The sequence below is a fragment of the Amphibalanus amphitrite genome, unplaced genomic scaffold, assembly GCF_019059575.1.
Source record: "Amphibalanus amphitrite isolate SeventyFive unplaced genomic scaffold, NRLGWU_Aamphi_draft 000681F_arrow, whole genome shotgun sequence".
NCBI lineage: Eukaryota > Metazoa > Arthropoda > Thecostraca > Balanomorpha > Balanidae > Amphibalanus > Amphibalanus amphitrite.
In genome coordinates, this window is record NW_024882175.1 from 1 (window position 1) to 117900 (window position 117900).

Sequence of the window (117900 nt, forward strand, 5' to 3'; positions counted from 1 at the left end):
GGCATTATTCCTTGGCAGGACGGTGCGAACCTGGTCTGGATCTGGTCAGGCCTGATCTGAGTGGTAGAGTGAGGAAAAACCAGGACAACCAAAAACTGTACGCCGACAGGGCTCCTATGAACGTTCCGTGTGCGTAGGCGATGCTGTGTTTGTGTCAGCCGTTGATCGTGTACAAAGTGCTGCTGGTTGTAATGGCTGCCGGGTGTGATAGTGGTGCGGAAGGGAGTAAAACTGGCTGTTCAGTTGCAGGATGGGAGAGTGATCTGGAGGCATCTGGATCGGGTCCGGCCGCGCCGGACTATGGCCGACGTACCACCGCCGACCGCTGGACGGGCGCTGGACCTGGATCGGACGCGGCGGGACCTGTTTGATGCCGACGTACCGCCGAGGGCCGGACTGACGGCTCGGGCGGTGGCCCCGGCTGCTCCGGACGGGTCACCGTCGGTCCCGGCGGGCGGACCGCCGCGATACAATCTGCGTCCGCGAGAGACGTTACGGCGGCCGGACCGGCTGTTGTGTGAGTGAAGTTTGTGAGCGCTCCGTGCCTGATATCGTTAAAAGTGACCAGAGTTTTGTTGTTACGTTAGTTGTGATTATGTTATATTGCGGGGTGGAGGGATGTCATAACCGGCTCTCGCCTCGACCGGCGGCCTCCCTCCCTCTCCCTCTCTCCCTCGCATACTGGTCACCCCTCTCGTCCCAGTGGACTCGCCCGGTGCCTCGGGCAGTATCTGTGACACGACCTCGGGTGAGCGGCCGGGAAGCAATACAGTTTTGAACGGGACGCCGTGCTGTCTACTTCAGCGGCTATGAGGCGATCACAAAGCTTCACCAAGAGCTTCTCCTTCATGGGGCCGGCCGGCCGTTAAGTCGCAACACCGGCTGCCGAGTGCCAACAGCTGCTTGCGCTGGCGCCGACGCGTTGTGGGCCGCGCTGCTGACGCCCAAGCTGCGATATCAACCATCTATGAATAAGTGGCAGCGGTGGCGGCTTGTCAGTTGTTAACGTGCCTTAACAGACGTTGCGAATAGCCCGCGTTGGAATCGCATGGTTGGGAACACAACGCAAGTAAAAATGGGCTTCCTTGATGAACCTACTTTTTAGGCACTGTAGCCTTTGTAATTTTGGATGTTTTGCTGTAGATATTATTTCTGCATATATACTATATAGGCACTCACGTGCTTTAAATCGCGCAATGCAATTGAACCATGGTAAAGACAATGATAAATTAACTGAGAGCTGACATGCGCCATGCTTTGTGTGTGTATGTGTGTGTGTGTGTGTTTTTTGCGAGTCGATAAAAGTGGTTTTGGACACTGGATGAGTTTTTAGGGGTGTGGTGAGGGGGGATGTAATTCCACAGACCTTCTGTCAGATTCACTAATGCAGTAGGTCTGTGCGGTGTTTAGCTATCGGAGCATTCTTTGAAAGTCGTGAATAGGGCCACCGAGTACCTAAAGCCGTGATATTCCCCCACAAAAACTTATTTTAAATAACCGGGGATAGGTACATGAGCAGAGTAAATGCTATTACGAACGTCTATCACAATGCTGAGCGAATAGGAAAATCCATAGATGGAGAATTGTGCCGCGTTACGGGTGCTCGGGCGCAGCCAATCCACCGTTACCCCAGCGGTGACCTTGACCCGCATCGTCTGTCTCGGCTCCAAAGCCAAACCGGCGTGGAATTGGGAGCGTTCGAGCACTCATGGTCCAGCGCAATTCTCCACCTAAATCCATTCCTGATACACATTTGCTTGCTCATAGTCATGTAACCCCGGTAAATTCACCCAACTTTCATATTGGTCGCTCCATAGACAGATGGCCACAGAGATCAACTTAAAAGGCCATTGTTGCATTCATTTAGTGGAGATCATTAAAGAGCCGTGACAGGCCACAAGTCGCGTGACATCATACGTGTAACGACCAATGACGTCGGCCTGCAAAACCCAATGGAAGCGGCTAGCAGCGTGCAATAAAACAGGGCGCTGCTTTCTAAATGTCTGTCGTGCGCCATAAATGAATATATTCTTTGTAACCTGGCAACTCAGTATCTTTTTTTAACTATTGTACTAGTATTTAATAATTTCATAATTTTATAATTGTGCTTACGCTTTATGTTGATATTAGTGATAAATCCTTAGATAAAGTAAATCGATGTGATATTTAATAGAAAAATAGCAAACTAACGCACCATTCATTCGAAAGCTGGGGAACCTACTAAAAAGAACTACTAAAATTCCTGAGGAACCAAAGGATCAAATGGGGATTAAATAAGCCCCGTTTACATAGGAGTTGCCAGATTCACATGCCAGCTCGATCTACTTTCAGGTGTTCGGCCTCCGCCATGTCGACAAATGCTGCGCAGCAAATACAAAATCCAGAAATGTGGTAATGGAGTTCTGGCCACCAAATAGAAAAAGCCTGCCAAGTTTATGATGCTCTTCATGTTATGTAGTTTTGATAATAAACGACGCATGGGCTTCAAATGAATTGTGTGTCGTACATTTGGGCATCATATGAGTGGAATATTGCAAAGTTTTTACCCATCATTTAAGCATGAGGCTAAATTGTTTCCATGAAAGCGATGAAAATAAAGCTGATTGTTGAGTTCGATGCACTCCTTGCAGCTTATATTTAGCGGATTGCATTTATTCTTATTCTACATTCATTTATAGAAAGATCAAATATGTAACACCCCTTTTCCCGCTTAGGTACCTACCTTCAACCTCTGAGCAGTGACATATTTTCTTGATCGATTCAAAAGGCATGGAAAACACAAAGCAGAAACTGAGTGCGTAAGATATTTGGTAACAAGTATCACATACGCTCTAAATGACTATCTAAGCAGTTTCGAGAGTCAGTAATTACCTATTTAATCACGTTGCGCTCATTCATAAAGTCAAACAAATACCTAAACCGATTGGTAGCGTCATCTAGGCGATCATAAGTGCCAAACTGCTAGTTGAAGACTTCTATTATAGATGGCACTGCTAGACAAGCCAGAGCGTAAGCCAGAGGATTTTACCACCGCCGTGAAAAATTCCTAACCAAAGGTGCACTCCGGTCCCCTCAACATAAAACTCTCGATATTTCTCTAACCAATCAGAGTAAGCCTTGCTCGGCGCTGATTTGCTCATCAGAAAATGACGTCATTAGGGAGCCACGGCGTTCAAGCTATTTTGTGGCGGCTCAGGTGATCCACTTAGAAGTCATATTTTGATGTTTTTAGAAAAGTCTGATGAATGCTTTTATATTTTCAGAAAAGCACCCCTAATGTTGTTGATAAACACAACTTCGCTATTTTTGCCAACAGTAATAAGACAGGAAATCATCTGTTGGTGGGTCTTCACGCTAAATCTACCACCCCCAACTACGTCATCATCGTTCCTGAGCATGCTGTACTTGGTCATAACTTCGTTGCCCAGCACTAGTCTAGCCTTGATTTCCGCCAATCAGAGTGCAGAGCTGTCTGCCAAGAGACAGCAGTACTCGATATTAGTGGTGGGCCAAATACTTGTTTTCTCAGATGTTTTTCTTTGGAGCCTTTTATATCTTACTTTTGTTTATATTATATATCGCTTTATATTTTGTTTTTGTAAAGAATATCCGCATATATTGTGATTTATTAGCTTGATTTAGCTAATATGGCAAAGTGTTTACGAAGGGGTGCAGGGAGATATGGCAGCAGATATGGTGCTTGCAAGTAGTCTTTGTACGCATGAAATAGTACTCGTTTTTCGAGCCGAAAATAACCTATTTATTGCAATTTATTGATGTATCATGCCTGAATTCCGAAAAAGTGCTCTTCGTAGCATTGAATACAGTCACTTGTGTAGTTGCAAAAGGTCACTGGCCAGTTTTGTGATATCTCTAGGCCAGCTAGGGAAATGTCTAAATGCTATGTAAACAGGGTTATAGATGCCTGCTATTCCGTCGTGAAAACGGCCATTATGAAGATATTTGCTGTAAAAGGATTTAGCTAGAATCGTTCAAGGCAATGTAAACCGATCTGGTAAAGCTTGGAGCATTCCCCAGATAACCCGCCGTGAAAATTGCTACTATTTAGGTACATGACACTGGTTTTCTTAATTTGTATCATTTTAACATTTAAAATACGCAAAAGGGCAGTATCGTTTATGATCGATAAATACATTTTCAACTCTACACCTATAGGACGCAGATCGACCTTCAGTCGGAAATAACAGGAAAATCGCTGAACATTACTTAATGAAAAGTTAATGCTTCAATAAATCTCAATCAGGAGAGCCAATGAAGTAACCAATAATATATTCGTACCACCGCCCGCGATTTGACATCAGTAAAACATCAAACTTAACGCTTTAATCGTACCAGTCACGACAGGGCTGCCGGTACTTAATGATAAAATGTAATGAATTTATTGGGCGCTGAGACAGCCATCCGATCGGCATTCGGCTCCAGTCTGCAAATATGGAGCGACTAGATTGAGCTATTGAGTAGTGTGTCAGATAAACATTGGAACTTAACTCAGCGAACAGTTTGTATAGCTTCCCACTTCTTTATCAACTCAGCCGTCGTCTTATTGTACAATTTTACACATTTTTGTAGAAGCACTAATCGAAGACGAGAACCGTTGGATGCAGATGATGCCCAAACATTGTTCGTTTCCTAACAACACTCATCGGATCTTGAATTAGGCCATGTAGAGTTCACTTACGATGTCAAAGGTCTAAGACGAGTGACCTAATCTGGCCTGAAAATGCGCTAGAGTAACTGAGCATGGATTTGGGCGGGTGTTGAGCATTGGGCAATTGGCATTAAAATCCTCGCCGGCCGAGGGGGGAGGGCGGATGCCGCCCCTCCATAGGGTTTTTTCGCGATAGCTCCAAGCACGCTGGCGATAGAGAGCTGAAACTTGGCATACCTGATCTTTGATTCAAGCCAGATCTTTTGACACCAACCGCATTTTTGGGTCAGGTCAGGTCACTGACCTATGACGTCATAAGTGAACCTCTGCACGGTCTTTAGATGTCGCAACTTCGCAACGCCTCACTGCCAGAGGAGATGTCATAGGGAAATGAAACTTGCAGGATCTAGTATCCATTATGAGTCTCACAACTTGTATATCTCGGATTTTTCCTCAAGGTCATATGAGGTCAGGTCATTTTCGTGACCTCACCATTATAAGTCAATGGGGAAAAATGAAAACTGCTATTCTGGCGCCGGGAACGATCTCCAACTATCTCAAGCACACAGAATCGTGATTTGATGCACTTCTTGCAAGGTTAGATGCGTCCCTTTTGCAATGTTGACCTTGTGTGACGTCATTTATGACGTCATCAAGGTCATATTAGTTTTTCGTCAATAACTCCCGATCAAATTAAGCTAGCAAGTCGGGAAAGCCACCAATGGACTCAGGAAGACCTGCCAAATCGAATGATATGCGACACGACTTCTTTCGACCAACTTCGTGACCTGGGGGTGCTGACCTGACCTTGACCTGAGGTCAACATCCTAAGTTGACCTGACCCAAACAAAAAGTATATCATCCGACGCGCCTGAGCGAGGCGAACACGATGCTGCCAAAATCGCGGCTCTGCGCCGTTTTTTTGCGAAGTTATTCACCAAAAACTGAACCGTACCTTGGGGCACTTGACCTGACCTCAGAGGTCACCGGTTGACCTAGGAGCTTAAAATCGGGTACCAATCTCTGCGTCTCGTAACGGCGCACACGCTCGTTTTTTTTTTCTGCGAAGCGCTAGCTCCACCAGGGGCGAAACGGCGAGGGGGTTCTTACCCCCCCCCCTCGGCCGGCGAGTATGTATGAAAACCAATAGGTCCGGCGAGGGCTAAAAGACAACGACCCTTAGTAGATAAATGACTGAAGCTTAGTAAAGCAATATGGGCCTACACCTCCCAAACGCTCTTGGAGCATAAATTCGCCCCACTATAGTGGGGCGAAGTTTTATAAAACTCGCATAGGCATTATACCTTAAGGTCAGCTATGTTTATAATATCCTTTACTCCCAAAAGTTGTTGCATGTCATCAAACAACGGTAATCCATCCTCAACTCACAAACTGCTGCAGTTTTACTCAACCATTGGTTATCCAGTCCTATCCGCCCGACATATCTTAGCATGAATGACTATGAGTTGATCCGTTTAAAATGCATGACTTCGTCTTTCCGTGAGTTTCAAAATTGATAATATGTTATGTACATCACAGACTTCTCTATATATAAGAGTCTGTGGTTACATATAAAATTATGAGAAATGGCTATTGTCAGAATCAACAATGTCGTTGTGCAATGTGCATCTCAGTGCAATGTTTGTAGGTCAAGTTTTACAGATGCCACTTTCGTCATCCCGGCGTTATTGACTGATTGACTGACTGACACGCTGACAGACAGGCAAACTGATCGTTGTATCTGACTGACTGACCGACTGAATGACTGCTAGCTGTTTGTCTGAGAGGAGACTGACTAACTAGCAGGCTGGTAGACAAACAAACAGACAGACAAGCTAGGCAGGCAGACAGACAGATTGACAGTGACTGAATGACGGACTGAACGACTGACAGATTGAAGAACTGACAGGGCTGGCGGACTGACGGACTGACGGACGGATTGACTAACAAATCGACAGACTGACAGTGACGGACTGATGGGCTGACCGACTAACGGATTGACGGACTGACTGATGGATTGACGAACTGACAGGCCTGACGGACTGAGGGACTGACGAACTGACGGACTGACAGACTGACAGACTGACGAACTGACGGACTGACAGACTGACGGACGAACAGACATGGACTGACTAATGTACCGATTGACTGACGGACTGACTGCATGACTGACGGGCTGACTGACGGATTAGCTAGTAGACGGGCAGACAGTGACCGACTGATTGACTGACTGACTGACTGACTGACTGGCTAGCTGGCTGACGCACTGATGAACTGGCGGACGAACTGATGGACTGACGAACTGACGAACTGACGAGCTGACGGACTGTCAGACTGACAGACTGACTGACAGACAGAGGGACTGATTGGTGACGGTCTATCTGACTCACTGACTGACTGACTGACTGACCAGCAGACAGGACGACTTACCGGCGGTGTTCGGCTGCTGCTGATGCTGCTGCTGGTGCTGCTGCTGCTGATGCTGCTGCTGCTGGCCGGCCGCCGCTGGGTGGTGGGGCGCCGGTAGCCGCGGCCGGCCGGTCGCAGCTGCGGTGGCCCGCCGGCCCTCAGCGGCCGAGGACCCCGCGGTCCGGCGCCGCGCGGCATCCGCAGCTCGGCGCCGCTGGCCGACGGCCGCATGGGAACACCCATTCCAGCAGGTCGCGGGCCCCTCATCCTCTGAGGCGCCATACCACGAGGAGGCGGCATGCCGGGCTGAGGCGGCACCATGCCGGCCTGAGGCGGCGCCATGCGAGGGGCGGGGCACGGTCGATCGCGGTCCCGGCTGCGGCTGGCCGGCTGGGCCCGCTCCAGCACCGCCCTCATCGGCGCCCATCACCGTGTTGATCAGCTTTGAGGCGAAGTTGAACATAGCACGGCACTGGTCTACGGCGCTGGCGCACGAGTCGTCCGGTGTGGCGCCGCGGCCATCGGCGGCGTGGCCCGGCTCGGCTGATCGGCGGCGCTCGGCGGGCTCTATGGCGGGCTCACTGCAGCGCGCGCCGCGTCGGCCAGCGGCCGGCCGGCAGCCAGCGATGGCGGACGACCATCGACGGCGACACTAGCGCCGGCGATCGATAGCGGCCGACGGCGCACACTCGCCACTCGGTGGTGACGTCACCGCGACTCAGGTGTCGCCGGATTAGTCAGAGCCGATTGCATCTGGGTGCCGGCTTGACTAATCGAGTGCACGGCCGTAGTGGCGTGTTTGCGCCGCCCTGGGAGGGCGGCGCAGACCCTGTATGTCCGCGGGACACCCTCCGGTGCCACTGCCAGGCGACCGCGCCAGGAACACGGCCGACATCGTGGGAGGGGCGTGGACGAGACCCAGCGTGGTCGGCAATGTCCAGCAGCTAGAAGTCAAGCGACGACATCAGAAATCAAATAGGGTGTCTCGGAAAAATGAAAAAGGTTATTGGCTACTTTACACGAGAAAGATGTTGATAAAAAACGAAGCATAGTGGGTAACTGAGCAGCCAGGATCGATACGGAGTTTTGAGGAGGGATACTTACCTATACGCCGTTTTAAGTACCTATATGTAATACGGCATTATTGTGGTGCATGCATTGCAAGTTTCTAACTCACATACATTGCTCAAATACGCGTATCTTGTAGTGGACGTGCAATAACTATATGACCATTACCTATGTAGTTTAATCCTCGCCTGTATTGGTGTTTTTCCAGCCGCGAACGTATGTCCATTGGACCCCCCTTGCCGGTTGGCCCATGATCGAGCTATAGCTTCGCGGAAAAAAAACGATCGTGTTGCCCGTGACGAGAGGAAGCCGATGATACCCAATTCCAAGGTCCTAGGTAATTGGTTGACCTTCCAGGTCAGGCCAATGACCCAAAAGTCGGGAAAATCGGGACCTGTGAGAACGTCGTAAAGCGTGGCTGCTATGGAGTTTTCGGGGTGCTGATCACGAATATCATGTTAGTGTTGAGCACAGATGATGTCTTCATGCATTTAGGCCAGGTCGGGTCAGGAAACTACTTCGTATATGTTCATATGGTTGCTAAATTCGAATTCAGCTCCAAAAACTAGCCTAAAAACATGTAAAACTCGAATAAGTGAACCGAGGCCATCAAAGGTCAAGGACCTGACCTGACCTTCAGGTGACCTTGACACCCACCCTAATATGTATGGGAGCAACATCATATTCCATGTTTGAACGCCTGAAACGACGAAAAGACTGGAAACGCGCGGCTAATACGAGCCGACATACGCCGAATCGCGATTCCGGCCAAACATGGTCTCGAAAAGTAGGTCACAGGTCAAAGGTCATTCGGGTCATGGTCATGAAATTTTCAGAGTAGGTGTAAAATTGATCAACGCGAGGGTACTTGCTGAGCGTTTCGTCGGGATCAGACGCTTTTTAGCGAGCTATTCGCGAAAAACCGAGGGGGTACGTTCGACCTCCCCCCCCCACCCCCCATACGGGCGATGGTTAAAGGCAGGTATGTAAAAGCAAAGCATTTGAAATTGCAATAGATGCAAAATTTCACGCTCCTAAAGACATCTAACCAGCTAATGATAATAAAATGTATCGCGCTAAGTATATAGTTAAGTAAGATTGGATTAAAAAATAATTTACAATGCTAGACTAATTCAAAATGACTTCAGCAGGCAGAAGCTTCAGAGCTAATAAATACAATGCACACTGAATAATGCACTTTTTCTTTCTCGGGAAAATAGTACGACTGAAAACACATTTTAATGTGGACATAAAAGGAGATAAGTAACCGGGACGGACTGAGACTCCTTTGACTGACAGCGAGCGGGAGCCGAGGAAGAAAAGTGGATACAGAGAGAGAGAGAGAGAGAGAGAGAGAGAGAGAGAGAGAGAGAGAGAGAGAGAGAGAGAGAGGAGAGAGAGGGAGAGGAGAGAGGGAGAAAGGGAGAGAGAGAGAGGAAGAGGAAGAGAGAGGGGAGGGAGAGCTGAGAGATAGAAAGACATACCTACAGAGAGAGACAGGAGAGAGAGAGAGAGAGAGAGAGAGAGAGAGAGAGAGAGAGAGAGAGAGAGAGAGAGAGAGAGAGAGAGAGTAAGAGAATAGAGACAGAGAAAAGAGAGAAAGAGAGGGGAGAAAGGAAGGTGGGTAGGACATTTTCATAAAGCTTGCGCGAGGATATTTAAACGAGTTTAGCCTAGACCGAGCGGAGAAAGTCAGACAGGAGTGACAGGGTAAAGGCTCAGATGAAAGACAGGGTGGTTTACAGGCACAGGCGATACCCTGGTGAGTTCCGATGGGCTGAGGTCAGTTCAGACGGGCCGGGAGTCGCAGTGCCCAGTGCTGCTGGTTCATTACAGCCGGTTCGCGCTGGTCCGAGGCCGATTGTGCGGCCCTTTGTGGTCGGCCGGCGGTGTAGCCCCAATGACCGGCGCGCCGCCACAGCGCACTGATGAATGGCACCCCAGTCTGTGCGGCGCTTTGTCCGCGCTGGCACCAGCAAAAATGACCGCCGACGACATCAAAAGGAGCTTAGCGTAATGTGCCGTCACGTATTCCACGGGCGACATCGGCAGCACAGGCCGAGCACCGCGCCGTGCCGCAGCAAAAACCGACTCAACGAGTCATTTGTCATATATGTACTACTGCTCTGGTTCTCCATAGTTGAGGAAGTCAACAGCGTGACGTTGGTGTGCGTTATTGCTGTGTTACAAGATAAATTTCGACTTATTTAGGGATAATATTATACGAGTGATACAGGTGTGACTATTGGACCATTGGTGTAGTGTTTTTTAAACGCATTTTCTCTATTTCTGTATTCGTTCTAAAAATGCCGGGTAGCAAGAAAAGGACAATATCAGAACCTTATTTCAAGGTTGCTAAGAGGACAGAGGTATAAACTAAGCACTCAGTATTGTCACTTCTATACAGGATAAATGTCAATAAAGACGTGTGAAATCTTTTAAGCTTATATTTTCAACTTCTTTTACATCGGTCCAAGCATTTACAATCGGTAATAGCCAAGTGATCCTACAACTATGGTCATAACTTACTACACCCCTTATAACTAGGTATATGCCTATCTACGACTGAGTAGTCATACGCAAAAGGCAAAAGCAAAAAAAAAAGAGCGAAAGCAAGTGACAGCAGGAAAAAACGTTAGCATAGACGGAAAACCGGCTGTTTCGTGTCAGAAGCCATGACGGAGACTGTCCTTGTTGGGTTTGAGAGCCCTCGATTATTATATAGGTACTTGTGTCATATTTGTATGGTTTGTCAATAAATGTTAAAAAAGACAGCAGGAAAAAAGAATATTCGAAGTTCTAGAAGCTTATATTCACAGGATTTTCTTCACTTTTTTAAATAAGCTATGACCAGGCCGGGCGGGAGTTATGCCCGATAATATGAAACTCGGATCTGAGCCACGACTGCCGCCTCCCCGCTGGACGAGCTGTGGCTTAGCGGGGAGATCCGGAAACGGGCGGACGAGGGCCGAGGGAAGACCGTTTGTGTGGCTGGGCAGCGCAGTGGGCGGTCGGTCATCTCTCACAGTCTTCATCAGATTCCAGCAGAGAGCGGTCCCTCTGCCCGTGGATGCAGAAAGACCCCTCCACCAATGGGAAGAAAACGGCCTCAATGCCGATAGACATTGAGCGTCGCTCATGGAGCGATTTCTCCGTAAATGGAAAGGGAACGACTCCTATGCAGACGGGAGAGAGCCAGTCCCTCCAGCCACGTGAATACGGCGGCCCCTCTGTAAACGGGAAGATTATGTCGCTTTGCCGAGGGTGAAAAACGACAAGTGAGCTTTTGCGAATTGAAGGGAGTGATCCTAGTTCAGAAGGCTATTTAACCCTATTAGTGGCAGGCTCCTGGCTACCCCATATTAGTGGCAGGGGGGGGGCTGTTTACGACCCCCCCCCCTTGATATCTCGAGATCTAACCGGCCGATTTTCAAAATTCAAACGGCATTCGATTTGGCTCAACGAGATCTACATTTCTAAAAAAATAAAATTAAAAATGTCAATAGGAGGGTAGAGGGGGGTAAAAACGGGCAAATTGCAGATACATTTTAGACTGTTTATCACGGCCAGGTTTCTGAACCAATCTTAACGCAACTTTTGCCGATCGATAGAGAATGAACCAGGAATTCACATGGATCCTAAAAATATGCATTTTCAAAAATCATAGGCGGATACAGATCATTGAGATTGGGGGTACACAAAAAGTATAGTAAATAAGGCTTTTGTTGGTACTGTTTCTAAAAAGGGTGGCAATGGTCTTGTTATGTTACAATTTTCTGATGAGAGAGCGACTAAAATTGTATTGGTCATGCATAGGCGGTGTCAGGGCACCTATGTTGGGAGGTAAAAAATAACCCCCCTTTTTGGACGCCTGGATCCGACTATTATAGCAAAAACGTGTCAAAAGAGGATGCACAATAACTTTGTATATGTTATCACATGATACCTTTCATTCACTGTTCGTAAAACTGGTGCAGCATCGTGATCTTCGCCCAAATGACTCGCTTCACGAATAGGACCCCCAATTCCCAGTGCTCTGGAGCCGCCCCTGGTAAAGTTATGAACTTGAACTTTTCAGGGAATGTGCCCAATTTAGTTTTAGGAAAAGTCAGAAAATTTCAGCATCGTAGCTTCAGCGGTTTCGGAGATATTCCCGAAAAACCTGAGGGGTGGATAAAAACAACCCCCCCCCCCCCTGCCACTAATAGGGTTAAGGTATACATTTTAACAATATTGTTTTGCTGGTATTCAGATAGCAGTGGATCACAATCAACATATTCGACAGTCAGACAGAGTCAACAATTTACAGGATACGGCGCAGTCCAGTACACAGGGCTCTACTCAACAGACCACAGCCAGGCAGTAAGAAGGCCACAAGAGAATGCAGCACACAACAACGAGAGTCTTCAGAATAGAGCGAATGAAAGTTCACATTCTATGGAAGCGCCGTCCGCAGTCTTCTTCAGCTCGGGCACAGTCGGACACAGTCTGTCTTCCACAGTCAGTTCACAGTCTGGGACAGTCGACCTACAGTGGGATACAGTCCGGTCCTCAATGTGATACAGTCGGCTGGACGGCCCGCAGCGGGCGGTGCCCGACCTCCCGCCGGCTGCGCGGTCGGTGACCACCTCTCGGCACATTTCCCGCCCTCTGATCCGTCTCCGGGCCATCAGCTCGGGCGTCTGCTGCCGTGTCGGGCCGGGCCGCCGCCCGATCACCGTCACTGCCGGCGGCCGGCCCCGAGTGACTGCCGCCTCCCTCCCCCGCCGTGTCGTGAGCGATGTCCCCGCCGGGGGACCACCCAGTGCTGCTGTCGGCCGGCCGCAGATCGGTCGCCGCTCAGCCGCCGCGCCGCGCCGGACCGCCACAGGTTGGCGCCGCGGGCCGGCGCGGTGCTGCGCGCGCGGCCGCCGCTCCTCGCCATGAGACGCCGCCGCGGCCGTGGCCATCGATTTCCGTCCGGGCGGCGGTCAGCTGGTGGCGGCGGCGGCCGTCGGGCGGCGCTGGCGGCGAGCACAGCTGGCCAGCTGCCGAGATGGCGAGCGTCGAGCAGCTGCTGCTGGCCGCCCTCTGGACGCCGCTGGCCGCTGCGCTCAGCACCAGGCCGGACTCCACTCCGAGCCAGCCGTCCTCACCGCCGCCGGCCTCCAACAGCTCCGAGGAGGCGGGTGCGCCGCGGGTGGAGGCGGCCAGAGAGACCCATATGGCGGCGGCGGCGGCGGCCGGCAAGTCAGCCTCTCATCCGCTGCTCACGCTGACACTGGTGCTGGCGCTGTGTTTTGTCAGTGCTGCTGCCGCCTTCGGACTGCGACGCGTGCTCCGGCGAGCCTTCTTCAAAGACAGGTGGGTGCTAGCCAGGCTGTTAGCGACTGCATTTCTGCCACCTGTCACGTGCTCACCTAACTTAGCTTTCCTATTGAAAAGCAAATTTTGAAGTCACTAACTTGTGGACGCCTTTCAGACTCATTAGTAGTCCCAAAAGCCCCATAGATAGTGGGATTCAGCAAAACTTTTCTTTATTAAGTAGGGATTGGTCCACATTTAAATCATTCCGAACCTAAAATTGTGTTTTAGGAAAACTTCAGACTTCACTCAGGTTACTAGTTTGGCTGAAAAGCGGGAAGACCATAACCTAACCTCTGCCCTGCTCCTTCTCCTATGTCATCATGCTGATGAAGTTCCTTTATTTTGAACGCATACACTGCGTAGGTACTTGCATCATAACCGAAGGTTTGTTGTCAATAGTTAAAACACTATTCTTTAGAATTGTGTTTTTCTATTGAAAAACAAATCTGAGTTCCCTGACAATTTGGCAAAAGCTGCCTGAGATCAGTAAATTCAGTATGCATACCTACGCGCGTACTGCGTAATACTCACCTAGCGTCTGCCATCCATACTTTCAGTTACAGCTATTGGCAACAGATGGCAGCACACATACGCGCCTGGAAGGTAGTCTGTGCCGCATTATGCCCGGGTATTGCGGCACGGTATAGGCGCTGTGAGAACCCACATTGCACAATGCACATAGCCCCCGCCGTAAATTTACCGGATCGGATATATTACATTTTTCAGAAGTCATGTCTGATTTCATGAGTAGAAGGAGAGCTGACCTATGCATATTATGTATGGTCATTTGCATTTGGTACCTAGTCCCACGTAATTGCAAAATGCTTTCAATATTAGGAAGAACTTTGGTATGAATGAAATGAATGAAACTCGAATGAAAGAACTTTGGTACGGTACAGAGAGAAAAGTGTTCTTACCCACTAACTCCCAATGATGTGTTTCAGGACGGGAAGTTATCGTTATTTCAAAGTGAACCAAGAAGACGACGGAGAGTTGATGGCAGTTGACGGCGGGTACCACGTGGCTCTGGATGATTCCAGCGAAGACGAGGTAGGACAAGAATGGGGTAAGATTGATGGAGGATAGAATGGCAATAGAGTAGAGTGGGGTAAGACTGAAATTGGGTGGAACTATTGCTGAGGGAAGAAATGGTGAGGCTAAGAGGGTCGAGGGATCAAGTGCTAGTGAGGGAAGATTGAGATTGAGTGGGACTGGGAAAGATGGAGTTGAAGTTCGGCATATACGACACACATGAGCAGTGAGCACCCTCGTGAAATGTGCCTTTATTCATTTAATGGACATAGATTAACTCCGGATACACTCTCTGCTTGGAAGGGTGTAAAACAAAGTTAATCTTCTCGGCCTCAAGGATAAAGTAGGTAGTTCTTTTGACCGTGGCCTGGGAACTGTATGTGCGACCTTCCTTGAGCAGGTGTACCTACCAGGGTTGTGCTTGACTCATGAGTCGAGTCAGAGATTTGACTCAACTCTGACTCAGATGAGTCAGGTTTGAGTCGAGTCGGATAAAATGTTGAGCTGTTGAGTTGAGTCAGAGTTGAGTCAGACAAAAATATTAAGGTGTTGAGTTGAGTCATAGTTGAGTCAGTAAAATAACTTTTGACATTGAGTTGAGTCAAAAACATTTAGGAACATGAGTCAGCTGACTCATCTTTCTAGAAACAATGTATAAGCTTTTCATTCTCCCCCACCCCCGCTTAACAACTTAGGCCTGGCCCTGCTGCCGGATTTTTTTTCACCCCCCCCCCCCCCCCCCCCCCCGCTCATCAACTTTTTTATCTGAGTCAAATTTGAGTCAACAAACTTGGCTCAACAAAAAATTGAGTCAAGTTTGAGTCAACCAATATTTTCATTGAGCCGCTTGAGTCATGAGTCGAGTCAAGGAAAAAATCAGCTCCTTGTTTGAGTCAGAGTTGAGTCGGGGCTTTCTGAAGTTGAATGATGAGTCGAGTCGGCAAATTTTTTTGAGTCGAGCACAACCCTGGACTACCTACCACTTAACCTATATGGAAACATGTGAGCGCCTATTAAATTAATTATCATCACATTTTGCTCATACAGGATATTTCACACTATGTTACAGCTGGGTCCAGCGCGGCTTCCGGTCAACACACCGGAAACGGCGCAGGTGCGGCGAAGTTGTCTGTCTCCGCCGCCAGAGGCCAAGTCTCTGCTGATAGAGTCCTCTGATGAGGTAGGTGGCTGGTCTCTGCTGAGCGCTTCTATACATCCTAGTTCTTCAATGCGAATTGCACAGCTCTTCATACCTAAATATCAATCTTGAGAGCTATACAAAAATGATCAATGACATGGTGGAAATGTGAAAAACTTTTATTGCAATATAGGCCGAATATTAATTATTAGAACATTATTGCGCTCGCAATACGGCTCCTCACGGCGCCAATACCGTGCCGCACTACCCAACCGTAATGCGGTACAGACTACCCTTCAGGCGCGTAAGCGTGCTGCCATCTGTTGCCAATAACTCTAACTACGCAAAAGTATGGATGAGTACCAAGCGAAATAAAAATTTATCTCCCTTTCCGTCCGTCGGTCCCCCTCCCCACCCCCCCCCCCCCCCCCCATCTCTCTCACTCGCTCGCTCTCTCTCGCTCTCTCTCGCTCTCTCTCGCTCTCTCTCGCTCTCTCTCGCTCTCTCTCGCTCTCTCTCGCTCTCTCGCTCTCTCTCGCTCTCTCTCGCTCTCTCGCTCTCTCTCGCTCTCTCTCGCTCTCTCTCGCTCTCTCTCGCTCTCTCTCGCTCTCTCTCGCTCTCTCTCGCTCTCTCTCGCTCTCTCTCGCTCTCTCTCGCTCTCTCTCGCTCTCTCTCGCTCTCTCTCGCTCTCTCTCGCTCTCTCTCGCTCTCTCTCGCTCTCTCTCTCTCTCTCTCTCTCTCTCTCTCTCTCTCTCTCTCTCTCTCTCTCTCTCTCTCTCTCTCTCTCTCTCTCTCTCTCTCTCTCTCTCTCTCTCTCTCTCTCTCTCTCTCTCTCTCTCTCTCTCTCTCTCTCTCTCTCTCTCTCTCTCTCTCTCTCTCTCTCTCTCTCTCTCTCTCTCTCTCTCTCTCTCTCTCTCTCTCTCTCTCTCTCTCTCTCTCTCTCTCTCTTTATTCGTCTTTTTGTTAATTGGCCTGCCTGCACATGTTTATTGAGCTCCGACATCTTCTCTCTGTTTCAGGAGCTCCTTCAGTGAACAATTGAGGATTGGGTTCTTTGGCGTACCTGCTCTTCTTGCACATGTCAAAAACCAATATTTTCGTGCGCTATAGTAATACGAAATCATTGATAGTTTAAATGCACAAGTGTATATATCAGCACAATTATGCCTACAGTTCGTTTGGAAAGCTGTTCAAGAGACAGGGTCTCAACATAATTACAGACGTTCTTTGTCCTTAACACCCTTGGTTTTCACCTACAGTCGGTACATTGTTCTGTGGATGGGCTACTTAAGGGCCCAAAATGTAGGTATGCATAAAAAATACATACCTCCGTTTCATCAAGCACAAGACAAATCTGCAAAAATGATACGTTTCCTGTCTCTAAGACACTGGTCTATACGTACGATTTACTTTATATTTTAGATCGTAGACGCTGGTACCTGCAACTTGTAAGTTTGGTACGCAAGGTAAAAATTTGCTGAAATGCGGGAACCGTAATGGAATATAATATGGGAATGTTAGGAACATAATTCATGCGATCATGATCTAAATATACTACATAAGAAACACCATGGAGTCATGACTAAGATGGTGAAGTCAATGACTTTTTACCTGTGGTAGTGTAGCAGGTTTACTTCATCGTGTTTTTTTCCGATTTACGGGAAACTCCACTGGAATACTGAAAGATATCGTTTGTACATATAACCATAGAAGTTAGAACGTTTCGTACGGGTAGTCGCTTAGCCGGTGCACAATGTACATACATATATCGCTGAATGATGAGGCCATGAGAGCAATTCTGTCTGTGGTGCACCCGTTTATTTTATATGTTTTGATGTGACTCATGTAGCGTCTGCTGGCTGCCGAGCTCATATTGCGCTGAGCTGTTCAAAAGTCCTAAAATGAGCAGCTGATGTATCGCCTGGTGTCTAGCCGAGGGTGACGTGCGACTGACTGATTGGACGGACGCTATTCTGAGCCTGAGCGGTGTGGCGGCGGCTGATGTGTGATGTGTAGACTGTTGTTTGCGCGCAGATGACGTGCTGTTGATTGATGTCAGCGTGACATGTCGCCTGATGTCCGCCAGCGGATGAGGAGTCGTTGACTGATGTGAACTATTTGATGGGTCTGGCCGGGCCAATGAACGACAGCAGTGGTGGCTCACGTGTTGTCCCGATCGTGACCAGTCCTAACATACCAGATCACCACGCCGTGCCGGTAGCTGACGAGTGTGTGTGAGCGCCTATAAAAGAATATATTTGTGGGTTTGAGCGTGAGTATGTGTGTGCCACCTTTTAACTCGCTGCGGCCAAGGGTGATGTCAAAATAATGCTGCTGTTCAATACAAAAGAAAGACGCAAATCTGTTTAAGATGATGTCCAAAATAACTAATATAGTCCGCATTTAGCCAGCTTCACGACCTAAGTTTCAACTTGCGCAAGATAAAACCATCTGCACCTTTTGCTAGTCCGTAGGCGAAGCGAAACCATTTAGCGACATTCTCATCAGTTTGACCTACAGAGCTGTCAACAAAAGTCACGTGATTGACCTTTGCACATTAGATTGTCGCTCATCTAACAGCGTAGGCACAACGCTAAAAACGGTACCAAACGACTCGTATCGCCATCATATGCCCTCATTAGACAAGTTACAAGCCTCAGACCACAAATTGAAACACATTTTTGCGATTGGTCGGAACACGCTACCCATAAAAAGCTGAAAGTTGGCATACATTAACTTGATCTTTCCCATATAAAATGCATGTCCCTCGACGCGTTTGCTCATGACAAATACGATGGCGCCAAAATCGCGGCCCTGCAATCATTTTTCACGAAGTAATTTAACAATACAAACAAATCTTAGGACCTTTGACCTGACCTCCGAGTTCACCGGTTGACGTTAGTGAGTAAGGGTATAAGTATAAGGGAAGGTCGTATGGAACTCCCCCCCCCCCCCGTTCGGTTTTCAGGAAAAAAAACTCGCGTAAAAAGCGGCCGATTGCGACGAAACTTTCAGTTCCCTCGCGTTAATCAATTTTACAACTAAACTGGAAATTTCACGACCCTGACACAAATGACCTTTGACCTGTGCCCTCTTTTTCGAGACCATGTTTGGCCGGAATCGCGATTCGGCGTATACGTATGTCGGCTCACATTAGCCGCGCGTTTGCAGTCTTTTTGAGGTTTCAAGCGTTCAAACATGTGATATGATGTTGGTCCCATGCATTACGGTGGGTGTCAAGGTCACCTGAAGGTCAGGTCAGATCACTGACCTTTGATGACCTCGGTTCAGTCGAGTTTTGCATGTTTCTTGGCTAGTTTTTGGAGCTGATTTCGAATTAAGCATCCATTTGAAAATTTACGAAGAAGTTTTGGTGCCTTCGTAACATCATACGAAGCAGTCAGTGGCAGCTGACATCTACTATGAATACTCGTCAGGAAGCCTACTGGTTGACCTGACCTGACCCGACCCGACTTGGCTTAATTGCATGAAGACATCATCTGTGATCAAAGCTAACATGAAAATAGAGATCGCACCCCGAAAACCCCCATAGCAAACGCAAATTACATGTTCTAACAGGTCCCGATTTTCCCGACTTTTGGGTCATTGACCTGACCTGAAAGGTCAACCGATGACCTTTGATGACAGGCGAGGGTTAAAATCGGTTGAAATGCGTTTTCTGTGACCTAGTTAGTAGCTATATCTGACAGTTCCTGAGACAGATGCCAGGCCCAGGTCTTCACAAGTTAGGAAACGACCATGACAAGACTTAAGGACTGATCAGGAACGTCTCGTAGCGAGCTATCGTTTGCCAACGGGGTCGTTTACCCTCCCCCCCCCCCCCCCCCCCCAGGGAGTGATGAAATTCCCCATCCATTACAGTATTGACTACTCGTATGTGACAATTTTTCTACACTATCTGCCTGGTCGAGTGTTCGTCGCATCGCGGTGTAACCAAATGTGACACTATACGCACATTTGTGTGAGTCATGAAATCATACACTTAACAGAAAACTTACTATAATAGCATTTATTGATATAAAAATTATCTTGAATACGTACATTCCATTAGCTTCATAAAATGTACCAATAGTCATTAGTTCTCGTAGGCATACAAAAACTTTACCGAAAAATTCGGCGAATCTCGAAATACAGCAGCAGCTTTCAGCGACGCTGGTAAAGACCCGTGTCATCAATAAGCCCAGCGGCGTCCCGGCTCGACGTACTGAGGTACCACGTGCATACCGTGCCCACATTGAGGTACATCGCACGTACCGGCTCGACGCACTCAGATCCCTCGGGTCCGGCACAATGAGGTCCCCACACGTATCGTCCCCACGAACTGAGGGCCCCGCACGTACCGGCATGGCGTACTGAAGTACCGCGCACGGTGACGCTCCTCTGTCGGCTACACCACGGAGAGAATCTCGTTGTACAGATCGGTGCCGAAAATGTCTCCCCGGCAGCTGAGAACATCTGAACAGTCTTCGGTCGTCGCCGTTGGACAGTCATCGCCGTCGTCGCCGCTACCGACCGGCTCTGGTTCACCCCGATCGTGTTCAGTCTTCATGTGCATTGAGAGGTCGTCGCGGAGCAGGAACAATCTGTTGCACTCTGGACACGCCAGTGGCTCTTGTCCGTCGGCGGGACGGTCCTGTCCGCGGTCGGCAGGCGGGGCCGCCGGTACCGGCACCGGGCGAGCTGCCGTGGCCGGCTCCGGTGGCGGCTGATCACAGTCGTGGTTGTGCACCAGTTCTGGGGTTGGCACGGAAGCGCCGCAGCGCGCGCAGAGAAGAGCGTGTGCGCTGGCGCGGTGCCGCTCCAGCTTGGCTGCAGTGTCGAACTGACGGCCGCACCGCAGGCAGCAGAAGCGCGCCGGCTCGTGACCCAGCCGGTGGCGGTACAGAGCCGCGGCGCTCTCCAGTACCTGGCCACACACGTCGCAGCCGCGGTAGCCAGTCCGGTGCAGGCGCAGGTGCAGTGGCAGCAGCACGCGAGCGATGAACTTGCGACAGACGCGGCAGCGCGCAGCGTCGGCGCGCGGCCACCGCTGGGGCGGCAGCTCGGGCGGCGCCGGCGGCGGGCTCTTAGCGGGTGGCTCGCGCTCGGCCGGCGGCGTCTCGGGGACCAGCGGCGGCGGCTCCTCGCAGCCCGAGTATGTGTCGGCCAGGTCCAGCACGCCCTCCACCTCCACCAGCTCGCTGAAGTCGAGCAGTCGGCGGCGGCCGCGCTGCCGACGCCGCTCCGCCGCCACGGCCGCCGCCGCCTCGTCACCGGACGAGTCTCCAGCGGCGGCGCGCTCCTCCAGCAGTCCGCGGCGCAGCGCGCCTCCGCCCGGCCTCCTCAGCGCCTTGGCCCGCAGGCCGGCCGGCAGGGCGGAGGGACGGCGTGCCGCCGCCAGCAGACTCCCCGGCCCGGCGCGGGGCGGCAGCGGGGACGACTCCGGCTTCTCTGGCGCTTCCTCGGGTATTGGCTTCCTCTTGCGCAGTCGCTGACGAATCGTACGGCTGAGTCGCAACGCTGGTGGTGGCGGGTTGTCGATGTGTCGAAGACTAAACATAGATAGAAAACTGCCTTTGAAGCGTTCCTTCTCTGAGTCCGGCATCAGGGAGACATAGGTCGGAGGCTCACTGACACGGGGCTGTTCGGGCGGCTCTTCCGGAACGGTCGGGCCGACCGAGCTTGGCACCTGGGTAGCGGAGACAGCGATAGGCTCGCTATCGCTCTGACTGCTGCGCTGAGTGGCTGTCCTGGCGGGAACGGCAGCAGCGGCGGCTGCACTGTTGGCTAGCTCCCGCAGCCTCAGCAGTGCCGCGTCTGCTGGGCTGACGTCTCCACTCTCGCGCTCCTCGGCTGCCACAGCGGCCAGGTGTCGCAGCCAGCGGGCGCGCGCTACCGCCCAGCACTCGGAAGGGAAGCCCGGGAACTCTGTCGGCTCGACCGTCACGCCACCGGGCTCAGCGTCAGTGGGTGCGGCCGCCGGGGCTGGCACGGAGGACGGCCCCTCTCCACCGGTGAGCAGGCGACTCAGCTGGACAGAGACGGAGGTAAGTGCCCGAGGCGGGGTGCCGGAAGCAGCGGCGCTGACCGTACCGGAAGCAGCGGCGCTGACCGTAGCCACACGATGAGTACTTTCCTTGCAGTTCGGAGATTTTCGCGGCGACCTAGCTGCCCGCGATTGACACGCAGAGCCGCGATCACAGTCGGCTTTGGGCCCGCGGTTATAACCGCTTTTCGTGGCCAGTTTGTGTTTCTTTGGTGTCTGAGGTGTCCGCGGGCGGCCGTTCCACGCGGTCCGGCAGCGTTCCCCGCTTCGGATCGGACTGGTCATAGGACCCGTCACTATGGCACAATCAACATCCTCCCCTGACGGCAGACCAGTCGACCTGCTGCTGGTCTCCGATCCGTCCAGGTCGCTGACGTCATTCTCCACCACCCAGATGAGCCCGCCGCCCTCGGAGATGGTGCCAAAGTCGTCATCCTCCACCACCTCGATAAGCTCTGAGACGGCGCCGGGCAGCGCGGTCAGCCGGTCGGCGGGCCCCTCGTCGTCGGACGCCTGTGAGGAGTAGTCGGTCTCCGTGTAGATGTCTATCAGGGGGGAGCCGACGCCAGCGTCCGAGCGGCGCGCCCACAGCTCCGAGAGCACGCAGTCCGGGATGTCCGCCCGCTCCGCGGCGCGGGACGCCGACGGCGCAGAGGACAGCGGCGGCTCGACGACCGACCGGAGCATCGTCACACCGCGGTGAGTCTGACAGCGGACGGTGGACAGGAGCTTCAGCTGTGCCAGATGCAGGGGCGGAAATGGCGTCCAATCACCACTCGCTGACTAGGCACGGTAGCGAACTCACCTGTAAAACAAAGACCCAATGTCAGAGATCGGAGCCGGCAAATAACGGGATGAGACAGGCAATGCCTAAATAGCTCCATGAAACATAGTCCAGCAAATCTTGTGTATAGATCAGTCAGGAGATCATATTTACACCCCCCCCCCCCCCCCAAATAAACATGCTTATCATGCTTTGTGCTTCAGAAAGCCACATAATACAACTGCATCAGCAGATTTAATTACACAGAAAAGAAAATTAATATGGGCAACGTCCCATTTCTTTTCACTATCCACCATATGCTCTGTGGGAAAGCACCTACAGAGAGCATAAAGGACATTTGCTATTTCTTGCCCCTCTGCCCAGTGTCTCCACTACACAGAAGATGTAGAGTAGTTGGGAAAGTGGGGAAAGTGCTCAGAAATGCCACAATCGGCTTCAACTGTAATTTGTAAACAACAGGTCCAATCCAATCATTGTAGGTACCTAAAACGATGGATATCTATAAAGCCTACGACCATTGAAAAATTTCGCCATGAATAATAAAATTGTAGATTTTTTTCACACAACCCCGAATTGAATACAGAATTGAGAGCTGATACCTACACGATGACGCAGCTTACATCCCCATGTATGCATGTATGCACTGTGAAATTACTAAAAGCTTGTAAATTATGTAACCATAGGTAAGAGCAAAATGTTTATGGGAAACAAGGGGAAATTAGATCTGAGCCAGACGAATTCGCAAGTGGGGCGACAATGGACAGTGCCCTGCTGTAGGTAAACTCATAGAGAAACTGAATCTGATAAAGTGCTGGATCATACAGTTCACCATTGGGAAGTTGAGGATGCAGAAAGGCCAGACCAGTCTGCCAAGATATTGGACTTGAAAATGTTTATTTTGAGCCCACAAAGCTTTTGGCTCTTCTACCTAAACTGTTCTCCAACAATCCCCAGTTATTTGTATTGTTATGGAAAGATAGGTCTACCCACAGGTATGAATAAGTTCACTGATCAGTGATCACTCTACCTTCATTATGTAATAACCCCACTGGCAGTTAACTGATAGGTCAAGGTAGGCATTAAAACTACAGGGATCACCTGCAATCAATGCTGGTGCACCAGCATGAATTCACTTCCTCAGAAAGCAGAAACTGCCAATTTCATTAGGTACAAGGTTTGATTAAAAAAAGTGTTAAGAATTTAGCATTTCAGACCCATATGCTGGCACCTGCTGCCTTTGCCCCAGGCACTGTAGTTATATTTTTTATCAGCAGGCTGCAAGCCTGATGTTGTTTCCTGGCTTCCCCTTTGTCAAATTCACATGCCTCAGGTGTACACAGAATTTGGAGGCATGTGTAGGCCTGTTCATGTTGTCACATGAAATTGACACATCAAAAAGTCAATTTAGCCCTGCTAAAAAGTTAATAAAGTGAGTTGCAAATATTCCAGAAGTAGTAAGCTATAGAACTCAACTCCATATGACCTCATTTCAACCAAACCACTGCAGAGGCCTCTTGCACCAAAATCCTCTTGCACCAATGCTTGGATTATTTTGCATCGTATACCCAGTCCAAGTCTCAAATGCAACAATTTGCTTGCAAAATTTAGCAAGCACATGTAGGATTATGTATTGGGCTATTGCAAACAAATTTAGCACCTGTAGATTAGCTTATTCTGAAACCGGTTTTTTCGATTTTACCTAGCTAGGTAGTTTGGTGCAAGAGGCCTCAGATCTATCAATCAGAAGACACAAGAACACAGCAGCAGGATCTTGTAACAAATTGAAATGAAGTAGGTTCTCTGGACATGTCAAAGCTTTTAGCACCTGGTACCTACTGAGAAGTGAGAAGCTAGAACAATGGGACCAAATTAAAGAATGTGATTAGTCCTGAGGGGTGTTCACGGGCACCGCACACTGCTGCGTGCGGTGTGTGCGGTGCATCCAGCAGGCGTGGGGGTAGGGGGCGGGTAGGCGGCTCTGACGTCACGGCTGCGTGCAGTGGACGGTCTGCTGTGGCCGGTCCACCGGCCACAGCGGTCGCTGTGTGCGGTGACAGAAGGCTGACGTAGGGACGCAGTGGGCGGAGCTTGGAGGCTGTGTGCGCTCCAACCGCACACAGGGCCCGTGAACAGCCCTCTGGCCAATTCATTACCATTCCACTACTGTTCTGTTCCAATTTCCAACCTTTGTACATAAAGTGGTTGAAAATATGGCTCTTCCTCATATCCTTATGTTACATTCTGTGGAACACTTCTCAATGTACTGATTGTGATGAAGCCTGAAAAGACTTAAACAGGTTCACAAGAGTATTCAGAAAACCAATCCATTATCAGCTTCATATTAGCATATTGATATTACAGCTTGAACAGAACGCATTGCGAGACTGAGACCATCCTTTAGTATGCCTGTGACTTCTAGGTTCCAATCAATCTTTTCTTTCTATTATTTAAATACATGCTGTACAGCTCCTCAATCATAAAACACACATAAGCAATAGAATGATGCAAACATACCACCATAAATCAAAATGACCAAATTGAAAAATGTGATCAAGAAACTTATTTCTGCTTATCCCTTGTATTTTACACTAACTGTTGAAAACTGATGATACACGAAGATATCCCCCAGAACGTTTATTATTTTGAAACCCATCTACAACAGCCACCACATTAAAAATTGAATTAATTCGTGCTTTAACGCTTTGGCTTGTCTCAGTCTGCACCAAACCATCAAACATTTATGAGTATTTTAAAGCAAGATTGTCACTTGAAAGATGCATTAACACCCAACAACACCTTCAGTTTACGGCTACTAAAAGCAGGAGTGATTTCAAAAAAGGTTTCGGTATAAATCCCAGAATAAATCCCAGAATACAGCATGGCAATCTACGCAATCCCCGTGCCTCTCACTTTCCTGCACCGTATGGTGCTGCGCCCTGCGGCGAGAATCAGAACTACTGATTATCGGCGAAACCGAAGCCGATCCTACAGATGGCAGCACTAAAACCGCATAAGCAAATAGCAGTTGCAGCCATGGTTCTTCAATCTTCACCTTAGTTTCCCTTAGTTTCCCTTGTTAGCATTCTCTGATTGTTACTTAGCTCAGCACGATCATATCATCAACCAACTGATGGACTCGCCCGCCCCTTCCGCTAATGGAATAACTGCCCCGGCCAGCTCGCCGGGGAAGTTTCACTAACGCCCCCCTCCCCCCCCCCCCCCCCCCCGAGTGATTGTTACAGGGGCGAGTTTCTCCCATCCCGACTGGACGGACCCCGCTGCTGTGGCGTACTAGCCAGTGGTAACATCAGTCCAATGACTCACCAAGCCTTAAATTCTCATATTCACGGCTTAGCCGAATCAATGGTTTACGTAAATGATACCGGTAGGCCTGCCCTCCAAAAAAGGCAAAATTACGCGTAAAAATACATCAAGTATCAATGAAGGATAAAAAATTCGACTTCAGAAACTATCTGAATGTATTTACACATGAACGCATTGACAAGCGGCGGTACATTACAAACGAATGAGTTGACGCGATCGTTACTGGTCGGGACGGTCTGGGCGCCGTCCCGGTGGGCCCGGCTGGGACTCAGGAGGCGTCCATGGGGCTGCCGGCGGCGGTGCCGGCCGTCTCGGCGGCCTCCTCCGAGGGCTCCTCGTCCAGCAGCTGCTGCAGCTGGTGGATCGAGCTGATGAGCACGTGGAACTGCTTGCGGCGCATCTCCAGCTTGTCATCCAGCTCGCCCTGTGTGCTCTGTGGAGGGGGAGGGTGCGTTAGTGGTGCGCCCGGCCGCCCAGGATCGCTGACAGTGCATAACGGCTTCCGTAAGGTAGACAGAAATGAGCATACATAGCAGAGTCTAAAAATGGAGATGATCGTACGCATCGTCCGCTGTCTGAACACCTCATTATTTTCCTTATTCCGTGAACAGCGCCCACCCCGATAAGTCTGTCGAGTTGCGCTGAAGGTTAGCTCGATGAGTCACGGCTCCCGTCGCCGCTAGCTCGGTACTCACATACCACTGACCGCTTGCTCAGCGGTGCGCCTGATGACTATCTAAGCTGAAGCGTGCGCTCGAGCCCCTCACAGCACACACGGGGACTCGTTCTCACCTGCAGGGACTCCAGATCGGCGCGCAGCTGAGCGAGACGGGCCTCTGTCTGCTGACGGTCCGGCTGCTGAGCGATCACCTTGGCCAGCGCGTCGTACTCCATACGGTTCTGACGGATCTGTGACCGGGCGGGCGTCATCCCGTGTTAGTAAACGAGTGGGTCAGAGTAAACAAGCCATAGAGCTTCGTACCGTCAACTGTCACTGATGTGGTATTGGGACGCGATATTGGCAAGTCTGACGGACGGACTAATGTCGGTAAAATTATTGATTGTCAATTGCAATCGTGCAAAAAGTCGCACGGATCTGGTCGGCTGCATTCCAAGTGTTGCGAAACAGCATCGTTAATACAGAACACTCGTAAAAAAGTTTGGTTCGTGTGTGCACCAGTTCACTCTGCTCTCACAGTTAAGCTTAAGCGTTGCGCAAAAACAAAACTCCAGTCCCCCATTCCATCGAGCCATGACATAAGCGCACCTGTTTGGCAGCGTTCAGCTCCTCTTTGGCCTTGACGATTTCAGCTTTGACGGCCTCTGTGCTGGAGTCGATCTGCTTGTAGAGGGTCTCGTAGTTCTTCAGCTCTGTCTCGTTCATGCGGCAGCAGAGCTGGGACTTGGCTATCGAGAATTCGCACTGGCTCAGCTGATACATCAGCCGCTCGTGAGTAAGTGAGCTGAAACCAACAAGTCAGGTGACTGCCTCACTGTAACACATTACATTGACCCAAGTCCCAACCTTTGTAACATGACCAATTTAGCTCAGGCCGGTCTGACAACAACAGTGAGCGCAGCCCACTCTTCATACCATCTGAATGATAAGCATGGGATGCTTTGAAACACTTCAACTTAAGATAGCTGGAAGGCAACTTAGCACATTAAGTATTGATTTATGTATCACAAGGCATCTTTAAGAGCTCCTTACTCAACATTAGTTAAAAACCCCACTGGCTGGGTGATGAATACGCACCCATCTGCACCGGGCACATCATCTGACATGGCCCATTTAGTGAGGTTCTTCAAGAACATATTAAGTCGCCTGTCATCCCCGGTGCCATCTCCATCTATCATCAACCGTCGCCGGATCACTTCCTCTGCAAATATAAAAACATCATTATAAAATGCACAAAATTCACAAAAGTAAAATCTACACACATTTAACATATGCCAGAAACATTAATTTGCATTTGCACCTCCATAAATTCGAATAAAACACTGAACTACCAACAAAAGCACACAAAAAATAAAGTGAGTATTTAATCAACCAGTCTCAGTCTGTCTTCTCTGATCAACAAAATTGCTGGGTTTCTATGCACGTCTAGTTGATTTAGCAAAATTTCACGTGCATTTTTTGGTATTTATTTACTTTAGGTCCGCAAAACAGAGGGGTAAATAAAAGTCATTCACACGATACTCTAAGACCTCCTGATTTCATTTCTGATACTTATTCCTTCTAGAAACCAATTTAAAAGCACCAGTACACTAGTATCACCGATTGATTCAGCATCCATCAAAAATCATGGGGGCTGGCGAAACGAATATGAATAACTTACCATCAGACATCATAAAAATGATCCGGCCAACTGACTCAACACCAACACAAACTCTAATACGAAGGCAGTACTCCACACATTTAATTATTCCAATACTACACTAATTTCCCTTGCTAATTTCCCCTGAATTTCCTACTCATCAAAAGCGTTTTCAGCAAATATGCTCCAAATGTGAATGACTTGATTCAAAATATGGCGCACTTGGAAAATTTAGACCACTAAATAAAAACTTTGGTATCTTTATGTTGGCAGCTCTTGAGTAAAATAAAAGTTATTGATGACAATGATTACATTTTTATATACAAATGCGTGATTATGACAGATAAAATTAAATCCTTTGAGTCTTTTGAAAGGGTTACACCGAAGTAATCTTTGCAGCCGCTACGTACTGGTCTAGTACCATTGCGTACCTATGGGTTTCACGCGAAGGTTTCACGGGTTTACAGCATTCAATGCGAGTTAATCCCGGCGGTGTGGATAAGATCAGAGTTCAGACTCGAACGACTCTGGCGTTTGGCTTCGGCCTCATCACACCTACCCCTCCCCACCCCTGTCGTTAATGTCGCCTGTCGGGGTGGTCGGTCGGCCATGGGCTGGCGCCTGTCCACGAATCAGCCTGTCAGCGACGCGCGAGCCATGGGCTGATGAATGGCCGCCGCTGCACTTGACTGCACGGATTAGCATGGCCTTGGTTGCGCGGTTGGAAACAGTGGAAGTTTCTACTGCCGGCCGACTCTACCTCCCAGGATCTAATGTAATGTGTCGGGTGGGACTGTTAGTCGGGGTAAGCGTAAACATACAGCCGAACAGGCGCCGCGCCATGCCCTGTAATGGTGAAATGTAACAGAGCATTTGAATGTGAAACGCCCACATGACTTGCGCATTCCAGCCACCCACGGCGAACACCGCGGCACTTGAAGCGGGCAAAAGGGGTTGCATGTTCAATGCCGTCAAACACATCTATTTTGGACATGATACCAGCTCACTCGGGAATAAAACACATTCGGGGACAATACAGTTGAGATTGAGAGAGCTCATTTATATTTTAGATTATAGTTAGGTATAATCGTTATGTAATACAGCATTCAGTTGAGACGTGTGGCCCACCAATGTTGGACTGAGCTGCCACGCTGTCGGCCGCCGCCGACCCTACTGAGCGGTTAGGGTGTAGATGAGGGCGTCAGTGGGCGGCAGAGAGGCGGTGATGGTGTCTCCCGGCTGCACCAGGCCGCCGTCAGCGCCGCTGTACAGCTCGCGGACGCGGTAGCCGCCGGCCGCCTCCGCGCAGCCCGCCAGCGCCGGTGTGAAGCTCAGCTCGGTGGCCGAGTCGCCATAGTTGACGGCCGCCACGGCGCAGGAGGTGGCGTCGCCGGCGCGCGGCAGCACCGGGCGCGCCCACAGCTGTGCGTCGTCGCCCTGCTGCACCTTCAGCCGGCCCATGACGCCCAGCTCGTCCTGGTCGACGGCGATGACGTCGGCGTTCTGCAGGATGGCGGCCGCCTCGGCGCTGATGGCGCGCAGATCGTTGGACATGATGAGCGGCGCCGCCCAGATGGCCCAGAGCGCCATCTGCACGCGGCTCTGCGCCAGCGTCAGGCCAAAGTCGCCGATAATGAGCATGTCCGGGTCGAACCAGCCGCCGGGCCCGGCGAACTGGAACTGCTCGGCCTCCAGCAGCGAGTAGAGGCGCGCGATGCTCACCACCGACTCCCAGTGGTCCTGCACGTCGTGCGTGTTGCGCCAGAGGTTGCAGGTGGCGGCGATGGCCGTGTAGTTGTGCGGCCCCAGCTCGTAGAACGGCCACTCGCACGAGTAGACGATGGGCCGCTCCAGGGCGGCCAGCTCGGCGCCGAACGCCGCGTGATCCTCGGGCAGGTCGGCACGACGCTCGTTACAGCCGTCAATCTTCAGGTAGTCGGCGCCCCACTCTGCGGCATTGAGGCACACTCATCAGCGGCATGGCGCCTAAAGCAGACAAGTCAGACACTTCCCTTGGGAAGAGAGATCCCTTGGTAAGCCCAATATTATTGAATGAAATAATTAGAAAGTTTCCCTTGAAGTCGATATCCAGTTGATCCAAATGTCCTGCCCTCCTGCCTACCAACGGGTTTCTATTCCACTTCCCAGCAGACTGACCATTCCCCATCCCCACAAGACTCCGAAGGCGCCCGCCCCGTCACCCACCGGCGAACGTCTGTGCGTCCAGCTGGAAGTGGCCCTGCAGGCCCGGGTAACCGGCGCACGTCTCGCTGCCGATGTCCTCGTAGATGCCGTACAGCAGGCCGCGCCCGTGGATATAGTCGCCGAGCGCAGCCATGCCGCCCGGGAATCGGTCCTTGTCCGGCTGAAGGCGTCCCTCCGCGTCACGCGTGCTGTTCAGCCAGCAGTCGTCCACTATGACGTACCTGGCCGGGACCACGACGGTCACAAAAGGGAGCGGAAATGGGACCGGCAAACGCGCTAGCTGGAGAGCACTTTAGACCGAAACACCCATATAAAGAACGTGGATATTCTACTCCAATGCGTGAAAGGCTCATAACTGCATCGCCTTAATTAGCTCCCAGAAACGTCAAATGCCGCTCATAGGGAAAGATCACATCAAAACAATGCTCATCTTTCACCAGGTGGTACCTGGAACAAGTAACTGTTTATCTTACGGGTTTTCGTTCCCCAGCACCGCACCAGACTGATCCTGACACCCTTCCAGGGCCCTCTGTCACCTACTTGTATCCGAGCTCGGCGTAGCCATCCTCCGCCAGCCGGTCAGCCATGGCCTTCATCAGATTCTCGCTGATACAGTTGTCCGGGTCGTTGACACAGTCCATGTTGCAGCGGAACCGCTCCCAGGTCAGCCATCCCATGGGAGGAGTGCGGGCCAGACCGTTATCCAGGGCCAGGCAGGGCCCAAGGAGCGCCACCAGCAGCGACACGGACAGCGACATGGCGAGCGTAGGGCGATGTGTCGAATAACGAGGGCGTGCCGGCCAGTGGATACCTGCTATCTAACGCGGAGCCCGTGGGAAGGGAGACAGGTGTTCAGTGTCATGTCAGTAGGACCCTGACGCGATATCGCTCGAGATACCCTCCCCTCCGAACCTTTGGACGACAAACGCTAAGTGATGGAGGCTTGTCCGCCGCGCAGCCTCAGAGACATAACCAGGGAACTAAATGTCAGTGTAACTTCAGATGTTGTGCGCCTCGGAGCTTTCGAAGGAGTTGACGTTTCTGACAACACGACAATATACGCCTCCTCCTAAGTTCTGATTTCGGCATCTCTTTATCACATTTTTCCCTGTTGTCTGTGCCCTGGAGCGCCGATGCGAAATTTATCACCCACTGTGAAGTGTGAGCCTCCCTACCCGACTCGTCCCCGAAAAAGCACCGTGTGACTGGCTCCGCTCCCAGCGGACGTGTATTAACAGTGGCAGGTATCATGAAACAGCATCGGAAGTCGGGCGCAGGGTTACGCCTTGGCGTTGAACGGGTAATACTTGTGGTGGCTCATCCACGAGAGCCCGCAGAACCGGCCGCCGTTGTCGAACGAGTCGATGGCGGCGACGTCGTCGGCGCTGAGCTCAAAGTCGAGGATCTCCATGTTCTCCTTGATGCGGCTGGGGGTGACCGACTTGGGGATGACGACGTTGCCGCGCTGCAGCTGGTAGCGGATCAGCACCTGGGCCACCGACTTGTTGTATTTCTCGGCGATCGTCTTCAGCTTGGGCTCGTCCATCAGCTCCACGTCACCGGGCTTGGCCCACGGCCTGTGACGAACGGCGGGACACGCTGGGTCACAGGCTGGTCGCAATAACGGTCTCATGGGGTCGATCAACTAAGTTCACAGAGGTCGAAACAGATCATGCGAGTTGAAGGTGGGTCACACGGGTTAGGTATGAGATCAGCTTGTTAAATATCTACCGCAGTTGAAAAAAAAAACGTGGGGCGGCACCCGAAAAGACTGGGTGAGTCTAAATCTGACCAGATACGGCGGACTGGGACTGAAACGGGCCAGACGGGCTGATAAGCGGCCGGACTCCGGACAGATTCTACGGCGGCCTCCCGTCGCTCCAGGCAGTGTATGCCGACGTCTCCGACACACATCTCAGAGTACCAGACTAATCAGGAGTCCTGCCGACTGTCTCGTCTCACGCTATCAGATGTCGTACGGGGCCCAGCGTCCGGTCAGACCGCCAGCGTGAGCTGTGTGAAAGGAAACTGGGCCACCTCTGCTCCTGTCAGCACCGAACCTACCTGTCTGGGGAGCCCAGCGGGCTGTAGGCTGTGACGACGATGTTCTTGGATGCGCAGAACTCCATCAGCTTCTTCTGGGTCAGGTACGGGTGGCACTCCACCTGGAAAGGATCAGGGTCAACTGTTGAACACTTCACTAGGCAAAGGTGTCAGAAAACACCACATGCCTGACGTTAGTGGATGGATGGCTTTTTGTCACTGGCATTCACCCATAAGATATATACCTACAATCAGAGAGGTGGAATTGAATGCTGGGAATAAATGTTATACGGTTACTCTTACAATATAAGTTTTACCGTACCTATATTATATAAGAAACTCTATAGTTTACGAAACACATGATAATTATGGCGTTCGAAACAATAACCGGTAAACACTCGATTTTATTTTCTATTACAATCGTCGAATTATTCCAGGTGGTATAAAACAATTTGAAAACCCAGTAAAAGTTTCACCTAAAAACATCGTCTGAGTTCACCCGTCAGACTTGCTAACAATTCAGCCCAGTCAGGTCACGCGCAAGCATATATGGGCAGCTAAGCGGCCATTTCTGCGACGCACCTTGCCCTATGTCCACAATCACATACTTCAATAATCCACTGTCAACTACACAAACATGGAAGTGGAATACATGTCAATGGAGCCTTCATCCCGCCGCTGGTGGTGGGGCGCCGCGATAGCGCCTCCGCCGACTCGGGTACAAACTGATAAGGGGCTTCCATACGCCGCGTGGGCTGAACCACGCCGCACACCGTCCAACAGCGTGTCCCAGACCGTGTCGGACCCACTTTTCTCTCCCCAGTCCCCACACTCCCACTGTGAGGCCGGTGACGCGTCCACGGGAGGGCTATTTTTTATTCCCCGTCTACACAGAAACTACAAATGAGGTAATTTGCATAAAGCACTAACTGCCATGGGTATTTTTTATGGATTTGAATTTAAACCGTTATTCGGGATTCAGATACCCAAGGGCCCCAACCGTCTTAAAGACGTCGATCTTAAAAGTTATTCGCATAAACGTATGGATAAAACATTATTTCCGATATAACACTAACACATTGTATAACTTTCGTCCACTTTATCTATGAAATTTTGTGAAATTATGCGTACGTGATCTCGTACAAAGGAAAAAAAAAGATGGCGCAAATACCTAACGTATGCCTCCCTCCTCGGTTCAATTAGAGAAAGTCTACCGCCCCCAGTGAAGAAAGCCCCGGCGGTCGGCGGAGAATGGATGGGCGGCAACGATTACTGTACAAATAGCGGCGGCCATGGAAGGGACAGGACCACTGCTGTGGGGACCGGCGTCCCGATAACAGAGCGCGAGAGCGAGGACAGAAGGTCAACGACCCGCACCAGATCGGGGCGGCCGGCAGTCGCGACAGGAGTCACGCGGTAATAGGACGCCGGGCGGGACGGAATGTAATGCCGTCACAGAGAGCAGTATCCTGTTACAGTGTGTCCCGCTGAGACCGAGGGGGACGCTGCTTACGTGTACAGATTAAAAGTCAGAAGTCGCTCGCCTAGTGATAACTCAAATAACAAATAAATGGAAAATAGGGAACACTCCACTGGACTACATAGATTTATCGGTGCTATTCTACGGACGTTCGATTTTGTTTTAGTTCCAGTACACGTAAAACGTAAAAAATCACAACTCGTAGAGGATACAGATTAGTCCACCAGGTTGTGTCCCGTAAATCCTATCCAATTACTGTCCCGTTCGTTATATCCCAGCGATAGTGAACCTACCCCGCTAGTGAAGGGGACTTCACTCGCTCTGACAGCCCGGACTCACCTGGTTGACGCAGACGGGCACCTTAGCCTCAGCCATGACGCGCTCAATCTGCTCCTCGTTGAAGTTGGAGACACCCAGCGAGCGCACCAGCTTGGTGTTGACGCCCTCCTCCAGCGCCTTCCACGTGTCCAGGTAGTCCACGTCCGAGAACTGCATCTTGCCGTCGGCGTCCTTCGGGAAGAGCTCGCCGCCCTCCTGCGGACCGGCCGGGCGCCGAGGTTACCCACCCGCCGCTGGGTCCCTGCGCACTCTGCACCAACGCTTTACTCCCCCAGTCACACGGCCCATTCAGACCTCGCCACAGCTGCGGGCTGACCGCTAAACAGGCAGGGGCCTGCAGCCAGCCCCTTTACGGCCCCACGGACCCAAAGGTCAAACCACCCAGGCACACAGACCCTGCGAGCCGGGTAGCTAGCCAAGCACCGGTCGGTCCCCTTCCCGGCCTTCCTAAAGCTAGACTCGATAATCGGGGCAGATCCATGCGCCGATCGCACAGTAAATTCACTCCGTCACGGGTAGTCGTATCCTCACGACCTCGAGCTAAGCCCACGTCCTGTGACTAGCCGAGCTGTCTTCCAGCCGGCCGTGCACCCACCGTGGTCCCCTCTCGTAAGCAGCACAGGTCTCACCTTGTAGCCCATGGGCCAGTGGATGAGGTAAAGGTCGATGTAGTCGAGGCCGAGGTCCTCCAGGGTTTTCTTCAGAGCGGGCATCACCAGCTCCGGCGAGTGGAACGTGTTCCACAGCTGGGGGCACAGACCAGGTTACGGATACAATACACACTAGAGCGATACTGAGTCAGAAACGAGGGTTAAAATTATGGGTTAGAAGATACGATGGCAACGCATAACGAATGCTTTCCTAGAAGTCATCAACGGTATTGTTTCTCCAGGAACGGAGGCACTTCTAGGAAGCAAAATACTCAGGAAGCAAAATACGGTGCCTTTATCCGAGTTACTACCCACACATTCCTCTCGCCTACAACGATACCACGGGTGTGTCTGCGGACCGCACTTAGTGTCTCCGGCACCACACCTCATACTCAACACTCAGGCATTTATCGAGGTGTTCCACTTGGGGTGGCTTTTAGCACCTCGGTCGTTTCGGCCAATCCTGCGCGTGCGTACGTACCTTGCTGGTGATGAAGACATCCTCGCGTTTGACGGTGCCGTCGGCGATCTTGTTGCGCAGCGCCTCGCCGACCTCAGCCTCGTTCTGGTAGGCCCGGGCGCAGTCGATGTGCCGGTAGCCGAGCGACAGGGCCGTCTCCACCGCCTCCTTCACCTTGCCCGGCTCCGACTGGCGACAAACAAGTACAGTCACAAATAAAGTCGGATTGACATGCGCAAGACAGTCTTGGTTCCGATACATATACAGGCAGAGTGATAAATGCATATGCTGTCTAAGTGACTGCTTATTACAAGAAATTAATATTCATTCTATTGAATCCATTCCGTCATAATCTATTCTATTCCAATTTTATGGAACTATCGAACGGTTTATCATTCACTCCCTCTCCCAGACACATTTCTGTACAAAGCGTCTCCATCCATCCGGGGCGAGTCGAATCCATTGGGTTCCCTTAGATACATATCCAGCGTCTCCGGCAGCGCGGCTGTCGGGGAGACGGCGGGTAGACCGGCCACGCACGGACTGCTCTCACCCCTCCCCTACCCCCCGCCCAAGTCTCAAGGTCGGTAGTGCGCTACGTCCACCCGCCGGCCGGTCCGTCAGCTCAGCGGCCCCTGACGAACTGGAAGTGGACACCGGTGGACCTGGTATCGCCGGCGCGGAGCCACCCGTCCAGCAACTGAACTGAACACAACAGGTCAATGGAGGACTGACATACATTACGTAAACAAAATTACATATGTAGTTCAATGCGATTTCTGGGAGAACGTGGATCGACAAGAAATAGTCATTCTCTTCAGGAATTGCTGAAATGTCTACGTACGATATTCACTCGATCAGATTCCTGCAATGGGATATAAAATACGATAGGTAGGGGACAAGAGTACAATAAGTGGGTGGTTGGCGGTTGCTACGCCAACGTCAGACGGTCAGTCGTGTCAAGTGCTTATCGCGACAACCTGCGACATGACACTGTATTCTATCAATTCAAATATGCCGTTAGGTTCTGTGAGTCCGCTCCTAGAACAAATAAATGCTGCCGGCCCCTCCCCTCTGCGCCCGGCGCGGCAGCCGACAGCCGGCGTGGCCTTCACGCAGCCGCGGCTGTCGACCCGAGTCCCTCTCACGCCCCCCCCCCCCCCCCTCCTGCCAGCGCACATGGCGAGAGGGTCCGACGGGCTACCGACCGGGGACTGAAGGTCGGGCGTGGTGACTGGGAATGAAATTCGGGGACAGGAGCAAACGGACAAACTTCAGCTCCCAACTCGACGGGCCGACATGTCACGGCATTCGAATGTCAGTGTTATGTTTCGTCCCCCGACGAAACAATGATCACGAATAGTGCGATCGGTTGAGATTCTTCAATGAACCAACGCCCGATTACTGGAGCGGTGGAGCCGGGGTCAGCGTGGGGGGAGGGATGGGAAGAGGGAGCGAGCAGCTGCAACAGACGTCAGATCACTAGGGCAAACTAATAAACGAACGACACCCGGCACACCCCTCGAGCAGGCATCAATTAACACCACTCGTCAGCCAGCAGGCAGGGTTCAGTTACTAAGCACGCACCTGACGAGTGACAATGCATCATGCCACTCAAAATCGCGTATTCGGGTTCGACCACCGGGTGCCGGTGACTGCTCCCCTCCCTTTCCCGGAGACAGGAAACGTCTGGTGGGGTCAAAAAGCAGTCGGTCACACGACACATTTCGATGAGGTCAGGACGAGGTCAATACGATTCAGCGATGACAGGACGTGTCTCTGTGAGCTCAGGACATGGATTGGTACGGTTCAGTGCGGCTCACTTATTCTAAACATACTTCGTTTTTATAAGAACGTAGGTATTTGGGTGACGTTTTGTGAGATTTCGGTGGAGTACCTTTCAGGAAACGGTAACTGCTCGGCATAGCTCCACACTCGGGACAGAAAGTCATCGCCCACCCTCCTGCGGTGAATCCATATTCGGTAATCGGTTACTACCGTGAGCGACCCACACCGCCGGGCCTCACCTTCCAGGTGCCGAGGCCGAAGAGCGGCATCTCATAGCCGCTGGCCAGCTTGACGGTCGGGAACTTCGGAGGGGGCGTCATGGTGCGCTGCAACGAAAACGCAATCGGTCACAGGTCACGACTCTGCACTCCCTTATCCCGATCAAGCCGCATCACAAGGCACTCGTGTAGTGTAGTATAATGGAAAATCGTTGAGGTCGCATTCCCTACCCTACCTACCACCAGTCTCCCGATGGCATTGGTCGGCGGTCGCATCCGTCGACCCGAAACTGTGGCGTGTTTCTGGGGGGGGGGGGGGGCGTGCGCCTGCCTGGTTGACAAAAAAGCGGGTACGACACCATCCCACTCACACTCTGACTCAGTCAAGTTGAAGTGGACAGTTGGGTGGGCTTCACGTGCCGCAGCTGGTTCGCCGGAACACCCCCCCCCCAGTCCATCTGGGCCGTATGGACTATGGTGCCCGTACGCGGTACCTTTATCGATCCGGGGTCGGCTGACGGCCGGACGCCGGTGAAGCTCAACACTCCCCAGTCCCCAGCACCACTTACCATGCTGGCTTCGCGGGAAGGGGAGGAGTCGCGTATCTAGAGGTATACCTCCAGATTTCATTTTTGTCTCCATTTCGGACATGGAGTTAGCACTTAGCATTGCATGGAATCGCATTCAAACAGCGTGCCTCACCCACGCTTATAACCAGCAGGCAGCAGCCGAGGAGATTCGAGATTCCGATTGGCCCATGAACCAAGGTGGCCAAGAAACGGGGGGAGGCATAGGGGGTGGGGATGCAACGAATGTCATGGGCCATGCTTATCAAGTAACAAAACAAGCGAAACATCAAACAATTGTGCCTCTCGCAGTGTATGGACAGAAAATTTAGAATCACGCTTCAGCTTTGACCTCCCCGAATCTTGGGAACACGTCATTTCATTGATAATTATGATGGCTAGTACCTCTCCCGAGGCCGATCCCCTCCCCATCCCCGCGTGGTAGAGCCATGGCAAAACTGGAGCTCCGCCCTCCGGACGGGTCGTGAATCGTGATATCACACCAGTAGATTATCGCTCCCTAGCCATGTTCCCCTGGCCCCTACTCACCGTGAAAGTGGCAGGATTTGTCCCGCAGAACCTCAACCTCCTCCAACACCCGGAGCCACCCGGCCGCGACAGTAATTCGCCAGAAAGGGAGCCCACGAGCGCGCGCGCCACGAGCCGTGCCATAACCAACAGCTCAGGCCCCGCCCACAACAAAACCCAGCCAATGAGCGTTTTGGTGGAAGTTCATGGAACCGTCCGACCTATGGTCCAACCGCATTTCATGGCGTAATTGGTGACGCCAAAAAGCCTACCAATATTGCATTTGACGTTAAATCAGGACACAAATGAAAAAAACAACAGGTTAAACATTTTAATAGCCTTTTCATAAATAATTAATAAATAAAAGGGCTTACTTAAAAGATGTATTTTAAAAACCTATCAATATTACGTCATTTTCAGCATTAGCCAAGACTTCCAGAGACAGGTATCCCCTGTGTATCCTCTTGGGACATTATCGACGCGTCAGAGACAGAAAAAAGTCGGCGATTGTGTTCGACTGAAGCAAGGACAAAACTGTTATTCCATGCATGAAAAAGTTAGAGTTGAAAAAAACGTCCTCAAAGTGGAATGAATGTAGCTTTTTTGGCCTTGTATATAATTTTTAACTATTTCTGTATCCAACCAGTAGAAGATATTACAGTACTAAATAATTCACTAAGGTCACAACGAAGATACAAAAGCAGTGTTCATGGCCAATCATTACGTTTGTTTTATGACTCCTGTTTATGTAAGCAGCTGCAGCGTCAGTAAGAATATTATTTGACTCATTTTGTATTTTCTCTAAACGCGAGACACGTGAGCCTAATATACGGCCTTGCATGTGTGAGTTACATGTGCAGTTTTGTATTATTCACGGTATATTGATATAGAGAACTGCTGTATTACTATATATACTATATATACTATATTTACTATTACTATAGGTATATAGAGAACTGCTGTAGTAACTGCTGTAATTGGTATTATTGCTGGCTCGCACGTTAAATGGGTGTGCGTAATAATTACTGTTCACTGTTATTTTCACTTTTAAGTTTTAATTTTCCTCTGAAGGGATATTTATTTTTGTTATTGACACCCTGACAACGGCCAACAGTAACCCATCAATGTTTGATTTTTTTCATTTTCTTTTTGGCGGCAACATATTTACTGATATCCATTAGCAAGATGGGGTTGGGGTGGGCCATGTAATAAAATGAATACCAATAGGGTAAGTGGCTCCTATGACGCACACTTCCTAAAAGCGCACACCAAGAACTTTTTTAATGTAGTTCCTTCAGCAGAAGCCAGGAACGAAAAAATCAGCTGTCAATCACTTCAAGCGACATTTGTGCTGCGTGTGGACGGCGGTGGGTTGTTGTCGGCTCAAAAGGTGAGTAGTTATGGCGGATATTGTGATTGAGGTGCAATGTTTCTTCAGCAAAAAAGTGCCTGAAGCAATAATGCATGTTTTAAGACGCATGCACTTCTCGCGTAAACCTGAATAGGCCGGAAAGATCGATGGGCACTGACCGGATGGCAATGAAACGGGACTCAGTTTAGGCGTGCATGCTTTACCCAGAATGCGTCAGTGCTGACGAAAGGGGGCTGAATGTCAGGTGTGCGTGTTTAGGGCAACTGGTTCTGCAATGACGCACAGTTTCAGTGCTGCAAATGCGCACAGTACATTTGATGATTATCTAGCCTTCTTTCTTACAAGGAACAGCTTATATCACGATGAATTGACATGTTAGGCATTGGCACAGTGTAGAATGCGGCATTGAGCTCCACTCCCGGCGGTGGAGCTGGCAAAACGGCGGTGGAGCTGGACGCCTGGCCCGGGCGCTCGGCAGGTGAAGCTGGGCCCGGGCGCTCGACTGGTGACGCCGGGCCCGGGCGCTCGGCAGGTGACGCCGGGCCCGGGCGCTCGGCATGTGAAGCCGGGCCCGGGCGCTCGGCAGGTGACGCCGGACCCGGGCGCTCGACTGGTGACGCCGGGCCCGGGCGCTCGGCAGGTGACGCCGGACCCGGGCGCTCGGCTGGTGACGCCGGGCCCGGGAGCTCGGCAGGTGACGCCGGGCCCGGGCGCTCGGCATGTGATGCCGGGCCCGGGCGCTCGACTGGTGACGCCGGGCCCGGGAGCTCGGCAGGTGACGCCGGGCCCGGGCGCTCGGCTGGTGACGCCGGGCCCGGGAGCTCGGAGCCGGGCCCGGGCGCTCGACTGGTGACGCCGGGCCCGGGAGCTCGGCAGGTGACGCCGGGCCCGGGCGCTCGGCATGTGAAGCCGGGCCCGGGCGCTCGACTGGTGACGCCGGGCCCAGGCGCTCGGCTGGTGACGCCAGACCCGGGCGCTCGGCTGGTGACGCCGGGCCCGGGAGCTCGGCAGGTGACGCCGGGCCCGGGCGCTCGGCATGTGAAGCCGGGCCCGGGCGCTCGACTGGTGACGCCGGGCCCGGGAGCTCGGCTGGTGACGCCGGACCCGGGCACTCGGCTGGTGACGCCGGACCCGGGCGCTCGGCTGGTGACGCCGGGCCCGGGAGCTCGGCAGGTGACGCCGGGCCCGGGAGCTCGGCAGGTGACGCCGGGCCCGGGCGCTCGACTGGTGATGCCGGGCCCGGGAGCTCGGCTGGTGACGCCGGACCCGGGCACTCGGCTGGTGACGCCGGGCCCGGGCGCTCGGCAAGTGACGCCAGGCCCGGGCGCTCGGCTGGTGACGCCGGGCCCGGGAGCTCGGCCAATGGAACATCTCGTGCTGACTCCGTATCCATGCGGGACGACGAAGAACTAGATAGAAGTCTGCATGACGTGATGCCAACCCCTCGCGTGCAGAGGAAAGGTAAGCGAAGGACAGTTAATAGAGATGCTGTGCTGGTAAAGAGGGCATTGTTTGAGTCCGACGGTAACAAGGAAAAAACAAAGAAAGCAGCCAAACATGGACACGTGAAAATAAAACAGGTAAGGTAAAGCCCAATGAAGACCAGTCATCAGGAAGTGAGACGACATGCATATACTGCTGCAGGAAGTTCTCACGATCGTGTGAAGAGTGGATACAATGTCAAGTGTGCACTGGCTGGGCATGCGTGCCATGCACTGACGCTGAAACAAAACAGACAAGTTTCACTTGTGACCTCTGCCGACAGTAGATACTGAGTCAGAGAAAAGGTTTCGAGTTCATGATGTGTTCATGATGCGTTCATGTTCATGGTGTGTTTCATGATGTGTCGAGTTCAAAGTTCATGATGTGCTCATGGTGTTAAACTTTAAAATAAAGTGATTTGATCAATACCTCGACATGTTTATTAAACCTGTTGGAATTGTTCTTGTGCGCATTTGAGGCAGCTGAATGTGCGTCATAAGAGCACCGGTGCTCTATTAGCGCACGTCGGACGTTGGTGGATGTTTTGCCTTATATGTCATAAATGATGAAGGAACGCTGAAACATAAAAGTGAAATCAAGAAAGCAAATGCTTATGAAAACTGCTTGTGACCATTTTATCAGCAAAACAGGTTTCAGTAAGTCTCAAAAGCAGTTTTCCTACTAGGTGTGCGTGATAGGAGCCACTTACCCTACTGTATGGGGTAGGGCAATGACAAGAAATCATTGCCCTCGCCCCTCTGTGATGCCACTGCAGCCCTTGGGCGGAGACCTCAACAAGCATTTTTGCCCTTGGTTATGCATCGGGCAATAAAACATGTTTCGGCTTTCACCCGCAGGCTACAGTGATGTCACGTCACTTGTCACTGTCAGGCAATTATTTTACGCTTGCCAGCTACCCAAATCCCAATGCAGTATTCAAATATTGGATCAAGGCTATATTTGATAATGGATATTGGGTTGGTGAATTTATTCAAGCAGTGCCACTGTATACCTTAGCATTCAATACATACCATGGGTATATGCATTCTTGTTTAAAATAAGTTCCAGTATAGACCTTTGTTTTGACTTTTTGGTGATAGCAGAGGCAACCCTTCATGACATTGGTAAATGTGTAGATTGTAGAAGTAGATAAGTACAGTGAAGAAAAAAACATTCTAACCTGATCTTACCTTACCTCCCATAGGCGCGGGAGCCGGGGGGCAGTGGGGGCAGCTTGCCCCCCCCCCCCCCCCCCCAACTCTGGGGCCGTGGGGGCGGTGCCCCCACAGTTTTGAGACTGAATACCACACTTTTTTTGCAAATGTTTTCTTTTTTGTTGAAAAAGCCGAGGGGTGAAAAATAAGTGGCCTAAAACCGGTGAGAAAACTAGATTTGGGGGTACCCTAGGTTGATCTCTTTTATGGTGTGCCCCCCCAGTCGCAAAGTAGTTCCCGCGCCCCTGTTACCTCCTGCCCTACAACTTAGAATCTACCAGCCTAAAACCTACAACCTTCAACCTTCAACATACACTGGCGGTCGCAGCCGCTAGCAAAAGGGGGGGGCCAAAGTCACACTCGCGGGACATAACATTTATCAGTCGCCGGGGGGGGGGGGGGGGGTGATCGGCTAATTTTTTACGTCCACGAGGTGCCGCGCAGTTGGCATTACTTATGCTTCATCCATCTGATTCTTGCGTGAAATCTTTAAGCTCAATTTAAGGCAAAATCACCAGTTCCATTTCCCGTCCCACGGCGCTTCCACCGGTAGGCCCACTGCACCATGACGACGGATCGGTGTAGCATAGGTATACTGGAAGGTCAGGCACGCGGATTCATGACCTTACCAAATAAAACAATTCGGAAAAGTACAGATACCTCTTGCTTTGAACAAGCATGTGAAACCCAGAGAGCATTTTCAGACTATGACATTTACCCATATAGGTAACATACCTAGTTGTGTGGTGGCGGGAGAGAGTAGGTGTACACCGACCTCTGGAGACCCCCCACAGGTTCCGAGCTTTCAAAATTGGCATCTGAGGGCCGCGCGCGACTCCTGCGGGGCTTCGCAACGGCTCTATTGGGGCTCACTCAACCTGCCTAGTCTTACTGCTAAAAAGACTGGCCCTGAGCCCTAAGGACTTCATCAGTCTCTGCCATCCCCAGGACCCACACCGGCTCATGGGGTCCCGACGTCGAAATATGAGGGAATCTGCGTGGGACCATCAGGACGTAAAGTAATCTCGATCAGGACCAACGTAAGGCTGTGCCGGAGACTGCGTGAGCCCTCTGATCTTCAGAAACCCACCCATGTATGTTTTCACGTAGAGGCCAGTTTAGGGCCCTCAGAGACCAGTACAGGGCCTGCAAACTACAAAGGCCAGTAGTTTGAGACAATCAGTGACCGAGTTGGGCTCTCAGAGGCTAATGTGGGTCATTACAGGCCAACATGGGCCCTCAGAGGTCAGCGTGGGGCCCTAAAAGACCGGTATGAGCCGTCGTTGGACCCCAGAGGCCAGCAGAGGGCCCTCAAAGGCTAAGATGGGCCCTCCTCAGAGGCCAATGCAGGCCCTTAAGAGGCCGGCATCGGGTCTTCAGCAGCCAGTGCGGGGCCCTAATTGGCACCTAAAGGTTCGTCTTGGGACACCACAGACAGAAATAAGGCCACCATCGGTGTGAGACCCTCAGACGCCGGTTGGGACCCCTGAGGCCGGTTAGGGGCCCTAATAGGCCAGATGTGGGGTCTCAGAGATTGATGTAGGCTCTTAGCGGTCAACGTGGGCGCTTGACCGCCACTGAAGTTCCTTCAGAGGTCAGTGTAGGACGCTCAAAGACCGGTGTGGGAGCTATATTAATAGCTGGGCGTGGGTTTTTTGAGCCTCGTGACGATCGAATAATTGCCAGGGCCCCATACACCTACCTATATATGGGGGCCCATTGGTTGTTTGAGGTGGGGGGGGGGGGGGGGCCGGGGGGGGGGCAAATGATATGATGGCCCCCTTTATTGACCTTTGGGGGGCATGGCCCTGATGCCCCCCCCCCCCCCCCGCGACCGCCACTGTGTACACATTACAGACATGCCTCTGAGATTACATACTAGCTCATGCAAACTCTATGCAGGCCCCGGAGTTCCCAAGCTAATCCTTAAGAAACCAAGCCGGCATACGGTGTCACCACCGGGCTTCTGATGTGCACAGCACCAACCCATGAGGTCTTACTTTAGTGTCTTAGAGCCAATCTCCTTTAGCAGGGCCCACCCACCACTGCCGAAGGGGGTCTCATGCCAGCCATTGCTGGGCCTACGAGAGCCTCAAGTAAACCCACGCTGATATTCCATATAAGATCCGGCCATACTCGTGAACCGGTGCCAGCGACGCTGACCGCCAAATTGACAGAATGCGAAACTGAGCCCACTCATGAGTGAAATTTACGTCCTTTGATGGCGCAAGAAAGAAAATGAATCATACGAAAAGCTTTTCTAGGACTTTTGTTCGATCTGAAAGGTGGGGCCAAAAGATAGTATGGCCCCACCTTTCAGCACCAAAGGGGGGGCCATGGCCCCCGTGGCCCCCCCTGGGACCGCCAGTGTCAACATACCAAGTACCAACATACCAACCAGGCTTCATCTGCGTCATATAGGTACCATGACATTTGCCATCTGATTTGCGCCACCACCCACCAATGGCAATGTCAAATTTCTTGTTTTTATGGATCTGTGATCTGTCTCTGTGGCTGCTGCAACTTCTTCTAAAGCTTCTCCAGCCTCCTGTAATTAAAAAAAAAATAGATCTTGTTGTTCCTCCAAGCTCCTCTAAGGTCATGCTGATTCTACATCTTGCCTATGATACAAACAATGATAATCTCAAAATCAATATTGGTGTGCCACTGGCCACAAGTCATTTACTGTACAGCTTACAGTTTACACACAACTGATATCCTCTTAGAAATAATCCTGTGGCTGCTTGGAAATGGCTCCTGGAAGCTCATCCAAAGACCGAACTGTATCCCTATGCTCATTGATGTGCCTGTATTGCGCTGCCTGTATTGTATGTATATGGTTTATGTGTGTCAATGTGTTTTCCCTCTGTAATGCCCACCGAATGGTGGTTAGTGGGAATATGAAATAATAATAATAATAATAATAATAATTGATGTCTCTACTCTCTAGGCATTCATTGACCTATTTTCACCTCATATCTCATTTCAGATATCAGCAACCATTGTGTGACTCCAAGATGTCAATGACTCAAGCATGGGCTGCTTTGCCCTTGTCAAAACCAGTCATGACCACGATTGTGAAACATTTGAAGTATAAAGCAATGACTCCTGTTCAGGTTAGTTGTACTGAGTATAATTGTTGATAATGAAAAATCAATATCATAGCTGAATTAGCTCCAACTTGAACTGCAAGCTCTTTCCAACTTGAACAAGCTGACCTCTATCAGGCACTCTGAATTCAGTGGTTGATGCATTCAAGCATTTTTCTCTTTTCTTCTCAGCTGTTCTCATCTGGTCTTTCTTAATGCCACCTGAAGCTGCTGCTTGTTAGTCTGGCTCTGTAATTCTCTCAGCCGTCATCTCTTAACCCGCGCCCCAGTGGTGGTCTTAGCCAACTTCGCCATAGTGGGGGGGGGGGCATATGTTACCACCCACCTCTAACTCAAAAACTAAGAGGGCTAGAAGGACGCGGTAAAGAGCAGTCGATAGCGCTCAATGCGTACGCTTGAAAGTATTTTAGTCATTTTGCATCTTAGAGCAATATTGGGGTCACCAGAGGTCATCAAAGGTTAAAATTTGCCAATTAGTCATTATATTTTTCAGAAAACATGCCTTATCCCAGGAACTATGATAGCTAGAAAAACGCATGGAAAAGCGATCGATAGCTTTTGAACTCTTCTTTTGATAAGCTCGTCATCAAAATTGACCTCAGGTCAACGGTTTAGCCTCCAGAGGGCAAAAACTCCAAAAATAGCTGTTTTTACGAAGTGTTATTCGACAATAACTTTTGACTAAAAAAAGCGACGACATTTCTATTGCCAGAATCGTGTTCCTCTCGCCGAGACGCGTCGAATGAACAATAATTCGACCTTGAAAGGTCAACTTGATAATTTGACCTCAGGTCAAGGTCATGACCTGACCGGAAAAGGTCATGTTGCATATCAGTCCAACAAGACAAACAGAATGAGGCCATCCCCAGCGTTCTATCTCTTTCCAATCGAGAGTTATTGGCAAAAATCTGGTTGTAGCTTAAAATGACCTCGGATGACCTTTCTAGAGGCTATCAGCAAAAAAGACACCTTGGTCGTCACGGGTAGTCCAAATCATTGTGATTCTGAAATGTTTGGACTGTTCTCATGCGTACACACGGATCTAGAGGCGTTTTCATTTTCTCCATTGACCTATAATGGTAAGGTCACGCCGCTGGCCTGACCTTAGGTCACGGATATAAAAAAATCCGAGATATGCAAATTATAGGCGCCCACATCATACAATCCACCAAGTTTAAAACCTCTCTGACAAACACTGCAGGCTGAACATGATTGCAAACTTTTTTAGGCTTGGTCAGTCAACTTGACCTGGTGACCTGACCTGACATGACCTGGGGTAAAAAAAAAATTCACACATTGTCCAAAATTGATGTACAGAAAACTACTCCAAGCGGCGTGGCGCTACGCGCCGCGGTTTTTTTATTCACACGCAAAAAAAAATGCGACAGGGTGGTAGCATATGCCCCCCCCCCCCCTCCCACTGGGGCAAAGATTAATATCACATTAAAGGGACTATCCCACCTTTAACATGGGGTTTGAGCTGAGATAGCCAAGTTTGCGGCGAGGTTCAGAAACCACTATCTATCTAGGTTGCAACCCCCGCGGCCTCTTGGTGTTGAAGAAATTCGTTCCCTTCATTTGAAAGTGGGCCTTGTACAAGGCCCTATCTTCAACATGGAGCGACCGTTAGTGTGACCTCACCTCGTTTAGTCATTCTGATTTAAATGGGTTCGTTCGTTGAAAAATCGCTTAAAACTTGGTCTGAACTTTGTTGTGGTGCCTACAGAGTAAAAAGAATCAGCTTTATGACAGTAATGTGGCCTGGGGAAGGAGGTAATTTTGGGCTGTGACGTCACATATTTGAAAGTTTGTGTTTGGAATATGGGAAGCCTAAGATGTTTAATGAAAAATAAATGCCAGAACCGTGTTCCTGGTCATCCAATCTATAAAGTCGGGCACAATTTAACTGGTTTTAACAACATTTTAGAAGGTGGGATAGTCCCTTTAAATTCTGCTGTAAATCCTATTTGCAGCGATACCAAGCTCAGGATAAACCTAACGCCACAAATTTACCATTTTTAACACACATTGGGAACATCATTATGCTGAAATAACAATAACTAAATAGTAGTGCATACTTTCAAAGTCAAATATGGTACTGGGTCTTTCATGAGTCATTGGTCAAGGCAATGGATTCAGTTGTGTGACTTTAACCTTTTTGTTTACAGGCTGCCTGCATTCCACAGTTCATGAACTATAAGGATGTGGCTGTTGAGGCAGTCACTGGCAGTGGCAAAACGGTGGCATTTCTGGTGCCACTGATGGAAATTCTGCTGGTGAGCATGTTTTACAATCACTCGTTCCCTCTGTAGTCTGTTCCCCGCGACCCCAGAGTATTTGCCTACTTGTCGGCAAGGTAAGACAATCCCCCATGACATTTGAGCCAGCTGGCCTCTCCTTCTTAGTTCTTCATGTCGACAGTGAAAATATCCCGCCGTCCTCCCCCCCCCTTCCCCACAAAACGCGGCCGTCGGCGAGTGAGACGGATCCCCGCGACACGCCGGCCGAGAGAGGCAACGTCTTGGTCGTACCCAACCTCTCCACAGCCCTCCTGTGGAGCAATGGATAAGCTTTCTCTTACGAAACGCTGTAGTGACCCCCCAAGGGCGAAACTCCCCCGGCAGAGTAAGGTCGTCAAAAATGACGACCTTACTCTGACCTTTGCTCTGCATTGAGTGAGGAGAGCCGTTGTTCTATATACTCTGGTGAGCCCCGCAACCTTTCGTTTTGACAGAGTAAGGTGACCCCAGCTAGTAGCTACCCTCCATATCTCCCCCATCAGAGTAAGGCGCCCATCGCTACCCCCTCATATTCTTCCCCTGGCAGAGTAAGATGACCCCTTACCCTCCCCTACAGAGTAAGATGACTCCTTTCCTCCCCCGGCAGAGTAAGATGACTCCTTCTCTCCCCCGGCAGAGTAAGGTGACCGAGGTGCGGAAGCAGGACGTGTACGCGGTGGTGGTCTCGCCGACCCGGGAGCTCGCCACGCAGATCGCGGAGGTGCTGAACCAGTTCCTCCTCGAGACGCCGCAGTTCTCGCGACAGCTGGTGATCGGTGGCGTCTCATCGGCGGCCCAGGACGCACGCAGGCTGGCAGAGCACGGCGCTAATATCGTGGTGGCTACGCCGGGCCGACTGCATGACTTGCTGCAGAGGAAGGAGACAGGGCCGAGGCTGCAGGCTGCCGTCAAAGCGCTGGTGAGCGGCCGGGACCGGTTGGAACTCGGACGGAAGGAAGGGATCGACGGTCAGTCGTCCGGTTGATCTGGAGGGAGAGGGAATCCGTGGTTCAGTTCATTTTATTCCTGTTAGTGCCGATTTGTTTGGGTGGATTTTCGGTGTCTAATCGTACATCTAAATTCTGTGGTTGTCCCACTTCAAACAAGGAGTGCTGGTTGGCGCTGCTCAGCTGTCCCCCCCCCCTTCCCCTCCCCCGCCTCCACAGGAAGTGCTGGTACTGGACGAGGCCGACCGTCTGTTGGACCTGGGCTTTGAGCGGCAGCTGAGTGAGATTCTCAGCTGGCTGCCGCGACAGAGGCGCACCGGGCTGTTTTCAGCCACTCAGACGGACGAGGTGCAGAAACTGGTGCGCGCCGGACTGCGTAACCCGGTGGCCATCACCGTGCGCGACAAACAGACCGGTGAGCGAGACGGAGGTGTCCGCCTGCATCCACCGTATTTTGATTGGATACCAAATAGTAAATACTGTATTGTGCGTGTAAGGTGGCGTATGCAACATTTGCCAGTCTTTGTCCGCTCGGCAGTCTGTTTTCATTGGTAAGTGTTTTCTGACCCGATTACGCGCATTTACCTTTTTATGACGTTCGTCTCGCTGAAAGCTTTCGATTTACCGGTTGGCGTCTCCACGACCATCTGGTTATGAGACATGTGATTTTCCCATCCATTCATACCCAAAGCCACTGCCGTAAAATTGTTTTATCGAATATTTAATAGATGTTACATGTCTGAGTTTCGGTGATTTCAGACATTTTCAGCGTTCTTCTGTTGTTTCAGGTGACTCACGGACCCCGCATCAGCTGGAGAACTTCTACATGGTGTGTTCGGCAGAGCACAAGCTGGGCACCCTGATCCACCTGTTGCGACAGCGGGCAGCGCTCGGCCACAAGGTTATGGTGTTCCTATCCACCTGCGCCATGGTCGAGTACTTCACCGTGGTCGTTAAACGGTACGTGGTTGCGTCGCGTCGCCCTGGGGCCGGTATATAGCGGAACAGCAGAAATACCGGGTGCTCGCCCACAGACACCTCTTTTTTTTACTCTGTAAGTGCTCTGTATTGACGGACTTATCTCTTATTTTCCAGACTGGTGAAGTGTCCCAATGTTCTCAGTATACATGGCAAGATGAAAAATAAACGGTTTAAGATTTTTGACAAGTTCAGGAAAATGGAATCTGGTGAGTAGCCTACACTCGAATCTTGGGAATACGCTTCGCATCTAATCATTACTGTGTTGAGTGTTCTGCACATAACTCACGACTCTTGTCGCTAAAGCCGTCTGTATTGCTCTGTATGTGCTAGGAACTAGGAATAATACGCCTGTGCGCGTCGCGATGACTCCCCTTCTTGTCTGTGCCAGGCGTGCTGCTCTGTAGGGATGTGATGGCGCGCGGCGTGGACTCCCTCTATTTCAGTCCCCCTCTGACATGTGTTCCAGGCGTGCTGCTCTGCACGGACGTGATGGCGCGCGGCGTGGATATTCCCTCCGTGCACCTGGTGGTCCAGTACGACCCGCCCAGCTCGGCGGCTGCGTTCGTCCACCGCTGCGGCCGGACGGCCCGCAGCGGCCACCAGGGGGCGGCGCTGGTACTGCTGCTGCCCACAGAGACCAGCTACATCCAGTTCCTGCAGCTCAACCAAAAGGTGGGTACATTATACTGATCAACTGCAGCGAGCTCCTGCAGCTCACCCAAACGGTCTGTAGTTGCCCAAAACTACTCTACTGTGCTCAACTTGCTATCATTGGCCTTTGAACTGGGAAGTAGGAACCACTAGGCTTTTTGGTGCGTGTAGCTTTTCGGTGATTTGGCAAAGTCCTATGAAGGTTTATTGTATGTCTGGAAGAGTATTGTAACTATTTGCCCTTGGCATGTTTCGCCTAGGTGGTGAACCTGTGCAGTGTGCTGGTGATGCACCCTTTACCGCTCCTTCTGACAGACTCCTCCGTTCCCCAGGTAACATTGACGGAACAGGAGGCTCCGCCGCCACCACCGCCATTCACAACTGAACTGCGGCAGCTGCAGCTGGCCGATCGAGCCAACTACGATCGCGCCACGCGCGCCTTCGTCTCGTTCGTACAGGCCTACGCCAAACACGAGTGCCGGCTCATCTTCAGCGTTAAAGGTACGGAACGATTGGCTGCCGGCTCAGTCGGCAAGTGGCGCCATGTCACTGATACTGTCGAATGAACCTGCATGGCCTCGTGTCGCCTCACAGCTTTTGTCTAGTGCTGTCCAGTCAGGCCATTCATTTCTTAGTAAGCCTCCGAAATGTGAAGAGAACGAGTAAATGTTATATCAATATTTGTATCAATAAATATATAATCAGTAGCTTGATTTGAGCAGAATTGCTAATGTTTTAAGTAACAAGCTCGTTTTATTCACTGCCCGGGCACATTCAGTGTTAAAGATATTCGCTTTACCGCGCCGTACTGGGTGCTCCGTCTGACCGCTCCTCCCCGGTCCCCAGAGCTGCCTCTCGGGGAGATAGCCACCGCCATGGGGCTGCTGCAGCTGCCCAGGATGCCGGAGCTGAGGACGGCAGAGGTGACCAACTTCACGCCCGCAGACGTCGACCTCAACTCGGTACCCTACAAGTGAGTATCGGGTCTTAGCTCGGCGCTGGTGGGTCCGGCTTGGCTTCGGCCTGGGACCTGTAGAGTTCGCTGTCCTTCCTCAATAAAAAGGCTTTACGTATCGCTGCGCTATATTGCAGCATACGGGCTCTTGTGGCGTCAATTACGGATTATTACGGGCCAATTACTGATGGTGAATCCATTTTCTCCGTTTTTGAGGAGCAGGACGCATTGGTAGGATGGAATTGATTTGTTATGCACGCATATATCCGTACGACAGATTGAGAATCGGTTTCGGTTCGGGGGAGACTTGGTGATGCTGCTTTACATTTCGAGATAGGGCTAGAAATCCGAATGAGCGGGAAGACGAAATACAACATAATTAAGGCGAGTCGGTTGGCGTGGTGCTCGTGCGATGACTGGGGTTAGTCGACGGTTTCGGTGCTTATGTTGTGCGATAACTCGGAGTTAGTCACTAAACACGAGGGTTTCTCAACTGCTCAACCGCGATGGGAGTCAGTAGTGCCAACTGTTCACTGCCCAGTGCCCAGCCGCTATGGCTAGGGGTCAGTCGGTGGTACTGCTCAGTCGCTATGTCCGGGGTTCAGCCAGTGCCCACTGTTCAGTTGTGATAGCTGGGGAGGGGGAGGCGGGTCATTCGGCGGTCATCACTCAGTTGCGATGGCCGAGGGGTCAGTCAGTGCCCACTGCTCAGTTGTGATAGCTAGGGAGGGGGGGGGGGGGCGGCAGGGGTCAGTGGTCGGTCGATAACCGCCGCCGGTGTCACTGACCTGACTGGGACGGTCCGATGGTGGTCACTGCAAACAAAAGGAGTGCCTCGAGCCCGCCTCCGGCGAAAGGATTGAACGACCGGTGTTCGGTCAGGGCATGGAGCAAGGTCACAGTGTGATATGTGTTATAGTGGCGGGTTAGCAGTGTGGCCGTCGAAGTTTATGTCGGTTGCAGCTGTGCACAACGCAAGCGACTAGTTGGTTTTCTTTTTACTGATAGATTAGCATTGCTGGCATTTAATTTTACAACCTATCGAAACGTGTAATGCATTCAGAATGATTTTCATTTCTTTTGTCCTTGACTGAGCATTTTTTGTTAGCTTGTGAAGAGTTGCTAAACGGTAACCACTAGGGTGGCGAAAGGTCAACATTGATTATGTCCCGGTGACCGCGGCAGTCGGCCGTGGTTGTGGTGTTGTTTTCGAATTGCAGTGCCGTTCGCGTTCCCCGCACTGTTGTTTCGTGTGACTCTGGGCCCCTCGGTTCTAAATGGGGCAATAACTGGGGTCACCATGAGGTGAATGTGACGCAAACGTGCGACGTCGCACTGGGCCCGCTTGCGGCTGTAACGGTAGGCTACCTCGGCTATGCCCCCCCCCCCCCCCCGTGATTATGTAGGGGAGAGTGGGGCACATTCGTGCAAAAAATGGATAAACCCATATATCTGTTCTTTGGTTAGTGCAATGGCAAAATTGTTGATTGTAGTATGGAAAGAAACTATTGCAGATAGTTTTCCTCTTTAAAAGTTATCCTATCAAATTATTGCTTCCATTAGAAAAAATGACTTTTATTAACTCTGAACATTTGTTCGAAACTGCCCCACCTATGGGGCACATTCGTTCAAGAGATGGGGCACTTCCGTTCACCCGGCAAAATTCGAGAAATTACCGGGCATTACCAGAAATTTACCAAAGGAAATTGGCAGGGGGTCATTTCACTTGATTCCTTTCGACAAGAATGCATTGCACAACAAATGTAGAAAGAATGGGCTGGCCAACAAGAATGTGCCAACTGCCGGCCTCCGTGACCTCGCCAAGTTCGCGTGAATTGCTCGTCACGACGTCGCAAGCAGTCGAGACTGAGTCAGGCGAGCGTCATTAGAGAAACCTACTACAGATAAAGTCATAAATCGCAAAAACTAAAAAAAAAAATATGCACGAATGTGCCCCCAGGCAGTGCGTACACGAACCTGCCCCACAACGTTATTAGTAATATATTTCAAAATTTCTTTTTGAAAAAATGACACTTTTTCAACAAACAAGTTTGCAGCAGTTCCGTGAATAGAGTGGGCTTCTTCACCCCCAATTTTGAAAAGCTGAACCACATTTCCGAGTCAGGATCACGAAAATGGATGATATGAGAAAAGTTTGGAAAGCTCACGAATATTACAAATTTGCGTTTTTATCAAGCATGACAGCAGGTACAGTGTTGTCTTCTGCGGTGAACGAAGGGCGGCAATGATAGACATATTTCCATAATTTACCTTGAGCTCGTGCAGTCACTCGTGTTCCCATAAACTGCTGAAAACGAGTGTGCCCCATGCACGAATGTGCCCCACTCTCCCCTACACCGCTCAGCGTTCCTCCAAGTTCGAAAGAACGCGTGTTCGGAATAAATGTGAAATATGCAGGTTCAGAGATGTCTGTATGGCCGTTTACTTATCCATTGCATTGATTGTATCCCTTCATCCGCTAGTTTCATGATTCTACAGCAGCTGATTTAGGTGTGCGGTGGTGACTGGTATAAGGAGCTTTCCGGGTCCCGAGTCGGGTCGCTACTCGCTAACCCGAGCTCAGTCGCTGACCCGAGCCTCCCCGCAGGAACCCGGAGCGCGAGGCGGCTCGGCAGGCCAAGCTGGCCGCCTACCGCGAGACGGGCGCCTGGCCCGGGGCCAAGCCGGCCAAGGCCAAACCGTGGAGTGAGTCCAAGGCCAAGAGACAGGAACAAAAGCAGAAGAAGCAGAAGCGGAAGGAGGTGAAAGAGGAGAAAAAGAAGAAGAAACGCAACAGGGAGGTGGACCAGGACGAGTGGGACGAACTTGCCAGCGAGGCGCGGGCGCTGAAGAAACTCAAAAAAGGAAAGGTAAGAAGAGTCGCATTAGCCAGCCTCATTCCCACATCCACCTTTCACAGTTCACTTGTCACCACGCCGCTAAGTAAGCGCTTTGATTACTAGCACGTTTCCTCTGTTCTGTTGCAGATGTCCAAACGGCAGTTTGACGCTTCGATAGGCATGGACGAGTGACTTGTCTGTGGTGCTGCCCACGGAAATCTGCCTCCGGCTGTGACGTCAATCCGTTTTATTGTACAAGAATACCAATAATGACTGGCACCCTTATTGTTGAATTGTTTTATAATAAAAGAGGTGCGCACAATTTTCAGTTGTACATGTAGAGGACTATTCCATACACATACTGCAATCCTTTCCAGCTGCAGGGCGTCTCGTCAACTGTAGAAGTGGACAGCTATCGAGGCCCGCCTTCTGTATGGTGTGATGACACGAATTTACAAATGACTTGGTTTCGACGCCGCAATCGCTTACAGTTCATGATACACATCGTTGATGAAACACTGGGTACGCAGTAACACTGTACAAGGACATTCATGGCGATACATAGAATATGACGTTGAATTACATATGACATAAAGCTATTGAGTTTTCCGAAGAAAATCCATGAACACATGATGAAAATAGACACGTTAGTGTGAGTAGTTCTGGCGAAAAATATTAATGTTGGACGGCTTATAGTAAAACAGCAGCTCTAGCATTCACTTATTACATAATATTAGGTACATATTACACAGTGTTCTATGCAATGTTGATCCGAAAGCAGTCGGAAGTAGTATGGTTATGATAAGACAATTAATGAAGCTTTCCTCAAACAGCCCCTCCATGGCCTGATTGTTCACTTTTTCATGTGGTTGTCGTTCATTTATTAACCATGGCCTTGGTTTCACCTTATGATGGAGACGTGTCTTAGCACATTTTGAACGGCTTCACATTCCTTGCGGCAGGCTGTTTTGCTCCACTCTCCCCCTTGGCCGTGCATCATCAGGATCATCAGGATGCGGCATCCTCCTCGTGTGTACCTCACGCTCTGCCGTACCTCACGCTCTGCCGTGCATCCTGCGTCCGCTCCCGTACCCTCCATGTTTTTCTCACGTCCTTGGTCGAGTCCAGCGGCCTCTGACGTCTCTCAGAGGCCTTCTACGGTCTCAAAGACCTCTAACGACCCTATCACGGACCTTCGACGGCCGCCGCCCGGACCGCCGCGAGCACCCTGACGCACAGTGTCGCTGTAATCACCATCCCACCCACGGCATACAGCAGAGCGGCGGCGGCCGCCGGTCCGGCCAGCACCGGCACCTGACCGCCGGTCACGGCCAGCACTGCCGTGAGCAGTGCCGAGCCGGCGTCCAGGCGGCGACAGACCCCGAGCACCAGCGCGCCGCACGCCACATACAGCGCCAGCGCCGCCGCCGCCGGCAGGCACGAGCCGCGCCCGGCGTCACGGTCTGCTGGATAAGGCCGTTCCTCGGGTTGCGGAGGACCTTTTTGGAGGCTGGTGCTGCCTATGGCCGAGCCATTTTCGTCTCTCTCGTGATAGTCCGGTGCTGATGACCGGGTAGCCGACGTGGAACGGACGGGCTGGAGCACCACTGGTCCGTTCTCTGGCGCACTACTGGTTCCGAGTGACGGCGGAGGTCCATGGTCCTCGGCTTCACCCTGCAGCACCAGAGGTCCATTCTGTGGTAATTCGGCCTCCATCGGTCTCTGCCGAGGTGTCTTCTTTCCCCTGTCTGCTCGGCCATTCTGATTGGCCGTATCCCGGTGACCTTGGCCGGTTCGCGGCACGCCATTGGCTGTGGGCGGGTGGCCGTTGTGCGCCGGCACGGTGTAGACGGCGGGCGGCAGCGGGTGGACCTGCGCGCCGGGCGGTCTGCGGCGGCAGCAGCGGCCGGCCGCCGCCCAGCGGGCCAGGTGCCGGCGCAGCAGGTAGACCAGCGTGGCGGCCAGGCTGACGGCGAGCGGCAGCGCCACGGCTACGGTGACGGCCAGCACGGCGGCGCCCAGCGGCGACCGGGCGGCCGGCCAGCCGGGCCCTGCAACACAGCGGGAGGCAGGTCAGACCGACGGCGGCCGGCACTGCATACTGTCGTGTGGTCCTCGTTGGGGCTCAACTGGATACATAGCGTTTCGCAAGACAGTAGGAACCGGAGCTGTTGAAACTACGCATTTTCTAGACACAGTCTTCTTGAATGGTTGAATCTCGTGAACTTGTTCAGCGTGCCGTTTTATTGACATTTTCCGCCGTTTCCGACCCCTCCCCTACTCCGTCTCCCTGGCCATCCAGCACAGTCCGGCAATTAAACGGACCGTGCTTGATATCGATAACGCTGCACCAAGCGACCACGCTTTCGAGCGTGCACGCGGTAGGTCCCCTGCACTTGCACATCTCTTCAAATACATTATGGCACAGACTGTTGCCAGAAGTAATTACGCCTCCCCCTGCCATACACATTGCCTGCCGCACTCAAAATAAGTGTTACAGATCGTGTCTATCCGGAGTTATTATGCTCCATTATTGAAGGCGGGGTGGCGGACCTGGGCCCCACTGCACAGCAAACCGCTGCAGGGATCTTTTAATTGCTTTTATGGGCCCAATGGGACAGATCATTGAATGGTTGCAAAATGCACAAATCATCCTCCAAATGACGCGGAGCTGCGATTTCCTAAGTAATGAATTATCGATCGTTTGTTTCGGGTGACGCCGCCAGTGCTATGGTGCCTCTGCTGTTGACGAGCACTTCGCTGTGCTATCTACCGTCGGTACCGATCGGTGATTCTAAATTCGCATGTAGACCTTGCTCGGGTACGACACGGGGATAGTATATCGGTAGAAGTATGGAATTCATTTCAACGCAAATTAATCGTCATTGTCGCGTGAAAACTATCATTTGCCGATTAAGCTGCCGACGTCTCTGTGCAGCCCGAGTTTCCCGTCGGGTTACGGGAACCAGCGAGCGTGGTTAGCTGACGGATCGATCGGAGCGGACGGGTGGCAGGAGCCACACCGGCCGATCACTGAGTAGCGCGAACGGACCCCGATCTACCGCTGTCCCCCACGCCGCCGCGAACGGGCCCCGACCTACCTCTGTCCCCCACGCCGCCGCGAACGGACCGCGACCTACCTCTGCCCCCCACACCGCCGCGATCGGGCCCCGACCTACCTCTGTCCCCCACCTCCGCCACGAACGTGCCCCGACCTACCCCCGTCCCGCACCTCCGCACCACCCGGGGCAGGTGGCTGAGCAGCGCGCGGAAAATCAAACAAAGCGCTGCCGACGATCGTCAAGTCCCGCACGCGACATTAGTTAATGTTGGGTACTTTGATTTTTGCACGGCCTACAAATGCGACATTAGCGAGGCTATTTGGTGTGCGTGGCGAATTGACGTCTTTGTTGGTGCTGTCCAAAGAAGGTGGCCGGTAGGGGAGGGTGCTAGCAGCAAAGTTGTGATGGGGTGCTATATGTAATGCTGGCGGGGTAGCCCGAACAAGGCGGGGTGCCGCGACCACCGGCAGTCCGGGTCGCGTGTGATTACCGCTGGCCCCGGCGGCTGACCGATGTCCTCAAATTAAACGGTAGGCATGCCTGAGGCGGACAATGCCCGGCTCATATTCACACAATAGCACCTGCCCGCACAATAGTGTTATTACGCGAGGTGCCACCCAACGTGCAAAACACCCCAAATTACACCGGTGCGAGCGACTTTAGCGAATGTCATTTGAGCGAACGTCATTTGAGCTAACCATTTTCAGCGAATGGCAATTCAGCGATTATCAAGTTCAGCGATTATCAAATATAGCGATTATCAATTTTAGCGAAAGCTATGTTTCAGCGACATCTATTTCGTCGACTACAATTTGAGCGACTGCCAGTTCAGCGAAACACTTCATCGTCCTTTAACGTTCTTTTTTTTTTGCGAGCGTATACGCGCGAATGTTTTCGGAATTTCTCATGGTTATCCGGAACTGGATGGCGAATGTCACGTCCAAAGACCTCAGACATTTAGCTCCAAATGTAATGCTACATTTCTAAACAATTCCAACGGTTCAATTTCACCCCCTGCTCTTTATAGAATTTAACAAATAGAATAGTTATATCAAGTTTTGTCCAGACGGTACCTAGACCTACTCATAGGCGGTGGAACGAAGGGGGGTACCGGGGCACCGTGCCCCCCTTGATTTTGGCAGGGGGTACCGGGGCACCGTGCCCCCCTTGATTTTGGCATTTTAACATTAGCCCTATGGGCATAGGCGCGGGAGCCGGGGGGCAGTGGGGGCAGCTTGCCCCCCCCCCCCCAGCTCTGGAGCCGTGGGGGCGATGCCCCCACAGCTTTGAGACGGAATACCACACTTTTTTGCAAATGTTTTCTTTTTTGTTGAAAAAGCCAAGGGATGAAAAATAAGTGGCCTAAAACCGGTGAGAAAACTAGATTTGGGGGTACCCTAGGTTGATCTCTATTATGGTGTGCCCCCCCCCCCCCCCCCCAGTCTGAACGTAGTTCCCGCGCCCCTGCCTATGGGCGTTGCATGGAGAGAATGAGACCAAATGTCGGCGGTGCCCCCCTTAATTGAAGGTGTTCCGCCGCTACTGAACGGTAGCCAATCCATTGTATTTAATTTTGTCTTTACCTCTGGTGGATTACAAACTGTTAGGTGTTATCATGACGCAAGATATAAAACAAAAATTTAAAAACGAAACGTTGCAAGATGAATGATTAAACGTTGCGAAATGAGGCCTGATATTTTTGTGGTTTCAGGTTTCCAACAAGATTACTAGAACAAGATAACAGATTTTCAAGCTTTAAAACATTTTTTTTTTTTATTTTGTCGCGCGCAGCTTGAAGCATGACACAAACCAAACGGGTATTCAAAGGGCAAGAATTTCCAAAAAGTAGAAATGATTGACTTTCGTCGCGTTCGGTTTCGCTGTAACTGTATTCGCTCAATTGGTCTCCCATTGACCACCATATATTCTCTCAATCTGGTTTCGCTGATTCTGGTCCTCGCTTACGTTGATAATCGCTGTGATTGAATTCGCCAGGAATCAAATGCTCTTCCATTGGGTTGGGTATTGTTTGAAATGTATGACATATTGCATTCTCCTGAAGTGAGACTTGGATTTAAAAGTGCATGCCATGAATTCGTGGCACACGATGTCGGGCGCATTTGCGTCTTGCAACTAATGATTGTAGACTGTAGGTCACTACCTATCGGGATATTCGCTGTCTTGGACTCGACCCGATGAGCCGTTTTCAGTGCGACTTTTATGACCAGTCCCCTTTCATTTACCCCCTGTATACCCCCTGTATACCCCATCATCTATCCTGCAGCAGGTGGCACAATGGTGGCCAATCGCTAATGATGCGCCGTCTGAAGGGAGGATGGATGACCGATTCGACTCGGATGCTAATGACCTTTTTGCACGTCTCCAAACTGAGAGCTGCTTTGGGTACTCTTTTGCGTGGTTCATATTTACGTTGCATTATGGGCTTGTTTACCTTATTAAGGTAAGCTTCGTGAGGTCAAGATCGCCGGTCGCCACTTTCCTCCATCCGGAAGACGACTGGATCAAGTGTCGTTAGTGTGACATTCGGCGAAAGGTAACGACACTTCGACCTACATAGACCTTCGGTCCAGTCTCGAGTATGAGCATCCTGCATATGTTATGTGACCCGCAGGCTCAAACTCAAGATTAATTCACATGAGACAGTGGACACGGACTGTATGCGTCAGCGTATTAACCGCCTTACCGGTTCAATAAGCGGGGCCATCATTGTACCTAAATGTCAAATACTTTCCTCGCATGTCCAGTGAACAGTGATGAAGGGTTGGCGCTCCCGCCCCCTCCTGTCGTGTGCTATTTGACGTGATTGCTGCCATGAAGCCAATCGGGTGATTGTAAACTGTTAGGGAGGAAAGGGTGCATAGATATCACCGCTCATTACGCTAAAAGCCCCATAACATTGCATACGTGGTCTACTTCCCGCTTGTTCACTAGAATTTGTAAAGTCTAAATTTGCGGCTACCAAGAGCTTAGGTATGCCCGTGTACTGTGTAGGAACTGTGTTTTTGTCTATCCGCTTTGTAAGCCGATCGTCTGCCGTTCATTTTATGCGCCATCATGATCAGCTACCCACTACCTAATTTATAGGTTTCAGTGTCCATTTAGTGTGCCTTTCCGTACTCGCCCGTCAAATTCAGTGGCGCTGCTCGCTACCACTCACTGTATCTACGTCTACGTCACCGCCCCGACAGCGGCGTCGAGCGGTCGGCTCGCTCGGCAGCTGCATTATTCACAGTCCGCTGAGTGATGAGGAGAGCCAGCCGCACGTGCGCGGCCCCTCCTAACTCCCGCTCCCGCGCCAAATTAATCCGCCCCTGTCGTGTGTCGATCACCCACACACAAACGCAGAGCAATGGGGAGACTAGAAGTAATACCCCGCCGGCTATTGGACGTGAGTGATGGCCGTGCTAATATTGCTCGACAGCCGGGCAGGTATAAATCCCGTACAGGAAATGCTTCTAGAGGAAAACAGAATGGGAGCCCGCGCAAATGATACCTGCATAGGCATAGCAGCCACTTGAGAGCCTATGGCAGATAGATACTGCTGAGCTGCTAGCTCAATGAGTCCTCATCTCATAGGTGCATGCGACGGCCTCCGGCTTGTCGCTGTGTTAGGCTGCGAGGCGACGATGGTAGAGTTGACTGCAGGCACACTGTGCCGCACTGCTCGGGTGTGTTGCGGGACAGCCTAACCTAACCGCTCGAGTCGTCCGGGCCCGATGGGAACCGTAAGGCATCTGAGGCACAACCTGGCCCTTGCGGCCGTATATCAGATATAGACCGACTGCATCCACTGTGATGATTGCAGACTGTTGGTGGTGTAGCCTGATGGCAACTGTTGGTGGTGTAGCCTAACTGCATTCCATAATATAATATCGACCTTCTCGATCGGTCGAAGCCAACTCGCCCCATCGCGCCTTCGCTGAAGTTTGCTTAGCCTCAATCGTGAGCTTGATCAAAATCGTCATCGGGGGAAGGACGTTTGATGCCTTCCCTTTCTGACAAACAGCAATTATAAATCCATTTCCATTGTTCATTTGGCCAGTTGAGAAAGTCGCCTGCCCGCACCGACCCAGCGATGAGCACAAGTCATGGACACGTTAGCATGGAAATGACATTTTCCAGCCGGCCTAAAGGCGCATAGGGATGGGAAGCGAGGGAGGCGCAGCCCGCAGTACCCAGGGGAGACGTTCCGGTGCCAACGTGGCGCCCCCGGCGCTGGCACGAGGCACGTGCCGCACACGTGTACGCCGGGTAGTTAGAGGGCCGGCGCCGGCTGTCGTGGCTGATACGACCCGGCAGCCGCGGTCGGCACGTGTCCCGGCCGGCACCGCGCTGCCGCCGCTAATGGCCGTGCCCCGGGGACCTGTTGGCAGGGACGGGGAGGGCCGCAGTGGGCCGACCGCATGCCCACGGTGCCGTGCAGGGTCCACCGCAGCCCCGCAGGGCCCACGGCAGCCCCGCAGTGGGTCGACCACGGCCTCCCCAGCGTCGGACTGAGCGTCGGACGTCGGACGTCTGTGGGCCGACCACACCCGTCCAGATCATAGCACCTACGGCTAAGACTTTATCGTGAGCTTCACTTTACACTTTATCGTCAGTGCGATAGATCATAGAGAGTCTAGAGACTATAATGGTTACATGGTCACGGACACGGCGTGTGTTTGGGTGACGGTGGGCGGGTCGGTTTGAGGCCAGCTCGCAGCCGATATTGATCTGTGGGTGGCGTGGACGGGCCGGTCGGACCGATGAGCGGGCCGACGAACGGGTCACGATGAGCGGACCGACGCGATGGGCCGGGCCGAACCGATGGACCTGACCGGACCGATGAGCGGGCTGACAGACAGGTCACGATGACCTGACCCCGTATGTTGAGCGGACTGACAGCCGGTCACGTTGAGCGGGTCCCGCCCGGTTCAGTGCCGGACGATAGGTAACATACGGACCGCCCACCTGACCTGGCTCCCGTACAACCATCATAATACATTCATACATACATAGATGCCTGGCTACCTACCCTACCCAATACCCACCTTATGCCTACCTACACATACGAACAAATGCAGGTGCAGACTGTACACTGAGCGGTGTTGGATCTGAACTGTTCACGGGCTGGCGCGAGTAATGTCCATCCGCATTCCCCACCGATTTTAATTACAAGTGCCGAGCCAGCGAAGCAGGTGCACCGTGGCCGCACTGATGCCTGTACTGCGACCATAATACCCAAAGCAAATACAGGCACGGAGTAGTGGTGTTTCTAGTGAGCTATCCAAACATGAAACACTAACCAGAACCGACATGAATCGCGCCATAAGCTGTGTGCTGAGCTGAGTGGATGATTTACGATCATCCATTTGCTATCCATATGCAATATGCATGCCACCTCGATTATTGGGCTAGTAAAGCTGCCTGTGAATATGATGGAACGGTGTTGCAATGGCAAATAGGTCTTTCTAGACGGATGATTATTTTGAGAAGGCATGCTTTACTGGTATGTTCAGCACTGACGAACTGGGGTGCCATTGCCATTGCTCCACGGGCACCGGAAGGACCCATTTGTTCTTTACTGACGGGACGGGACAGGTGGTTCAGTTCAGTACAGACGGACCGATATGCCCTGTACTACTACTGACCCAGTGAGACGGACGCCGCTGTGACGGTGTAGAGCGCCGCGCCGTAGCTCCAGTCGCCGCCGCCGTCCGGCACGCCGGCCCCTGACGCCGCCAGCACGGCGCGCTCCAGACGGCCCATGTAGTGGGCGATCTTGTGTCTCCAGACGGCCTGGTGCGGCACCACCTGGCGCAGCTCGGTGGCCAGCTCCACGACCAGCTCGGCGCGCCGGATGCCGAGCTGGCGACGCGCCCGCCGCTGGGCCGGCGCCTCGGCCAGCAGTAGCAGCGCGGCGGCCGCCAGCAGCCAGCAGGCCAGCGCCGCCAGCTGACACAGCCACGAGCGCAGCGCGGCGCGCCGCAGCCGGGAGGCCCGGCCGCCCCGCAGTCCGCGCACGGACGGGAACCAGGTGAAGCGCGGCTCCCGGCCGAGAGTCTGCACGGCGCGGCTCACGGTTCGGCGCGGCGGGCCGGCCGTCACAGCCAGCCTCTGCTCGGCCGCCGACAGGAGCTCCCGACCGACACCAGAGCCCGCCCTCGGCCCCAGTCTCAGTTCCTGACCGAGCTCGGGGAACGGCCGGACGGAGCCAGAGCCCACTCTGTGACCCAGTCTCTGCTCCCGACCCAGCTCGGGATCCGCTCGACCGTCCGGCCGCCCACCTCCACTGCTGGGTAGCTGTCCTTCCACTTCGTCAAGCGCCTTCCGCCGGCGCCGTGTCGTCCCGGCCTGACGGGGCTCCTCACTCGCAAAGTGCACCCTCCGGGCGGCTCTTCCCGACGCCGAGCGGCCGACCTGGCGCGGCGTGGTGGCCCGCGATGACGCCGGCGTGGCGGCCGCCGAGCCGAGCAGCAGCGGCGGCACGACGGCCGGCACTACGAAGCCGTGTCGCAGCTCCTCGTCGAGCGCCTCCAGGCGGCGGCGCAGCGTCTCGGAGGTGGCCAGCTCGGCGCGGGGCTCGGCGCCGTGGGTGACCGCCGCTGAGAGGTCCCGCCGCCGAGCCGGCGGCACCGGCGCCGTGTCACTGGGTGGCCTCGAGCGACGACCGGGAGAAGTGGCAGGGTGTCTGCTGGCCGACTCCCGCCTGCGAGGCTCCTCTGTCACAGCTCTGGGACTGGTTGCGAGTTTTGTCCGGTGACTGGCCACTGGCCGGGGATTGTTCGCTGCAGGAGGGCTGAATTTCGTCTCCGTCGGAGAACAGTGCCTTGCTGCTTCCAGAGGATTTGTTTCTGTCACTCTTTTGCTGGAATGAGGCACTGGAATTATTTCAATATCCCCCGATATAGTTCCGTTTTCTCCACGAATGTTGACCTTTATCTCTGGTTCTCTCTCCGATCCGCGGAGTGAATCATCAGTCTGGGTAGGCGCTCGTTCCTTTTCTCTCAGTGTCTCGGCTGTCTGAGCCTGCTGTGTCGGTTCCTTTTGCACAGCCTCTCCCGCCTCTGGTGTCTTCCCGTCCACGCTCGGAGCGGGACCATCTCCTGACCCGAGTCCGTTCTCCAGCCGCGGCGGAGCGGCACGTCTGCTCGGCGAGCCATCCACAGTTCGCGAGCTTTTGTCTACCGAGTCCGAGGACATTTCGCGAGTGAGCGGCGTCAGTGGTCCGGAGGAGGCGGTCACACGCGTCTCGGCAGGGCCCGCCATCGGACCGGCATCTCCTGGCGGCGCCCGTCAGGTCCGATGTCCAATGAACTGTACACAGGTGGGGATACGCTGCGCTGACTTGAATTGGTAGCACGAAATGGTTCAGTCACAGGCTCCGACAGAGAAGCGCTAACAACTTCAACACTTCCCCGTCACCCTTCTGTTGAAATTAGATTGTATCTATCGAACAAACACTGGAAGTTTCTATTTGTGACACCCTAAATGATTCACCCCACGTGCTGTGTTGTCGACGAGTCACTGCACCACACTGCCTGAACGCAATCCACAGTTCGCCTGGCGCCACTGCTGGCCTCGCCAAACCACACACTGCGTGCCACCGATCGTCACACCGACACCGACACCGACCGGCAGCCGCGCATGTCCGCCGCCCAGTGCCGACTCGCGGCCGACAGCGTCGCCATCGACGTACGCCCGTCGGCGGCCGCCAGCGCGTGACTCGGACGGAGCCAGTTCGCCGAAGTTGTCGGCCCAATCATCACGGAGGGTCGCCGCTCGGCCTGGCGAGGTCGGCCACGGCGCGTCGCTCGACCCAGGTTGATAAACTGGGTCGGGTTGCGTCAATCTGGTTTGAAGCATTTAAATTCAAGCTGCGGTAACAGTTGCGTGGACGGTTTACGGTTAAATTTTTTGAGCGAGAAAGACTCTCCGGCAAACATCCTTGCGAGCTTAAAGATTTACGTGCATTCCGAACATACCGAGTACAATAAAACACGAACATCATAATAGCCTACAATTAATTTTGTAAACGCCAGTGTTTGTACGCAAACAGCACAAGTATTCTGCTTCCAAAGCAGCGCCGAATCCCCTTACCACCTGTCTTGCATATAGTTACCGCATGACCAACTGCAGGGAGCATTGGACAAAGTGCGTAGACGCATTACCTTCCTCCCTGCCAAAACCTGGCATGCCACACGTTTCTTAGAAAGTTCCGGCGAACCGATGATGACTCATCACTGATGGCCGATTTGTGTATCGTCATGACTCATCCGATAGACGCCCCACAGGTAGCCGGCGCAGACAAAGGCGAGAGCGCGACTGGTATTGACGGAGCAGCTCCTCGTTCAGAGGGGAGACAAGGTAGGAAGGTTGGTCTCCGCAGCGTCAGCACTGGGCGGCGCTGGTATTGACGGAGCAGCTCCTCGTTCAGAGGGGAGACAAGGTAGGAAGGTTGGTCTCCGCAGCGTCAGCACTGGGCGGCGCTGGTATTGACGGAGCAGCTCCTCGTACAGAGGGAGACAAGGTAGGAAGGTTGGTCTCCGCAGCGTCAGCACTGGGCGGTACGCAGAATGCTTATATGAGTGGCCACTGGCCATAATTATTGGGATCAGCCGAAGGTTTTTTTAGTACAATATAACCGACATGAACTATGCTTTATTGTAGGCAGTGCATTATACAAAAACAAGCGGAATATCACCCAAAGCATACTTCACATATAACTGTCTTTAAACATCATGATAATTGCTTTAAACTTTGCATATATGCCAACTAACGGGTGTCAAGTTCAAAATGGGACAAACGCAAAATTAAGGTAGACACTGTGTATTATAAGATATTTTAATGAAACCTTCACCACATACACCTTGTTCTGTCGCCAGTCCACTGGTATTAGTGAATCTGAACCAGGGGTCCATGCCTGTCTGCCAGACGCACGTGCTCTCCCGCTATCTTCATCATCGATCGCGGCACCTCCGGGACAATTTTCTTGATGCTGCTCAGGATTCTGGCACGCAGCTGCTGATCGGATGACGCTGTCCAGCCACCGCGGTAGACTTCTTGTTTAAGTATGCCCAAGAAGTCCTCAATTGGTCCCAGCTGCGGGACCTTCGGCGGGTTTTCCTCGCGGATTAAATACCAGGTATGCCAGCTTCCTCCAGAAACTGGCACGTGGCACGTGCATAATGAGCTGAAGCCAAGTCTGGCCAAAATGCCTATCCACCCTTTCGGTAGCTGGCCTCGATGAACGGTTTGAGGTTGCTGTTCAGGCACTTTGTGATGTAGACATTGGGCGCTAACATTTGGTGAACTGGGGTCAATTGTTGGTTTTGGTACTCCCTTGGGTGATATGGCTATCCACACAAGAAGCGTACGTGGGAACTTCCTTATCGGACGGTACGTCACATTCGAAGGTGTGTCTCCACCAGGCCCAGCGTAAAAACCACGGTTTTGTGGCATTTCTGAGGCAGTGTAGGTGAAGTAGCTTTCATCGTCCATGATGACATCTTGCTCTTGAGTGGCACTCAGTTTTCCCCGGCTAAGGGGTCGCAGGCGGCCCTTTTGAGATTGTCCTCGCTGAGCAGATACCTGAGGAGATTTCTGGCGCATCCTATATCTTACCCCTTCCTCTCTGAGAATTTGTCTCACTCTGTCATGCGTTATGCCAAAGCTGCGGCCTAAGAGACGAAGTGAGACGCCGACTTTGCCGTCTGCCATGCGAACAAGGTCTTGGCGCCTCTTTGCTGACATTTTGGGAGCAGGCCTGCCATTCTGAGCTCGTCTTATGTGTCCTTTGTCTAGGAATGTATTGATAACGCGATATATCAGTCGATCGTGGAATACCAAGCGATTTAACGTGGCGGAAAACCTGAGCCTTAGTCAAGTTCGAGTTTTGTCAACTACTATCGCGACAATGTCTCTTGCGATTTGCTTGCTCAAAGGCTCCATGACGACTGACCTCAAAACGTAGCCACAATATTTTAACATCATGCTCGTGCAATTCACGTATGGACATTCTGTCCAAATTTCAGGTGAATATCTAAAGGGAAGTTGAAAATAGAACGATTTCAATTTTGTCTCATTTTGGACTTGACACCCGTTATTTCATAACTAACTGCTACTTATTCGTAACTAGCATTCCTCTGAAATACAGCGATGGTAATTAATAAGCGATAATTAGTTACCTACTTTAATCAGTTATCTGTAGTACGTGGCAGGGAACAACGGTGGTTGCCAATGAAAAGTGCACATCGCTTTAGATGGTTTTGAACATAAATTATCGAGACGGGGCACATTGATACTGCATGGCTTCAGTAGTATGTCTGTTATCAACGCACCTGACGTACGTAATACTTGTATCGTGCGATCCTACAGAGTCGTCGACACGAGCTACTAACAACAGCGGGACTAGAGTGCAGTTTTGACGTCCGTTTCCATCCAGTAAGACCAACAGCCATGCATTCATTCTTCACAGGATAAATAAACAATACCATTGACTACCAAAAATAAACATGTAACCACACCAACGCATACATATATCATAAGTGGTTCCTTCCGATCCCGGGTTTTCAGCACGATGCAGAAGGAACCTGAAAGATATCGGCCACTAACCTTGTCAAACGTTTGGCCGGGTAACAAATATACCTAACCCAGCCCGAGAATAGCCTCCAATCGCGGATAATCGCGCCCACCCGAGTCAGCTCACCACACATCCCGCCGACGAGCGGCTGCCTTCCGCTCTCAGAATGGCATATTATCGCTTCACACACATACACTAACACACACTGTCAAACAGACACCCACACCCACACACACGGAGCGGATACACGGGAGTTCTCACTATGGGCGCAGAGCTGACGCGCGGCGGCCCGGTGTCGCGGCCGTCTCTAGGTTTTGTTCGGGTCCGGCAGGTGGAAGTACAGGTTGGCGCATACGCATAGCAGCACGATGCAGAACGCGTTGAAAAAGATGAGCACGCGAAACTTGGGGTCCAGGTCGCCCTGCCGGTACCACCATATCTGGAAACGGAACGGGACGATACAGCTGGTGACATCTATCGGCCGCAGAGCGAGGCTTTACTACAGACAACACCGAGCGAGGACTTCGGTAGCATGAAATGCGGCATTCAACGGCAAAAATGCTGAAAAGCACATAAATCAACCGCGAAATATCTAGCGCCGAAATTTGCACGTATTTTTCCCTGTTGCCATTAAATAAGTAACCTCAGCAAAATGCTACCCGCATTGAAATGACTGTTATAGAATTCAAGAGAAACTTCGCCTGGAACACCACTGACTAACATTGACACCCCTAATTTGCATTTGGCATGCTGATTTTAGCTCACCACGGTGAGATGTGATGCACAGATGAGGACGATAATAACGCCTAGAAAGATATTGACTCCTCTCGGCGAATACTCGTGGAAGACGAAGGCGCTGATGAGGGTGATGAAAACGATGAGAGCGGTCAGAAATCCCACAACCAGGTTGATCGCCCGCTCCTGTTCAAACGAGACAAAACGCACAGTAAGGATCAGGGTATATTGACTTACAGGTAAGGATCATCTCGTCAAAAAGCGCGGGCCCTTTCTGGTTGTCCATTGTCCAAACAACGAATATGCAGTAAAAAAGAATAGATATTTGACCATAAAACATAAAGATGAAATCTGGTGTCCAATCCCACAAAGCGGATGACTAGAAAGATGTACATATAAGAGGCGAGCAAAAGGGCGTGACATTTCCCTCAGATTACAGGTGTAACTGCACACGGATGCAGGGAGGACCCCGTCCGTCTGTGGGTGGGCAAACCAAGTACCAATCGCTGCACCGGTCGATCAGCTAACGAGGGTTGGTGGCGGGTCTCACCCGTGGCCGCGACTCGCTGTTGCCGAACAGCGGATGCTCCAATCAGTGGTGCTGAGTGTGACTCCATCGGCCTCCACCTGCAGGGAAATGGACAGCCAATCAGTGGTGCTGAGTGTGACTCCATTGGCCTTCACATTAGAGGAACGGGCAGCCAGTGAGCATACTGGCAAACATGAAACAATGTGGAGTATATTAGTCTAATGAGTTCAAACAACCTGCAGAAAAGGGTATATGTCAAGTTTAGGTCCTAACTACAATTGTGACGCTGTTGATACGAATATGAAACAGCAAAAATTTTAGGTTAGGTTAGGTTGTAGGTTTGTAGGTTTTAGGTTGTAGGTAGGTAGGTTTGTAGGTTAGGTTAGGTTAGGGTAGGTTTGTAGGTTGTAGGTTGGTAGGTTATAGGTAAGTAGGTAAGGTTAGGTCAGGTTTGATTATGTTTTTTTCTTTTATTTGCGAGACATATGAGTATCATTTTTGGATTCAGGATGTCAAATAATGTAAAAATATGAAAAATTTATCAATGAAATCTTCTTAGGACTTAAACTTGACATTTACCCAGAAAAGTAGGCACCTTGACCGTGCGCTGCTACTAGTGCTGAGTGCTGACTGTTTGAGTTTCTGTTTATTGCCTGAAACAGAAGATACGGAGCTGCTTAATTTATGTACACAATCTAACTAAAAATCAATTTACGGTCAAATACCCAATACCCAATTTACCGCTAAATGCAGGAGACGGATCAAGAACGCTCAGCGCAAAGCAAAACACAATATTCAAAAAGATTCTTCAATATATTCAATACGAATATTATTATAGGCGGATTAGGTGCGCCATATATTGGATCAGGTACTTTGTGTTTGTCTATGTGCCATATCTAGTAGAGTAGCTAGAAGGTTATATTCCGAGACGGTTCATTTTTAATCCTACCAAACCCAACCTCCTGATAAACAGTTTCGAAATAACGAAAGAATGAAGAAAATAAAAGGAATAAGATTTACGTTGTTGTACAATTAATCAAAATAAAGATTATTTCAAAAATGATTTGGTATGTTTTAATTTATACTAGACAAAACTACTAGATATCACCTGTTTTTCACTAGCGACACCTTACGGTGTTTTAGTGAACTTTTCCAATATACAAACTTCTGGGTTTGCATTAGCGCAGAAGATTTTGGGCATTGGGAAGAAGGGGGCGAGCAGGGGAACTTATACGGCCTTGAGCAGGGGGACAGTGTTTGTTTACGGAGGTTTACGGTGTTTTGGTGTGTTTGGTGACCGTGGTTTTAGGAAGTCGTTGTTTTGTGGCTATGATCCGCTAAGATTGTATCGCAATTGAACCTGGGCATTGGCATAGCATGAGTACCATTTGTTCAGATATACCCCCTGCGACTTCTTGCAGCCGTTATTTCGGAAATGCATCCCAATCAGAACTCAAGCTTGAACTGACCAATGCTGAGAAGTGTGGGCTGAAAATGCAGAGTGATTTGAGGATACAAAAGTCACCAAGCAAATCACCCAACCAGTCTTTGGCTTCAGATCAAGATGTACATTATGAAGAAAACCAAAGATTTTGTGAAGATGGCAAAAATGTGCTTGGGCTGAGCAATGTCTTGGTGAGCAATGGACGAACTGAAGATGAGCTGTCTGACAAGTGCTTGACTAGTCAGTCAGGGGTGGCATATGAGAGTGGTGCTAGTGGTCTTTCAAGTAGTCTTAGCTTAAGCACGTCCATCCATGCAAGCCAGTCATTCACTGAGAGTTCCTCGGCCATGAATAGTAGTTCAGGTGGTTCTCCACCAAACCTATGGTCTACAACATCTGCAGATCAAAGCATCATGGGCAGAATGCAGGCAGCAAATGGTGCACAGTACCCAAGTCACTTTCCATCACACACACAGATGCATGCCTCCAATCAAAATGCGTTGATTGGGGGTGGCTGTGCATCCCAGTATAACATTGCATCACCAAGCCTTGGCCAGAGAAGACATGTAACAGCTGCACACAGCATGACTCCAAGCCAAACCCAGAAGCATTATGTGGATAGCAAGAGCTACCCAGCCTGGTCAGCAGTGAGTGGATCTCAGCACAACAGCTGGGGTGCTGGAGCTCAACCACAGCAGAACCTGACTGCCATGCCTAACTGGAACAGGGTTCCAAAGGTCTCTAATCATCACCAGGTCCCCATGACACACTTTCCAGCTAGTATGTCTGGAAACAGCTCTAGCATGGCCCAGAAGTACAACTCATTTAGCCAAGCTGGTGGAGCAGTGGTCTTTACACCAAACAAGTTCAGGGGCACTTCCTTCCCTTCCAAGGGACCTTATGGGCAGCCTCCACCTTCGCAGGATGCAAGAGGAAGCAACATGCTATTTGGATATCAGGTAGGTCTGCCCAATAGTCTGGAGTAATGTAAATGCATGCAGCTGATTAATTCAGATTCATAAGCTTTATTAAGCTTAACATACATAAGAATGAAAGGTCTCAGTCACCATTATTGATAGGCTGAACCTGCATCTCCTGCTTTAGTTATCAATGTCCATTATTATGTTTTTGAAACATTGATTATCATGCATCATGCCACTTTGTCTCTTCTGTTATCCTCAATGGCTTAGCTCAAGTGCAAAGACATCTCTCCAAAAGAAGTGGATGCATTCTAGCCAATAGGTACTGTTGACTGAACAACTGCCTTCATTTTTCAACAGTTTATCAAGGCAACACAATCTGCCACCCAATGAACCCCAGTTTTTTTGTGCCTATCATACCCACTTACCTACTGTAAATATTAAAAATCAATCAATAGAGAGTCTGTGAAATCAATATTTTGATTTATTTGCTAGGCTGTCTGCTTCTTAGCTGTGTTTTGGGATTGTATATTATTTTATACCCTGTCCATGACTCCATAAACTGACTGAGCTGTCATCAATTGTTATTGTTATTGTTGTTAGTCCCTCTATTCCAGTGTATCCATTTTTTAATCTCCAGTTAGCTTGTGTTGTGATTCAAGTGATGTTCACTTACTTGCTTGTTTGATTATCTAGTTAATTTTTTCAATTGAACTCTTTTTGCTCTTGCTCTGCCTTGCCCGACCCATGGTCGCGCTCTTTTAGCACGGCGCGCCGTGCGTAGGCCGTCGGCTTCCCCGACTGACACGTGGACCGGCCGGCAGTGCCGTAAATATTGACACGGCCGCCGGCGGCGTTTTACGGGGCGCGGCGCGGCCCATGGCGCAGCGCCGCCGCTCGTCAGCGCGGCGCGCTCTATTGATTGTGCACTGCCGCTGGGCCCGGCGGGCGCTACGTCTGCAGCCGCGGCCCGTCACCGTGGCACGCCATCCGGCGACCCGCGGCGGACCGACGCACAGTCGCCCCCGTTGCCCGTCTGCTCCCAGCCAACTGATGACGGAATGTCCGTATGGCGTATGCGTTCCGCAGTTACCGCTGAGAGTTCAGTTCAGTACGGAGCGGGTTTAGTGATCAAGAGGCGAGGATAGTATCGGTATCTTCCGTTTTCATCAATAGCCTGCAACCAGTGGCGGATCTAGGATTTGAGTTTAGGGGGGGCAAACATTGCGCCGCCAGGCAAGTCGGCGAGAATTTCAAACGTCCAGTCTTAGGAACAAAAAAAAAAAAAACGAGCTACCCCTATTTTTCTCCTCGGATTTCGGGAATTATTTTTTTTTGATTTTTTACATTTTTGTCAGTCCGGCCAAGCCAGGGCAGCGCAAAAAAATTTGCAGCCACCCTGACTCCGGGAGCGGGAGATAGTTAGAGAATAGCTCACCGGCGCTATGGACGGTCCGTCCTCTACCTCCCGCATCACCTCGGCAAGACCTCGTCCGAAAGGTCCGCCCGCGCCGGTTCTCAAGGGCTTCTGTATCCGGAGACCGATAAGGGTCGCAGCAGCAGGTTCATGTGTAAATGCCCACGACCAAAGGCCACATCAGCGTACCTGCGATACTATACGCAGTCAGGGTTCGGTTGAGAAATTCGTAGGTGTTTTTCAAGTGAGCTGGGACGAAGATCAGAAGTTGGGTTATGAGCCGTTCCAAAAACCATGTCAGTTTATCCAAGGGGTCACCACAGGCTGAAACTATAGGTCTAAGGGGCATATCGGGCTTGTGGCTCTTTGGTAGACCGTATAGCTCAGCAGTCCTAGAAGAGGAGGGTTTTATCGCGTTGACGACTTTGTCACTGACTTTCCCCGCTAGGTTTGCCGAAATGATTCTTTTTGTCTCAGCTTCAAGTCGGGGTGTGGGATTCTTAGGCATCTGTTCAGGGATGTGATAGACTGTGCTTTTTGAACATATGTATCCTTAGGCATAAGAACAAATCCTTTGCCCTTATCAGAGCGTTTTACAATCATTTCTGGATCGGAGCGAATAGCATCTAAAGCGTCTAAATCTTCTTTTGAGTGGTTAGGTTTGTTCGTGGTGCGATGGTTTTTGAAGCAGTTCATGACCTTTTGTTTGAGTGCTCTGAGTGCACCTTACAGGCCCGGCCCGGCCTGTACCGCTTTTGAGAGGCTTATATCTCATCAACCGCTGGACCGATTGGCCTGCGGTCTTTTTTGTTGGGTAGCCCCATCCCTTCTACCCCGTAATTGACTACTTTTGATACATCTCAGTGACCGTCGTGGCACGTGCCACGTGAAAAGTCAAGGGTGTTCAAGCTGTTTTGCAAAAGTAGTGATTTTGAGAGGCGCATATCTCAGCAGCGGCTTGAGCGATTGTCTTGCGGTCATTTTTATAGGGTAGCTGGATCCCTTCTACCAAAGGTCGGATACTCTTCATCTATGTGAGTGACCCCCACTGCACGTGCAAAATACAACAATAAGAGGTGCCAAATTTGTTCCCATTTCAGTAACTCGGTAATTACTGGGGCGATTTCGCTGAAACTTGGCATACAGGTAGGCACCCACCAGGCAATGCATTCCCAGGTGTTGCGGTTAGGGTGCTACTGCACGTGCGCACGTGCAGGGGGCGTTTCCAGATCTCGAGAACGGCTGGGCCGATTGCGCTCAAATTTGGTACACGGTTGGGGACCAGTTAGTAGGATGCCGTGCAAAGGTCATTTTGGACCCCGTTTGCACGTGCGCACGTGCAGAATGCCGCTTTCAGATCTCAGGAACGGCTGGGCCGATTGCGTTCAAATTTGGCACACCGCTAGCGACCAGTTAGAAGGGTGCTTTGCGCAAGCCCGTTGGAAGCACCCTCTCGCCCTTCCGCACGTGCAGGGCTCACTATCTCGCTCGCTCGTTCTTCGCCCAAAAGGCGTTTTACTGGTACAATAAGTGTTACTTTCGAGAGGAGATAAACGATGCTTCAACAGACTACATAGGACCACAGCGCAACAGCCAACGGAATCACACTGAACAGCGTTAAGTTCCCACAACATACTGAGCTTCTCCAACACCTCGCAAGACGCAAACCAAAAGCTCTGACTGAGCCTTTCTGTGTTTGTCCCCGTTAGATAACGGTATGGCTCATGAAAAAGCCACGATTGGTAATCTTCTTTACGTTATTCCTCTCAGAAACCTATCTCGCACTTGTTCTCAAAGGCACGCAGTACACCGTTCTTTCTGGCCATCACTGAGTGACACAGCGGCAGTAGCTCAACCATATCGTTCACTCAACCAGTTCTATCTCGCCTGCCATGTTACAGCTACCACCAGCGCAGCTTTACTTCACATTTCACAGCGTCTGACTGCCACATTGTTTACCCATCACTAATCCCCACCGAACTCATCACTAATCCTCACCGACACCCTCTCCGGGTCAGACGGTTTGTTTACTTGGTTCAAGGTTTCAATAAATCGCGTTTTTTTGTAGCAGTAGCAGTAGTTGAGCAGTAGTAGCACTGCTGATGGATGATGGACTGACTTTCATGGGGCGGAGGACTTTTTATCATCTCACAACTTAATATCACGAATATGACAACCTTCTAGTCCTCCATTTATTTCACATTTTCTTTTCAAACACCATATTTTTAGTATTCAAGTTGTAGTTTTTAGGGGGGCAAAAAGATATGTTTGCCCAGAGGTTTTCCGTTTAGGGGGGGCAATTGCCCATTTTGCCCCAACGTAGATCCGCCACTGCCTGCAACGTGCATTTTAGATTATATATCTTGAAAGGTCATACGTTGGTCCAGTCACAGTATAATGATGAAATTTTATGGTTGAGTCGCCAAGCTTAAATGCGACTTCACATGAAGAGAGCCGTAGAAGAACCATTATTTCTATCCGGGGACGGTGCTCGCTGAAAATGGTAGGTAGGGGAGAGTGGGGTAATTTGGCCGGTGGTGTAAATTGGCCGCCCCCACCTGTACGAAAGCTGATTAAAGTGAATGAAATAACTTTAGTCTCTATTCATTTGTCATGGGCAGAACTAACTCGAGAGCAAATGTCAAAACTTTCCCCCTCTTAGTTTTATTCAAAATTAATAAAAGGTGAATTACCTTAGAAAATGGTAACTTTTACTCCCGTTTAAAAATTTGTATAACATGTAGTGTTTGGGCTGTAAACGAATTCTAACATTATAGCGCCATTTTTGAGGGTGTTCAGCGGTTCCAAGAGCAATTTCATCTAGTTCTGTACAGCCATGACGACTTTATAGACAAACATTTTCAGAATGGCAATGTGGGGTTATTTGGCCGGGACTAGTGGGGCAACTTGGCCGGTGCGCTCAGAGTCACTATGCTGGGGCGGCCGAGTTGTCATCAATTATACCATAAAGGACATAATTCATGACCAACTTTGACTACCTTGATGCCATATTTCCTATTGGACAGCTGTAAGGGCATGTGACGTCATCAAAGGTTATATAACGCTTTTTTGCTAATAAATACTTACAGAAAAAAGGTACAGCCGCACAAATGGTCTCATTGTGTTCAGCTCGTCAAGGCGCATCGAATGATATACATGATGACCTTGAACTCACGTAACCTTGAGGTCAAGCGACCTGAGGTAACGTGACCTGAAGCCAACCTTTGACCTTGACCTCTCGAGGTCAACACATACATTTTTCGATGCGGAATGACGAGAGAATTACGATGGTACTTTTAGTTTTGGCCTAGCTTGATTAGTTCAAAAGTTATTCGTAAAAAAACTGTCATCGCATCTAGAGCCGCTATTTTGACTATTTTCGATCCCTGTGACGGCTGAGTCAACCTCCAAAATGCTTCAAATGCATCGTAGGACACGCGTCATTGCTGAATGTGAATCTGACTCACCTATAACAAAAATCATGGCCTCAAACTAACACCGGCCAAATTGCCCCACACCCCCGGCCAAATAACCCTGCTAGTGGGGCAATTTGGCCGCTTTGCAGACCTTTGTAATACGCCACAATTTCAATATAAGTAGTTACTCAATCATTTCAAGTTTACTGTCCAAGAAAGTAAAATGTATGCCACACTTGTCAGCGTTGAGAAAATGCAGAAATGTTTTGTCGATTTTTAGTTACATCGTTTTCTAAAAAAAGCGGCCAAATTACCCCACTCTCCCCTATACGGCAGTTGGCATGGTTACGAAGTTCAGCGGCGGTGCTTGCAAATGATCTGGGGCGTATCAGCTGGTGTCTATTCGAGTGGAGGGCTCAATGGGGGGGGGGGGGATTCGGGAGTGGAGAGGGACTATCGATTTGGCACAGATCAGCTGGGGTGTATTCGACATTCGTGGCAGGGGTCCTGTCTCCAATCGCCCGGCCGTCGGTCCCCGTGACGGGTAATGCGTTCGGTAGGGTCCGATGTCCGGTTGATCGGCTATCGAGGCTCGGGCCCGCGGCCGTCGCGTCGGTGGGCGTCCCACACCTCTCGTGCCCGGTGTCCATGGATGAGTCTGTGGGCGACGCGGCCGATCGACCGTTTGGGGCTAACGTACCCGCACCCCGCCGGTCTGCTGCTGATTTTTCGATTATGTCCGGGCTGAAAATATCCATATAGCCATCAGAACAGCCATCTATCTTATTTGATGTTCCTGTTTGTGTTCCAACACTCATCCCATTAAGTTGTGCCATTTGAGCTACGCTGTGACTTGAAAGGGATTTGTTTTTAACAGCATTTGATTACTCTCGAGCCTCGAATTCTACGGAGAGCAAATGCTGCAGTGGATGAGACGAATATCTTCCTTCTTATCTTACATATAATGTGTGGCGATAAGACGCAAACTGTGCTGAGAAATGTAACTTCCTGGTAGGTATTTGTACTGGCTGCTGTGCCGCTCCGGGAAATGACTGTGCACGCGGGTGTTTGCCCGGCGGGGTGGCAGAAGCTGGCGGCCTTGGTTGAGATGACCTCGCAGGTCGTCACCCTCACACCGGCCTCTGCCCAAGCCCCCCCCCCCCCCCCCCACCCCGTCCTCGCAGCCCGTTGCCATGCGCACGTGACTGTGTGGAGGACGCCACCGTCTCGCCGTGCTCCTCGCCTCCAGTGCCGGCGCCACCTGACCTTGTTCGGAACCGGTTCTTCTCATGGAAACGATCGGTGGCTTGAAAACTGACATCACTGCGGGACATTTAACAGGACAACGCGCGATGCCATCCCGATGGCGGGCCGCCCCGGCTGGTCTCGCTGATTAGCGGGAGACCGCTCTGTCGGTGCGACACACTGATCCCATTTTACCGCGCCGGCCGGCCGACCGGTGGGCTGCGCCTGCCCCCGCCCGCCTCCCGTCACACATCGATTTATCGGTGGCGCGCGCGGCCGCGCGAACGCCGCCTCCCCATCGACATCCAATCTGACCGGACCGGGGGCGGCTAATATACTGGCCGGAAATCGTCCCGGCCTCCGTATTGAATTATGCCTTGGCAGCGCTCTCCCCCGCGACGCGCTTCGAGCGGGCATTAAATCGGGGAAATGGTCGCTAAACTCTTGGCCAACTCAGCGAGTCGCGCAGCTGTAAAAAGGGTGCCGTGACTTAGCCGCCCCTAAAACGTTTCCTCACTTCAGGCAATGATATTTTGAGGAGCGATTGTTCGATGGAGCGAGATTGCCACCGGTCTCTGCATCTCTGGTCTCTGCCATCTTCGGTGCGCTACAGTGTCGTTTTTGCGCAGGATAGCCTCGATCCGTTTCTTGTCCAGTTAGTGTACACTGTGGAACCATTCTGTTGGTCCCTACCTGTACGACCTGACAGTGGCGTGTTGTTTATCAACCGGGCCTGTCGGTCGCCTTTTGGAAAACAGCTGCCCGGAAGCGATGGGATATGTGCGTGCTCCCTTGGGCAGGCAGTCGATGGCTGTCGATCCGCTCCCTGAGAACGGTCCAGTCGTTCCTTACCTTAGGGACGGATGTATCACAGACAACAGAGCAGTGTTCTTTTCGTCTTCGGTCAGGTTTGCTCAGGCCGAGTAAACAGCAGTCCATTCTATGCTAATGCATAAAGCATCGTTTCGGCTCTTCCTGGCTGGCGAGTCAGCTGTTCAACTCTGCCGGAGCGGCTAAATTTATACGTCCACCACCGGAAATAAGCATGGTGTTCTAGAAATTGAGTTGATAGTTGGGATTTTATATGCGTCGTATGTCTTGTTGATGGCTTGTTTACCAACCATTCGAAGTCGATTTCAATTGTTGTGACACTCTGGTATGGATATAAATTCACAGCTGTAAATTTAGAGGTGTCTGGAGAACGAGGAAGTGATGTTGTGGAGGTGTGATTTTAAACGTCCCAGCCAAGTCTCGTGTAGTGTTTAACCATTTCTATGCGCACTGAAGTGCGTCGGCAGTCGCCCATTTTTAAGGCACAAGGGGCACTAAATAAGTGCCGCGAAAATGTGCTATAATGTTGCAGTTTGTTGTTTGTTTAAAAAGGTGCTTATAGTTATTGCAGCTGGAAACTGCATGCACGGCGTCGCTTCTACGATGTAACTTCCAAATGTCAGACAAAAGAATCTGACTTTCCAAATATAACTTTTTCCGTATGACCATTGACCACCCTTCTGCTTTCAAAATCAGCATTTCTCCGAACGGCCTTACAAGGAACGTCGCCCCGCCCTGGACCTGTTTGGTCCCTACCACGGTCCCACTGTCCCGGCCTCAGCTTTTTCCCGGCTCAAGCCCGGCCACCTTCCCCACCCCGACCTCAGTCTCCGCCCCGTCCCGACCCCGCTCAGGTCATTTGCTCCCCGACGGCTCGGGGTTTCCCGTGCCTCCCCCGATGAGCTGGCGGCGCTGACTATCGGCACAGAGCTCCAGTCACGCTGCCGGGCCGGGCCGATCCCAGTCCGGGACGAGTTACGACTCTGTTTACACGAAAACACGAGTTGGCGTGCCACGTCGGCCTGGGCTGCCGTAAGGAGATACGGTTAGGGGGCGTGCTGATATATTTCGTACAGTTTCCGGTGTGACGCCGTGATTTTCTTGAAAACTGGTTATGACTTCTGTCTTTTTTCTTATGATAGTTGTTGTTGACTAGCCTTTGTTAATTTTTTTGGGTCTCCTCATTACGGCACCTATCCCTTACCCTTCGAAAGCCTAAGGGTTTGCCACCTTTGTTGTTGGCGATGAAACTGGGTACTGTGTGGGCTATTTTTTGCGTCATCCCGCTGGACACACGAGTGGCTGCGCGCTGAGTACCTACTGCTCCAAGCTACCGTCCAGCCTGACCCAGCCAATGGGTAAGCGGATTACGCGGCTTCGGGCTCGGCCGGCGCTCTTGGGGTGGGCGTTCTCTTCGCCGGCTTTGATCGGGAGCTGGGTGTGTTGGTGGTACACTAGCAGGATGGCCCAGTGTGATGTATATGATGTGTGGTGTAGGCTGCCCATCCGGTTCGCTGTTTTGGAGGAATATGATCACCGTTCGAATTCCTAACTGAGGCAGCTGCAGTGCTCTGACGTTCGTTGCGGCGCTGTTTCAGGATCGGAGCGGCCTCTGCTCGGTGGCGGAGCCGAGCCCTCTGGACACGATGCGCTCACTGGAGCACTACCTGACGGACATGGTGCGCGGCTGCGGAGACGCCGGTAAGTGGTGCTCCTGGCTGAGCCGGCGCTGAGCCCGGCAATCCGGGCCGGCAGTCGGGCAGGACACGAACGGAAACGGCCGCTGCCGGCGGCGGGCGGACGGGACGGGAGGGGGCTCGGGGTGGGGGTGGGGGGTAGACGGTGCTCTGACACAGCCTGGGCTGGCGAGAGGTGTTCTTTTTTGGAAGCGGTGGTGTATTTTTGGGTATTCTGCTGGATGCAAGGAGCAGTGATTTATGCCCTTTGTTTATTTTGTTTTCGAAAACGGCATAGCACATGGCACCCAACACAGTGAACTAACTGGTCAGATATTTCACGTTACCCCTTTCGAAATAATGTTATCTCAATGCGCAGGCTGAGAATATGGAATATTTTCAACCCCACTGGCTAAATAATAGCATAGATAACAGTACCTAGAACTTCTACTAACAGTAGAGTTCTACTGTTATCTATGATAATAAAAAAAAAAAATGCTGAGCGAATACTAAAGGTGGCTTATCTTAAGTACGGACATAGGTATGGGTGCTATTGTTCACAATCGGAATTGGCGTGGATCAATGAGAAAGGTGACCGCCACTATTGGACGATTGTACTACAAGCTTCCAGGCTCCGGCAATTGCAAACTGAAACCGTGCTGAAACACAACCGAGGGTGGACCTGCTGCCTCTTGATGTTCCGCCTTACGGCTAGTTTCGTCCCGTCCCTACCCAAATACGTATTTGTGCTCTCTGCAGCTCGCTTTGTTGACTCTCCGTAAATGTAATTAGTCGCTCTGCAATACTCGTATGTGCCAACTTCTATCGTGATTCTGAACCATCGTGAGGCGGTCCGAGCCGCCGTCTACGCTCGTTAGGTCTCCTGGGGTGACTGATTGTAATTTGCTGATGACTATGTCACTCCGGGTAGTTTGCTTTTGAAGCCTGGTAGTTATGGTTGTACTTTGATCAAGAGACAGAAGGGTGCGACGTAACTGTTTGGCTTTATATAGATGATATAATGAATCCTTTCTCTGCAATAATTATGTTCGAAATCTTGGCTTGCAGAGTTATGTAAATATACGATGCGTCTGCGTCCCAGCAGATATTTCTAAGCTCCTCATCTCCTTCGCTTTTTTTGTCCTCTATAGGTACTTGCAAAATGACCTCTATAAATACTTGCAATATTTAATCCATTATTCTTCGACATTTTTTTTTTTAGATATGCATCTAAAAAGCCATTTGCATCCCGTCTCACCTCGCTACACCTACACAATGCGATATCATTGGGACGGCGGTGACTGAGCTTGTGCTCGTGAAAACCCTCAAAGTCGACCCTCTCCTCTCATTGCCTCCCTGCTACGCTCCCGTCGTCGATCGGATCGAGGAGGCAGATGGTGTTTTTGTCAGTGCCTGCGCTGTTTCCCCGAACGGGCCACTTTTTCGGCGGCGTCTGCCATTGCCAAGGTCAGGGTTGCAACGTCTGTCTGGACAATGTCGTCCGCCGTGACTGCGAGTGTGCCGTGCTGGGACGGTACCCGCTCAGTTTCTGAGAGTGATGCCGTGGCCCCAACTGTCAGTGTGCCGTGCTGGGACGGTATCAGCTCAGTTTCTGGGAGTGGTGTGCCGTCGGTCGGCGACCGTTTGCCGTGGTCACGTGAACCCGCACGCGGCCGTGCACGGGAGCTGGCTCGGTGGCCGGCTCAATACGAGCCGCTATTGTCGGACATCGATCCCGGTGGCGGCACGGCAGGACGGCCGGCGGTGGTCGCTCTCCGCGACCGGATCCGAGCGGCGGGCATCGCTGCCAGGGCCGGTCCACCGGCAATCACCTTCCACAACCGAACGAGAGCGGTCCGCCGGCGATCACCACCCTCCCGGACCGAAATCATATTGTGTACTTACGACCTCGCCACTCTTCAGTGCAGGGCCTAAACGGAAAGCCGATCGGCTCTTGCCGTGAACGTGTGACAGACGATATGGGTCGGGTCGGTCCCCGGCGGCGGGTAGTTAGCGAGGCTGGTCGGTGGGTTCGCCCCCATCTACCCGTTCGGTTCGTCCTCATCCACCCGCAATTATTACTGGGTTGCCCGGAACACCGGGCACACAGCCGGCGTGGCACCGGATGACCCCGGCACCTGCTGCAGGGCACAGCAGGTCCGATAGTTGACGACTGTGTATGTGTGTGACGCGTGTGATATGCCTCAGGCAAGTAGATACATATATTGTCCTTTGAGGGGCCTGGAGAGAAATAAGACAGGAATACGCTGTGGGCTAACAATTCAGACACAGCTTGCATAGAACCTTGGGCTTAGTATGCCTACTGTTCAAAAATGTAAAACCAATAGCAAAAAGACGCCTCCTTCCTTTTGCGAGCGACACCGCGATACAAGCCCAATTTAGTGTGGTAGGTACGACGATGTGGCGGAGTTTTATGAACGATATACCAATATGATAGTATGAGTGCAAACGTTTGTGTTGTTGCAGGCTACCTGAACGGCGGCGGCAACGGTGGTGTTGGCCTGCACTCACTGGGACAGCTGCAGGGTAAGTCAAAGCCGAGCTCCCTTCCGCCTAGACCTGGGGTCATTGCGGAGTATCCCGGCCCCCATCTCCCCGGACGTTTTAACTCCCGAGTGACGCAATTTCCACACGCTAACGTCTGTCCGTGCTACCGTCGTTTCCCCTCCTTTCCGAAAGTTTCACCTAGCATGTGGGTGGCGCGGGCTGGCTCGACGTTACCGCTCTGTTTAGAATGCCAGTCGCCTCCGCGGGCTTGGGAATCGGAGTGGAGTCCCGTTCCGCTCCGCGAGTCTTGTATGATTAACATTGCTCATCGCCTGCAGTGGTGGCTGCTCGTCGTGCGTTTTGGTGACTTGGTCTGCAGTTTTCATTGGGTTATGTGTGCTCGACGGTCCACTTTGCCAGCGAGTGGGGTGTTGGACACTGCCCTGCGGGCCGTTGGCCCATCCGGCTGTCGCCCCCTGATACGGGCGCTTGCTCAGAAGTCGGGATCGGTGTTCTGTTGCGCTCACCCGTCACCGTTCTTTACTGGCTAGCTAGCTGGATGAAAGCTGCCGATATCGGTGTTATTTGCACACGCCGCCTGTCGGCTTCGTTTCATCAATCGTCCGCCTGTTTCATTTGTTACCCGATCTTGTCAGCGTATTTGCTGGCGAATTGCAATACCTGTCACATCAAACGCACATTGGCTCTGCGACTCTGCAATTCTGCATGCAGCCAACCATTTGTGAACCTCCTCCCACGAGGGAACTGTTCTCTGGGCATTTGAGGTTAATTAGAGTAGCCCGGACAGCGCGACAGCATATGCAAATTGGATGATTGAGCCGGCTGGGGAGCTGCTAACCGTCGGTAAAAGATTGCTCTACTTCCAAAAGAACATTTCCAAAATTACACCCGGCTGGTCATCGATCACCAGGCCCCTGTGTTTAGGGCGAAGTACGTCAACGAAGGCAGCTCCGCAGTGCGTACTGAGTCATCAGTTTCCAGTCCGGTACCAGGCTCCAGTCAAACTGCACGATTTTCCCAAACGACCGATTAGCGGCGGAAGCTGTTCCTGTCATTGGTAGCTCCATTCAAACCCGAGTCCGTACCCGGTCTGGACCGGCAGCCACACCGCCACACCGGCTGGCAGAGGAGGTGTTATTTCCAGTAGAGTCGTGATTAGTTCGCTCTTTAGGGTGGCCGTACTGCCGGTCCGATAAGTTGTCCGTCGCGTGTCGCGGTTGTCCTGCCGGGTCTCGTACCGGGCTGTACCGGTCGGTCGGCGCGTGCTGCATGTCCCCGAGGAGAGGGTCGTTTTGGTGGGCTGATGACGGTGTGTGGTCATACACGCGCGGCGCAGAGCTGGCTATACGTATGTGCGTGCGTGCGTGGCGAGTTAAATGGGTAGTGGTGAGAAGCTGGGTAATCGCTGGCGTTTTCCGCCTCCTTGGCAGAGTGACCTTATGCGGCAGTGGACCAATACAAACAATCACGTCGTGTTCCGTGTTCCGTGCTGTTGTAGGTGTGTCCTGTCCCGTGCCATTAAACCCCCGCCTGACGTGTGCCGTATCCGCAGGCAAGCCGCCGTTCTTCCCTGGCCTGGACGAGGCGGCGGCCGCTCATCTGCTGGAGGGTGTGGCTGCCATCAGCCCGTGCCGCACCTCGCCCCGCTCGGCCGGCTCTGCCGACAACGGCGAGCGCTACAGTCGCAAGGTGTTCGTCGGCGGACTGCCGCCAGACATCGACGAGGGTGAGTTCCTCTGGGCGGGCCGGACGCCGCCCTGTCGAGCACACCGCGTCCCCATGGGCCCTGGTGTATCCGATGTTTCAGTGGTAGCGCTGGGGCCGATCTGAAACTGTATAAGTTTCAGCATTGCAACGACGCTTCAGTACAGAAACGGCAGTCCGTGATGTAACTACCTGGGCTGGTCCCTTTGGCTTTCAGCTGGTAGCGGCTCTCCGACTTAGTGCTGACATATGATCAGGCTGGCACGGGGCGCTGTCAACCTGCGACGTGAGCGGACGTTGCGTGTAAGCTTAGATGACATTTGTAAGCTGATTCGCGGCGTTAGGCCGTAGGCTGTAAGTGGTGTGGTTATGTCCGATCGTTACACTAGCAGTGTAATCCGAGGCTGCTCTGTCTGCGCTACCATGGCAGTGAGTGGCAGGGGATGCACCGGCTCATGTATCTGCCCATACTCAACACGACCCCTATCTAAAAACTCCCCTGTCGCGCGGTGTGCTATGTAGTATGTCATGTCCCCATCCCTCGCTTTTGTGGGCTGGTATCACACACCCTAACCGTCGGGGATACCCGAGGGGATATTGACATCGCACCTGATGGCCAGCTACTGATTATCCTGTTATTATGTTCCAACTCGGGCGTACTGGCTATCTTGGCATGGCGTGCCACGTGCCTGCCGCTCCGGCATTACGATTTCTCGGGGTTCACGGGACACTCCATATCTGATCCACTCATTTATTAGAAAGGATCCATATTACGCATGGCCCTTCGTCCGATTATCTCCCTTGGACGGAGAGAATGTCCGGTGCGATCCGGCCCCACAGGTGAAGGCGAGATCCGATAAACTTTCACGCCTGCAGGTCAGCTCCGGCGCTAATCACGCGGCGACGCGGCCGGACCCCACGTTACGACGATAACGCTGATAGGCTCGAAACTGAACCGGCTTTCTGTTATGCTAGGTCGTTACTTGCCTTCAGGGCGGTGCACTGCGCCAGGCTGTTTTGGAGTTCGTCAGAAAAGTCATCTGTTTTTGCCACTTCTCTGGTTGTTTGTCTCTTCTCGTTAATTACGGTCGGTCCCAAAAGTTCTGGTGAACTTTCTGACGGCAGCAGCTGAGAAACCGGGACGCCGGATGTGCAGGGCCCCTGCTTATTTGATCCGGGAGCTCCCGTTTTCGCGGGGCCTTCCTCTGTGAACGTAAATAGCCGTAATGTTTGGGCGTATGGCCATAAAGTGCGATTGGAGGGGTGCGTGCGCGTCATTTAGCTCGCGCCGTTGGCCGGCGGCCGGCGCCGAACCGGGGCACCCTATCGCCACCAGCCGCTGACGCAGCCCTTTATCAAGCAGCTGCCCGATAAAGTAAGCGATGCCGGCCGGCGGTCTTTTTTTCCGTGGCCGTGCGGTGGCGCAGATGACACTTTACGAGCGCCGCAGGGGCCGTGTTTTCGACGCTCGGGCATTGAAGGGTGTCCGGTGGGGAAGACAGGGTGCTGAGCTCTCCCCAAATATGCACGGCGTCGGCCGCTGCGCTGTGCGGACAGCACAGTTGATTCGCTGTGTTGATATTTTGCCAACGATAGTGATCGTCGGACCCGGCCTGACGCCCGGATATGCTTGTTGAACGTTTTGACCATGAACCATCTGTCTGAAGGACATAGCTTGATCATCGGGTAACATTAACCTTCCAGGCGGTGGGGGGCATTTTTTGCCCCCCTTTAGTTTTTTCAATATATCTCGAGAACCGCTGCGCCGATCGTCACCAAACTTTCAATACCCTCCCGGGAGCAGCTAGCGCACATGGTGACCAAAATTTTTCCAAAGGCTATGACAGGTTGGCCGCTAATGACGTCAGAGTGACGTCATTTTTGCCATTTTCGACCCAAAAAAGGTTTCGTGGGAAGAGCTGTCAGGCCTACAGCTTTAGAGATACAGAAAAATGTTTCAGACATAAAAGGTGTGGAATCAAAAGGACTACAAAACTGCAATTTCGGTTTTTCGAATTTTCTGGATTTTGACCCACAAAAATAAAAAATAGATTTTTTGAATACAATAGCCAAAAAATCAAAAAAAAAAATTGAATTTCGAAAAAACCGGAATATATGTGATAGTCCCTACCGCCTTCTATCTACATACCAAATTTGAGATCGATACCTCTTTTTTTTTGGCCAAGTTATAGCGAAAAAACTGTTCAAAATTGATGACGTCAAATTTTCAAACTCAATTTTCAGCAATTCTAGACCTCGTAGCGCAAAACAAAGACCACCATTAGACTTCCCGTGACGAGCTGCATGGAATCGATACCCATTTTATGCAAAAATATCAACTTTGAAATTTGACCTTTTTTTACCTGACCTTGACCTGACCTCCACCAGAAAGTGACCTAAACCGTACCTGATGGTCTTATAACCAACACCATTGAGTTGGAAATGAAAAACTGGCCATAAAACATGCATCGCATAACCTTAGTAAAGTTGGGCTCATGTGGTGACCCTTGGTGACCTGACCTGTGACCTGACCTGGTATGACCAGTGACCTCTAATAGCAACATATGTACTAGACAACTGACGCCTTGTCGCTGATTTTCGACAAAATGCGTTTTACTCGGTGTTATAGCGCTTTCCCTAGAAACCCCGTGAACGGTGAAACATTTTATCTTTGACCTGACCTGTGACGTCATCGGTGACCCCGAGGTCAATGAAATTTGGTTTCCTTCGACAAATTTGACAGGGCTATCGAACGCCGTTTGAATTTTCCGGATCCGTCCAGTTGTTTCGGAGATACGGGGGGGGGGGGCAAAAAAATGCCCCCCCCCCCCACCGCGCGGAAGGTGGCTGGTAGGCCACCGCCTGCCGGATTAAGGCTTATTTTGTGTGGCCAGAGTTGCTGGTATGCTCCAGTGTCCCGGGTCCCGACTCAAGATCATCCGGTCCCAACGGAGACCGGATACCCCAACGGTACTGCGGTTATGTCATCGAGCTCGTTCTCGATGATACTTTGATCAATTAAACATCCCCTCGGCGACTAGGCCTACGCAGTTCCTACGCAGTTACGAACTTGCGACCTGTGAGGGCATCCTACATAATGGAAGTGGTGTGAAGCTGAAGTGTGTGAAATAACGATAACCGTACAAAAAAAGACAGCGTGGAGTGAGTATCTGGATGATATGATCTTCCCTGCTGTGTCTGTGTATCTGACTGTGACAGTACGTGTTTGTCCGTTCCAGAGGAGATCACTGCCTCGTTCCGCCGGTTCGGTCCGCTGGTGGTCGACTGGCCGCACAAGGCCGAGTCCAAGTCCTACTTCCCGCCGAAGGGCTACGCCTTCCTGCTGTTCCAGGTGAGTACCGCCAGATCGGCTGTATGTGTGTCGCTTGTCGATCGGTGGGCGACTGATTGGTTGGCTGGCGCGGAGCCACGGGGCAGCGGGTAGTCAATGGCTGCCTAGGCCGCCGGGTCGACGGACAGTTCCGGCACGCCCCCCCCCCCCCCCCCCAGGCCAAAAAGCTTACGAGTCTCGGTCTGGCAGTGGCGAATGGCTCCCAATGTTGGTACGATTCGGGCACCGAGTGTCCCGCTGGAGACCCGGGTGGTGTTTAACCGATGATAGCAGCACGCTGCTATTATACGTGTCAAATTGGGTTTCCATGGAGACGTCAACAAGCCTATTGCTTCAACACTACCACAAGTGTGACGTCAGTTCGCGAAATGGAATAGCAGCGTGCTGCTGTCACCGGTGAAACACCACCCCGATCTTTTCTCCCGCCGCACGCCGCTGGTAGCGCTCAGACACACAGTGCCATGGGGAGGAGAGGGTCGGGGAGGAGGAGGGGGGGAGAAGGGGCGTGGTGGGTCGCCGGGGCCGGGCTGTGAGCGCCGCCAGCAGGGAAAACAAACGGACTCGTCCGGCCGACCTGGGCAGCCGCCATCGATCCCCGCCTCTGGTCCCCGCGGCTTCAGTCGCTACTTCGTTCATTGTAATTGCCAGATAGCAGGCCTGTTATTCACGCGCAAACCTAGTAATACTAGAAGCAAGGGGTTGTGGAATTGGACTGCGTAACAAAATGAAGGAGTCGTATTCGGTTGTTTTCAGTGAATGGTGGTTGTCTATAAAATTGCTCGCTATTCTGAAATTGGACCTTTGGGCATTCCTTTATGTAGGTTTGTTACTTTGCTACTCTTTAACTGAATTAGCTTTTGTACTGCTCAGCTCCAATTAAGTTTTGTTCGCTCTCAGGACTGGTTTATCGGTCCCTGTCCGGCGCCCCGGCCCCGCGCTGACCTGTTCTCTCCCCGCCCGGCCAGGACGAGAGCTCCGTGCAGCAGCTGATCGACACGTGCATCCAGGACGACGACAAGCTCTACCTGTGCGTCTCGTCACCCACCATCAAGGACAAGCCGGTGCAGATCCGGCCGTGGAAGCTCTCCGACGCCGACTTTGTGCGGGACGCCTCTCTGCCGCTCGACCCCCGCAAGACGGTGTTCGTCGGCGGCGTGCCCCGTCCGCTGAAGGCCGGTATGTGGACAATGGACGACTGTTGACCTGTGAAACTGAACGCTGAAACTGATAATCGGCCATCACTAGTAGAAACAAGTCGATCTATTGCACGGCATCAATCTGTAAAGCCTGCCTTTCATTGTCAACTATGTATCCTTCATTTCTGTTTAGTATATTGTAATAATAATGTGGCCATTCCACTATAGGTACGCGGTTCATATTTAATCGATGTTTTATGTTTGTGTTAAATGTTAATATCCTTCACCTTTAATACTCTCTTAAAATTCTCAAATGTTACTTGTTAACCAAATTGTAGTCGAGCCTGATTAAATTATTCGTTTGCTGTTTCGATGGTTTCGATTGCCTCCACCTGCATGTGGCCACAATTTCAGCCGTTTCTATCGGTTTTTAAGAAACGACCTGCATTTTATGTCTTTAGGGAGTCCTGAACTTTGGAACTTCCCAAGTTTAGGAAAGTCTGGATTGCGGTGCTGGTAGCGACTTGTGTTTATCTCAGAAGTCGCCGTTTGTAATTTCCGGCGCTGTGAAGTGTTTGTTGCCCCTGAGCCTTGGTGGCAGGCAGGCCTGAATATGTTTTATTTTTCATTTATTTTTCCCTAATTTATTTTCTTACGGCCACTCGGCACCTTTTTACAACTGCCTGTTTCCGCAAATTACCGGTAGCCCGTGTAGTTTGGGCTAATAGCCAGTGCAGTTTACCATGATCATGAATGGCGGAGTATGGCCTGACCTGACCTCCGTTTGCAATTAGCCTGGCGATGATTATTGACCGCCTGTACGGTGGAGTGTGACCTGACCTGACCTGACCTGACCTCTGTCCTCCCCCAGTGGAGCTGGCAATGATCATGGACCGTCTGTACGGCGGCGTGTGACCTGACCCGACCTGACCTGACCTCTGTCCTCCCCCAGTGGAGCTGGCGATGATCATGGACCGTCTGTACGGCGGCGTGTGACCTGACCTGACCTGACCTCTGTCCTCCCCCAGTGGAGCTGGCGATGATCATGGACCGTCTGTACGGCGGCGTGTGACCTGACCTGACCTTCTCTCCCCAGTGGAGCTGGCGATGATCATGGACCGTCTGTACGGCGGCGTGTGACCTGACTCGACCTGACCTGACCTTCTCTCCTCCAGTGGAGCTGGCGATGATCATGGACCGTCTGTACGGCGGCGTGTGACCTGACCTGACCTGACCTGACCTCTGTCCTCCCTCAGTGGAGCTGGCGATGATCATGGACCGCCTTTACGGCGGAGTGTAACCTGACCTGACCTGACCTTCTCTCCCCCAGTGGAGCTGGCGATGATCATGGACCGTCTGTACGGCGGCGTGTGTTACGCCGGTATTGACACGGACCCGGAGCTCAAGTACCCGAAGGGCGCCGGCCGCGTGGCCTTCAGTAACCAGCAGAGCTACATCGCCGCTATCAGCGCGCGCTTCGTGCAGCTGCAGCACGGCGACATCGACAAACGGGTGAGTGGGGCGCAGCCTGGGACCGCTGGAACGGGGGCGCTGGAACGGACAGCCGGTTCCAGCTACCGGCGTGTGCGGCTCCTGCCGCTGTGACTGTTCTGTCGTCACCGCCAGTCTGGTATTTCAGCTTCAGTCTGACTTCACCAGTCTGGCAGTTTCCGCCAATAGGACTTAGGAGACGTCTCCGCCAGTCTGACACGCCCCATTCTGTCTTACCCGTCAGCCGGACTTGATTCCAGCCTAATCTGCCCAGTACCCACCACTCTCACCTGTTCAGTCTAGTCTGACCCACAACTAGTCTGAGCTCCCGTCCTGTCTTCTGACCTCCACACCATTCTGACCAGCGCTCGTCTCCTCAGGTGGAGGTGAAGCCGTACGTGCTCGATGACCAGATGTGCGACGAGTGCCAGGGCGTCCGCTGCAGCGGCAAGTTCGCACCCTTCTTCTGCGCCAACGTCACCTGTCTGCAGGTGACTGAGCCTGGCGTACCGCGTCTCTCTGTGCGCCCTCTGCCTCAGTGATCAATGAAAGCTAGCTCCCAGCCAGCCATCCCAAATGGGGCCCACATGGGCTGGAAGTGGGGCATCTGGGCGAATGTGGGCTGGGCTACATCTGGGTATGTCATGGGCGTCCAACTGGGTCCCAGATGGGCTAGATGTGCTAACTTTACGTGCTGGACTTGGCCAGCGCCTCCACTGTGCCGCTACTGCCTGCCTGATCTGTGCCGCTACCCTGCCAGACTCCTGATCTGACAGCCGCCTGGGCACACCCCTGCCCGCGTCCCTGCGAGGTCGCTGATACCTACTGCGTCGCCGGTGTTCGTTGTGTGGTGCCGCGGCCGCGGGGGCGGCCGCGCCGGCAGTTGGTGACTATAAATAGACGCAATACGGCGCTGATGGACCGCTCGGGCCTCTATCACTATCGTTACAAACTCTTCCCTTTTTTCACAATAGGTACGCATCCACGCTTCCGTTCTCTACCGGCCGCCGGCCGCCTACCTGCGGTGTTAGCGTAGTGTAGTGGTTAGGGTCCCCGCATCCTGTTCCATAGGTCTTGAGTTCGAATCTCTGGGGATCTAGTGAGAAATTAAATTCCATGTGCGCTTTTTGCATGTGTCCGTCTGAGTCCCAACTGGGAAAGCCCGTGTGGGACCCATATATATGCATATATCCCAGCTGGGTCCCATATGGGCCCCACTTGGGCTGCCCATGTGGGTCCCAACTGGGAAAGCCCATATGCGGGCTCAATACGGGCCCCAGATGGGTCCCACATGGGCCCGTCTGGGGTGCCCAGATGGGACCCAGTTGGACGCCCATGACATTCCCATCTGGGTCCAAGGTGGGCAGCCCAGATGGGTCCCAGTTTGGAGCCCACTTGGGGCCCATGTGGGCCCCACTTGAGAAGGCTGGCTGGGCTGTGGGTGTGGGACAGATAATACCTGACTGTTCGGGGCGTTGGCGATCGCTCTTCTCACTTCTCACCTCGCGGACTTGACGTGTGACTGTGGATGGATTGATGGTTGGATTCCCGGAGTGGCCCGAATGTTCTCTAGTGACACGTGTCTGTTCGCACCAGCGCTACGAGAGACGCCACTAACGCCAGTCTGTGTCCGTCTGTTCCAGTACTACTGTGAGCACTGCTGGGCCACCATCCACTCCCGGCCGGGCCGCGAGTTCCACAAGCCGCTGGTGAAGGAGGGTGCCGACCGGCCCCGCGCCGTCCCCTATCGCTGGTGCTAGGTGATCGCGCCGCTGCCACGCCACGACTAGTCAACCCAGCTGCAATCACAGTCAGTCGGTTGCCGACAGACGACGACCCGTAGTTCTGTCGGCGTCAGTCCACACTGAGTCAGTCCACAGAGTCCACACAGTCTGTGACGTCTGTCCACATTCTATCAGCGTCTACCGGTGTCTGTCCACAGCCTGATTACGTTAATCCACAGTTCAGTGGCGTCGGTTCATGACACTTTAAGACGTTAATCCATAGTTCAATGGCGTCAGTTCCACATTCTAATGACATCAGACCACAATCCGATCACGCCGGGCTACATCTGCCGGCGTCGATTCTGTGTAGGTAGCTGCTGGTAGTCTGGCTTATGCTGGCGTCCCACACAGTACCCTCTAGCGGCACACCGGACAGCCGAGTGGCCCCTCTGTTAGTGCCATAGACTAGGTGTTAATCGCGTACAGTCGGTGGGACGCACGGGCGGGCGGCCATAACCTCAACTTTTACCATGGATACATGTGTGTGTAAATATCAGTAGATTATAGTCACCTTGTAATTAATTGTCGGGCCTCTCTTGTATTCCAGTTGAGAGCCGTTTGGATGCATTTTTTACTTTCGCATTTTTGTATTGTTGGCGTTGCAATTGTATATAGATTATGTACAAATAATCGGTATTTATATGATGGTTCTTGTAAAAATCGTATAGTTCCTCCTTATTTTTTGGGCTGCCTTTTTGTACCTCCCGCAATATTAACTGTTCGTACAGCCGCTGCACACATTTGGCGCAGTGCCGTGAGATCGTGATGGTGCGGCCTCCCGCACCGTATGCTCTGATTACCTGTACATAGTTGTAGTTTTGCTCGAGCCGCACGCTGCTGCGGCCCTGCACACCTTTTTGGCCGCCCGCCCTGTCAGACGCCCCCGAGTGCAGCGCTGCTTCCGACTGCACCGGCTGCGTTCTAGCGTTCTCGACACACTAGGCATTTTCGGGAGTTTTGAGCCCGGTAGCTTCGCTACGGGGTAGGTTGAATTACATGTGATAGTCGTATTTATCCCCTAATGTGATTGACGCTAATTTATGCAATTAATTTTCTAGTTCATACATTTTTATTTTCAGTATGTTATTCACTTATTTACGGCGAATAATAGGCTAGCTATTCAGCGTGTTGCGTGTTTAGATTGACTGCTTTTCGTTAATATTTATGTTTGCGTGTGGTGTTTCGCTGCGAGTGTTTGGGCGGCGGGGCGCGCCGCTGCGCCGGCCCCCGCCGTCCTCCCTGTCAGTCCGTGTTGTGATAGTGAGTCAGGCGGCCGTCTGCCCGGAACCACATACACCAGATGCGGGTCACCATGTCAAAACGGGGCGCCGGCCGACCGCCCCGCCCCGCGCCGAGCTTTCACACGCGCCGGTCCCCAGGGCTCAGCTCCATAACCGGGCGGCCGCGCGCCGCCGCCGGGGCCCGGGCCCGTGTAACTGCCTCCGCGCCCTGTCCCCACCTCCGCTCGGTTGTGCACGTCGGCGACTGATATTTGTGTGATGTAGAAATGTATTTTGAGTGGTTTGTACTAAATTCAGTGTATTTGATTGTGGTCCCAGTCCGTGTCCATCGGCCGTCGCGCACCGTTTGCCATTTTGTCCCGAAATCCGATGTAGCGGCTGCCGTATCCCTCAGCGCCCATCCGTGTGTGAGTTGTGTGACGGGTCGCCCCCGCCGCAGCCTCGTTGACAAGTCGTTTTTAAGGCATTTTCTAATTTTATAGTTGTGTCTGGGACCGGGGAGCCGACCGACCGCCCGGCCGCCGGGTGTCGACCCTCTTCATTTACCCATTTGAGGAGTTTTTATGGTTATTTTGTTGTCAGACGTTTTTATGTTTTATAAATAAGTAAAAACGCAAATAAATAGTGTTGTGTTTTGTTTGTACTGCAGTTTTTCTACTCCAGCTTGCCATAGTTGCCACTGATTCCGGGTTGACCGCGATTGTAACCAGTCGACCTTGGTCCGAGCGTTTATCGTCCACCTTGTATTAACTTATTGTAACTATTTCAATAAACTGCTAGTCAGCCTCCCGTGTTTTATATCAGGGCCCTGGCTAGGTCCAGCGCCCTAAATCGTCGGTGTGAGGTTGAGACGGAAGACTGAACGGATTGTAACTCGTTCAGTCGTAACCTTTGCACCGCGCCCAATAACTTCAACAGCCTGGCCGGGAGCTGGGAAAGCGTCCGCTAAGCTGACGCCGGAGTGGTGCCACGCTTGGACATCGAATCAAGGGATAGTCGGCCGCAGTTAATACATGTATTCCCCAAATATTGCCCAGTAACCACAATATTGCACACCGGCCTTCGGAAAGAAAGCGATTATGCTTAGCAAGGCGCCGGCATACACTTCACATCTGAGACGGCACCATTATCCAGTCGCGTACTGCGCGCCGATCTACACACTGGTCAATGTTGGACGGAGTCTGAGGCGCTACCAAGTACCCTGGCACCGAGGTTAGTCGCGGCGGAGCGGAGCGGACTGGCACTGCAGTGTGGTCGGAGACCACTGGTCTGTCTGTCTCTGTCGGACGCTCTCACAGAACTGCGGAGACTCCCATGTAGGTCCGGTCAAACTCCAGTCTGGTCCTGTTCAGGGGCCGTTTTGGTTCGGTTCTGTTCAGATGCTGGTCTGGTCCGGTCCAGACGCCGCTCACAGATTGCCCCGTCTCGCCTGGTCAATCTCGATGGCGACGAACAGCGCCTTGAAGTTACCGGCTCCGAAACCCTGCAGGGTGGAAGGAGTGGGACGTCAGTCGAAGCCCTGGCCGGGATGGAGCTAAGCTAGCTACACGCACTGTGTGCGGCCTGCATCATCAATCACACAAGCTTCCACTTGCTGACATACTGATTGGGAAGCAGCGAATGTGAATGTTCAGAGCCGGGAGTCAGTCAATCAAACCTTTTCACGAAACGAAATTCGTATACTTTATCAAGGCCAATACATCTGTGTTGGATCGCTTTGTGCTCTTCGTCGGTGTCTGATCCCGATTCGCCTCACCTGATGATTGTTTCGCTGAATGGCCTCAACGAACAGCGTCGGTCGGTCCTGCATGATCTTGGTGAAGATCTGCAGCAGGTAGCCGTCATCGTCGTAGTCGATCAGGATGTTCAGCTCCTGCAATTGACAGAACAGCATTTATGGCGCTCTTGCAACGAACATGTCAGCACGCTCAGCCTGTCAACCTCAGACGACTTCAGCAGAGGGTCTGGTTCTCTCCCGAGCCTATCGGAGCCCGCGGAGGCCGGATTGCAGATTGGTTCCAGCAAGGCGTTTCTGAGCCGACCAAAGGACACTTCAATGCACTCTCCAGCGTAAGCCTTCTACGGTGGTGCCACCTGCCGATCATTGGCGGTACCGAGGGCGATCACCGTACAGGCACGACTGCCTCGGCCGCCAGAGGTTGAGAAATGTGGCATTGCTTACCTGCAGAACGTCCAGGTCTTCTTCCACCTTGACCTTGGAGTGTTTGAGCTGTTCTCGCAGCTCCTCGTAGTAGGTGTCGGGGATGGTGAGGAACTCCTGGCCGCGCGCCTTCATCGCTCGGATCTGAGTCAACAAACACGGCATGGGTACAGATGTCAGCATGCAAGAAGTCGTAGTCGCACACACAGACTGGCAGGGATCTTAGTCATTCTACAGGTACTCGTAGTCAGCAGGCAGTCACAGAGAGACGCATATGTTTTCCAGTCAACAGACAAACAAAACATCAGTGACGAGTTCGACCATTACGCGACGATTTGGAATACCACTCACTTCGATTACTCCAGCCATCATCCTGCTCTACTGCCCCGGGTGATACACCCGGTACTGCTGCGGATGGTGGCGATTGTTCTATACTCGTGCTACTCCTGCCCCTGTTGGCAGTTGTCAGTGTTACTGCCGGTGTCACTGTAGGCTGTCGGTGTCACTGTAGGTGTTGTGTTACTGCCAGTGTTACTGTCCGGTCAGCTGCTGCCGATGTTAGTGCTCGTGCCACTCCCGCCGCTGTTGTCAGTGCTACTGTTGGTGCTACTGTCGGTGCTACTGCAGGTGCTACTGCCAGCTATTACTGCGCGGTACTCACCGAGCCGATGATGTCGGTCGTGTTGAGAGCGATGTGCTGCACACCCGCACCGCCGTAATAGTCCACGTACTCCTGAATCTGAGACTTCCTCTTGCCCGGCGCCGGCTCGTTGAGGGGCATCTGAGAGAGGGCATTGACTTTCAACACACGCATGCTTTACGGAATGGTCTTAGTGTGTAAGTACAAGACAGTGGTGGTATAATTGAAAACTGATAACTAATTGAGACAGCGGTGAAACTGCCAACTGGTAAGCCTTTCAACAAAATTGAAACTCATCCATAAAGTCAGGACCTTTTTGATCCCAGTAAATGACGAATGAGCGCACAATAAAGGATTTAGCATATGGCCTGGCTACCATCAGCCGTCAGGTACCGGTTACACGCTTGCCAAAGGTCCCCCACTCCCCACTCCCCACGTCACGCTGCCGGCCGCACCTTGATGGTCTCGTCCCAGTTGGTGACGACGATGGAGCGCAGTGCCGAGAACTCGGTGTGCAACTGCTTGTCGTCGATAGACCAGAACCGGTGGAAGGCCAGCGACTTCTCGTACCAGTCGGCCACGTTGGTCATCTGCAGGTCGGGCTGGTTGCCCACCACGTGGTCGACGAAGCGCAGCCCCACCGGCGGCAGCGTGGCCAGCAGCTTGCTCTCGGCTGCCAGCGGCTTCTGGTAGCCGGGCAGGAAGAGGCCCGAGTACGAGCCGCGCTCCACCAGCGTGTGCGTCGTGTCGCCGTACTATCGGACGGGTGAGACGAGAGCGTCAGTGGCCGACCGTACCACAACAGACGCGTTATGGACCGGTCAAGCGGGGCGAATGGCGATTCCCGATGGTCACTCGATGACACGCAAATCAAAATCAAGTAGGTTTTGAAATCCGACTTTTCTTGCCTTGACCAGAATCTCGCCATTGGTTGATATACTTGTAAATGAAAACTTTTCCCGTGACGGAATGTCGAAAAAAGCGTTAAAATAGAGTTCCTTGGACAAAGTTACCTAGCTATCAAATGCCGTTAAAATTGGAAAATGTGTCCATTATGTGCGGATGCAAGAAGAGGATACCCAATATCCAGGAAACTCACAAATGTAGGAAAGAGGAGCCAGTGATAAACCATAAAGAGATCCATGGCTGCTTTGAAACTCTGCATCTCCTCCTGAATGACGTCCACCTGTCAGGTGACAGCCCTCGCTCTACACTGTCGTCAGGGGGGTCTACATTTGCATGACAGGACGATTGCTGCGCGATAAGCCCGCGATACAGCCGCGATACAAAGGCGGCAGGGCCGACGTACCGTCTGCACCACGGCGAATCGCACCGAGCCGCTGGCGTCACTCTCCTCCCAGATGTCCTTGACAATGGTGGCGCCGCGCTTCTTGGCGTGCTGAGGGCAGGGGTAGCGGACGCGTCACCGGCCGCCCGCTCTGCAGGGCCGTGAACCGTCTCCCGGGGGCACGGTCGGGCTCACTAACGGCTCATCAAGGAGACAACCGGACTCTATAATGGAAGCTAGGGCTAGGCTAGGGCTTATGGAAGCTAGGGGCCGCCTAAACGGTCAGGCCGTTGCTAATCAAAAACCAGTCATAAAAATTTGACAAGACAGTGATAACACAGCGCAAGCGTCAGCTCATTCGCACGGAATCACGTCTATATATATATATATATATATATATATATATATATATATATATATATATATATATATATATATATATATATATATATACAGTTGAGATGGAACACAACAGCGTTTTTAGCGTTTTTAGCGTTTTTAGCAGCGTTTTTAGCAGTGCCCTCAACGTTATAAGACAGGGGTCATTCGTACGTACGTGCGCAGAGCTCTGAAGATATGTAGTAGCTGGAAAAACGTGGACGAGGAGCTGAAACATGTCAAACAAATGCTCGTAAACAACAACTACTCTAACAAAGAAGTTGACCTTGAGATCTCTAAAGCCCTCAATGACTACATGAAGACAACACCAGCAGCCCAAGAACAAGAAGCCCAAGAGATGGTCATCCTCCACTATCGCAACACGATGACGTCAGCCTACAAACAAGATGAGAAAGTCCTCAAGAACATCATTCATCAGAACGTCGATAGGCGTTATCACAAGTGTATTCGCGGCCATTGGGGCGACGTAAGAAAAGAAGAAAACAACTGGCCCCAAGAACTTTAAGTTATCAGTTAGCATGCACCTTTTCCTTGATATGTAGAGAATTTACCATTAATTGTTAGAGAAAATTGCATTTAAAATCTTCCATTTATGCTTTTTTCATCGTTTGCACAGTATGTTCTTTTACTAAGCTAGAAACACTAATTAGAAATAGTTCCCGCATCATCAAGAACAATAGGGAAGGCTTGAAGTGAATACAATAATCTAAACGGTTTTGTAATCCATGTGAAGACACTTCTAAAATTGCCTGTAGAAATATTAAAGGCAAAAGTTCAACTTTTTCACAAGACGGATGGCTATAAACCTATTCAACGTGTGACAACTCAGCCGGTATTTCGTCGCCTACAGCCCAGCTTTCCCTAGTGACCGATAGAGGCGCTGCTATCGATGTCCGCCCGTGCCGCCTAACGTGAAACCGGCAGAAAACAGACGACTACAACTCCGGATCTACTACAAAAACAAGAGGACATCAAACCTGATCATGCGCAACAACATGCACCGAGAAGACTGGCTGCAGACGACCAACGTAGTCTACCACTGGACATGCCCCATTGAAGGTTGCAAACTTCAAGAAAAACCGGTGGACTACATTGGTCAGACTACAACCACGCTCTCTCGACGCCAGACTATGAACTTACATCAGCATCCACCATTCGAACATATGAGAGATGCGCACCAGCGGCAAATCACCCGAGAAGATCTCGTCGGAAATCTCAACATCCTAAAACACGAAAGGAACCACCGAAAGCTGGCCATCCTGGAGGCTGTCATCATCAGGGAGAGGAATCCAGTACTCAACTGTCAACGTGACTATAGTTCGTTTTTCTTAAGTTTGCCCCTCACTGTAAACGTCTTTTTGAACACAGCACGAGAATTGCTGGCTGAATTACTGAGAAAACTGGTTGGCGCACATTGATTTCACCAGATTACACAGACGACCAATTTCATCAATTTTATTTACTTTTTCACAGACTCGTAGCTCGTATTTGCCAATGCCTACAGCCCCACAGGGATAGACGACTTCTCAGGAATTATGTCCGAACTAATAAATAAATTGCACGGCGCTTAACATAACGTTAAATCGTCGGTCTTCAAAACTTATTTTGAAAATATTATTCATATCTACAATACAATGTGCGCTAACCAGTTTTCTCAGTAATTCAGCTAGCGATTCTCGTGCTGTGTTCAAAAAGACGTTTACAGTGAGGGGCAAACTTAAGAAAAACGAACTATACCTCGGCATTTTTACGCTCTGCAGCACCCATACACTGAAAAAAACTTACACCTAGAGAGTTATTTTTGGAGTTTTTCCACTCCAGTTTGGCGAATAATCACGCACCAATGGCATATAATGATTATGTTTTGTAGCGTATTCTTACTCTCTGCATTGCATTAAGGGCGTTTTTGAAAGTTATTCTTAAACCTGTTACTATAATCATCTATGTTGTGTTTTAGCAAGTGCTAATTTTATCTTCTAATTTTATCACGTGTCCTTTTTATTCTTTCGGGTTATAAATTTATATCAGTCTCAAAGAGGCATGGGGTAATTTTAGCTTATTTCACAGTGATAAACAAGGTCATTGGAATATATTTGTGCTGAACTCCCATTAGATGGTAATAAAATTGACAGCTAGAGTACTTTTATCAAAACTGCATAAAAATAAACCGCTGTGGAGTATTTAGGGTAATTTTTATACTCCATTACGGCTGATAAATTGACGCGACAGAATAAAACTATTCTCATGTAGGTGTAAAAATTACGTCCTTTGTGATAAAACTATCATGTCCGGACAATAAGTTTATAACCATGGAGTAATATTATGTGGTAACTGGTAGCATTACTAACATTATTCTTCGGGAGTATTCGGGAGCGTATTTCAAGCAATATTGTATCACTTTCTTGATAATCCTATTACGTTGTGACATAACTAATCTAAAAGTGATTAATCTATTCGTCCAGCACAGTATTATTCCAAGAATAATATTTTCGGAATGTCTCTGCAGTTCGCGACCATTCGCGACCGCCATTGTGCTCAAGTCGTCAGAACCAAGGCCTTCTGTCAGAGAACCGAGCAAGCGTCCCAGTCCTCGAAGGTAAGCTGAAATTACTGTATACTTTGTGTTTTGTTAGTATGACTTTACAGTAATCCGTAGTATGACCATACAATCCAAGAAATGCGTTGACGTAGATTTGCGGACGAAGATTTCCGCGATGATGAAATTCTGGAAGACAAATTGTCACCCATGACATGCTCAAGGCCATTGAAACCAGGGGAAACAGCCATGTCAATTACCCTGATTTAGGTCAAGTTGTGATCAAGATTGTTATGTAGAGCTAATAAGTTATAGATTTTGTGATATTTTTTAAACCATGCAACTCACAGTGTAAGTACCAATATAAGCATCACACTCAGGGACACTGTATGGAAATGCTCCAAATACCTAGGTATGGCATGATAGCGCAACTTTCTGCCTCCTGCCGTCGCCGCCGTCGCCGCCCGCGGGGTCATCTGACCGGTTACCCCACGCGCTGCAGTCGGCTCTGAGTCTGCGCCCGCCCGAGAGTCAGAACTGGGCTCCCTTGTCTGACCTGACCTGACCTTACCTGACCTGACCTTCCACAATGATATAATGTTCACTTGATGCTGCTTGATGTTAATTCCATTCATTAATGTGATTTTGCGATGTTTCCAGGTGTGGACTTACTTGGGAATGATCTTGGGGCTCGAGGAGGACGTGAAGGAGCATGTCCTGCACAAAATCAGACATACCGCGAAGAAGTACTCGTATGCCCAGACGATGATAAACGTGGAGTCGGCCGACAAAGACGGTGAGTTTTGAACGGGCACAAGCACACCTTTTCGGATGAGGTGTTCCGCTAGCAACACATCGTGCCGGGGGGGGGGATACTCTTCTTCTATATAACTGGGCTCGAGCCGATCATCGTAGACAATATATTCCTGGCCAGGGCTGGAATAATGTTTAGATCTGACTGATTTTTTTTTTTAGCGAATGTAAAGTTAGGCCTGAGGTATTTTCGATAAATACGAGGTCAGGCCAAAACATTAGCCAAGGCCAAGTGTAGGAAGGTATTTCCCACGCATGCTTCTTCCTGCACGATGGAGAAATGACGTTTCACATATCCCAATGGCATAATACATTAATAGCAGAGGGCAGGACAACTGTTTATTTTCTTGATGATTTTTTTGGCTTAAAGGAAGACTGCCACCTTTTTTCACCAAACGGTTTTCACTAGACCTAGCCCACCTATGACCTACCCTGAAGTCTGTTTCCCGAAATTCGGCCTAGTTTTCAAGATATCCGCGATTGGACTTCAGATTAAAGTCATCACAAATGTGTGGAATATGGGAATGTAACATTACCATGTTAAAATCCCATCTCCCACACTTTTTGTGATGGCATCAATGTGAAGTTCGAATGCGGATATCTCGAAAACTAGGACGAATTTCGGGAAACGAACTTCAGGGTAGGTCATAGGTGGGTCAGGTCTACTGAAAACCGTTTTAAACCGAAAACCGTAAAAAGGTGGCACTTTAACGACGGGCGGGACAACATGTTGTACCTCACCTTTGGACAGCCAATCGTCGTTGGTTTTGCTATTAGTCAAAAAGTGTTGTTTAACTCTAGTGATATTGAAAAGTCATGGTTGTCTCCATTCAGGCTGTCTCCATTCATGGTTGTCTTTATTGTCTCCAAATATACCACAGTTACATGCAGTTTGATACCTACTTGCACTCAATACTTAACCATGACAGCGGAACATCGGGTACTAATTTCTTATTTCACTGAAATATTTTAACGACGTATAATTATTTTGTAATTATGCACCACGTTTAGTTGTAAAAGTGTATCGCACTACGCAAACGTACTACGCATCGTACTACGATTTTGAGAGTGAAAAGAAATCAGGAAAAGCGAAGAATCGTCTCCAGATACTGTAGATGGCATAGCCAGCTACTGTACGAACGCGGTTCCTTGTTTCTCTCCTAGGTTTCCTTTACGTTTATTTGTACGATATGCATTGATGCCAACTGACTGCAATATTCTTTTTCACGGCAGACGACGAGCTGCTAGCTCTACTTGCCTATGGTTGTGGAACAACCATTGGCACCTTGGCGGATCCGAGAAACGGGGTTCGTCAGGCAGGTGAGGAACTATCGGTGGACGGTGTGGTGGTCTGCCAACTGCCGGCCACCAGGTTGGAGACCGTGGCCCTAATGACGGCCGCCCACGCTGTCTTCTACACAAAGTTCACGGGGCCCTGCAGAGCCCTGTTCGAGATTCTTTACCGGAGTGTGGGATTCGATGTAAAAAAGTAAACCTATCTGACTTATCACAGAAGGTGCATGGGAGGTTACCCAGGTAGTGTAGAACCAGCATCGGAGATGCCCACTTCGAATGACTGGCGACCTGTGGCTCACCTGTGGTTCAAGTGACTCGTGACTTGTGGCTCACCTGTGGCTCAAGTGACTCGCAACGTGTGGCACACACTACTGGAGCCTCTGTATTATGACTAATTCAGCTGCGGCGGTCTCAGTACGCCAATGAGTCTCAGTACGTCTTTCATAGCCCAGATCACGCTCGTTTTATATGCCATCCGTGGCGGTGGTTCTGTGCGCAGATGTTATTCGTTAGCCTCAGTGTTAACCCTCGCCCTGGCAGGGGGGGGGGTCGATGCGACCCCCCCTAAGGTTTTTCGAAGATAGCGTAAAAACGGCGGCGCGCAGCGCCGCCAAATTTGGCACAGCCTATGGGGCAACCTTTCTACATATGACCTGAAAATTCCAGGTCCGAGTGACCTTGGGTCAGGTCACCAGGTCAGAAAAACCGGTACAAGGTCATAGTCAAATTTCAATTTTCTTTTTGCACCTGTCCAACTCACAGTTTTGCACTGATTTCCTTCAAACTTTCAGGATGTGCTAAGTTCACCGAGTTGTATAACATATAGTTCGGGTTTTTTTTAGGTCACTGACCTGAGGTCAGTTAGAGGTCATTACGTCGTAATGTTAAGCCTATGGGAAAATACTAAATTCGGAAAATACTGGAGATATCCGCTTCGTTCTATCACTTTTGTGCTTTGAAACCACAGTACTTAAAAGCAGGTCACTTGGTACTTCTTTGTTTGGTGTACTTATCCTTGGGTTAGGTCAAATGAGGTCAACTGAGGTCAAATGACGTTTTTGCCAATAACTTGGCACATAATGACTCTAGAGCTTAAAAAATAGTATCATTGTGTTCCTGGTGATCAGCCGAATCGAATGATATGTGATATGATGCAATTTGGTTAACTTGAACTTAATTTATAAATTTAAGTTTACTTAAAATTTAAGAAAAACTTTAAGTACACTTAAGCAGGCTAAAAAGTATATCATTCGACGCGCCTTGACGTGCTGAGTTCACTGGCGCTTTTCTTTTTGCTCTATCTTAATTAGATCAAAAGTTATAAGCGAAAAACTTTTGACCTGTTTTTCGCGAAATTTTTACATTTATACCCCCCAAAACCCCCCTAAATATTGACCTAGAGCAACCAAATTTGCACAGGGGCGAGAACTCCAGGGGGCCCACCTACCTACCAAATTTGGTGTTTCTAGGTGCCATAGGAGCCAATCACGAGGGGGGGGGTCGCATCGACCCCCCCCCCCTGCCAGGCCGTGTTATGAAAAATGCCCTGCCAGGGCGAGGGTTAACCGTACACGCTCGTTTTATCTGCCATCCGTGGCGGTGGTTCTGTGCGCAGATGTTATTCGTTAGCCTCAGTGTTAACCATACACGCTCGTTTTATCTGCCATCCGTGGCGGTGGTTCTGTGCGCAGATGTTATTCGTTAACCTCAGTGTTAACCATACACGCTCGTTTTATCTGCCATCCGTGGCGGTGGTTCTGTGCGAGATGTTATTCGTTAGCCTCAGTGTTAACCATACACGCTCGTTTTATCTGCCATCCGTGGCGGTGGTTCTGTGCGCAGATGTTATTCGTTAGCCTCAGTGTTAACCATAACGCCCTTGTGAGTTGTGACCTTGAACGTCCTTCCAGTGATTTCGCATTGCGGCCGGCAGAGACGAAGTTTTGCCTCCCAGTTGAGACGCCGCTTCTCAACTAGGAAGCAAAATTACGTCCCTGTCGGCCGCAATGCGCCATCACTGGAAGTGCGTCCAAATTAAGATGTACCTGCTGATGCTCAGGTACCATTCGTTAATCAATTGTTGGTGCTTCAATACATTGTTTAAATGCATTCCTTATTTTACACTTGGTCATAATATTATCACATCACCCCGCATTATCAGGGGTGGTACTTTTACACCGGGGATTGATTTTACCGGGGAGTTACTCCGGGGTAAAATTATCGAAAAAAGGAGTGCTTTTTGGCATGGCAATATTATTCCCCGAATGGGAGTAATTTTAGTATTAAGTTAATAAAATTATCATCTGGTGTAATTTTATCCAAAGATAGCATACTCTTATCCTCCGTCATAAAATTACTCCCTAGCACGAATAATATAAGCGCTCGGATACTAAATATATTCTATACGCTAGTTTTATTCCCCAAAACTCCCCATTTTAGGCGCTTATGCCAGGTCATAAAATTATTCGATTGCAGGAGTGCTTTTTGGCATTCTAAAATTAGAAAATGGGGAGTAAGTTTTTTTCAGTGTACTTACGGTGGTGTTTGAACGCCACCACTGTAAGCTCCCACTGTCCTTGGAATTGAAAGGATTCCAGATTTCAAATGAACGAGCTGTAGTGTATTTTTATGTGATCATTTTCATCAATTCGGTCCTGAGGGACATTCATTTTCAAACTGTCATTATGTTTACTTAGTATCTGTGTATCGTCTTTCATTATGCTTAAAAACGATTTGTGAATAAATCGAAACCGGTCGCATTATAATGAATTTAAATGACATTAATTGGTGAATTATTATCAAAAACCAATGATACTACCAGAAACACAGTACGAAATATCGAGAAGACACAGAAGAAGTTAATCACTGCTAAAAACGCTGTTGTGTTCCATCTCAACTGTATATCTAACGACCTGTTGCCGAAGTTTACTGATATATATATATATATATATATATATATATATATATATATATATATATATATATATATATATATATATATATATATATATATATATATATATATATATATATATATATATATATATATATATATATATATATAAGTGGTGTCAATTTCAAAAAACGTATGTCCGATGTCCGTCCAATGTCCAATACTTACGTCGACTGTTCGTCCAAAAATGTCCAAGCCAGCCATTTGTCCAAATATGTCCGACATCTACGCAATAGTTTACACTCAACACCGTTATTTAATTTGCTTTTAATGTATCGTTACCAGCTCAAAAGTGTTATTATTTCGAAAGCTGAGCTTTCTAATAGCCAATCAATGTTAAACACGATTACTTAATAAAAATGTTGATGTGTAGCAAGCGATTGTCCAAAGTTGTCCAAAGCTTGCTGTCATTGTCCAACCGAATTCCGAACTGGACATTGGACAAAATCGGAATTCCGAAGATTCAAGTTCCGATTGACACCACTAATATATATGAACATAGCGCATAATATATGACGTATTTTTCATATAGAGAGAAGTACCGCACGACCGACATGCGCACTTAGGACAACGATGGCGACAACCTACCTCGGCTCAGCGGTTACCGGACCTACCTCGACGATGACGTCCAGGTCCTCCACGGTAAACGCTACGTCTTTGACGCCGTCTCCGTGTCGCACCAGGTGGTCGCCCATTTCCTTGTTGCCCGGCTTCAGCGCGCTCTTGAACACGAAGTAGATGTCGTTCTGGCGAACGCAGTGGGCGGCCACGTCGCGACTGCCCGTCTCCAGGCCGGCGTACGCGTGCGGCGCGAACCCCAGATGGGTGCAGTAGTAGGAAGCCGCCTGTCCGCGCACACAGCATTTTTATGTATAAAGGCGTAACAACAACGGTGCAAAGATCAATACAACGGTATGGCTACAGTGATGTAGATTTATGAAAACTGTAACGATCAGAGCACTGACTAAAAAGTCGGCAAGGGTGAGGTAAGGAGACACTACGCAGTAAACCTACTACCTACTAAAACCAAGCACATTCGTCGTTTTTATTTATTTCTGTCATTGGTTCATCGGTGTTGGCTGTGCCTATCGGTCTTGCCTATGCAATAAGCCGGATCAGTAATAGCATCATGAGTAATGGGAACGACTAAGACCCAAGCCGGGTTAAAGGGACTATCCTACCTTCAAAAAAGTCCTGTTTAGCATGCAAAAAATGAGGAATGTCCTAACTAAGAAGCAAGAGGGTAATATATACATTTGCAGAATCGGAGAGGGGTGCTTTTGACTGGCGACTTCAGCAAGGCGTGAAACTTGGGCCGATGAACTAGCAGCAAGAGAGACGAGCACAGTGAGGTCGCTGATTAACTTCGGCAAGCTCCGAGCACCACGACATTCCTGTCGTCACAGGTAGGTCCAATGTCGCCCTCGTGGCACAGCGCCTTTCCAGCAGCGGCACCCGCTTTTACCGCGCTCATCAGAGTGACAAGGGTCTACCAGCGGTGTCCAGACGACATACAGCTGTACAGCAAGATTACCATCAGCGGGGATCCTCGCGCGGCGACCCGCAGAGGGCAGGGCAGCGAGCGGGGCGGGAGGCGCCGCCGCCCCCGGCTGCTGGTGATGGTAGAATTCCGAACGCTGCGCCGGCGCCGGTCGGCCGGCCGTCAGACGCGACGGGTCGGCCGCCGGCCGCACGTGACCGGGCTCGGCAGCAGGGTCGTTGGGAGGGCGCATTTGGCACTCTGCCAGCGTCTGGCAGCCAGAGCACCGCACTCAAGTGCAATGAGCATTCCGTTCACGGCAGCAGCAAGACAACGGTCATCTTATGCCATTTGTCAGGCTGCGGGAAGCGCCAGTGGAATTATTTCTGGGGTCATCATGATGTGAATACCGATCTCACGATCACATCTTTTCTTCTAGTTTTCGGTTCAGCCGCGGCGGAGACGGTGATGTCCAATGGGGCTGTGTGGGAGGGGAGGGTTGCTGGTCAGCCGTGCTCACCTGTTTAGCATTGCCCACCCAGAAGGTGACGTGGTCAAAGTGGACAAACTTGCCGCCGGCCGGCTTCTCGCCCTTGTCCTCGTAACTCGTCTGGAACAGAAGGTGCGCGCTGTGAAACCATTCAGCTGGACCAGCCAACTGAGCAACGCTGTCCTCGACGAGCCTCAGTGTGCCGGAGGTTATACCTTATGGGCTAACCAAAACTGACCCGGGTTTACAGGGTCGCAACTCGCACTCATACAGACATTCGGTAACATAAACGTAACGATGCATTGGCGGGTTGTAAATCGCAAGGCGTAAAACATGCATTCCACAGTATATCGAGAACTGTGCATTCGAGCATGTCCTTATCCAACTTCCGTATGACCTCAAGTGGTCCGGGCCCTTGTCTATGGGATGTCGTTTCATTTTATTTCGCCATTCCTATCAAGAGCTGCTCGAGATCAGATGACATACAAGATCAATCAAATGCTGATAAATGATAATTACCTCTTCATTCCACAAAGATACTCGTCTGCAACGCTGCAGGCAACACGGCAAGATGAAAATATTGAGAATCGTTCGAAAAGGTTCGATGGTTCGGCCCATTTGACGCGACCCACGCTGTTGACGCCCGCCTGAGACCCTAAGGTCAAGCCCTCAGGCAGTGACTCACCATGATGTCCCGAGGAAGGTCGCGTATAGGTGCACTGCCCACGGTCGAGCTCAGGTGCGTTCCGCAGTGTCCAGTGGGGAGATGGTCCGTTTGACTGTCGCCCGGCCGGCCCCAGACGGCTGTCGCTGATTGGTCGCCTCTCGGCCGGCCGCTCCCCTATTGGTGGAGACGAAGGCGCGGCCGCGGGCGCGGTGGCGCGGCCGGTCCTCCAGGGCTGATCGGCGAGCTGATTATTCGAGGACGAGAGGGAGAGTTCGGGGCCGCACGGGAGACGAGCGCAGCAGCGGCAGACCCGGGCCCGTGTGCTCCCGCCACACTGCGCAGTTAGGATACGCGGTGGGGAGTTCACGAGCTGGTGCCCTTTCTGCGCTTGTCCACCGACCAAATCCACCTACTCTACGCTCCATATGTTTGACTTATCAAGGGCTGCTTTACATGTGCAATGTACATTGCGCACTTTCAAAGCTAACACTGCCTCTCATAGCCCCTTGCCGGATTAGGAGTGACCTCCCTGGTTTTGGTAGATCCTCCCTGCTGTAGATGATGCATAATTTGCCTGGGTGCTCACACTGCACACTGGCAAGACGAAAAACACTTGGAGTTGGACAGTGGTTCGAAAAGTTCCTCGACAAGCACATCGAATCGCATCGGTCCCAGCGCGATTTGCAGTCTTTTTTTTACGACCTAACATGTGGAAAAAAACTCACTAATCTGGAGCACCCCACTCATTTCGTTTGTTGATTTAGACTTATTCGGTCTATTTACAGACCAGTTAAGGGCCGCAGGAAGAGGACAATGGAGACATTGGACTGATTGGACTACACTCTATGGTGCGCCGCTGAGGCTGAGTGCACCGCTGCTGTCTGTCCCGCGTAAGGCAGGCAGGTCCTGTGGGACAGATGTGCGCACAGTCACTCCGGAGGAACATGTTGCTTTTAGAGCCGGCCCAATCGGCTGTTCGAAACTTCAATCGATCTTCAATGAGGAGTGAGGCAGCAGCTCTACATACCTCGTTGACGTCCAACGGCATCGCTTTGAGCGCCATCTGGCTTTCAAGAGGGCACCACCATGCCAGTTCAAGCCATGGACTTAGGAAAAAGACACACTGGCCATGGATGAGGTCATGGCTTCTTCGAAGGAACGAATTTAGTAGGAATATATCAACACTTGGATGCTTATATAGACTTTGACGTCATGTAGTTTCACAAATCACAGCTGAGATAATTTTGTCGTCCGAACCAACACATGTCGGAGCGAGACAGCGTCTGGCGTCAGGTCAGGGTCTGAACACGTCACATGTCACAGTACTGTCACCTGTCAGAACATGGAAACGATGGCCCGGTCGCTGCACCGTCCCGAGATGCTGCCCACCCGTTCTGCACTAACCCACTGTTATCTTACGACGGGGGGGGGGGGATGGAGGACAGCCTAGGTCATCGGGACCCAAGACATAATAATGCGCGTCAACTTTTATTTACTTACTACAGCCTACTGAAATTAAGCAGCTAGTGCAACAAAAATATTTAGAACCCTCAAAGCTAACTCGCCATTGTCATTCCACATCTTCGATGAGCGAATAGTATGACAAAGTGCAGAAAACACTTTCATCCAATGAGCCTGGTACGCAAGCGTACAGTGCCTGCATTTCCTCCACGCCTGAGTCCACGCGCTATGCACGGCTCACAAACACATACACACACACGCACACACATAAATCGCACGTATATACACAAAACCCAACGAAACAGCATCGGTATGCAAGTGAACAAAATCATACACTATGCCATACGGCTTAAACAGACTTTTTACGCAGCCATAAGATAACATTCGAGAGCCTATTGAATAGCATAAACCACACTCGCATCAATCGCAAGGATGGAGGTGCGTAGGATTGATTGATTGATCCCGCCTCCATGCGTACGGTTGATGTGAGCGTTAGTTGAGTCATTTAAAAGGCTCCCTCGTGTTATCTTCTGACTGCGGAAAGTCTGTTTCCGCCTTTAACCGGGAAATCGGTGCTCAACACAAGGCTGAAGACAGCCATGATCCCTGTGCTACAAGGAGCACTAAATAAAAACGAAAACATGGTGGGTGAATGGTGACACGAATGTTTCAAATCATCTTATCTTACAATGTAACACCGTCCGCCACTGTGAGGATACGTGAAACCATGGATGGTGTTAAAAGCGCCCCTTGCGGCACAGGCGCTGTCCGTGTGCGCGGGTCGTACGGAACCGCTCGAGACAGCGATCGTCTCAGCGTGAGTTAGTCTGTGCCGCGCTCAGCCTGCGGAACCCTGGGCAGTCTCCACAGGTTTGTCTGTCCATCGCTCGGCACTCACTGTGCGAGACTTCGGTCGTGCGAAGTGAATGCGACGCCCAGCCACACTAGCCTGGAGTGACCCAGCTTTGTACCTCATGTTCCTGCGGCTGCTGGGCCTACAGTTCATCGGCAAACACAAAGCTGGTGGAATGGACGGGCGCCTGCCTGCCGGCACCTACGGACGCGCCCCGCCGCCCCCTCGGCCGACCGACGCCGCGGCCCCGTCCGCGGCCGCGACCGCGCGGCCTGCCCACCACCGCCAAAGGAGGCTCCACGTGCTGAGACCAGCCATCGTCGATGCTCGAACTCTGGTCTTCGTGCTCGAACTCGATGAGCTCGGTGAGATCAACCGCGTTCCAGCACTGTTTGGCCGGGCTGGGCGTTTCGGCCTCGAACACCTCCACCTCCTCTACCACATCGTCCTCTTCGTCCTCGTCATCATCCACCTCGTAGGACCTCCACTTCTGCTTGGTGATGCTGTGCGCCTGACCGCGGCGGACGGGCGAATGCTGCTCGGCCGCCTCCATGTGATCCAGGGTCAGCTGTCCGGCCATCTCTCCGGCGGCGATCACCTCTGTCTCTAGCGGTTCCAGCTCGGCCACCACTGCCGCCGGCTGCGGCCGCGGCCGCGACCACGGGCCCGGACCCTTTATGAAGCGCAGCCTCTTCTGCTCGCGCAGCTCCTTGAAGCCGCGCGACACCTCGGGGAATCGTCCGAACGCCGCCGCGCTGCGCAGCGCAAACATCGACGGCAGCGGGATGTTCATCGTGTTGCGCACAAACTCGAACGTGCGCCGGCGGCAGAGGCGCCGCAGTGCGATGGCGCGCATGTAGTCTTCAGCCTCCCAGGGCAGCAGCCTCTTGCTTTTAAGCAGACGAGACTGCTGAGCTCGAGTGAATACCGCATTGAGAGCGTCTCGCATTCGCTCGATGATGGCCGCCTGGCGTATGTCACGCTTCACATCCCTCCCGATAGCGTCGATGCGCTGCGTGGTGGCGGTGTGCGCGTGTTTCAACGACGAGTTACGGAGTGCCAGTACCTCCTGGCGAAGACTGAAGATCATCCGCTTGGCCTCGAGCATGTCGGCCGGCACGGAGAGCATATCGTTGGCCAGCGCGAGCTCGACGGGCTCTTCCTCGGAGCGGAGCACCATGAGCGGGTGGCCGGCCGGGAACATGGCGGCGTTTTGCAGCGCCTGCTCCGCCTCCACGTCTTCCCGCCGGCGCCGGCCCGACTGCCGGCCTGTGAGCGACATCAGCGTGGACTGCGCGGCCGCCTGCTGCAACAGCAGCTCCTGCAACTGCCGCTGCTTGGTGGCCAGCTTCTGCTCCAGCACGCCCGTCTGTCGCTGCATCCTGCGGATCTCCTTTAGCTGCCGGCCCAGGTCGTCCAGGTCCTCGCCTTCGTCTCGCTGCTCTACCTCGGGCTTCATGAACGTCACCTTGCGAATGATGGGACCGCCATTCGGCAGATTGTATACCTCGGACTTCATGCTGGTGATTGTGCCTTCTACCCCTCTGGATAGCGAAACATTGGATGCTGCCTTACGCCGTTTGGCGGCCACGCTCGTAGTGGGAGCCCTTTTGCGTGGTTTTCCCACAGAAGCGAGCATGTCCAGCTTCTGGTCGCGCTGCCATTGCTCGCGGCGCAGCTGCTCTGCCATGGCCTCCTCGATGATGGCGGCGCGATCCTCGGGGTCCAGCGGCGGCGATTGCTCCCGCAAAGGGTGCAGCGCTTCCCACTCCTCCTCCTCATCGCCGGCATACTCCTCCAGCAGACTGAAATAGCCACAAGTTGTAATCGTCACCGGACAAGGTACACAGAAAATCGCTGAACGACAAAATATACAACAGCAAGCATGCAGTTATAATAGTACAAGAGCTGTGTTGAAAGTATGTGAATATCTGTCATTAAAATTAAGTTAGAAAGCTACAGTATTGACAGACTGCTTTCGTCCATTGACTTGGTATTTATTCATTTTATCATGCAATACAAACATTTATGATCTGCCAACCATGTAATTATTTTAGGTACATTTTCAATTATGGATGTTCATTCACTCTCAAAACAAAAAGCCCCACACATCATTCACTCTCAAAACAAGAAGCCCCACACACTGGTGAGGGAACCAATTATTTGAATCACTTTCCAACCATACTGAAGTGATTTTTATGCTGCAGTTCAAGTCCAGGTCATGTGACCTTGTATGTTGGCCATTAAAAATCCTGATTTATCTGCTCAGCAGATCTAAGAAGTTGCCAGTTTGCTGGCACTTTTCGGTTTCTCTAATTGTGCAGTTGCCAATGAGAGGCCTACACCAATTGGAATTTGACTGAGCAGATAAAGGAAAAGACTTTGCCCAAAAAAAAAAAAATCAGGGTGACTCATCAGTCATCACACAGGAGGTAGACGAATGATATGTCCAATGTGCTTAGGACAATTTTAACCCTAGCCTACCATAACTAGCAGGAAGGTAGCAACTAAAATAAGAACCCATTAAATCGTTGATCCTCCTTTTGCCCCCTTTAACCCTCACTCCTCTCGGGGGAGGGGAGTCGAACGGACCCCTTCCCTCAGTTTTTCGCGAATAACTCGCGCTAAAAGCGGGAGAACGCGAAGAAACTTCCAGTACCCTCGAATCTCGATTTAAGAAATCAATTTCACGCATACCCTGAAAATGTCATGACCCTGACCCAGATGACCTTTGACCTGTGACAAATGTTGAAAATAATGCCCTTTGCTGGTCCCAGCCGGGTCCAAACAATTTTGTTCTCCTTCACAACTTTATACTCCGGCACCTGAACTCTCTTTAATTTCCAGCCTGTGATGAAAAACTGATATTATTACGCCTAAAACATGCAGTTATAGCATTGAGAAAACACGTTTTATCAACTGTCACATTTAGGAGGCAAAACATTTGATTTTCCTGTTGAGTGTTCTAAAAGCTGGCCGGTTCTCCGGACAGATTTTATTCTCCGGGACCACGACCAAAATTCACAATTCCAGCATTGCCTGTGACCTATTTCTCGAGACCATGTTTGGCCAGAATCGCGATTCAGCGTATGTCCTCTCACATTGTCCGCACATTTGCAGTCTTTTTGTGGTCTTAAGAGTTCAAACATGTGAAATGATGTTGGTCACATGCATTATGGTGGGTGTCACGGTCACATGAAGGTCATGCCAGGTCATTGACATTTGATGAACCTGGTTCACTTTTTTTGTATTAGTTAGGTCAGAATGCCAAACCGATTATGAACAGCACACTATACCTATGATGTATTTTGATCCCCTGGTCCTGATTTCACATATGATAATTATCCATTCTGGAACTACCAAAGCACCTGTGAAATATTTACTGTTACCGCAAACTGTTAGGTACCTAAAACACTCCACACAACCTAGAAGCAGTACAGTGCCGAAGGTAATGTCTCAGGAGAGATTACAGACAATAAATCAAATATTTTAAGGTTAAGTGGTTGTGTATCTGACTTCAGGCTGCCGAGGGCCTGATAATAACTTTCTGGATTGATATATCAGACGGGCACACTGTGGTATGTCCGACCCATTTATGGAAACGTTTCCATTTTTGGAACAATGGAAATGCCGTTTCCAAAAATAGAAACGGCCTGTTCCATAAATGGCGACGCTGCGTGCATTGCTGCTTTTGAAGCAAACTGGGCATTGATTGGTGCAATTTGGCATGCGCAGGATGCCACCAATCGACAGCCAGCATTCTAGTTTATGTTCCTGTTCTCCGACTTTCCGATCAGAAAACCGAAAGTTGACGAACGAGGTGACGGTCGTCAAGTTAGATGTAAGTGAATCCTAATCTATAATCTAAGATTCGGAATCAGGCGAGCCCCTACGATTTGGACCAAACTAAGGCGGCGTTCGATGTCTCCCGGACGGCAAAGATTCTTTGCCGTCCGGCCAATAACGTCCAAGGTCAGCGGGGGCTCGGCTGCGGTTATGAAACGTGATTGGCCGGACGGCGTAGAATCTTCGCCGTCCGAGAGACATCGAACGCGGGTTAGTCAGTGGATAGTACGTAACGTCCTGATTACGATGCACCCAAAATCTAAGCTCGGCCCGCCATATTTACAAAGTTACGGATGTTTCAATTTCAATGTCATTCGGGAGAGCCCCTACGATTTCCGTCAAAATTTGTGTACGGACACACTAGATGCTCCGCATTACGAATATCACAAAATTTAAGCTCGGCCCGCCATATTTACGAAGTTCTATAGAGTTCTATAGAGTTATTTACGAAGTTCATGTGTTCTATAGAACACATGCTTATGACTTACTCTATCAAGTTTTAGCCAGATATCTTCTAAAATGGCCAAGTTATTAGTTATACGCATTATAGCAAAAATTTCACAAATTTATATTTTTCAAATAAATTTTCCTCTTCGAATTTGACATCGTACACCAATATAAATAGCACCATCGTGCTCCTGAGCTCAAACTGCATCAAATAGACATGTTTTTGTTAAAAAAATTAACTTTGAAATTTGACCTTTTTAACCTGAGAGTGACCAGAGGGCTGTTCACGGGCCCTGTGTGCGGTCGGACCGCACACAGCTGCCTCCAAGCTCCGCCCACTGCGTCCCTACGTCAGCCTTCCGTCACCGCACACAGCGACCGCTGTGGCCGGTCGGGACTGGCCACAGCGGACAGTCCACCGCACGCAGCCGTGACGTCAGAGCCGCCTACCCATCCCCTACCCCCACGCCTGCTGGACGTACCGCACACAGCACACGCAGCAGTGTGCGGTGCCCGTGAACACCCCTCTGAACTCAGCTATATTCAGATGAAAATGGCATCAAATGACACAGGCAACACCGAATTCGAAAAATATGGCCTAAATGGACCATAAAGCATGTGTGACGTGACCGACTTATGACATAAGATTTCCGTGACCTATGATGACCTGACCCTGACCTGAAAATCAAAGTACAAGTTTGGTACCCTCAGGGTACATAAAGCATCTGTTTACGAGTGTGTAAACAAAAAATCAGCCTGATCTGCCTTTTAAGACGGCACCCAAAACCCAAAATGTGAGCAAGCCAAACATTGATCATTTTTACTTTGACCTGACCTGTGACGTCATCAGTGACATCGAGGTCGATGAAATTAAGTTAAGCTCAACAGTTTTTCCGGGGCTATCAGATGCCGTTTGAATTTTGACGATCGGCCCAGTAGTTTCGGAGTAGGGAGGGCCCCCCAGTAAGGTGTGTTATACACAGACCCGCACAGACCCCAGTGGGGCGCGGGTAAATGTTTCAGTATGACTATGAACCCAACGTCCAAGATAAATACTGAGAGCTTACTGTTATACCAGTTCCAAAACATCAAACGTTTAGTCAATTATAAATTTTAAAAACACAAAGTGGTGATGTTGAATGGATACAACAACTTTCTGTGCACAAAGACAAGTGCATTTGGTGTATCCGTGCTTGTTTACAGTGAAAGTGGTATAACATGAAATCCAGTCACCCTGGACAAAAAATTGTGCAAAGATGTTGCCATTTCTATCTATGGAATGAGCGTTTCCATTTTTGGAACAGATGAGTTGTCAAAATTGGAAATGTTTCCATTCATAGGAACATCTCCATAAATAAATCAGAAAAACCAGTGCGCCCAACTGATATTGGGTGTGGTTTGATTTAATTTTGAGCCTAGGGTGCAAAAGGATGATTTCACAATTTAATCTTAAGAAGCTCACTGACTTATTTGAATTAAATAAATCTTTTAAAAACTTAGGACAAAATAAAAGCTACGAAAAAGATATTCTATCGCACCACACAGGACACAGTCCAAAACATTTCATTACCAATAAAAGTTATCTCACCTATCCAATCCAGATGTAGGCAGCCGCAAAGATGGTAAGGCAAGAGCATGGAGCCTGGGTCTCAGAGGCTTAAGACCAAAAGCACATTTGGTTCGATATGAGGAGTCAAAGTCATCCTTTGTGAAATGCAGCGAGCAAATTCTGGCATTTTTTACATTGTACCCATCTTCAATTTGGCATCTTGCCATCCACTCTGCTCTCAATTCAGGATCATGAGGCAGGTGGAAAAATGATAATGAATTAGCTTTGTCCGTTTTGAGAGTTTTGCTGTTACTGTTATAGTACGCACGGCAACCAGCCACCGCGCAGAGAACCATCGTGGTCACGCTTCAGCTTAGGTATTACAGAATTTGAATTGCCGGTTAATCAAAGATGTAAATAATGTAACAATCCACAGTATTTCCTCCAGCGGGTTTTGGGCCACTGTCGACACAAATTCAACACAAATTCGTGGGCCGTATTCATACTATTTTCTGGACGAATCGCCAGCTGGCGCCGTCTGGTGGCGCTAGCAGAGCTACGTATATAATGGTATATATCAATGCCAGATGCAAATTACTAAATATATATTTTTAATTTTTCTATGAATGCCATTTCACGTGTTCGTTTCCATCTCCTACCGTCTTTATATCAAAAAATAACATAGCTATCCTACGTCGCCAGCTGGCCAGCCAGCTGATTCCAGTTGTTAGAAAGGTCCCAATTCGTTGGCTGATATGCTTCTACGATCACGGCGCACCTATGTGCTATTTAAATTCAGGACGCGTGTATATCACACCACGGTGAGATTTACATAATGCATCGCACTGTAGTGTAAACCTCACCCGGGTGTGATTTACACAATACACTACTCCTGTGTATATCACACCACGCGGAGTGTGATTTACACAGTGGGCCGGCAATGCGTAAATCACACCGGGGTGTCAGGGGCTCCGCCACAGGGGGGTACGCGGGGGTCCGGACCCCCTCAATAATTTACCTGGGGGGTACAGTACCCCCCAATATTCCGAAAACCTATAAGCTTGTTTTCGCGTAAGAATGACTAAACCATTCACAGAATGTGTTGAATAATTTAGAATGTGCAGTGTTGACAGTCGCAAAGCTAAGGAATTCAAGATCTAGAAATGTAGAGATCCCTAAAAATGTGACACATGAAGCGCTCAACTCTCGCCGACCTATATGTAGGTACGGGAGTGTCATTATTCTGCCATTTTGTTATTAAAATGAATGCGTTTAAAGGAAGGGTGCCACCTTTTGGACACAACGCAGTTTTTACAAGATTAGCCTCACATGAACCTAAAAACCGGCTTCACTTACCTATGCTCGAGACGGTCAGCATTGAATCCGCACGTGAAGTTATCATTTGCCAGTTTTGCTGCCAGCATTTGGGCAGGCAAAAATCTTCAGCACTATTTCCTCGTCGTGTTAAGGGTATTTTATAAAACATGAAATCAGCAAAGGTATGTATAAAGTTATACTTTTGAAGCATGTTTTATCATTTTGAAAGGGTATATTTTTTCTTTATGGTATACACTTAAGTTTTAAAATTTTAATTGGGAAGTTTTTCTAGTAAGTTGCATGAAGGGTGAAGGGTTCCATAGATCTCTTAAGCATTGTAAAGGAAAAACCTTTACTCGACTTATTTG

The 117900-nt window shown here is 50.9% G+C and overlaps 9 protein-coding genes and 1 long non-coding RNA gene across 26 annotated transcripts; 3 read left to right on the forward strand and 7 right to left on the reverse strand.

Annotated features, from left to right (window-relative positions):
• Nucleotides 1-12955: 12955 nt before the first annotated feature.
• LOC122364523 lies at nt 12956-18023 on the forward strand. The gene is made up of 4 exons (XM_043334960.1): nt 12956-13489; nt 14437-14542; nt 15594-15704; nt 16682-18023. Exons 1-4 carry the CDS (start codon nt 13182-13184, stop codon nt 16694-16696), a joined length of 540 nt encoding a protein of 179 aa, XP_043190895.1. The 5' UTR covers nt 12956-13181; the 3' UTR covers nt 16697-18023.
• A 1654-nt stretch (nt 18024-19677) lies between these two features.
• On the reverse strand, nt 19678-25400 carry LOC122364524. Of its 5 annotated transcripts, XM_043334963.1 has the most exons (3): nt 25007-25228; nt 24678-24771; nt 19678-22513 (listed from the first exon to the last, which is right to left on the reverse strand). In XM_043334963.1, the coding sequence occupies exon 3, from the start codon at nt 22393-22395 to the stop codon at nt 20071-20073; it is 2325 nt and encodes a 774-aa protein (XP_043190898.1). In that variant the 5' UTR covers nt 22396-22513; nt 24678-24771; nt 25007-25228; the 3' UTR covers nt 19678-20070. The 5 variants fall into 5 exon arrangements, with proteins under 5 accessions (XP_043190898.1, XP_043190896.1, XP_043190901.1 ...); XM_043334961.1 differs by lacking the exons at nt 24678-24771; nt 25007-25228 and adding an exon at nt 25368-25400; XM_043334966.1 differs by lacking the exons at nt 24678-24771; nt 25007-25228 and adding an exon at nt 25289-25310.
• Nucleotides 25401-25953: 553 nt separating this feature from the next.
• Nucleotides 25954-28332, reverse strand: LOC122364527 (THO complex subunit 7 homolog). 2 transcript variants are annotated; one of them, XM_043334970.1, is made up of 5 exons: nt 28156-28332; nt 27573-27696; nt 27084-27279; nt 26609-26725; nt 25954-26249 (listed from the first exon to the last, which is right to left on the reverse strand). In XM_043334970.1, exons 1-5 carry the CDS (start codon nt 28166-28168, stop codon nt 26085-26087), a joined length of 615 nt encoding a protein of 204 aa, XP_043190905.1. In that variant the 5' UTR covers nt 28169-28332; the 3' UTR covers nt 25954-26084. The 2 variants fall into 2 exon arrangements, with proteins under 2 accessions (XP_043190905.1, XP_043190904.1); XM_043334969.1 differs by lacking the exon at nt 28156-28332 and adding an exon at nt 28095-28133.
• Nucleotides 28333-29091: 759 nt separating this feature from the next.
• LOC122364525 (alpha-N-acetylgalactosaminidase-like) lies at nt 29092-31131 on the reverse strand. Its single transcript, XM_043334967.1, has 3 exons — nt 30880-31131; nt 30340-30560; nt 29092-30083 (listed from the first exon to the last, which is right to left on the reverse strand). Exons 1-3 carry the CDS (start codon nt 31095-31097, stop codon nt 29305-29307), a joined length of 1218 nt encoding a protein of 405 aa, XP_043190902.1. The 5' UTR covers nt 31098-31131; the 3' UTR covers nt 29092-29304.
• A 410-nt stretch (nt 31132-31541) lies between these two features.
• LOC122364526 (aldo-keto reductase family 1 member B1-like) lies at nt 31542-38588 on the reverse strand. The gene is made up of 7 exons (XM_043334968.1): nt 38433-38588; nt 37339-37425; nt 35333-35500; nt 34831-34947; nt 34202-34396; nt 32404-32504; nt 31542-31916 (listed from the first exon to the last, which is right to left on the reverse strand). The coding sequence occupies exons 1-7, from the start codon at nt 38553-38555 to the stop codon at nt 31619-31621; spliced, it is 1089 nt and encodes a 362-aa protein (XP_043190903.1). The 5' UTR covers nt 38556-38588; the 3' UTR covers nt 31542-31618.
• A 333-nt stretch (nt 38589-38921) lies between these two features.
• On the forward strand, nt 38922-54566 carry LOC122364528 (ATP-dependent RNA helicase DDX55-like). Of its 5 annotated transcripts, none has more exons than XM_043334976.1 (12): nt 38922-39178; nt 45469-45595; nt 47758-47865; nt 48506-48787; nt 49035-49230; nt 49604-49775; nt 49911-50002; nt 50263-50468; nt 50780-50948; nt 51294-51420; nt 54011-54272; nt 54390-54566. In XM_043334976.1, the coding sequence occupies exons 1-12, from the start codon at nt 39000-39002 to the stop codon at nt 54432-54434; spliced, it is 1965 nt and encodes a 654-aa protein (XP_043190911.1). In that variant the 5' UTR covers nt 38922-38999; the 3' UTR covers nt 54435-54566. The 5 variants fall into 5 exon arrangements, with proteins under 5 accessions (XP_043190911.1, XP_043190907.1, XP_043190908.1 ...); XM_043334972.1 differs by having other exon boundaries at nt 38947-38967; XM_043334973.1 differs by lacking the exon at nt 38922-39178 and adding an exon at nt 39194-39254.
• Nucleotides 54473-69990, reverse strand: LOC122364529. Of its 7 annotated transcripts, none has more exons than XR_006253567.1 (6): nt 69892-69976; nt 69730-69803; nt 69172-69248; nt 68652-68807; nt 68148-68325; nt 54473-56293 (listed from the first exon to the last, which is right to left on the reverse strand). It is a non-coding gene; the product is annotated as an uncharacterized LOC122364529 (long non-coding RNA). The 7 variants fall into 7 exon arrangements; XR_006253566.1 differs by having other exon boundaries at nt 69746-69803; nt 69892-69975; XR_006253568.1 differs by lacking the exon at nt 69730-69803 and having other exon boundaries at nt 69892-69960.
• A 317-nt stretch (nt 69991-70307) lies between these two features.
• LOC122364538 (cytoplasmic polyadenylation element-binding protein 2-like) lies at nt 70308-94122 on the forward strand. 2 transcript variants are annotated; one of them, XM_043335001.1, is made up of 9 exons: nt 70308-71553; nt 80022-80124; nt 82587-82646; nt 84181-84354; nt 87572-87684; nt 88650-88860; nt 90151-90332; nt 90692-90802; nt 91955-94122. In XM_043335001.1, the coding sequence occupies exons 1-9, from the start codon at nt 70528-70530 to the stop codon at nt 92069-92071; spliced, it is 2097 nt and encodes a 698-aa protein (XP_043190936.1). In that variant the 5' UTR covers nt 70308-70527; the 3' UTR covers nt 92072-94122. The 2 variants fall into 2 exon arrangements, with proteins under 2 accessions (XP_043190936.1, XP_043190935.1); XM_043335000.1 differs by lacking the exons at nt 90151-90332; nt 90692-90802; nt 91955-94122 and adding an exon at nt 89773-89840 and having other exon boundaries at nt 70342-71553.
• A 215-nt stretch (nt 94123-94337) lies between these two features.
• On the reverse strand, nt 94338-108606 carry LOC122364539 (4-hydroxyphenylpyruvate dioxygenase-like). Its single transcript, XM_043335002.1, has 9 exons — nt 108078-108606; nt 107423-107512; nt 106037-106267; nt 97447-97536; nt 96593-96892; nt 96159-96278; nt 95519-95641; nt 95093-95209; nt 94338-94819 (listed from the first exon to the last, which is right to left on the reverse strand). Exons 1-9 carry the CDS (start codon nt 108078-108080, stop codon nt 94745-94747), a joined length of 1149 nt encoding a protein of 382 aa, XP_043190937.1. The 5' UTR covers nt 108081-108606; the 3' UTR covers nt 94338-94744.
• Nucleotides 108607-109531: 925 nt separating this feature from the next.
• LOC122364540 lies at nt 109532-117585 on the reverse strand. Its single transcript, XM_043335003.1, has 2 exons — nt 117572-117585; nt 109532-112178 (listed from the first exon to the last, which is right to left on the reverse strand). The coding sequence occupies exon 2, from the start codon at nt 112061-112063 to the stop codon at nt 110516-110518; it is 1548 nt and encodes a 515-aa protein (XP_043190938.1). The 5' UTR covers nt 112064-112178; nt 117572-117585; the 3' UTR covers nt 109532-110515.
• Nucleotides 117586-117900: the final 315 nt, after the last annotated feature.

What these genes read in the sequence shown, in the direction of transcription:
- LOC122364523 (XM_043334960.1), top strand. Translation starts at nt 13,182, where the DNA reads ATGGCGAGCGTCGAGCAGCTGCTGCTGGCCGCCCTCTGGACGCCGCTG. An exon ending in CGAGCCTTCTTCAAAGACAG is followed by an intron (nt 13,490 to 14,436) that starts GTGGGTGCTAGC and finishes GATGTGTTTCAG; the next exon opens with GACGGGAAGTTATCGTTATT. An exon ending in ATGATTCCAGCGAAGACGAG is followed by an intron (nt 14,543 to 15,593) that starts GTAGGACAAGAA and finishes ACTATGTTACAG; the next exon opens with CTGGGTCCAGCGCGGCTTCC.
- LOC122364524 (XM_043334961.1), bottom strand. Translation starts at nt 22,395, where the DNA reads ATGCTCCGGTCGGTCGTCGAGCCGCCGCTGTCCTCTGCGCCGTCGGCG.
- LOC122364527 (XM_043334969.1), bottom strand. An exon ending in GATGTGCCCGGTGCAGATGG is followed by an intron (nt 27,280 to 27,572) that starts GTGCGTATTCAT and finishes TGTTGGTTTCAG; the next exon opens with CTCACTTACTCACGAGCGGC. An exon ending in AGCTGAACGCTGCCAAACAG is followed by an intron (nt 26,726 to 27,083) that starts GTGCGCTTATGT and finishes GCCCGGTCACAG; the next exon opens with ATCCGTCAGAACCGTATGGA.
- LOC122364525 (XM_043334967.1), bottom strand. Translation starts at nt 31,097, where the DNA reads ATGTCGCTGTCCGTGTCGCTGCTGGTGGCGCTCCTTGGGCCCTGCCTG. An exon ending in TACGCCGAGCTCGGATACAA is followed by an intron (nt 30,561 to 30,879) that starts GTAGGTGACAGA and finishes GGTCCCGGCCAG; the next exon opens with GTACGTCATAGTGGACGACT. An exon ending in GGACGCACAGACGTTCGCCG is followed by an intron (nt 30,084 to 30,339) that starts GTGGGTGACGGG and finishes TCAATGCCGCAG; the next exon opens with AGTGGGGCGCCGACTACCTG.
- LOC122364526 (XM_043334968.1), bottom strand. Translation starts at nt 38,555, where the DNA reads ATGGCACGGCTCGTGGCGCGCGCGCTCGTGGGCTCCCTTTCTGGCGAA. An exon ending in CAAATCCTGCCACTTTCACG is followed by an intron (nt 37,426 to 38,432) that starts GTGAGTAGGGGC and finishes TTTTCGTTGCAG; the next exon opens with CGCACCATGACGCCCCCTCC. An exon ending in TCGGCCTCGGCACCTGGAAG is followed by an intron (nt 35,501 to 37,338) that starts GTGAGGCCCGGC and finishes GTTTGTCGCCAG; the next exon opens with TCGGAGCCGGGCAAGGTGAA.
- LOC122364528 (XM_043334976.1), top strand. Translation starts at nt 39,000, where the DNA reads ATGAATGTAGCTTTTTTGGCCTTGTATATAATTTTTAACTATTTCTGT. An exon ending in TTCACCGTGGTCGTTAAACG is followed by an intron (nt 49,776 to 49,910) that starts GTACGTGGTTGC and finishes CTTATTTTCCAG; the next exon opens with ACTGGTGAAGTGTCCCAATG. An exon ending in GCTCATCTTCAGCGTTAAAG is followed by an intron (nt 50,949 to 51,293) that starts GTACGGAACGAT and finishes CCCGGTCCCCAG; the next exon opens with AGCTGCCTCTCGGGGAGATA.
- LOC122364538 (XM_043335001.1), top strand. Translation starts at nt 70,528, where the DNA reads ATGAGTACCATTTGTTCAGATATACCCCCTGCGACTTCTTGCAGCCGT. An exon ending in ACGCCTTCCTGCTGTTCCAG is followed by an intron (nt 87,685 to 88,649) that starts GTGAGTACCGCC and finishes CCGCCCGGCCAG; the next exon opens with GACGAGAGCTCCGTGCAGCA. An exon ending in GCCCCGTCCGCTGAAGGCCG is followed by an intron (nt 88,861 to 90,150) that starts GTATGTGGACAA and finishes TCTCTCCCCCAG; the next exon opens with TGGAGCTGGCGATGATCATG.
- LOC122364539 (XM_043335002.1), bottom strand. An exon ending in GATTCGCCGTGGTGCAGACG is followed by an intron (nt 96,893 to 97,446) that starts GTACGTCGGCCC and finishes CCCGTCCGATAG; the next exon opens with TACGGCGACACGACGCACAC. An exon ending in AAGACCTGGACGTTCTGCAG is followed by an intron (nt 95,210 to 95,518) that starts GTAAGCAATGCC and finishes TGTCAATTGCAG; the next exon opens with GAGCTGAACATCCTGATCGA.
- LOC122364540 (XM_043335003.1), bottom strand. Translation starts at nt 112,063, where the DNA reads ATGGCAGAGCAGCTGCGCCGCGAGCAATGGCAGCGCGACCAGAAGCTG.